This window comes from Balaenoptera ricei, chromosome 17, assembly GCF_028023285.1.
Source record: "Balaenoptera ricei isolate mBalRic1 chromosome 17, mBalRic1.hap2, whole genome shotgun sequence".
Classification (NCBI taxonomy): domain Eukaryota; kingdom Metazoa; phylum Chordata; class Mammalia; order Artiodactyla; family Balaenopteridae; genus Balaenoptera; species Balaenoptera ricei.
Window position 1 is genome coordinate 46,463,307 of NC_082655.1, and position 144,179 is coordinate 46,607,485.

A 144,179-nucleotide genomic window follows, 5' to 3' on the forward strand; every position below is an offset into this window, starting at 1 on the left:
GCAAAGTATAACACGTACCTTACCCCCACTCTACTCCATTCTCTCCTTCCAACCTACCCCCTCCCTATCACTATCAAGGGGCAGAACACAGAGGCTGCAGCCCAATGCAAGAAGCACAGAGGGTTAATGGGCTGCAAAAACAAAGAGAAGTTAATGGCTTGTAAGTATTTAGCAATGACAATTGAAGAAAGCAACCTCCTTAGAAACGCTATTGGCAGAGGTTATACTGATGGAAAAAATTTTTAATTGCAAAAAGATAAAAAATGGTTTATGCAAGGAGCTGACCATTTCAACAGCCCTGCAAGAGAAAAGAACAGCACGAACAGAAGAGTGTCAGCAGAACCTTAAGAACAACAACATTCAGAGAAAAAGAAAGCAGATCAGTGACAGTTCCTTAGTTACACTTGGCTAAGGGATCAGTTGCTAGAAGGAGAAACTAGAAGTTAAAATCAAAACTTTACTGCACGTTACAATGGGTTTAATAGAATTAGGATCAAGTTAGTCATATATACTTCTTTCCATTTTGTGGTTTCATCCTGTCTCAATTTATCCTTCATGTTGCATCTATAAATTCCTATGTACTGAGGGAACCTCCTACGGTTAACAGTATACTAAGGTCTTTCCAGACCACAACTGATACTTGCAGCCAAGATTCTGATACTCAGAGTAGGAACACTGGATAAACAGCACCCCTAGATGGATGCTTCCTTAGGAAGGCTTGATCTTACCTGAGTGGGCTTCATGTCATACATTTTTAAGGTGTGACTGCTGAATGACCATTGCCAAGCCATCTCACTTTCTTTAGATGTAAAGGTTTAACCTGTGACACTGGCAAGAAAATGATCTGAAACTCTGAATGAATTGTTGGACCCCATTTTTAAGATTTTGGTAGGATAAGATTCTTTGAATACCTAAGTATTATAATGTTTCATTTACATTATGGAACATAATTTTAACATTCTGAGATTCCTTCCCTTTCCTTCATTCCCCATATTCAATCATTCCAAGCAATCTTGATCACACCTCAAGCCATTCTATTTCATCTTTCCAAAAATATGTTGAGGCCCATTTACTCTGTCTCTTAGACATGTGAAATAATCTACTAATCCCTCCCTGATTCTCCTCATAACTTCCAATAAACTTTCTAAATTCAAATTTGACTCCTTTCTCAGCTATAAAAATTCTAGATATTCTCAACTGACTATAGAATAAAATCCAAACTCTAGAAAAGTGGTTCTTAAGGTGTGTCCCAAGACCAGCCTCATCAACATCACTAAGGAATTTGTAAAAAATGCAAATTCTTGACTTCCCTCACCCCAAACCTTCAGAATCAAAATCTCTGGGGGACCCAGTAAACTGTGCTTTTAAAAGTACTCCAGGGGAACTGATGCACGCACAAGTTTGAAAGCTACTACTAGAGAATGGTGATATCTGCCTCGCTTCCTCCAGACTCACAAGTGTGCTCTGTGCATCTGTCCTCAAATCTCACCACTTCCCAAGCATATCGTACTTTTTCACACTTCTGTGCTTTGGTACTTCCTGTATCCAAAATGCTATTCCACTCCTCCACTGTGTGGTCAACTCTTACAAGGCACATAAAATCCTTTTGGAATGAGCAGGATATAAATTAGTGTATACTCATCCTTTAACACAGAGCTCAAATAATCACCTTTGCTGCAAAACTTTCACTCCCAGACTTAGTCATTCCTTCCTCTGTGCTGTCATTGTGTGTAACATGCTGTGTGACAGTTGTTTATGGCTGTAGCACTGGAAGATGAATCCTTGAGACCCAGTCTCACCCTCAAGGTGCCCTTTAAAATACTGGGATTATAGATTTTCCCAAGTAAATTATCGAGTAAGATCTTACTGGGTGGTTTAGCAGGCAAGCCTGTCTACATCTCCTGTGTTTGTTTGTTTTGACTCCTTTCTTTCAACTGAAGATGAATCCTCTTCTTTCTGGGGAGATTCCCCTCTTCATCGTCTTCAACTGAGAGCACAGATTTGAGAAGGGATGACACGAAGAGATGAGGTAAAAAGTATCAGCCAGATGGGTTATTTTATGCCTGGAGATCAGCAGAGTATGCCTTTTCTCCCTAACTCATACCTAATAAATGAAACAAATACTCTCTATAAATAAAAATAATAAATAAAAATAGACTATAATTTTTTTTAATCCAAATTCAATTTTTTTAAATGTTCTCTAATCATATATTGTCTTTCAATTTTGACTTATGAGAAGAGTTGAAAGCCATAAGTACTTAATAAATGTTGGAGAAGATATACTTCTGTGCATGTGTGGCTAAAAAATAAAGAATTCATTTTGTGGAATTAATCAATATCAGTCTCAATATCAGTATCTAATCATATTTTCTATACTGAGAAACAAGGCTCATTAGCAGTAGGATATTCTAAATTTTCCTTTCTCTTACTTTCTAACAAAAATTTAAAGGTGATATTTTATACTCATTTTTCTCCCTGATATCCTATATGGTATTAATTAGTGTAGAGGCTAGACTGAGCAGTACTTTGTGTGTACATCAACTTACACAGTAACAGAATTATAACAACTGCAAGGTTTGGCATTTTCATCCAGTATCATGAATAAACAACAGTTTTCTAATTGAACCCTGAGTTACTATTTTCCACAGAATTGAAACTACTTGAAATGGGAAACACAAATCTTTCTGACTATTCTGAACTGGAAGTTTTATCTGTAGAGTCAGTCTATTGCTTTTCATTTTCTTACTGTGAGTAGTAATTACTAAACAATTACTTAGCTGATATGAGTGCATTCTTCTCTTCTTTCCACTAATCCCTACCTGCCATCTCTGATAAGATCCACTTCTTTTGGGTCAAATATATAGCGAAGAGCAATGAAAGAGGAGAGGGGAGCTGGAGATACTCCTCAGGAAGATGTGTACTTGGTAAAGGATGGACAGGCATGTAAGCGTAAGGATGGCAGATCGAGTCTGGATGAGATTGTTGCATTTCCCACCACAACTGTAATGCTAGACAGAAGGCATTGTAGAAGATTGATTATATTCACAATTTAGCTCAGGGAATTAAGGAAGCCTTTAATTGGAAGTATTCTAGTTAAATACAACCCAGGAACAGAAGTAATAGCACTCTTTGGAAATGACTACCCCATCAGTAATTATATTCCTTGTCTCTGCCATCCCAAACCTCTTGGCATCACTCTGATGCACCTATCACACATGCTTTGTAGTGGAGTTATTTTTTCTATTCTCCATAATTAGACTCCCCAAAGGTAGGAAATGCCTTTAATTCATCTTTACATTCTCAATGGAGTCTATCAAAGTATGTATCTTCAATATGCTCTTGTTGAACAAATAAGTTAAATACACGTCATTCAGAAAGAACTAGTTGCTAACATTGAAATAGCAACTTCATACAGGGTCCAGATATACTCATTTAAATTATATATCTTAAGCAGGTCTGAAAAGAAGAGGCATTTGTCTTTTATACAGTGCTCCAAAAGGGTGTTCAAAGTATCCATCTTGCTAGCTAGAGAGCCTACTGAAGAACAGCACTGTTCTCCTGTTACTACCATTTGATGCAGCACTTACACTTCCATTTCCTTTGGCTGCAGTTGTCATTGAAAGATGCCTGACGTGTGTTTATTTGACACAGAGTTTGTCATGAAGAATTCAAAGGCTTCTGGAACCCTATTATAAAATAAGTCAGATTCTAATTTTGATCCCAGAGCCCCGAAATCTCCCCCAAAACATACCAATCAAAGACATAAATAGAAGCAAGAGAATAGCAAAGACATCACAGGCCACCCAAGTCAGAAGAAAAAGAGATGCCTAATTGTGTATGAGAAACAATTTGCATGAATAACAACAAATCACAGCAAACCAATTTTAACTGTTAGCTTCAATATTCACATATCAAACTGTATTTATCACTACTTAAATTTAAGTGAGGGTAACATTGTACAGTACATGGAAACCCATAATTGTAAAATAGGTAATTTAGAGTTTGCAGAGTAATTTACCATTGAATTAGTTTTTAATAGCATCTTCCCATTTTGCATTTAAACATGATTATTTAAAAATGTTTGACTGAATTCCCTCTTCTACCCCATTCCCTGTTCTCACAGATACTAACAAAGTAAGGTATCTAAATGACAAGCACAGTGGAAAGTCTACAACAAGGAGGCTGGAAAAATGTACCCATTGTATGACTGACACCTGAAGAGCTGAGAAGACAAATCAGTCCTTACTTGTGATCAGGGAAATTCATGGAAATCATGCCCTAGGCTACCAAAGGAGAAAGAAAAACTATCAGCATCTCCCCAAATACATTCAAATAAACCCTCAAATGACAGACTCCATTACAATTAGAAATAAGCACTGGCAACTCTGCATTCATTTCTATATCACTTCTTTGAACTTCAAGCATTGTCTCCTCTGCATCTAATCCTTTCCCCAGATCTTAATCTCATTCCTTCTAATCTCCTTCAGAACCTGGCTTCATCACTTACTTTCTCCCTTCTGTTCCTTAACTGTTTTCTCACTCCAGCCTTCTTTATCTCAGTTTATAAACACACTGGAACATCTCACTTATAATATCCCCATCTTCCTCATCCTGCATTACCTTCTAGCTGTCATCCTTTCTTTCCTTCCTTTCTGTTCAGGATGATCAAAAGAGCTATTTAAACTCACTGTTTTTTTTTTTTTCTCTAATTTTCTATTGTAAAATACTTATAAAATTTACCATTTTAATCATTTTAAAAAATGTTATTAAAGTATAGTTGATTTACAATGTGTTAGTTTCAGGTGTACAGCAAAGTGATTCAGTTTATATATATATGTATATATATACACATATATATATTTTCAGATTCTTTTCCATTATAGGTTATTACAAGATATTGAATATAGTTCCCAGTGCTGTACAGTATGTCCTTGTTGTTTATCTATTTTATTTATATCAATAGTAGTGTGTATATGGTAATCCCAAACTTCTAATTTATTCCTCCCCCCCTTTCTAATTCGGTAACCATAAGTTTGTTTTCAATGTCTGTGAGTCTATTTCTGTTTTGTAAATAAGTTCATTTGTATCTTTTTTTTACATTTCACATATAAGTGATATCATATACTTGTCTTTCTCTGACTTACTTCACTAGATATTATAATCTCTAGGTCCATCCATGTTGCTGCAGATGGCATTATTTCATTCTTTTTTATGGCTAATATTCCATTATATATACACACACACACACACACACACACACACACACACACACACACACACATACACACACATACCACATCTTCTTTATCCATTCATCTGTTGATGGACATTTAGGTTGCTTCCATGGCTTGGCTATTGTAAATAGTGCTTCTATGAACATTGGGGTGCATGTATCTTTTTGAATTAGAGTTTTCATCTTTTCTGGATATATGTCCAGGAGTGAGTTTCCTTTTTATTGAAAGTACTTTACCTAAGGCCCTAGTGGCTACTTTTGAAATAGATACCTAAGGGACACTTATTGGTCCTTCTCTCACCTTGAATCCTTTGCTACATTGGGCACTGCTGACTCTTCCTTCTTTCTTAACATTCTCTTTTCCTTAGATTTCTAGTATAACAGTTTCTCCTGATCTCCTCAAATTCCCTGAACTCACTTTGAATTTGAAACCTGATTCCATCACTTTCCCTGTGTAGCCTTCAGTAAGTTATATGAACTCAGGTGTTGTGTTGAACTCATCAGTCTCTGACTTGTCCACCTATGTCAGTCAGGGTCCCAGCAGGCAACAGCAGCCATAGTAAAGAGTCTAATCAAGGGAGTTTTACAAGGGATGGTGAAGCATCAGAAAACCATTACCAGAGCCGGGAAAGAGCTGGAAACTTAAAGGCCACTCAACAGGAACTTTGGACATGGAAGAATTCAGTTACTACCAAAAACACAGTGAAGCTGGGTTGGGAAGAGATAAATACCCTGACCACCTCTCACTCTACTATCCTCCATTCTTCTTCTGGTGACTCTCATTGGTCAAACTTAATTGGAAATCCAGAGCACAATGAAGATTGGGTGATGCAAACTCTAGAAGTCAACCTCCTCAGATGCACAGCAAGGCAGGGAAGAATAGAGAATGAACCTGGATAGAGGACTAGCGAAAAATAGCCAGTAGATGAGCACACTACTTCCCATCTCCTTCATTCACTTAAAAAGTATTTTGTGTGTCAGGGACTATTCTCAGGAATACAGGGGATCACAAGACAGAAAAGATGCCCATTTTCATGGTGTTTTCATTCTCCTTGGGGAAGACAGATAGTAAAGCAATAATCATACAAGACAATTTCAAATGATAGGTGCAATGAAGGAAAGGAGTATATGACTCTAATATAGATGAGGCGATGGCAGAAGAGCTTAAAGTGGATAATAAAAAGAAAGGAATAATAAGAAAGCTTTCTAAGAGGTAGGGGAAGAGTATTCAAACAAGAGAGATCATCAAAGGCAGAGTGCAAACGTCCTGAGGCTGAAACCAGTTTGACTTATCCAAGGGAGAGACAGGAGGCCAGTGTGGTTGGGGGAAGGGTGGCAGGAGATGAGGTAGGAATGGTAGGTAAAGGTCAGATCATAAAGGGCTTGTAGGCTAGGCAAGGAGTTGGGTGTTTTTGCTAAAGCAACAGAAAGGTTTTAGGCAGAGGGTGGGAGGTTGGAGCGTTTGTAGGTTAAGACACATCTAATTAACATTTGTAAAATATAACTCTCACAATTCTTTGAAAATTAAATTGTAGTGGGACAAAAATGGAAATGTCCCATTATAGTCTGACCAGAGCTCCCATGTCCAGGAGTAGTATTTTGCAAAGTGGTGGCACTCTTTGGATCAGGATGGGCACCTGATATAAGAGTGGCCCAACCACAGGCTGGTTGGCAGCCCATGATGTGGCTTAGAGCTATGGGCTCTTGCAACTGAATTGTGCTCCTCTGAAATGTGTATTATAGGATAAGAAGAGGGTTAATTAGCTGTCAGTAGTGTGAGAACTGATCAAAGAGGTAGAGAAAAACAGAGATACAACGGGAAAGAAAAGAACAGCTTCTCTTTAGAGGTGACTTGATTCCTAATAGCTACTAATATATCCATATAAATACTCCTGCGTCCAACCCTTTTAATTAAGGTGGCTTCTTGGTCTCTCTTTCTTGCATGCAAATAGTCTAATGAGCACACTGGTGTATCCAAGTTTTCGTTCTTCTTCTCATTCACTCAGTAAGAAGTGATAAAAATTTGCTCTGAAAACAAACAAACAAACAAACAAAAACAAGCTCAAATCTCAGTTGCTTTAAACAACCAAAGTTGACTTCTCATTCACTTTAAATATCCATCATGAAGTGGATGGGACACTGTTCTGCATCATCCTTCCAAGACCAAGATTAATAGATCATATTCTCTAGAACATTGTTGATTGCCATGGCAAAGAGAAAAAGAGTTCTGGAAGGTCTTGCATCAGCAATTAAATGCTGTGCTCATAATTCATGGGCAGAATGTGTCACTTAGCTCATCCCAACCACAAGGAGGCCGGGAAATGCAATCTTACCATGTACCTGAAAGACAACAGGAAATATTTGACACACCCACCACCATTCACTCATCCATTACCATGGCTTTAACTGCTGTCTATATACCAATGTCAAAATTTCTAGGAGAGATGCCCCGTTTTCCCTCTTTATCCATATTTTCAACCACCTACTGACATGCCACAACTGGACTGTATCATAGACATTTCAAGTCTCATGTACCAAGACTGAACCTTCATCTTTCTCACAAACTTTCTATTTTTTCTCTTGGTCAGTGGCTCCAATATCTATCCACTACCTCAAATAGAAAACCCAGGTGTTATATTTGACTCTTTCTCTCTCTCTTCTAACAGCCAATCAGTCACCAAGCCCATAGCTTCTAATTTATCCCAATTCTACTAACTCCATGACCATTACCTTACTTTAGTCCCTCATGTATTCTTGCCCAAACAATTCTGTTAGCCTCCTGTCTGGTTTTCCTGCCTTCATATCCTCCCTTGTAAACTGTAATTTATTCATTCAACAAACATTTAAAAAGTGCTTACTGATTCTTAGATTAAATAAGTAATGGGCCCACCTTGAAGAAATTCAGTGTAAAGAGGGAAACACTGATGTAAACAAAAAATTTCAACACAGTGGACAAATGATAATAACTATGGAAAAAGAGGGGTGGGAACGGAAAGGAGACACCAAACTGGGTGTGATGGTGATGGGAAGGTAGTGTTGGAAGCTTCTAGGGAGAAAGTAAAACTTTAGCTAAATAAGTGAGTTGCTCCTCCATGTGAACCACAGGAGTTAAAAAAGGAGGTGAAAGAAGCAGCTTGTGCCTGACATCTTTGAGAGACTCAGCCAAACCAACATGGATTGAGAGAAATGGCATGAAAGAGAAAGCAGGCATCTAATCAGTAAAGACTCAAAGTGTCCTGGTGGCTACTTGGCTGGTAAGTAGGTGGAAGATCATCCACTGAGGTTAGAAAAGAAAGAGCAAGTCTATGGGGAACAATACTTTTTAATTATGGATACCTTCCCATATTGATTTCAGGCACAGTGCCAAGCATCTTTATTATTTTATTTAATCCTCACAACAGTTTTATGAGTTAAAATTGTACTATTATCTTCATTTTGCAATTTAAAAACAAACACTGAGATTCAGGGATTAATGACCAGTTACATAGTTACCAAATCTGTTCTGCACCAGAGCCCAAGTTGGTATCTTTCTACCATGCTATGCTGAGTTTGAGGTGCCTACAGGAATTCCATCTGGATGTGTCCACAGGCTGGAGTGCAAGGTAGGGATAGGAAAAGAGACACAGACTTGGGGCTTATCAGCATATGGGGACACAGTGGGATCAAAGCTATGGGCTCAGATGAGAGGGTTCAGCGAGCTCTAAATAGGGAGAAGGAAAAAAGAGGACCTGGGGAACACTAACCTTAGAGGGCAAAAAGAAGAAAGGAAACCAGCAAAAAAAGTTTGAGAAGGAGCCATCTGATACTGCGAATCCTAAAAATGTCCTTCCGTGAATCTTTTTGAGAAGTCCCTAGTCCAGGTGTCTGGCGCTCAGTAAAGGACTTCTGGGGTTAGAAGCGGCATTCTGTCAAGGCTGGGCCTTTGTACCTAATTCCTTCAGTTCCTTAAGGACCAAACGACGACCTGAAACCTACACGGAGACTTCACTACCTGGGTAGGTAAAAATGAGCAAATCCTCCTTAAAGTAGATCAAGAACTTTTTCCTCTAGTGTCACCAAAGGAGCTGTGGATGTGAACGATCAGAGGTTACTGCAGAAACAACCAACAGGTATTGGGCAAGGATCCAAGCAGCTGGCGGACTGCGACTGGGTCCGAGGAAAGGAGAGCTTGCCCTGACAGGCAGGCACGCGCACGCCTAATAGGAAGGCCGGGAGCGCCCGGCGCTCCCCGCGCTCACCGCGCGTCACCCGACTCTACACCTCATTGCAGTCCCCTCCTTCTCCGGTGCCCGCTTACTCTCTGCTCTTTCTGCCCTCCCAACCGCTCCCCTCAGCATCCCAGCCCTCCCTACGCTGTCACTACTCCTCTGTTCTTTACCCGCTCAGCCGGCGGGGCTGTGCGTCACGGGGGCGGGGCCAAAATGTAGCTCGCGCCAGGCCCCGCCCCGCGCGCCTAAGGCCCCGCCCCCTCTGGCCGAAAGGGGGAGGGCACTGCTTGTGTGGGGTCCGGGGTGTTCTCACTCTCAGCGGCATCATCCCACCGTCTCCGAGTCCTTGCCTTTTTCTGAGGCCCTCTACTGCCACCTGAGCGAACGCGGGGAGTCAAGGCCAGGCGTGCGGGACGCCATGAACGGCCGCTGCCTGATGGGCGCGGCGGCGGCGGTGGAGGCGGCGGCGGCGGCGGGACTGGTCGGCTGAGGGCCTGTTTGGGGCCGAGGCATGTGGAGCCCCAGCAGGAGCTTGCTTCAGACGCTGCCCCGACTTCTGCAGCACGACCCCCTTCCGGGCCGCGCAGAACTGCCGCCCCGCTGGGCCCTTTCGCGGGCGGCGGGCGGGCACGACTCAGCGGACCGCCTTCCCCGCGGGGGCGGGGCGAGCGCGGCGGAGGCGGCGGCGGCGGCGGCGGCCTCCGGAGCCTTGCTCGGAGCCTATCTGGGGCACCACGGTCAGCCTGCGGCCTCTGAGCTGCCGGCGCCGGGCGCGGCCTTGGCGGGCAGCCCCGGGAGCGGCAGCGGCGGCGGCGTGGTGGTCGGCGTGGCCGAGGTGAGAAACTGGCGCTGCTGCTGCCTCGGCAGCACCTGTTGGTGCCGGAGCCTGGTGCTGGTCTGCGTGCTGGCCGCGGTGTGCTTCGCTTCCCTGGCCCTGGTCCGCCGCTACCTGCAGCACCTCCTGCTCTGGGTAGAGAGCCTTGACTCGCTGCTGGGGGTCCTGCTCTTCGTGGTGGGCTTCATCGTGGTCTCGTTCCCCTGCGGCTGGGGGTACATCGTGCTCAACGTGGCCGCCGGCTACCTGTACGGCTTCGTGCTGGGCATGGGACTGATGGTGGTGGGCGTCCTCATCGGCACCTTCATCGCCCATGTGGTCTGCAAGCGGCTGCTCACCGCCTGGGTGACCGCCAGGATCCAAAGCAGCGAGAAGCTGAGCGCCGTTATTCGCGTCGTGGAGGGAGGAAGTGGCCTGAAAGTGGTGGCACTGGCCAGACTGACCCCCATACCTTTTGGGCTTCAGAATGCAGTGTTCTCGGTAAGTGGTGTCCCGCTGGTCCATCTCTCTCCAAGTCTGTTTTTGAGCGATCTTGTGACAGCCCTAGGAGGACGCTCCAACAGATAAATGCCAGCAGAGAAGTGACATTAACAACAGGAATTAAAATTACTTTCCGTCGTACCCTGAGAAATCTCAAACAAATAAAGCAAATCTAAGTCCGGCCCTCAATAGGAGATTTGGTAGAGAAAGAACTACTCCTTTTTTGGCATATGAGTTTGATTAAAAATGAAAAGAGCCCTAGAGAGGGTGAGAGGGAGGCTCAAGAGGGAGGGAATATGGGGATATACCTATACACATAGCTGATTCACTTTGTTGTACAGCAGAAACTAACACAACATTGTAAAGCAATTATACTCCAATAAAGATATAAAAAGAAATGAAGAGCCCTTTTAAGTATGAGGGGAGATGAGTGGAAATATCCATTTTAAACATTTGTCATCTGATTTCTGTAGCAGCTTTGGCAACAGTCAGGGAGTAAAGGCTTCACATGCCTAGCTTTCTCTCTAACCTGCGTAAATGCATCCAGTGTTTTGACTCAAGTTTTTAACAACGTGGGGCTAAAGGAATTGTTTGGGTAAACAGTGTAGAGGGTAGTTACAGACTCCATATTTTGGAGTTACCTAAAAATTTTAATAGGCTTTTTTTTTTCCATCAAGTAATTTGCTTTAATACAGTGTAATGGGGGGGAAGCCTCCTTTTTATCTTTTTTTGGAGGAACTTCATTTTGAAATCACTAAGTAGTAGGATAAAACAAAATAGGACAGATAACCTTTTTCCCAGTGAGAATATATTTGTCTTTTTACACACCTTCTATGCTCTATTTGCCGTGTATTCATATGTTCTGCTTATTCAGTTTAGGTTTTTCTAGTTAATGTACATCACATTGTAACTGACTGAGGAATAGAAACACTGCGAAGTGAGGAAACCATCCCATTGGAAGAAAGGAATCCAGTATTTACAAACTTAGTGTCTTTGGAACAAATTATTAACACTATCTGCCCTTGCTTTCCACTTTTCTAAGGTGAAGGGGTTGAACTAGTTACTGAGTTCCTCAAATTCAATGATTCTAAAGTTCAAAGAGTTCATATAGAGATTCCCAGGAACTCAACCCTTCAGCTAGACCTAAAGAAAACTCTGTGTGAAGAAAGAGATTTAGCACTCAAATCCATAGGAATCAATGTATTTTATGTTATTCTGACACATTGTTTTGTCTCAAAAATAAATTGTTAGTCTCTAGAAACTTTCTCATTTTGTTTTATGTTAAGAATAGTTCTAACCAACCTACCTCTCTGTGATGAAGTTAAGATTTTATCTTTCTTCTTTTCTTTTTAAATGCCTTTTGCAAATCCCATGTTGATTCTAACCAACAGCAGTAATAACTGTAGATTGAAGCTTGTGGAGGCATGGAAATTGATAAGGAGTTTTCTGTACAGATAAAGTTTGGTGTTTAAAGGCAGTTTGGTATGTTCTCTTCCTTAAAATTTTACCTTTTCACAACCGCCTATAAACATGAACTTTGACCCAACCTTGGATAATAATAGATCAAGTATCCTAAGACTTTGAAAGAGAGTGGGAACTAAGGAACCTGAATAGTTTCATTCCTTTAGTTTGCTTCCTCTCTAGTATAGTTTATTTCCTTGTGCATTTTCTTGTCCACCTACCATGTGCCTACTATCCTAGGCTCTTTCCCACATATTATTTCTAATCTAAACTAACCCTGCAGAAGGTGATTGTACATATTTTATAGACTATTGTCTAATAGTCTAGAACACAGGGGTGGTGCTCTGGAAATCTACTGTCCCCATAGAATCTGTTGACCTTGGTCAAGTTACTTATCCTCTCTGTGGTTCATTTTCTTATTTGCAAAATGGGGAAAGTAACGGTACCTACTTCATAGGATTATTGAGACAATTACATAAAATAAATACATGGTACTGACCCTGGATTAACAAACACTCACATGTTGGCTTTTGTCGTCATTACTGTTGTTATTACCCAGGGTCACCTAGGTAGAGTCAAACTTTGCACTATGGTTTGAAGATAGGGTCTCAACCCATGACTCTGTTTCTTCATTGTGTATTTAGTACCTAGTATAGTCCCGGGTATATAATGTGGACTCTATATATTTATTAATTAAAAATAAGATAGGTTTTTAAAAAAGTAATCTCTTAAACATATTAAACATGTGATTAAGAAGTTATACTTTGTACTTGGAAATAATTTAAGGTACTTATGTAATTGAAACCAAACTTGACAAGGGGCAATTCTCAGTTGGCCTTGTGGGGTCAAGAGAAAAGAAGGAAAAAAAGAAAACTGGCCTCTTGAAATAGGTATTATTGGTACAGTTTTTCTGAGGAAGAAATGGAGGCTCAAGCATCCAGGAACTTGTTCAGGATCACCCACTTACCAAGTGGTGAGCTGAGTTATAAACCCCAGATCAGCTGAAAAAGTGCATGGTACTGTGTGAAATTCTCACTCTTGGCCATAAGCAGGGGGGTTGTGGAGCCATTGGATATAGTCTATTATATCTATTATATTATATATTATATAATTATAATATATAATATATATATAATTATATTATATATATTATATCTATCTATTATATTAACTGTCTGCTTAGTAGCTCTTTCAACCAAAACTGTTTACTGAATTCACCCAGGGTATGTGAGTGAAAAGAAAGCTTAGTTTAGGCTGATTTTTGTTTTAGCCTAACTTTCCCTTCTGCCTTCTAGAACTTCATTCTGCCTCTACCCTCTCTGCCCTTCTACCCCTCAGGCTACCCACAGCTGCCCCCTTTCCAGGCATATTTCTTTTGTTTTCTTCTTCCCTACCTATCTTTTAAATTATCCCTTTTCCCTGCTATTTCAGTTAAAACTCATCTTCAGTGTCCACGATTGATTGATCTTTAATCAGTGCCCATGATTAAAGAAATTTATCTGGGCCTACTTCAAAGAGGAAGTGAAGTATAGTGGTCATGAAGGGCATAGGCTTTGGAAATAGACAGTCCTTGATTAGTCTGTGCTGAGTTATGAGGCTTAAATAAGCTAATGCAGTGAAGGCATTGAGTATTTGCCTGGCACATACTCAATTCTCAAAAATTATTAGCAATTATTATTCTTAGTGGTGGAGGTGTAGTGGTTTTTATATTTTAGAGGCAGGAACTGGTTGTAAAAGGTGAATGTATGGAAGAAGGAAAGGCGCTCTCCCTTGCTTCCTATCTATTCTTAACTTTATTTCTTTCCTTCTCCCATATGTGCTAAAAAGGGATAAGCAAACTGACACTCCACTTTTGAAAAGCTTGAAATGGAAAATAAGTACATAACACTTCATTGTATCAATTCTTAGATTATAAGAAATATAATTTCCCAAGGACATATTTAAATTTTTTCCACTTTTAAAAATGCACTCATTGTTTCTGTTGGGAAATAGTTAACCCCTCCCCCCCGACCAGTGTTTTTGATGTAATCTTGTATCTGTAGGTATTATTGTACATTAAGACAGATTTCTAGACGTGTAGTCGGTGTTTCTAGGTACTGTTCTTATCTGGGCACATATCTAGGATGACTATTTCTTACTGCTTCAGTCAGGATAGGCTAAATTATGCTACAGTAACAACCCCCAAACCTCAATGCATTAAAAAGCAAAGGTTTGTAAAAAATGTAGCTTGAATTATTGTTTATGATGAGAGGGAGATAAATTTAATTTATATTTTGAATTCAGCTTTTATGATTTGGGGGACTATAATATATGCTTCCAGCATTTATAATACAATTAAAACTTTTGTTTTTATTAAATAGACTCTATATTGCATATGATGCCATATTTTTCTCATGACTTCTCATAAATATATGTTCTTTAAGTATAAAAAGAAAAAGAAAAAAGCAAAGGTTTGTTTACTTACTTGACACAGATCCAGGTTCAACTTGGTTTGGGGAAGGGGTGGGGAGTCTCTGCTTTATGTCGTTTTTACTTTGGGATCCAGGATGACAGAGCCACCATCTTTCACTTGCTTTATGTGGCATGGTGAATTGCACACTGGTTTTTAAAGCTTTCACCTGGAAGTAATCTCACTTTTTACTGGCCTGAACAAGTTACATGGCCACAGCTAACTTCAAAGGGGTAGTGTGTGTGGCAGGAAGGAGAGAGAACTGGAGTGTTTGGTAGCAGTCTTCATGACTCTGGCACTTGACTTATGGATTCTGCCTCCCAGGCCCTTCAGTTCAGTCCACTGCCACTACCCTGGTTCAGGCATCTCAGCCTCCCATCTGGTCTCCTTGCTTCTTAAACAAGGATTTCTAATTTTTTCTCTCTCCAGAAAGATCTTTCTAGAATGCATATCCGATCTTGGTACTCCCTGCAGGGAAACTCTCAAGTGGGTTTTCTTGTCCCCTCAGGATAAATTCCCAACCCTCATCTTACCTCTATAGCCTCTCTCTTATTATTCCACAATTACTAAGTGCCCTTTGATGTGTTAACTTATTTCATCCTCATTCTAAGAGGTAGACATGATTATTTCTGATTCAGACATAGCAAATCTTGTCTGTAGCCTCAGAATTTCAGGATTTCCTTTTTGTTGATAAAGTTGAAAACTGTAAACATTCATAAGAATAACATCCCATTCTGTATTGAGTAAGCATTAAAGCATTCTTGTAAGGTCTCCTATAAGATGCCCCCTTGGAGACATCTGAACTTCTACAGTTTAAAGTTACCACCAGTGAAATGTCAACTTTAATCCAAATATATTACACGATAATTGGTTGTTATGGGTAACGGTATTCATATTGGTGCTTGCAACTTCCAAAAGAGTTTGATTTTGTTGTTGCTGTTGTTCCATAGGAGATCCTAAAAATCATTCTCTGTTTTCACTTCGGTCATAGAAAAACTTCTCAAACAATTCCACATGGGAAATTTTCTGTCCATCATGGTTAAATCTTTGAAACCTCAAATAAAAACATAAAAAATAGCATGGAAGATCCTCTTATTCATATGTTGTATACCACTTTACAGTATGCAGAGCAAATTTACATACATGATATTCCTTAATCATCACAACAGTCCTCTGAGGAGTTATTAGTGACTTATAGGCAGTTATATAGAGGACAAAATATCACACACTTGAAATTAGATTTAGTTCTAACATTTACTCTGACATCTTGAGCTACTCTTTTGAGCCATACTTTCTGTTGCAAAATGTGTTTACTAATACCTACTACAAAGCTGTGATAAAATATATAGCTTGCTCATTACTTACTATTTCTTTCTGTCTATCCTCTGCGTTCCAAAAAAAGGACATTGATACTCAAAGTTTTTTTTGTTGTTATTGTTGTAATTTAACCATTATTTATATTGTACTTACTAACTGACAGGCACTGTTCTTCTAATATGTACACATTGCTTATTTAAGACTCATATAAACCCTAATCCTCATCTTAAGCAAAGGTAGTTGAGGCAGAGTGATGAAATAACTATCCCAGGAACATACAGTTAGTAAATTGTAGAGTCATGAACTTACCTAAGATTCTATTGTTGATCTGAGAAGAGCTGGGTTGCTCAGAGATCTCCTTATTCCATTGATAGTTGCAGAGCACTTGCCCTAGGACCTCCCATGTGTCAGGCACTGGGCAAGGTTCTACACAGTTGAATTAGACATCATCCCAGGAAAATGATTTGAAAAAATATCAGAAGAAGAATGTTTTGTGCATGTGAGAATTACATGAAATTGGAATTTTAACATCTGTAAATAGTGTTATTGGAATACAGCCATGCTCATTCATGTATGTACGATTTGTGGCTCTTTTTAAGCTAAAACAGCAGGTTAAGTAGTTGCGACAAAGACCCTATGGCCTGCAAAACCTAAGATATTTCCTACCTGGCACTTTGCAGAAAAAGTTTGCCTGAGAGCTTACAGCAGTCACAGCCACCAGGCCTGAGCCCCTGCAACTGTAGGAAGAGGCCCTTAAGCTCTCATATATATCTTTTTACCTTTGTATTTAGCAAAACCCTTTTTATAAAAAAGACCATATGTGGATAAAATGCAAAAAAAAAAAAAGAAGAAAAGAAAAGAAATGAGTAAATTTAAAAGTGCAAGGCCTGACCCATCATCCTGGCTCACTTCTCAGTGGAACCACTTTAAAGAATTTTATGTTACCTAACTGTTAGTTACTTTGGCTATTTTTATTAGCCCACAATAGGTTAGAAGCAGCAACAGAAAGGTTCCTTGTTTGTTTTGGGAGGGGCAGGGAGCTGTGAAACTGGTGTACTGACTAAAATAATGATAGCAAAATAAGATTAAAGACAAAGTTAAAGCAAATGTAACTGTAATGTATTTTCCTAGAGTTTGCCTTGAGTAATCAAGAAAAAGATACATTACTTCTAGTAATTTGGTTCACAATCAAACTGAAATTTATTTTAATTAAATAAAAGTATTTTATTGGCTAGTGACTGAAAGACCGGAAAAATGGTAAAATCTTAGCCTCATGGACTATTTGGGGACCTTAGGTTCTGTCTCAGCTCCTGTGTGACTTTGGTGAAGTCATTTAATGATCTGGCCTCCAGTTTTTGTTATTTGTAAAATGAGAGAGGTTAGACAGGGTCTCAGAGTTTGCTCTTAAAAAGACAAATGTTCTGAGTAACTAGCATTACTTTTTATTTAACAGTTTGGTGATAGTATGTTTTATAAAAATGTTTTCTCATCTTCTTAAATTCTTATTCTGTGTTATAGACATAATCATTCATTCATACACAGTTGATGGGTCATGCTACTTGTCACTGTACCCGTATATCTAATGATTATTTCTTCTTACTATTAAAGTATACTGATTCATTGCCAGTGGTACAGTTCAGATGGAATAGAAGGACAGAGGCACAGTCTGTGTTTTGAAGGAGCTTGGAGTCATCAAGTCTTGAAGGTTGAGACATGATGACCAAGTTGAAAAATGTCATGCCACCTTAGCCCACATCCTTAGACCTCACAGTACCACTGAGTATAGCTGGCTATTACTTCCTCAAAACTGTGTTCTTCTGTTTGTGCCTCTTCAGTTATCTCACCAGCTTCTGTTGTTTTCATGTGTCATATATGGGGTTAGAATTCACAAATCTATATCTCTAGCCAATTGTATCATAGTAACAAATACAATATGTCTTATTACCCCTTCCTAGATAAAAAAAATTTCTTTAGAGGCAGAGAGCCTTATTAAAACTTATTTTAACAGTATTTGCTTTTTCTATGAAATAAGTATTCATTGTAAAAACTTTGAAAAGTATAGTAAGTACAAAGAAGAAAAATCAGTAACATTTCAGTGTTTATTTTTCTAGTCTTTGCATTTGTTAATGCATGTGTTTTCATTATATAACATTGTGGGTTAATGTTATAAATGATTTTTGTGACTTTTTACTGAATGTAATGAACATTTTGGTCATTAAGTATACTACAAAATGGCTTAAAATGACCACACAGTCAACTGGTTTTCTATCTTTGTATCTTTATCCCTGCTTAGACCTGGGCCTTATGTGTAGAAGGCATTTGATAAATTTTTGTTGAATGAGTAGAAGTAATAAACCTATAGTTTGTCATAACTCTATAAAGAAGATCTTTTTAACTTATATTCCAGAAATTATATGCAGTAAGATATATATATATATATATATATATATTTATATATTTATATATATGTATATATTTCCCCCCCCCGGAGAGGCGGTTCAATGTGTGTATTAATCAGATTCTCAAATGGATCAGTGACCCCTAAAATATTTAGGAACTGTTAAAATCAGTTCCTAATTTAGGGATAGTGAACTAATGAAAAAATCTGTATATATGAAGATGGTTTCTGCATTGTAGACAGATTTATTGTCCTATCTCTGTCAGTAGAAGCCTCTACACTGATGCCCTCTCCACCTGTTAGAGTGGGGTCTCTCAGAGCCCTTGCCTTGTTGGGTTTTTTTTTTGTTTTTTTTGTTTTTTTTGTTTTTCCGGTAGCAAGACTTTTCTCAGTACATTCAGGGTTGCTGCCTGCACAGAGGGTCTTAACCTTGATATCAGGTTGGCCTCAGAGGTTACTGGAAATGCTTTTAGTGTTCATTCAGTATTCACTCAACAAGTAACTGATAGGTACTACTCTGTGCCCACTGCTGTTCTAGATGCTAGAGATACAATAGCAATGAATAAAGCCATCCCAGATCCTTCAGGGTGCTTGCAGTCTAGGGGAGAAAGCATTCTGGATATATCAAGGCTAATATTTTGCTGACAATGAATTAATTTCCATTTAATACATTATTTCTCTGAGGGGAAGGGGGAAAGCATGTTTAGTTTCTGAACAGCCAATTACAAGTGGACTTTGCATCCTAGCCTGTTTATAAACTGGCAACTATTATAAGTCTCCATATTTATAAACAAAACAATTTTAATGTTGATACAGTCTACATCCAATCAACATATATTTAGTATCTGATATATAGTAGGCATCATACTAAAGACTAGAGACACAATGAGAACAAGACAGATGGGTCCCTTCCTTTACAAACGTATAGTCTGAGGAAGGGGTAAAGGGCAAACAGATGGTGAAACCTTCCGTTACTCTCTAGTGTGAAGGGACTTGGTGAGTAATAGTGTTCTGTCAGAGAACTTGAAAGCAGTTCTTAATGCAGACTTGGGAGCTTGGAATAGGTGTCCTAGAGAAATTGATGACTGAGTAGTGAAAGACAGTTTGGGACTTTGCCCAAATAAAAGGAGTGGGAGGAAGGGTATAAGTGTTCTTGCCAGAAGGAACAATGTACAAAGGCCCAAAAAGAAAAGAGCAAGGAATGTTCTAAGAACAAGAGAATTTTGATGTGTCTGGAACATAGTGTGATGTGAAGCATGAGACATTCAGAGGCCAGGTCATGAAGCAGTTTGCATGTTGAAGAACCTGACCTTCATTCTGATGGCAGTAGGAAGGAGTTTAAGCAGGATTGGATTTGCATTTTTAAAAGATTTCTGCAAAATTTAGCATAGGTTGTGAGTGGAGGGTAGGTCTAGAGTATCAAGACTAGAGAGGGGGAGACTGAATAGGAATAGGGACAGACAATGGGTAGATTTCTAACATATGTAAAAGGTAGAATCCATAAGAAAGGGTAGATGATTGGATGTGAGAATGAGGGAAGAATGAGTGGTGTGACTGACTTCTGAAGTGTCTATCTAGGGCAACTGAGATTGGGAACACTGAAAGAGGTATTTTGGGGAGGGAAGGGAATGGGCAGTTAATGTTTTTCCTTTAACCAGTTTTTAAAATTTCATATTTCTGGAATTGAAAACTAGTTGCCATTTGTTGACTATTTCTCCCTCTCTGTTTCTGAAATATTGATAGTAAGTATCAATATTTAGGATATATATTATAAAATATATAATTTATCAATAATATTTAGATGAAAAGATCAAATGTAGTCATTTTAACTTCTTTTGACCATTCCTTAAAAATTATTATAGGGATTCATGATTTTTTCTGTATAATATTGCTAAATATATATTTTAATTGGAATTTACTTTAATAGTAACTTTGTCAATAAGCAGCATTGCTTTTATATAAACTAAGAAACACACCTATACAGGAAGGTGTAATTTGCCAAAACTAATAGAGATTCACAAAGCTATGGATAAAATTTGAGGTCTTCCATACACAGATCACCTTTATATTCTTCATTCGATCTATGTCAAGATATTCTTTGTAAAAATGATGAAGTTTCTTAGTGTGTTAAATTAAAGCCCGTAAAGCCGTTGTGTAAACAGCCGTAAATAGAGAAAGCAGAGGAGCTGGAGGCAGGGTTGCCAGGGGAGCTGTGCTTTGTGCCATGCCTGAGAGGACAGCAGGCCTCAGGTTCAGTGAGCATCTGAGTGATCCATCTAAAGACAGAGGTTCTCTTATTGTCAGCTTCAAAAATATGTGTTCAGAGAAGAATCAGCTCTTGCTCTTCAGAATTAAGGGTTTCTTTCTCTTTTTTTTTTCTTCAGATGGGCACGTCTTTGTTTTCGGGATCTATCTGGTATATGGTAAAGTAATATTCTACAGTAACCCCTACTGACCCAGAAAAGTGAGTTACATCTCCAAGTAAATCACAGTACCTCTGAGAATAAGAATGTGTATACTTTCATGGTGCTTCTAGAGTTTTAAAAGCATGGGAAGATGGCAATCAGGTAGCATTCACCATCCCTGGAACTCTCACTGGAGTATTTCTGATCACAGAACTAACCAGCAGGATAACACTGACATCCTAGGCTGAGATTTCTAGGAGTCTTTGGAATAGGTAAACAGTCCTGAGCCAAGATCCCAGGGTATTGTAGTCAGGAATTCCAGTGGGAATATTCTAGGATCACATTTAATGTCTTTTTGGAAAGTAGGACAAGGAGACATGTTTTTTTAAAAGTCGGTGGGTAAAGGCTTACCGGGGAAAGAAGGCTGGATGGGTCTCTTTGTGGGAACAGGTATTCTAAATTAGCTTTGTTTGTCAAAGACTGGAACTAGATGCAGATTCTGAATAGGATCATGGCTTATAGGAAATGCCATATTAGAATAATTTAGAACCTGTTTATCTTTAATACACTTAGTAATAGTTGAAAACCTGTATGTGTGTGTATTATTGTTTTGTTCTATTGGTTAAATTATTTGACACGCCAGCAAAACAGTTTACAATGATTACCTGAAATTAGTTTCTTTGCTTTATTTAGCTATGCAGGTTTTCAGAAAAGAACTGTATGTAAATAATAACACTTGCTTTTTCTGTAGGATGAGGTTCGGTCATGAAAGGTTTGATAAACTTTGATTTATGCTTTAGACAAAGGTCTTGTTAAAGAGTTAAGTGGCAGGGTTGTTTCAGATTTAAGATATCTGTTCTTAAAATAGCCATTTGGATATTATTGATGTCATCCATGAATGTCAATTATGTGTTCTCTTTGGAGAAACTTCATTACATTTAAAGATTATGAACTGAAGCTTTGCATTCTGATATTTTGGAACTTAAATATTTATTTTAAAAATAACTTCCATAACATATAATGTTATTATTAACTGCAGTATAATAATTTTTATGATTCATTTTTGTCATATTTACTTATTTTATACATTTGACATGTTTAATTCTAAAGAAAGTTTTCCATTCCTGTAAGTGCTCCAGACTGATAGAGGAACCTTCCTAATACTTAGCACCATTCATGTCATTCTTTGATTAGACTCCCCAGAGCTTTTCTACTGAGTACAAACTCATTCCCCTTTCACCCAAGGCCTGTAACAAGTATCACCCCAAATACTTGCCCTGTCTTTATTTTACAGGATTCCCTTGCCCTATAAATAATCCAAACTGTACTGCTAACTTTACTAATACATCCTGTATGTCACCTACCACCTTGTCCTTATTCATTCTCTTCTTGGAACACCTTAACTTCCTCATCCCACCTATCTTTGCCCACCAAACCCATATTAGCTTCTGGAGTTCATTTCAAGTTCCTCTTATTCCACAATGTTGCCCTTTGGCCCCCTACTCCTACAGAGATTTTAATCCCTGTTTACTCCTTAATACTTTCTGTGTAGTTCTTCTCAAGGCTCCCTTTCTGCCTGTTTCTGAAGTAGTTGTGTGTGTACTTGTCAGTGTGCAAATTCTTCAAGGTAAAAGTTGTGTCGTACTGCCTCTCTTGCAGGCACCTACCAGAGCATCTTGCATGGAGCAGTCTTTGAGTCAGTAATTGTTTAGGTGAATCTTTAACAACCAGTCACTGCAGTATTCTTTCTAAACCAGCAGTGGTGTATCTCCAATTAATCATCTATGAGTAGAGATAAATGTATCTTTATTGAAAACATGATTTGCATAATTATTAGGTTAGATTGTAGTTATAGAGTAACCTGTAGCTGATTAAAATACCAGATCTTAAAATTAATAAAAATGAAATTTAGTAAAATGGCCTCTAGCTTTCTTATATAACAGTAATACCCAGATAAGGATGTGGAAAAGTTATTCTCAAAATTAATGGCAGTAGCAACAACAACTATAACATAAAATGCTTAGAAATAAACTAATAAGAAATAACTGATATATGTGAATAAAACCACCAAACTTTAGTAAGAAATGTGGAGGATTTTAAAGTAATTATGAAAACATTTCTTGATAAGAGTACTGAATATTCTGGAGATTGCATCTCTGTCCAGATTAATTTATAAATTTACCTTAATCCTAGTATAATATTTACTAATTTTTTTGAGTGACAGAGTGATCCTAAAATGTATCTGTAAAAATGAATAGGTAAGAAGGTTATGCAAATTTTAAAAAGAAGAGTAATAATAGGGGTTTGAAGGATGGGAAATTCCTTATGAGATATTAAACTGATAGTCTTTACAATAATTTGGTTTCAACACAAGGTTTAAGATATCAGTGGACAGTATTAGAGCCCCAAATAGACCCCTTTATATACAGTAACTTCATTTATAATAAAGTAAACATCATAAGTTGCTGGAGAAGTTATTGATTATTCAATAAATGATGCTAGGAAAATTGGCTACTGGGGAAAGGGAGGAAAAAGGAATAAGGAATCCTCACCTTTAATTCAAATAAATTACAGAAGGAATAAGTGGTAAATATTAAAAATGAAAATATAATAAGAAAAGAAATATAGGCAGAAATTAACAATGGGATCTGAAAAGACGTTCTAAAGCTAAAAGCAATGGAAAATCAGAGGAAACAATTAATAATATACGTACAAATTTAGAAACATTTGTATGTCAAAACATAAAATTAAAGGGACACTTTAAAGGAAAATATTTACCACATATAATGGACAAAAAGTTGCCCTTACTATAAAAAGAGTAAATATCAAGAATAAGTAAGAAAACACGGGCTTCCCAGGTGGCACAGTGGTTAGGAATCTGCCTGTCAATGCAGGGGGCACGGGTTCAAGCCCTGGTCTGGGACGATCCCACATGCCGCGGAGCAACTAAGCCCGTGAGCCACAACTACTGAGCCTGCGCGTCTGGAGCCTGCGCTCCGCAACGGGAGAGGCCGCGACAGTGAGAGGCCCGTGCACCTTGATGAAGAGTGGCCCCCACTCGCCGCAACTGGAGAAAGCCCTCGCACAGAAACGAAGACCCAACACAGCCGTAAATAAATAAATTTATAAAAAAAAAAAAAAAAAATAAGAAAACACTTAACATTTCAATAAAAATGAGCAAATGTGAACAAATAAAGCCATAAAGAAGTGCAAATAGTAAAATGTATATTTAAAACTAATGTAAATATAAATTAAAATAGTACAGATTAAACAATGATCAAACATTATTTTTACCCCTATCAAACTAAGAAAGATTGAAATTTAAAATTTAAAGTTGGTAAGAGTATGATGAAATGGACACACATATACATTACTTACTGATAAGTATGTAAAACAGTGTGAACCTTTTGGGAAAACAGTTTTTACTGTTTGATCCAGTAATTCCATTCCAAATGATCTTTCCTAAAATAATGGAGTTGCATATTAGTCATTTCTTGCTGTGTAACAATCACTCCAAAACTGAATGGCTTAATAAACATTTATTATCTCACAGTTTCTGTGGGTCGGGAATTCCTGTACAGCATAGCTAGGTGCCTCTAATTCAGGTTCTGTCTCAGTACTACAATCAAGATGTTGACCAGAGGTGCAGCCATCTTACGGCTCCACTGGGGGAGAATCTGCTTCCAGGCTTACTCTGGTGGCTGTTGGCAGGTCTCAGGTATTTGCTAGCTGTTGGCTGAAGACATCAATTCCTTGGTACAGCAAGGACTTCTCCATAGAGCTGCTTACAACATGGTAACTTACCTTCTTGAGGGAGAGATGGAAGTCCTGTTTTTTTTGTAACCTAATCTTGGAACTAACATCTCATCGCTTATGCTGTGCAGTCTGTTTGCTAGAAGAAAGCACTAGGTCCAGCCCACACTCTAGGGGAGAGGATCACACAAGGGCATGAATACTACGAGATGGATTTATTGGGAATATTTTAGATACTGTTCTCCCACAGAGGTTAATATACAAAGGTTTTCATATAGATTTAAAAAATTTATAATAGCAAAAAAAAAAATACATAATCACATATACACAAAGAAACAATTAAGGAAACAGTTTTAAATGTTCTACAGCAAAAGAATGGTTAAATTGTGCTACATCCACACAGTGTTATTGGGCTGGCCAAAAAGTTCCTTTGGTTTTTAAGTAACAATAAAATATACATTTTTCATTTTCACTGAGAACTTTGTGGAACAACGTATTCACTGTTTTGTTCCACTACCTTCTGCCATTTTCAGGCAACTTCATAATTCCATCTTTCCAAAACTTTTTTTGAGCAAAGAACTCTTCCAGGTGCCTTTTACATTCTTCCAGGAAATTGAACATTTTTCCATTAAGAGAATTTTTTAAAGACCTAAATAAATGGAAATCCGAAGGTACAGTGTCTGGTGAATATGGTGGATGAATCAGAACTTCCCAGCCAAGCTGTAACAGTTTTTGCCTGGTCATCAAAGAAACATGCAGTCTTGCGTTATCCTGACGGAAGATTATGCATTTTCTGTTGACCAATTCCGGACGCTTTTCATCGAGTGCTGCTTTCAGTTGGTCTACTTGGGAGCAGTACTCGTTGGAATTAATCGTTTGGTTTTCCAGAAGGAGCTCATAATAGAGGACTCCCTTCCAATCCCACCGTATGCACAACATGACCTTCTTTGGATGAAGACCAGCCTTTGGTGTGGTTGGTGTGGTTTCGCTTGCCTCACGATCACTTCCATTCCGTATTATTGTACAGTATCCACTTTTCATTGCCCATCACAATTTGTTTTAAAAGCAGAATGTTTTTGTTACGTTTAAGTAGAGAATCGCATGAGAAAATACCGTCAAGAAGGTTTTTTTTCCCACTTAACTTACAAGGAACACAAACATCAATGTGATTAACATAACCAAACTGGTGCAAATGATTTTCAACGCTTGTTTTGGATATTTTGAGTATGTCAGCTATCTCCCATGTGGTTTAACATTGATTGTTCTCAATTAATGTCTCGATTTGATCGCTATCAACTTACCTGGTCTACCTGACCGTGGAGCATCGTCCAGCAAGAAATCTCCAGCATGAAACTTTACAAACCACTGTTCAGTCACAGCACCTTCTCCATACACTGCATAAATCTTTTTTTGCGTTTCAGTTGCGTTTTTACCTTTCCTGAAATAATAAAGCATAATATGCCGAAAATGTTGCTTTTTTTCTTCCATCTTTAATATTAAAATGGCTACACAAAAATTCAATTTTGATAAGCTATATTTTAAATGCACACTGATATGACAGCTGTCACAATACAATCTAACAAAATTGTTTCGAATGAAGTTAAAGACACCTAAGTGCTACTAGAGCCATCTTAATGGAAAAAAAACAAATGAACCTTTTCGCCAACCCAATAGTGTAATTGTATAATAATAATAATTTCTACCTTTTTGAGTGTCAGTCATGTGCTAGGCATTTGTTAAGATATTTACAAATATTTCTGATCCTAACAACAACCATGTAAGGTAGTGGTTATTATCCTCATTTTACAAATGAAAAAAACTGATATTCAAAGACTCAGCCCTGAAATGTCATTCTAGAGTTACCTGGCTTCAAAGCCCAGTGACCACATTGCCATTGAAGTATGCTTATGAAGAATAGTTAATGACATGAGGAAGACTTAAAAACTGTTTTTACAGAGTGATCTGTGTGTGTGCACATTTTATTTACGTGTAAGGAAAAAACAATAGTCACAAATGTTAGCTTTCAATGGCAGAATAATAGAATATTAAAATTTTTCTTTAAACTTTTATTTCATTCTAAATCTTTTACATTCTGTATGTATTCCCTTTATAATCATTTTTAAAAACCAGAATGCTTTGAAAAGTAGTTCAGCTTCCTCTACTCCAAGGGAAAACTGCTGGCAAGACTTGTACACACAGTTTTATGTGAAGTTGAAATTTTATGTGGTAATGAATCATTCCATTTAATCTGCTCTTCTAGATTACTGATCTCTCCTTACCCAACTATCTGATGGCATCTTCGGTTGGACTGCTTCCTACCCAGCTCCTGAATTCTTATTTGGGTACCACCCTGAGGACCATGGAAGATGTCATTGCAGAACAAAGTGTTAGTGGATATTTTGTTTTTTGTTTACAGGTGAGTTTAAGACCAAGGCTTGTCTTTTTTTGTTTGTTTCCTTTTTGTATGACATTACTGATTTAAATCTAAGAAATTTCACTGAAAATAATTTAAGAAGATTTTTTCCTTTTTACACGTTTTCTTGTTTTTTCAATACTACTTCATATTTTGACAACATTTACATTTTTAATTGTGTGGATATATGGAAATATATAGAACTGAATTGACACTTATTGAAAATTCTCTTAAACACAAAAAAAAAGGAATGACAAAAATAGGGTTCTTTTTGCAGTGATTATTTTCAAAGTCATGACTAAATCAAATATTCTATTTTGAGTTTGTATGAAGTGTTAATACTACATTTCTAAAGATAATTTTAATGAGATTTGGTGGGGTTAGGTTTTTATCTTAGTTACTTTACCTTCAAATTTTGAAGGTATTGAACTCTTCTATTGGTATTTTTTAGATTATTATACTGGCAATGTAAATTTCTTTCTAGTACAATTTGATGTGAACAAAAATTTTTTTAGAAAGTATTGCTTTATAAAAAGTATAGAAGTATTCCATTACAAGTTCAAATAATATTTGTATAATAGATTATTACTACCATGCAGATTATAGCATAGTTTGGGGTACATACAATTCAATATAAGAGGTTAATAAAAGAGGAAAATCCTGCTATGTCGGCAGACTTATTCAGTGCCTTAAATTACATGCAGGAAGAGTTAAAAATTCATTTGCTTGTGATACATTTCATTCCTGAGATTTACCAAAATATAAAATCACCTTGATTTTTGATGATTTAGTAAGATGATGATGATGATGGTCGCTAACATGTATTGAATGCTTTATATGCCATATATTTAAGCTCATTTAATGCCTACCAAAACCTTAGTAGGCATATAATTTTATTATCTATTATCTCGAGCCAATTGTACATTCAGTGATGTCACACTGGTAGCTTGAAATTGGTCATGACGGGGGTATCTACAGTTATGGAAAATGACAAGTGCTCTAAGTCAAGCTCCCCACCTCTGATCCCTAAGAGCTAGTTTACTAGCACACCATTGGATAATAATTTGTCTAATGTCAGAGCTGCAAGGGGTAGTATCAGGATTTGAACAAAGGCAGTTGGTTCTAGATACCATGCTCATAACCAGTGGTCTACTGAGCAGATAATACTAGTGAGATAGCTGACTTAACTTACTGGTCCCTTGACTTGTAAGTTTTAATTTATACTGTTATTGAATATATGGTGTCACATTGCAAATTTACTGTTAGTGGTATTATTCTCAATTTATTGAGGTACTATACTGTATTAAAAATACTACGATAAATAAAGCCAGAGTTAATTTTCTTTGTGCTTATGCAGTACAAGTTTAGTAAACAAAGTAAGCCCAAGAATATTTACATTAAACTATAAATAAAGCTTGTCAGTGAAAGGGCTTGCTTTAACAAAAATTTTGTAATATTTTTGATATTCAGGAAGTCAGTTTTTATTTTCCTTTACTATTTTTTCTTCAGAGCTACATTTTTTTAAGATAACCTGCTATAGGTTTAGAGTTTTTGTTACAGTTGGTTTATTTTTATTAATGTAGCATGCCAATCACATACTAAACTTTCTGTGTTACGTAGTATCTATGTTAATAATTTATGTTTATAATCATCCCAAGGTACTCTAAGATTCTGATGTACACTACATTCTCAGATTGATTTTTTAGTATATTTAAGCATATTTTATGTTTTTCAAGTTTCCTGAAAACAATTTGAAACACCTTTTTTTTTCTTGTCATTGTAATTAGAATTCCTCATTATTAGTAGTTTTTAGAAGATATTCACTATTTGATACTTTATATTTCTATGCATCTTAGTAAATTACTCAACTATAATCAGTGGAATTATAATAGAACAAACTAGTTCATGCATTTGTCAGTGGTGCTTCTTAAAATATAGGATGTTCTTTTTTCTAAGCGATTTCTTACCCCTTTGCTTGAATTGGCAAATTATTTAAGCTTAGGATACAAAACAAGGGGAAAAAGGTAAATGTTTCTTAGCCCAGACATTTACAAAAAACAACCACCACAACAACAAAAAAGTGAAGGCATGTTTATGCCTTGATTGGATATATTGATGATGTTACTTGTAATTTGTTTCAGGGAGGATTTAATTTAGCTTACAAAAGATATACAGGAGAATAAAAAGAGAGGAGAAAGAAGTCATCTTGAAGGAGAAAATTAGCATAGGAAAAAAGGATGAAGCATAGGTTAAACTTAGCAGAGTAAATAACATGAGGTTCCTCATATTCGCTAGAAATGAGCCACAAATTTGCCTCTCACTGTAGCCACCTAAATAGAGTCCACAGTGTCTGTAAAATCAAAGAAATACCAAACAGATGTTCAGAGGAAGGCACAACTATTTACTGTACTGAAATCCAACTTAGATTCCGTGGTTTGTCAATTCAGTTAATCTTTTCCATATATTTTTGTGTGTGCTCATCAGCCAAAACCCCAATCCTGGATAAATGCAAGTTTTGATCTGCTTTGCACCTGCTCTTTTGGGGAAGTCATACAACCAAGCTAATTGGTGATATTTAATTCATGGTTGCAAACCTTCAGCTGGTTTCTCAACACTGCCCTATATTCTGTTTCCTTTGTCTTCCCTTTCCCCCATTTTCCTCAATGACTATTTCAAACTTATCCTCACCCTCCTCACAGTTTTTTCCTCCTCTCCTGGCTTCCTTCTTCATTCTCAACAGATTAACTCTCTTGCTTAACAGAAAAATCAAAAGCCTTCAAATGGGAAAGCCCTCAATTTCCAACTAAGAAATGTACTAACCCTCTTATGTTCTGCTCATACTCTCGGCCTGCTTTTCAGTTAATGGTGGAAGAAATCACTTTCTGTATGCCTTCCTCTTTAAAGCTTGTCTTTCTACTTGTGTTTGATTCTTTCATTTTAATAGGGAATCTTTTAAAAAAGTTTTTTGTTTTTTTGTTTTGTTTACTTCACTGGGCTGTTGGGAAGAGTCAGTACACATTGCCAGGCCCTGGGCTCCAGAAAGGCATCTGGGGGAAAATTCCATGTAAAGATGTAGCCCATTCACCCTTGTTGGGAACCTGAAAGACTTTTTCAGTGGTTCTAAACTTATTTTCTGTGGCCTCGCCAAATTCTTCCCTCAAGCTTTCATCACTAACCTTCTCTAAATCAGATACACTTTCCAGTTCTCATCTTAGCAACCTAAGATTCTGTTGACGATGCCTTTTAAAAACACCTTCTTCTCTTAGCTTCTTTGATACCACTCTCCTGATCTTTTTCGCTGTTTGCCTGGCTCATTTATCAGCACCTCCTTCTCTTTTCATCCCTAACTTGGTCTTCCACAAGATTCTAGCCAGAGCTTTTTAGTCTCACTCTGAAAACTTTTCTTCTTGGTAAATCCAGTTACTGTGGTGGCTGCTATTATGTTTATTGCAAGGACTCCCTAATACACATCTTCAGCTCAGCCTTCTTTCCATACCTTTAGACCCATTCACTGAATTGCTTTGGATATCTAATAGGCACCTCAAATTCAGCATGTCCTAAGCAGAACTTAGCATCTCATCCACACCCTCCCCCAATTAGTTAACACTTTTTTCATATCTTTACATTGTATCACCATCCACATAGTATCAAACTTAGGGTGTTCAATAAGTATATCTTGTGTTTTTAAGAGAGCTCACATGTTAGAGAACAAAGACAAGATTTAAAGGCCTACGTTTAAAATAACTAATTTGAAGGGAACCCTTTTACAGTGTTGGTGGGAATGTAAATTGGTAGAAACACTATGAAGAACAGTATGGAGGTTTCTTAAAAAACTTAAAATAGAACTACCATATGCTCTAGCAATCCCACTCCTGGGCATATATCCGGAGAAAACCGTAATCCAAAAGGATACATGCACCCCAATGTTCATTGCAGCACTATTTACAATAACCAAGACAGGGAAGCAAACCCAAATGTCCATCAACAGAGGAATGGATAAAAAAGATGTGGTATATATATACAATGAAATACTACTTAGCCATAAAAAAGAATGAAATAATGCCATTTGCAGCAACATGGATGGACCTAGAGATTATCATACTAAGTGAGGTAAGTCAGACAGAGAAAGACAAATATCATATGATATTACTCATATGTGGAATCTGATTTTTAAAAAAGATACAAATGAACTGATTTACAAAACAGAAACAGACTTACAGACATCAAAAACAAATTTATGGTTACAAAAGGGGAAATGGCAAGGGAGGGATAAATCAGGAGCTTGGGGTGAACATACATACACTACTATATATAAGATAGATAACCAACAAGGACCTACTGTATAGCACAGGAAACTCTACTCAATATTCTGTGGTAGCCTATATGAGAAAAGACTCTAAAAAAGAATGACTATATGTGTGGGTGTAACTGAATCACTTTGCTATACATCTAAAACTAACACAACATTGTAAATCAACTATACTCCAATAAAATTAAAATATTAAAAAAGAAAATGTTTTAAATAAGGATGAATAAAATAAATATCTTTGTTTCCTATAACATAAAAAATAAAATAAAATAAAATAACTAATTTGCTTAGAATTGTATTAAGTAATGGGTATTCGCTTAATGTACAGATTCCCTTGTGCAAGTTCCAGATTCCCCCATCTACTCAACCTACCTTACTCCCAGTATCCTACCCTTCCCCCTACCTCCCTCAACACTTGTATCTAGAATATTTCTCCCATAAAATTATAGGTAGGCTTAATTGAAACAGTGTTATATTTAAGGATCACTATGCTTAGAGCAGCCTTTGAAAGCTTGCTGGGACATTAAACAATATCTACTGAGAATATTTGCTCTGAACTCTAAAGAACTGCTTTAAAATGAACTTTGGAATAAATACCATTTAAAAGATGTAGACTGCTTAGACATTCATTGTGCTGAATTATATGTAGAATGTTTAAGCACAGAGGGACCACAACTTTTGGACAGTGGGAGAAGCCCATGTGGTTTAAAGGGACTTACCTGAAATCACAGCACTAGTGAGTGGCTAAACCAAGACTAGAACCTGATTTTCAGTTTAATGCTTTTTCTAGTTATCCCTTTGACTGGCATTTTTCCCCTCACCATGTCCCTTTGTTTTTGTTTTGAAAAGTATAGACAGTTTCGTGTTCACAATCTCTGGTTAATTTCTTTTGAAGCTTATTGGCATTTCATTCTTTTTTAATTGTTTAAATTTATTTAATTTTGGCTGCATTGGGTCTTCATTTCTGTGCACGGGCTTTCTCTAGTTGTGGCAAACAGGGGCTACTCTTCGTTGTGGTGTGTGGGCTTCTCATATGGTGGCTTCTCTTGTTGTGGAGCACAGGCTCTAGGCGCGCAGGCTTCAGTAGTTGTGGCACGTGGGCTCAGTAGCTGTGGCTCACAGGCTCTAGAGCACAGGCTCAGTAGTTGTGGCACACAGGCTTAGTTGCACCGTGGCAAGTGGGATCTTCCCGGACCAGGGCTTGAACCTGTGTCCCCTGCATTGGCAGATGGATTCTTAACCACTGTGCCACCAGGGAAGTCCAGCATTTCATTTTTTAAAAGTGTTTCTTAATATTTTTAATTTTGGCTGCACCAGGTAGGTCATTTGCAAATGGTAGTGCTTCTCTCTAAGTGGGCTTAAAAATACCTATGGACATTTATAGTTCTGCACAGAAATAATACTACATTATTACATTAATAAAGTTTAGCCAGCTTTACCTCTATTGTAGAAATTTTTTTTATTCCTTGAAGGAAACTTTTTGGTACAAAGAGAGAAGCTTGACTTGTATCAAACAAACATCATTTAATATGGACTAAAAGGGATGTATAGTTGCCTTGTGTTAACCGGATACCATATAATGGTTACCCTGTAGATTTTGGCCCTCCACACCCAGCAGCCAAAGGAAGAATAAATGACAACTGTGTGTAAACTATTTAAAAATTTTACCTAACTATATTTGACAAGCATCCTGTTTGTAACATTTCTAAGACAAATATTTATTGGATATATTTCTCCCCTTTTTCAATGTAAAATATTGTTAATTGTAATATTTTATTTTTATTCACAGATTATTATAAGTATAGGCCTCATGTTTTATGTAGTTCATCGAGCTCAAGTGGAATTGAATGCAGCTATTGTAGCTTGTGAAATGGAACTGAAAACCTCTCTGGTTAAAGGCAATCAACCAAATATCAGTGGCTCTTCATCCTACAACAAGAGGACCCTAAAATTTTCTGGAGGTGGAATCAATATTGTATGATTCTAATGAAATGTATGATTGTTAGAGCCTAACAATCCAAGGTCTAGCAATCCCCTCACTAGTGGGCAGATGCAAGTTCTAATTGTATTACAGCACAAAAAAACAAAACAAAACAAAACAGAAACTGACTAGTTTTTAAATTGCACATTTTTTAAAAAGCAAGAATCATTTTCTGGATAGGTAAGTGTAAATGTAGATGCAATTTTGGCTGCAACTCTTTATCATTTATTATACCCGTAATGGCCTATAGGTCTGCACTTTAGTTTTTCTTCATTGTTTTCTTTATGGGTACTTATGAACAGAGAAATAATCCAAATATTTTTTTGCTTAGTGTCTTTATTTATAAAGTCTATGAATAGTTGTAAGCATCTTTCCTACTTATAAAGATGAGTAAAAGTATGCAATTTTAAATGTATAATATTATTGGACATTCTTTGCTTTGGTAGTCTTTCCAGAAAGGATAAACGGTGTTTTGTTTTTTTTTTTCTAATTGTGTTAGGTGGGACCACTTTGCTTTCCTTTTCCTTGCTAGTTAGAAAATAGACATAAACTTTTGTTTGAATGTATTTTTGTAAGGATCATATTGTTGCAGGGCCATTTATACTGATACACACAAGCTTAAATCCTACATTGTGGGACTGAAGTGCTCTTAAGATACCTTTTTTAGTTTCACTGTGTAATATACAAAGCAAAAGGGAAATTTATTTAAATTGGTAGTGGCTCAAATTAGAACTTGAGTTCTAATTTCATTACATTGGTTTTACCCTCCTTAGGTCTTCCATCAAAGGGCTGTCCTATTGCAGTCTTACTAAAACATTTTATTAAAATAAACTTCTTTTTCTTTTTATATTCATAATTAGGCTTTGAAATAAAGATGTTATTCCTTTAAAGTGGTGGGCTTACCATCATTGAAGATGTCACTCAGGTGACCTTGTTTGATCAAAACGCCTTTCTAAAAAAACTAAGCTTTAAAATCATGTTTATAATTCCATTGAAGTACATATATATTTTTCCCATAGTTTTCATCTTTAAAACTATAAGTAATGTTAACTTAATGCCCAGATTTGTATTATTTGCCGTACTATAGAGTAGGCTTATTTTGTTTGGTTTTTGGTACTTATTTTTCTCTGATAAGACTCAGGAATTCTGAAATGTGAAATTGAGTCTCGCAATTCTTTCTCCTGTAGAATGAATTGAGTGTATTTATTAATAGCACTTATGTGTATAGAATATAATGATTTGGCAGTATGATTCATATGACATATTATTCATTTATCACCTTATATTTTTAAAATAGCTTAATTGTGAACTTAATGATTCTTTTTTTTTACATTAGCTTATAACTTATTATTTACAGTAGCTTATTATAGATATGAATGCAAATTTTCTGATAGGTATCTCTTTTTTAGCTATGAAGATGTCACCTTATCAGAGACCTCCCATTTGCCTTTTCATTAGGGTAAAATCTTTGCCCTGATTTACTAAAGTGCAAAAGAATTATTTGTAAGCAGATTATTTTAGTTTTATGCTAAAGATGCATTTGGCCACTTTAATTTGTAAATTTTTTGCCCTGTTGCAGGTATAATTGTTTTCCTGTCCTTCATAATGCCTAAATTTGCTCACCTTTGAGTAACAGTGAAGTTCATATGTCCATACCAAGAAGAACTCAGTGTAAATGATCTTATAGGCACCTGGGTCTATAGCATTCAATTGGCCTACAAATCCTTCCTTCTTTTATTGGTAGAAAAAAATATATAGTAATGGAATATTATTATTCTTTTTTGAATCCTAATTACTTGTTTGGTTATCTTTAAAAATTATTTAGTTTAATTATCCCAATAAACAATATGTTTGATTTATTCTTTTCTGTCTAACTTGACAGTATTTCTCTTGTGCTTCTTGTTTGTGTTTAGTTTTTGGTAAAGAAATCAATAATTTAAGATTACTACTTTCATACACTTGTATTACACTTCATGTATTTTGAAGTGCATTTATTTAATTAGCATTTTGTAACTTGAATAATTTTGCCAAATGAATACCTTTTGGTAGTTTGTCATGAGTTCTTCCAACTGTTGCATTTTGCTTAGTACTTAAATATGTAAAGGTAAAAGAGAAGTAATTTTTCTGTATTCTGCCAACATAATTTTATATAATAAAATCATCCATTTTTACTTAAAATAGTATGGATTTACTATTTCTAAAATACTAATCTAAAGCTGCAGTTTTCCTTTTGTTCATCATCTCTAGCCTCCACATAAACTACTATCCCTTATAGTCATGCTATTTGATAGCTGTTTTTTTATATGAGCTGTCTATAAATTGTACAAAGCATTACCATGCCTTATTCACTCCATCTTTAACCCTGTATCCCAGATTTCTGGCAGCAACAAATTTCTACAGGATCCTTTTATGTTGTCCAAATATTGCATCCAGTCATAGAGTATATATTTATAAGAGAAAATATTTTGGATTTCTCAAATCATTTAAGTGCAGTTTAAAGTTACTTTATGCATATTTTTAAAAGCACACAATATACCTTATCTCAAATCTGATGAAAGATATGTTCTATTTTTAATTCGTTGGGCCTTTTTCTTAGTTTTCCACATTTTCTGGTTTATTACTAATGATTTTGTTTACTCTTTGCCAAGTTCTGTCATGTAAATTATTTTTAAACAGCAGCACCTCTTTTTAAAAATACTTACATAATAATTTACTAAATGTTTTCATGTCCATTTTCATTTGATCATCTGATTTGTGAAATAACTTGAAATCTGTACTTTGGTTTGTGAAAATAATAGAACCAAATCTCTGTCATTAGAATGTGTATTTTGAGTTTATGTTCAGAAGTGACTTTGTGGGTTTGTTCAGAACCAACCATACTCTCCTTTTATGCACTTTGTAACCAACTGTAAACCTTTTAAGAAGACTTTCCCCTGATAGGATCAAGCCTATGACTATAAAACATTTCCCTCCCTGAGAAGCTATTAAGTTAAGTGGTGGAGCTACAAGCATATACCAGTATGTGTTTGTTAATGTGCAATGCTGATTGGAACTATTCTTAGGAAAGGTGCTATGGCTTACATACGTCAAAATTTGTGGGACTTTCTTTAGAATGCTGAAAGTTGCTAGGTATGTGCCAGGCTGATGCAGATAAATCCTGAGATGCATGGTAAATCCATGCTGTTCAAAACCAGGCAGCATTTGCAGAGAATAAGAGAGGTTTAATGAGGACCTCAGGAGCAATGATACTGACCTAGGTTGATGACTTCAATGATGGAATTTTGTTTCAGACACAGGCCACTCAGTGCACCAGAATGGTGGTCTGAATAACACTATCTGGTTTTTAAATTGGACATTGCTAATTTCTGTTATAAAAAACTGTTTAGGATATAATTTTTTTTAAAGGTCATGTCTTTAACCTGAAAAGCTTAAAAGAAGGGAGTGGAATCACTTGTTCCACAGGATATTTAAAGCTAAGGAGTTCCAATAACCTCACATATGTTGAATGAAAACTGTTAAGTAATTCAACAACTAAATAATAACTTGGTACTTCTGAATTGCAAAGTGATTGCTGCAGACTGTTTTCTAAAGTAGCTGAAGATTTAAAATAGATAATTCTAAAGGTAAATCAGTAAAATCTCTTGATAATTGGTATCCCAGGTCACTTATGTGCCTGAGAAAATAAAAGGTTATGCCAGGGGAGGGAACAATTCAGGAGCAAATGAGGACATGCTCCTAAAAATGGGAATGCTGGTAATTGACCTTAGATGGGGGTGGTTATGGTTATAGCAGAGGCCCTGTGGAGAAATGGTTCTGATGTCTTACATTGACACTCGATCTTCAGTATTTATTTTTCTAATATCGCCAAATCATGAAATGCTACCTACCAGTCAAACAATTGTTAGTCATTTATCTCAGGCTGCAGTAATGTTTATGATGCCTTTCATAATGTTACAGGACTTTGGTAAATCTAATTTCCTGTTGACCTCTACCCTGTTTCTATGACTGTTTCCTTGAGGGCCCATTCCAGCTGCCATAAAACTTTTGTCTTAATACTTAGAAAGACACTTGTCCTTATTTATTTGTAGCAGATCCCATCCTGTTGCATGTATACTTTTCCTAGACATTTTAGGTCAAAATTGCTTGCTAGAACATAAAATAGGCCAAAGACGGGACACCACATGTTGCAGACTGCCTTCAGCCGGGGTGGTGCAGTGGAGCACTCACTGGATAAATGTGTTAGCAGTGTGTTCATTACCCAAGATTGTACAGTACTTTCTGCCATGCTCATCCTCCTTGGCTGAGGGTGCCTGTCAGCACTCAAGAGTGTGGGGAAAACATATTTCAATAGTATACAGTATTATGAGTTAAATATTGAACATTTTTAGGGAAAGCATTATATGTGTGATAGTGTTAAAACAGGATATATGTATGTAGTAAATTTATATTTAATCATTCTGTCATGTTTCAACAAAGTTGTTTATGTGAATTAACTAATTACTAACTGATACTACTGTCTTAACAGTGACTAATATTCTGTGGGATGGTTGAAAGCCTTAAAAATCAAAAAATATGCACGAAGCTGAATAGAAAAGAGTGAGTAGAATATATATTGAACCAAAAAAAAGAGTAATTTGAAAATTATAAAATTCTTGAAGTAGGTATACAATTAGAGTGGTATGTTTTAATGTAAGTATATTTATCCGAGGATGCATAAAACTCATAACCATCATAAGAGTGAATTCTTTGATTCTGTCTTTGTTAGTTATAAAGCCATTTTCAGTAGAAATGTTTTGATGCATGACCTGTTTCATGCTCATTTCTTACAATCCTGCACTCAAGTTGACCACAGCTGGGAGGACAGGGAACTGAGTAGTTTTCCACTAAGGTTTTTTAGTTACTTATTCTGATTTTAAGTTAACTAACTGGTTTTATGTTATCATATTTCTACTTTAAATATATAATAGGACAGCTTTGCTTGGAATCAGCATTCTAAGTAGGTTTCATAGCAGTGCATTAAATTATTAAATGGACTTGGAACAGATTCTGGTAACATTGAACCTGAGAGTGTCTTTGCTTCCCTCCACTTGGCTGCTAGGATCAACTCTATTATGAGTTTGTGGGGGTCTTGGTATAGAAAACCAGAGCAGGGGTTTCTCCTGCATGGGCTGGCAAATGCTGGTAAGAAAGACTGGAAAGCTGCAGATCTTGGGGAGACTTCAGCTTTGAAATCTGTGGGTTTCCGAATGGAAGTTTGATATCGGTCTCACAAAAATATGTCAGTTCTCCCTGACCTCTAAAAGGCTGAGAAGGAGCTGAATGACCTTAATGTTCTTCGCTGCTCGAAGAGGAGAGAATTCAGGAAGACCATATACAGAGAAGCTTCCTGCAAACTTCCTCGAAGGAATTTGCAGCGAGCCTACTTCACATTCCACCTCTGGCATTTCTGATGCCCCATATTAATTGCAGCATTGTTCTTAGTGCCAAACAACTGGAGACAAAGTGAACACAGTTCATAGGGGAATGGCTAAATAAATAATTTTCCATCCATACCATGGGAGATTGACTAGCCACTTCCTTAGAAAGGAAGAACCAGATTTATGCCAGTAAATTAGAGGGATTTCCAGGAAGTATTGTTTTGTGAAATAAATGAGATGCAGAAAACTAAGTAAAAATACCACATTTTTGAGAAAAAGTCCTATCTCACTTTCCTGTGCATGAGTACGTATGTGTATGTGACTTTCTATACATGAATTTGTGTGCATGTGAATAGGTGCATCTCTTCATATCGGATTAAATGAGTAGAGAGAAAAATGTGAAAAGAAACCTACTAGCTTAAGATGGGTTATTTTGATGGTGGTGGAGAGCTGGTGTGGGGGACTAATAGAGAAGAAATGAAGAAGAGAGAGAATGAAGGTAATAAAGCCAAAAGGAAAGTGGGAAAAATTGCACTAATTTTTTTAAAATAGGTAAAATGAACCTATATTCCTTTCTTTGGCATGGTAGAAGTCATCCTCTTATTAAACCATCCCAATTGATAGCTATTCTGTTCAAGTACTCGAGGTCATATAGTACAATATTGAAGTTGGCTCTCTTAAGGCCAACTGCCAGTGGTCAAATCCCAATACCACTGCTTCTTGGCTACATGACCTTGAAACATTAAGAAGTTACTTAACTTCTCTCTGTGCTTCAGTTTCCTCACCTGGATGATAGCCTACCTCGTGGGGTAATTGTGAGAATTAAAGAGATTAAAATGGGTTAAGTGCTGAGAGTAATACCTGGTAGGTAGTAAGTATATAATAAGCGTTAGGTATTATTACCCAAAACCAACCTTTTAGGAGTTGAGAAGCACTTTGACTATTTGAGTGTATATTTGGCAGACTACATTGAGTTGATCATTTATGGACCAGAATAGGGGAGAGTATTAAAATTTTTACCTGGCTTCTGTGTTTACAGAGCACACAATGAAGTTGGAGAGACAACATATACACAAAATAACTACTGTATAATATGTACAGGGTAAAATATCAGTGAAAAATTATGGCACAAATTGTGTAATTAGTGAAAGGAGTACTTAGATCATTGAATTTAGGTAGAGGTTGGGGAAGTTTTCTAAAGAAGATTTATTTAGCTTATTGTATTTTTGCAGATAGGGGCTGTAAAGTACACGGTTCTCAAAGGGATCTGTGACTAAAAAAGACTAAGACACATTGTTATGTGTCTTAGTCTTTTTAGGTAAAAGGTGAAAGTTGTGCAGATAGGAATTTTATTCCTTTCCTTATTGTGTACATCGTTTGAATTGGTGCATCAGTGTATTTATGTCTCTCCTCTTCCTTTACACCTCATAGACTCTATTCATGTCTGAGAGGCTAGCCACTTTCTAAATGCTAATAAGAAAACAAATTTCACCAAAGAAACCTGTAATTTATCCTACTTTATGCTATTTGAGGGTTGGTTTTGTTTGTTTGTTTGGTTTTTGGAAAATGAAGGAGTTTGCAGTCTAGTAAGTTTTCCCCAGTGGACTGCTTTCTCTACCAGCAGCTCTTTTAATTTTTTAAGCCAACATATAACTTAGACTTATTTGAATTGATATCTTATGAACCTAAGTTATTTCCTTCATAAACAGTTGACTTTAAGTTTATTGCCTTATTGTGGTTTGTGATGCCAATATTACCCTTTTATCAAGATTTGAATTTTCTGAATTTTCATTGTCAGTCATTTTTTCAGAAAATACTGAAAAAAAATTAGCTAGATATCAGACATTCTGCTAGGCTTTGGAGTTAGAGAGATAGGAATAATACTAGAGGAACTCTCATTTAGTGGGAAAGGTAGAAGAGTAAAGGAACAATTGCAATAAAATGTGATCAGATCCATGATAAATGTTTATACCGTAGAGGCAGAAGGTTAAATTAGAATCAGGAGTTGCAGCAAGGACAGAGGGAACTAAAGGGTGGGGGGTGGGGTGGGGGGTGGGGGGAGGGGGAGGGAAATGAACCAGGGTAGGAAAGTATTCCACAGTTAGTGATAACTGAATTGAGTTTGAAAGGATAAGTGCAGATTGTCCAAGGGAAGAGAAAGAAGAGCATTATAAAGACAAAAGCACAAGAGCATGGCAAATAATTAAATACAGCTAGAATAGAATATAGAGAGCAAGTGGGGAATATTGAATTAAGGCTGGAGAATTACATATATGATGTGTGTGTATGTGTGTGTGTTATATACCCACATATATATCATATGAATAGATTTATGTAGAATATTAAAAAGTAAGAAGTTAGGATTTTATGTTCATGGATGAGGAGAAATCAAAGTGGCAATTGAGTCTGCATTTTATATGACACTAAGAATATTGGAGGAATTGAAGAGTCAAGACTACTACTCACTCTGAAGACTGACCAGGGGAGAAATGATGAAGGCCACAAATAAGACATAACAATAAAAAGTTAAAAAATTAAAAATGAGGAAGTGTTACATTTGAGAGGTATAGAAAATAAATTTGGTGAGTATAGGATGAGGGTGCCAAAAAGAGGGGAGAAGCTGTGATGGCTCCTCAGGTTCTGTGAATGGTGACATATTTATGAGCAGTTTGCAGGTGGGGGAGATGATGTTGAGTTTGAAATGTCTATGAGGCATGGAGATCAAGAGACACTGCTTAAATGGATATGTGGGTCCAGAGATATGGACTGGGAATAGATGTTTGGAAATTATCAACACACATAGATGGTATTTGAGGCTTTTGATGTGGATTTGGTACCAAGTGAATACGATGGTGACTAGGAGACTGATAAAGAGCAGCCAGAGAGAATAGCAACCAGGAGGGAGTGTCATAGGCAATGGAAAGAAAAAGTTTTGAGAAATAGGAGGCTGTTAAATACTACAGAGAGGCCAAATAAGTTAAAAATTTGAAAGTGTTCATTGGGTTTGACAATTAGGCAGTCATTGGTAGCTTGGTGGCAGTAATTACAAGCAAGTAGGTGGTGTGCAAGCCACGTGCAAGTGTGTTAAAGTGTAAATGAAGACTGTAAATATAGACCATTCTCAATAAACTTGGCAGTGGGAGCATGGAAAATTACAATTAACATTGAAATTAATTAGAAAAGGACTTGCTTTTCAAAAAGATTTGCATTTCTTTACCTACTCTAAAATTTGCATTGCTTGTATAGTTTCTACATTAATTATGTCATTTAAAGTTTTTAAAAGGCTATGAATTAAAGAGGAGAAAGCAGTAGCTGGGGAGTGGGGAAAAAGGAGGAGGTAGGACTGTGGTTCTCTCACATTGAGTCACCTGGACACCTTTCAAAAAATATCCATGCTTTGCCCTTACCTATTTTCATAATCTCTGCGGGTAGGGCCTAGGCATTGACTTTTTTTAAAGAGCTCCATATACCTTGATACCCACTGAAGGTTGAAAACCACTGAGAAAAGATTTTTCTCTTAAGATGGGAGTGACTGAAGACTGTTTAAATACTGAGGAAGATGAACAATCTATAATTTATATAGCTTATTGATTATATGTTATAATTTATTGATATGAGATACCATTAGCTTATATAAGAAGATACTGATATTAGAGAATTAAATAGATCATTGACCTGGGGGTTAAGAGACATATGCACTTTATTTCTGACTGTCACCAATTTGCTATATAATTTTGTGCAAGTCAAAAAATATCCACACATGTATACAGTGTGAAGGCTATGATTCTGTACCTAAGGACCATTTCCATCTCAATTTCATTTTATTTTTCATCTACTTCTTGAGCAGAATCATGGCTCTCTAGAGTAAGTATCTAATTTGTATCTGCAGTTAAATATAGTTCCAATTCTAATTAATCTTAGGATATTTCCTTAACTTTCCTTTTCTTCCATCTCTGAAATAAAAATTTCAAAATGTTTACAGGATGAAGCACATCCTAAGAGAACTGCACAGCTTAGAGGAAACTCATACTGCATTTACTGCGTTCTCTTCTACTCTCAACATTCATACTCCAGGGAAATTTATTTTTAAATTAGTTTGTTCAATTTTGGAAAAATGTGTTTTAAAGCTGAAAGGAATGAAGATTCATCTAGTTCTGCATTCTCATGTTGAAAGAGGAGGACACAGGATCAGAGAAAGTTAGCAATGGAGCATCTTATTCCCCCATTCTGTGCCTTCTATACTAGTCCACTCTTTGGCAGATGGGAAGCCTACATAAGCAGTGACACAAAAGCATCCAGCCTGTGTTGCCTTGGTGATATGGGAAGCTTCAGAAGCACCACAAAGCCCAGGGACCATCACCCTGATTAAGTGAAAGTTTTATTACATATTCACTTAAACTTGATATAATTTGATTAAGGCTGAATTTTAAACTCACTTTGAAAATATCAAGCCCTAGAAAATTGCATTTATAATAATAACAAATAGTTATCAAAATAGTTTGAGGCAAATGGAAAAATATGTATTCCAATCTCTTAGTTTTAAATATTTGTCATTGAGATCAAGAAAAATGAATTTTAGGGCACTTAGGTTAGACAGTGTCACTCAGAAAAAATTTGTTATGTGTAAAAATAGATATAATTCCCATGAAGCAAAAGAAGCAAAATCTTTTTTCAAAATACATAGAAATTTATAAAAAGTAATTGAAAGGAAAAGGAAAAGTATTCCTAGGTAGCAGTTGCAAGCGTTATCATATCTCCTGGATGTAGAAGTAGGGAATCAGTTCAGTTATAAGATCATTTCGGCTCCAGCATTAGTCTCAAGCTTAAGAAATGATAGTGAAAGTTCTAAGTATGCATATGGTTATAAAATGCTTTCAAGGTTAAATATGTGCACTAAACACTCAGGAGTAGATATTATCAACTGAGCTTATTATCAGACTTAGCTTATGAACTTTTTGTAATTATTGATTTGATAGACAAAATTAGAACTAAAATAGGATTTATTCAAACTGATTGAAAGAAACAATTTTAGTTGTAATACTACAGAAAAGTTGAAATTTTATAGAAACTACTTTGACAAATCATTTAACCTAAAGTTCTGAATTATTTAAATGAGTTAACTCTGCAGAGATGAAAGTGAACAGTAGTTGGCTTCTGATTCAATTTTTGTACTGTATCCCCCCAAAAAAAGTAAAAAGCAAAGCACTTATCCCATAACAGACATTTAAGAAATGTGAATTCCTTCCCTCACTGCTCCCCATTTTTTCAGTGACAGACTTAATTACCATTTCTGCAGGGGACACTGTATAGAGGCTCCATGGGCAAAAAGGAGGCCCTAATAGTCTCACTGAGATATAAGAGACCAAATAATTTAAAATTATGTCTGTGTTGGGTATCACAGCTACTCTTGGCTCATCAGTTAAGAATTAGCCTATTTAGATGCAGCTTTTACTACCATTTAGTATCACATAAGTACACTAAATTTCTTGCCTTGTTACTCCTGACAGATGAGCTGAAAACTCTTCGTGTTGATTTAACTTGAAGTCAAAGTCAAAATTGATAAAACATTTTAAAATTTTATAATCAAATTAGAAATACCTCTCTCATTTTGACTTACTCTTTCATATCATCATTCAAAGTAAAAAAATAAATAGAATGTACTATTTTTCTTACAGGGATTATAATATATTTAAACTTTTAGCTGTTCTGTTAGCTGGGAATGAGTGAGCGGTACTGTACTATTCTTGTAACATGAAAGAGGCAGTTCATCCCATTGTTAAATCACACATTGAATTCTCTCAAATTATCCTGTCAAGTTAGTCTTCTTACAATAATTATTCCAAAGCATTGTTCTTGATTTTTATTTTAATAAACTGATGCACGGATCATCTGCAATAATAAAAGTGTGAAAATGTCCAGGAAAGTTTTTTAAAAAAGGTAACAAAAGAGGACTTTCTGTGCAAAAATGTCATATGTAAAGTCATTGAAATCAGAAGAAATACTTAGATTAATGGAACAGAAGAGAAAGTGTAGAATCAGACCCATGTATACATAAGAATATATTATGTAAAGAAGGTGATATCAATAAATAGCATTGTGAAAGCAAGCTATCTTTTGAAAAAATTAAGGTGAATTTAAGATTCAAAGTGGAAAAAAAATGAATTACAAGGTGCTACCCTCAGAATTAATGAACAAGGATAAATTTTAAATTTCTAAAAATAATTCAAGCCTTAATTCCACCTCCCTAAAATGTTTAATTTTTTCAACTATTATCCTATACATATTGTTTAATGCAGACATGTATGTTCATTACGTTTTACATTCCATTTTATTTAATGTTGTATGATTTGTCTTAGGTCTATTTAGTATTTTTAGTTATTTTAATGAAATCTTATCTTTTTAACAGGTATATATAATTCACAACTAATAATTTAGTGTAAAGATTTTTGGATTTTTTCTCTATAAATATGTGTCTAAATATGTTTGTATGCATTTATCTCACTGACAAAAATGGATACATACTATCGCAATCCTTAATTTTTTTTCTCTACACAATATATTTTAGAAACGACATAACCTTTAGACTCAAACACTCTCATTTTGAAGTTCAAAACAAAAAGACCTCCTGTGGTTTTATTTGGAAACCAAATTGTAAAGAAATCATTCTTTTCTAAATTAATTTCTAGGCTGCATTTAAGATTTTTTCTACTTTGTTATCTATTTTAAAGAATATACTATTTCTAATTATTTTTATTTTTATCTGAGATTCTACTTATTTTGATTGATTAATTTTTACCACTTGCACGTTTTATTATTTTACTTTATAATTTAAAAATTATACTTCTCCCTTTTCCTTTTTCCATTATGGTGTTACTTGTATGATGTGCACTCTATTTACATTAATATTTTAATAACGTTTGAAAGTAAATATCCTACTTTTAACACTTTATAAATGAGTTAAAGCAATTCACAGTCATGATACTGCAATTATCAATTTATAACTATCTAATCAAGCATCCTATATTTTTGTTTCTTTTTAAGGAGAGAAAAATAATTTTATGCTCTTTAGTGATGTTTTCTGTTCCCTCATTCTTCATCATTAGTTAAATGGGAAAGTCTTTTTGTTGTTAGTTTTAACTAATGTTTCAGTATTCGTAATAAGTAGTAATATCACATCCCTTACCCTTCTAGAGTATTCATAATTACTCTTGTTCTGTCAGTAATTACATCAATTTCTAGTTATAGTAAAGTTTTTTTACTCATCTCTAAACTACATAATACTTATTCTAAATACTGAACTGCCTCTGTTGGGACTGCTTTATCCCTGTCCACAGGTTCTCTTGAGTTTTCTAGAGATCTTTACAGGAAACATATAGTTGGGTAATAAATATTGCGGGTCTAAAAATGTTTTTAGGTACTTTTATACACAGATGATAGCTAGAGTAAACAGACTAATCTTTGACTACATACTTTTAGTTTTTAATTCAACTTTTTATTTTGAGATAATTGTAAATTCAATTCACATGCAGTTGTAAGAAATAAGAGAGAGATCTTGTGTACTCTTTACCAATTTCCCCCAATGGTAACATCTTGCAAAACTAAAGCTCAATATCACAACCAGGATTTTGACACTGATATAGTCAAGAAACTAAATATTTCCATCACAAGAAAGGAAATTTCTTTCCTTTTATAGCCACAGCATGTTGTCCTTTTATAGCCACACTCATTTCCCTCCCCCCACCTCCTCCTTTATCCCTGGTAACCAATAATCTGTTCTTCATTTCTATAATTTTGTCATTTCAAGAATGTTATGAAAATGGAATCATACAGGATGTAAACTTTGGGGACTGGCTTTTTTCACCAGTATAATTCTCTGGAGATACATCCAGGATGTTGGGTGTATCAATCATTTCTTCTATGTTATTTTTTCTAAAAGTTTTATAGCTTTATAGTTAAAGTCAGTGATTCATCCTTGACATTGAAAATTTTCCCAGGACATGTTTGATCTTGGTTTCTGTTTGTTGGTTTTCTTCTTTACTTCCTCCCCAACTCAAATCATATTTCTTAATATATTGAAAGGCATCTTCAGTTTACAGTTGTACCCTTTATTAGTGATTCTGGGGGGTTTTTTGTGTGTGAATTCTTTACTTAGCACTTCTATTACTCAAATATTTGTGTCTGTATCTTTTCTTTTCACTGGTGCATATCCTGCTCTTAAAACAGCACCTGCCACGTGGTAGGTGCTATATAATTAACTGTTAAAGGATTAAATAAATGAATATCTTTAATGTTTCTCAGCTTATCTGTCATTTTCTTTCTCTGTTATTTTCCCCTCGTATTTTGTATTTCTTCCTTAAGTTTATATACTACTTCACAAAATTCAATTTTGGTTTTTGTTTGTTTGTTTGTTTGTTTTTTCTAAAAGGTACAGATTCTTTTTTTTTTAACATCTTTATTGGAGTATAATTGCTTTACAATGGTGTGTTCATCTCTGCTTTATAACAAAGTGAATCAGTTATACACATACATATATCCCCATATCTCCTCCCTCTTGCGTCTCCCTCCCACCCTCCCTAGCGCACCCCTCTAGGTGGTCACGAAGCACTGAGCTGATCTCCCTGTGCTATGCAGCTGCTTCCCACTAGCTATCTATTTTACATCGGTAGTATACATAAGTCCATGCCACTCTTTCACTTCTTGATTGGACTATTTATTCCAATGATGATAATAACTTGTTTCAAAGACCTGGTGTTTATAAAATATTTTGAGATGGAGTGCAACAGTGTCTCAGAGGAAAGCCTGGGGTTGCTCAAGGAAGGAGCACAAAGTCTAGTGGTGACCTAATGAGGTCATGAGATTGGTTTTATACATGAGGAATAAATAAACACCCTGTGTATAATGTAAGTCATGTTTCTCACTGTGATAGGAAGGAGCTACAAGTATGGAAAGCAGGAATGTCAGAATGAACTTTTTTACATTGGATTAGAATTTCAGTCTTGATTTTCTAAACAGAGATAGATATATATAAACATATATTTATATATAAGTATGTGTGTGTACACATATGTTCTATATGCATATAGATTTTTTTTTTTCTATCTCTGTTCACTGAGATGGTCTGGGAGCAATGGCACTCCAATAATAATGAGAACACCTAGTACCCAGATCTTGGTTTCAAAATGCCATTCTCTGCTAGAAGGAACCAGTGCTCCTTGGACAAATGGTTAATCCTAGCTGGGACAAATGGCTAATCCTAGCTTTTTTTTTTTTTTTCACCAGGCAAGGGCAGCTGTGTTCTTCCTTCTCAGACACTTTCTCACCCAGCCTGACGATGACCCGGCCTCATTCCCACCCCACTTTGTCCCTCCTTTGGTCTCGCTTTTGTTGTGAACAGAGCAGGACTATGTGGTCCTGGAGCTGGTTTTTTGTGGTGAAGAGAAGGAAGTGATCGAAGAATGATAGGACATCTCAAAACAAGCAAATAAACAAAACAAAAAAACCAGGAGCCAGCCTGAAAGGACTCCTGCTGGCCAAATCTGGAACAATTTGATCACCAGCGTAAATAAAGATTAAAAACAAGTCATAGCCCATTAGTGAAATAGGAGTATATGAGTCAATACTGAAAAAAATTAGTAAAGAAATGGGAAAAGAGAAAGCTCTACTTTATAGCAGAATGCCAACTAATAAATCTAGAAGATATTGTGGAAATAAAAAAATCACCATCCAGCAACTACCATACTTGTGGTGGAGAAATCTGGCTGGTACCACCTTTAACCAAGTGCATATCACCAGAAATGGTATCATCAAAATTATATACCACCTATACGGTGGCCATGGAAGTACCCTGCTGAGAGAACATACCTTGGAGAGAATAGCTGCTGACACTTCCAGCCACTATCCCTATGAATGCTGAGGTCCACTTCTCCTAGTCTACTCCCAGCCAATCACTGAGCATGGTGGGGATACTTAAGCCTGTCCATTCCTGCCTGATGTGGGATTCCTTTAACAGGAAACATTTTCTTGGGGACACCCCATCAGTCTGTCTTGAGGTTTTCTCAGAACTGCACTAGAGTGTGAGTTCTTACCTCCTTCTCACCTTTCTCAGGTGTTTGTCCCAAATATTGGTCTAAAGACCCTCTCTCTGCCAATTCCTGCTTCTTCCCCTTTATTCTTCACAGGCATTTCTCCCAATAAGTCTCGTGTTTAATTCAACTTAGCATCTTTTTCTTGGAAGACAATTTGATATGAGGCAATGAGGGGAAAAAAAGCATCACTTCTGTGATATTTATGCCAAAAATGCATAATCTGAATCTCTTTATGAGGAAACATGAGACAAACCCACACTGAGGCATCTTGTAATAATTGACCTGTAATCCTCAAAAGTATTAAGAGTATGAAAATAAAAGACTGAAAAACTGTTCCAGGTTAAAAAAGTCTAAAGAGACAATACAACTAAAATGTAACATGTGATCCTGGATTGAATCTCTTAGTCACAAAGTCATTATCAAGATAATCAGAAAACTTGAATTAGTTCTTTGTATTAGATGGTAAAAACGTTTTGATGGCAGGAGAAGAAATACTCAGTGAAGAATTTAGGGACTATGAATGCATCATCATATCTGAAACTGAGTTCAGGAAGACCTTTGTCTTTGCCCTATACCTGAAAATTTCCTGTAAATTTGGAATTCTCATTTTTCAAAAAGTAAATCTGGTGGTATGTGGAGTATGGATTAGAAGAGGCCAAGAAGTAAAGTCTCCAGACTTTCACAGGTGCCCAGATGAGAAAGAGTGGGCCAGCAGATTTGGCAACCAAAAATAGATTCAAGGTAGATTTAAGTGATAGAATTAATGACTCATTAATAAATTGGATATGGGGGGCGTTAAAAAAAGGGTTTTTTTTGTTGGTGGTGGTGGTGTTTTTTTTTTTTTTTTTTTGGCCGCACCAGCCAGCTTGTGAGATCTTAGTTCCCCAACCAGGGACTGAACCCAGTCCCACAGCAGTGAAAGCATCGAGTCCTAACCACTGGACCACCAGGGAATTCCAAAAGAGGTTATTAAAAATAAATTTTTGTTTCTGGCTTTAGCAACTGAGTGGAGGCTAGCCATTCAGTGTAGCAAGGAAGAAGAAGGGGTTAACAGGTTTGGGAAGAAATTCATGAGTTCTGTTTTAGACATGTTATAATTAAGAATCCTAGTATTAGTAGGCAATTGGTTATATGGGTCTAGAACTTAGAGTAGAAGTTTGGGGCAGAGATGTAAATTTAGGAGTTATTAGCATATAAAAGCCATTGAGATGAATGAGATCACCTGCAGAGAAAGAGTAGACATTGAAGAAAGAAAGTCCATAAATTAAACCTGGATGATCTCCAACATTTGCGTATCAGTTAAAGGAGGAAAGCAGTTAAGTAGACCAATTCTGATGGAACCTATTTAAATAATTGCTCATCTGTCCCATACTTCTAAAATGCAAAGTAGATAGGATCTGCATATTTATCCAAGAGGAAGGCGTGCCAGAGTGCTAGGTTTGTCAACTCCTCTCTCTCTATGGTAATTTTCCCTCAGGCTACGTGGACTGACCATGCCTTCCTTCCAGCGTTATCCTCCATTGCAATAGTAGCTGAAAACAGATGAGCTCTAAATCTGGTTTTAAATTTGCACAGGCAATAATAGGCTCATTCCTTATAAGAACTTGGGAATTACTGTTTCTCCTGGGGCTCATTTAGAAGCTTCCTAGCATTAACAAACATAACTATTTGCCTTATTACATATATAAGAGAGAGAAAACTACTCTCACTTTCAATTCACTATCAGTATAATCATCAAAGGGGATTGTAAATGAGAGTTTTCTTAAGAAATATAATTAGCTTGAGACTACTTAAGTATTCTTTCACAAAATTTTAACTCTGTCTCTGAAAGATACAAAACATATGTGGATTGATTTTATATATTTTACATGTTTGCTATTACACGAGTTCAATAAAAATAGCTGGCATTTTTATTTTTAAAGATAGGTCGTTGGCTTTTTGGGTACCCCAGTAACTGGTGAATGGGAAAGAAAAACAAAACTAAGTAGCCATTAAAACAGTTCTTCCTAGAAGCAGGATAAAATGGATGATCCTGATGACATTTTGGCAGGGGGATTTCTAGGAAGTCACAGATATTCATAGTGATTCCAAGGAAGATACATGGTCCAGTGTCCATAGGATATGTACTTTGTACACCCTTACAAAATTGTATTGAGAGATCTTTAGAAAGCTGATGTTGAAAGACTTGAAGAATCTTACTTGATCTGTCAATTTAATAGAAAGAGTTCTATCTCAGCTCTGCCATTCACCTGTGAAAGACTTCACTAAATGGAGTTCGGCCCTGACATTTCCCTCAGTTCATGTTTTCTGTCCTTCTCATGTTTATGAACAAGCATAGCTAGAGTTCCTGGCTCTAACCCTCCAAAATTTTAATAGTAAAATCAGTAGTAGTAGCATATTCAGTTACTTGAATGGTATTTGCCATTGCACAGAGTAAAAGAAGGGGCCAGCTGGAGAAAGTCTCTCTTCCTTATCACTAGCCTGTACACAACTGCTTTTCTTCTCTTTCTTAGAATAGACCAGGGACCCTGATTAGGGCTCAGCTGAAGCAGAAATACAGAAACCAGATGTTCCATGGAGTCTTAGTCATAGGTACTAATGCATATTTAATTATTTTACTTCAACACCCTCATTCTCTCAGAGGCACTTGTCTTATTCCCTGTTTTGTTCATCACTGTATTGCCAACACCTAGAATAGTGCTTGGTATCAAGTAGATACATTACAAACATTTGTTGACTTACTGAATACTAAAATTAATATGACCTTGTGTAGATGGAATATGATTTACTTACTTCACTGTATTTAATAAATATTCAAAAATGTTGACTCTAGGGAATTCCTTGGTGGTCCAGTGGTTAGGACTCCGCACTTTTACTGCCGAGGGCCCGGGTTCAATCCCTGATCAGGGAACTAAGATTCCACAAGCCACGTGATGTGGCCCAAAAAAAATGTTGACTGTAAATAATTTTTCACTTTTCATATGTGATATAAATGCTAGGGAATATAATTTAATACCCATAATTATACTATACCAGAGACTCTTTCCTTTTCTGCATTATTGAAAACAAGAACATTTAATTTTTTTGTGAATTTAATAGAAACTTTCTGAATACTTTCACAAATTCACTGAGGGATATTGTAGAGCTCAGTGTAATAAGTACAGTCATTAAGGTTTAGAAATTAGTTTCTTTCTTTACTTTCAGTAATTCAATGTTTATTTTCTTAAATCTTTTATCAATACCTTAGAAAATTTCATATTCCATAAAAATGGGGTAATTTATTGATTAATTGATTAACCCTTTGATATTTGTATAGGAAGTATTTTTCCCAATTTATTTTCATTTTATTTTTCTTGGAGTTTTATAGATATCTATAATAGACTTAGATATAAGTTGTTATATGTAAGCCTCATGGTAACCACAAAGTAAAAACCTACAGAAAGTACACAAAAGGTAAAGACACAGGAATATAAGCATACCACTACAGAAAGTCATCAAATCACAAAGGAAGAGAACAAGAGAGGAAGAAAGGAACAGAGAGGAACTACAAAAACAGCAAGAAAACAATTAACAAAATGGCAATAAGCACATACCTATCAATAATTACTTTAAATATAAATGGACTAAATTCTCCAATCAAAAGACATAGGGTGGCTGAGTAGATTAAAAAAACAAGACCTATCTACATGCTGCCTACAAGAGACACACTTTAGCTGTAAGGATATACACAAACTGAAAGTGAAGGGGTGGAAAAAGATATTCATTGCAAATGGAAACCAAAAGAAAGCTGGAGTATTTATACTTATATCAAACAAAATAGACTTTAGAACAAAGACTAAGAGACAAAAATAGTAATAGACAAAAAGGGGTATGATAAAGGGGTTAATCCAACCAAAGGATATAACATTTAAAATATTTATGCACCCAACATAGGAGCATCTCAATATATAAATATTAACACACCCAAAGGGAGAAATAGACAGCAATACAATAATAGTAGGAGACTTTGATACCCCACTATGCCAATTGATAGATCATTGAGACAAAAAAAAAATCAATAAGGAAACATCTGCCTTAAATGACATGTTAGACAAGTTGGGCTTAACAGATATTTACAAAAGGTACCATCCAAAAGCAATGGATACAACTTCTTCTCAAGTGTACACAGAACATTTTCTAGGATATATCATGTGTTAGACCACAAAACAAGTCTTAATAAATGTAAGGGGAGTGAAATTGTATCAAGCATTGTTTCTAACCAATGGTAGAAATGAGAAATTAATTACACAAAGAAAACTGGAGAATAAATATGCTGTGGAATAACAAATAGGTCAAAGAAGAAGTCAAAAGAGAAATCAAAAAATACTTTGAGACAAATGAAAGTGGAAGTGTAACATACAAAAATTTATGGGATACAATAAAAGCAGATTGAAGAGGGATGTTCATACAGATAAACACCTACCTCAAGAAACAAGAAAAATCTCAAATAAACAACCTAACTTTACAGCTTAAGGAAGTAGAAAAAGAAGAACAAACAAAGCCCAAAGTTAGAAGGAAGGAAATAACAGAGATTAGAGCAGAAATAAATGAAAGAGACTAAAAAGACAATAGTAAAGACCAGTAAAACTGGTTCTTGGAAAAAAGTTAACAAAATTGACAAACATTTAGCTAGAGTCAATGGAAAAAAAGATTCAAATAAATAAAAATCAAAAATGAAAAAGGAGATATTATAACTGATACCACAGAAGTACAGAGGATTGTGAGACCAATATGAACAATTATATGCCAAAAAACTGGGCAACCTAGAAAAAAATGGATAAAACTCTAGAGACATACAACCTAACAAAACCAAATTATGATGAAATAGAAAATCTAAACAGACCAATAACTAACAAGGAGATTGAATCAGTAATCAAAAACCTTCCAACAAACAAAAATCAAGAACCGTATGGCTTCCTGGTGAAATTTCACCAAATATTCAAAGAAGAATTAATACCAATTCTCCTCAAACTCTTCCAAAAAATAGAATAGTGGGGAACTCTTCCAAACACATTTTACAAGGCCAGTATAACCTGATACCAAAACCAGACAAGTTTGCCGTACACACACACACACAAAGAGAAAATTGCAAGCTATTCCTAATGAATATAGATGCAAAAATTCTCAACAAAATATCAGCAAATCAAATTTAACAATACATTAAATGGATCATACACCATGATCAAATGGGATTATTCCCCAGATGCAAGAAGGGTTCAACATCTGCAAATCAATCAGTGTGATACACCACATTTGTAAAGTGAAGGATAAAAATGATATGATCATCTCAATAGATGCAGAAAAAGAATTTGACAAAATTCAACACGCATGTATGATAAAAACTCTCAACAAAGCATGTATAGAGGAAACATACCTCAATATAATAAAAGCTGAAAGCTTTTCCTCTAAGATTAAGAACAAGACAAGATGTCCACTCTCACCACTTTTATTTAACATAGCATTGAAAGTCCTAGCCAGAGGAATTAGGCAAGAAAAAGAAATAAAAGGAATTCAAATTGGAAAGGAAGAAGAAACTTGCAGATGACCTGATATTATATACAGAAAACCCTAAAGACTCCATCAAAACACTATTAGAACTAATAAAGAAATTCAATTAACTTGCAGGATACAAAATCAATATACAAAAATATGCTGTGTATGCTTATTAGTGTATGAGCTATCATAAAGAGAAATTAATAATCCCATTTACAATTGCATCAAAAAGAACAAAATACCTAGGAGTAAAGTTAATCAAGCAGGTGAAAGATCTGTATATTAAAAACTAAAAGACGTTAATGAAAGAAATTGAAGAAGACACAAATAAATACAAAGATGTTCCATGTTCATAGGCTAGAGAAATTAATTTTGTTAAAATATCCATACTATCCAAAACAATATACAGATTCAGTGTAATTCTTATCAAAGTTCCAATGGTATTTTTCATAGAAAGAGAACAAACAATCCTAAAATTTATATGGAACCACAAAAACCCCAAAGAGCCAAGCAACCTTGAGAAAGAATAAAGCTGAAAGCATCACACTTCCAGATTTCAAACTATATTATGAAGCTATAGTAATTAAAACAATATAATTTTTGGAATAAAAACAGACACATAGATCAATGGAACAGACTATAGAGCCTTTACAACAAAGGAACCAAGAATACACATTGGGAAAGGAGCAGTCTCTTCAATAGATAGTGTTGGGAAAATTGGACAGCCACATGCAAAAGAATGAAACTGGACAACTATCTTACACCATACACAAAAATTAACTCAAGATGGATTAAAAGCTTGAACATAAGACCTGAAACAATAAAACTCCTAGAAGAAAACATAGTCAGTAAGCTCCTTGACATGGGTCTTGGCAATGTTTTTTTTGTATCTGACACAAAAAGTAAAGCAAAAAAGCAAAAATAAACAATTGGGAATACACCAAACTAAAAAGTTTCTGCACAGCGAAGGAAAATATCAACAAAATGAAAAGTAAACCTACTGAATGGGAGAAAATAATTGCAAATCATATATCTGATAAGGGGCTAATATCCAAAATATACAAAGAACTCACACAACTCAACAGCAAAAAACAATCCAATTTAAAAAATGGGAAGAACACCTGAATAGACATTTTTCCAAAAAAGACATTCAGATGGCCAAAAGGTACATGAAAATATACTCATCATCATTAATCATCAAGGAACTGCAAATCAAAACCACAATGAGATGCCACCTCGCACATTTCAGAATGGCTATTATCAAAAAAAATAAGAAATAACAAGTGTTGGCAAGGATGTGAAGAAAAGGGAACTCTTGTGTACTGTGGTGGGAATGTAAACTGGTGAAACCACTATGAGAAATGGTATGGAGGTCCCTCAAGTAATTAAAAACAGAACTAGCATATGATCTTGCAATTCCACTTCTGGGTATTTATCCAAAGGGGAAAAAAACACTACCTTAAAAAGATATATACATGTCCATGTTCACTGCAGCATTATTTACAATAGCCAAGATATGGAAACAGCCTAAGTGTCCATCGATGGTGACTAGGTAAAGAAATTGTGGTATATATCTACAATGGAATATTATTCAGCCATAAAAATAATACAACGTTGCCATTTGCAACAACATGGATGGATCTTGACAGCATTATGCTAAGTGAAATAAGTCAGGCAGGGAAAGACAAATACCATATGATCTCTCTTACATGCGGAATCTTAAAAAAAAAAATGCTCATAGATACAGAGAACAGACTGGTGGTTGCAAGAGGCCATGGGTGGGGTGAATTGTTTTTGTTTTGTTATTTTAGTTTAAATAAATCTAATTTAAATTTTTTGAAAGAATTACAAACAGTATTAATTAGCAATAATAATTTTAAAAAGAAAATGAAAATAGGCAAATCAGAACAGATTTGTTTACAACTAAAGACATGTCTCAGGGAAAAAAAAAATGGTGACGTTTGCCAGTGAAGCCATCTGGTCCTGGGGTTTTCTGTGTAGGGAGTTTTGGGGCTTTTTTTTAATATAAGAGAATAATAGATACCACAGAAATTTTACCCAGTATCTCCCACTGGTATCATCTTGCATAAGTATAGTACAGTATCAAAACTAGGGATATCACAACTATTGCTACAGTCAAGATATATTACAGTTCTATCACCACAAGAATTCCTCATTTTCCTTTTTCATAGCAACACCCACTTCTCTCCTGTCCCCACCCCCTAATTAATCCTGGCAACCATTAATCTGGTCTTCATTACTATAATTTTGTCATTTCTTTTTTTTTTTTTTTTTTTTTTGCCGTGCTGAGCACCATGTGAGATCTTTTTTCCCTAACCAGGGATCGAACACACGCCCCCTGCAGTGTTTCAAAAATGTTATATAACTCATGGCATTCTGCATGGCGCCCAACTTCAGGAAAGACTGAGACGCCATCCTTGCGGGGAAACACAAGTAAGGCCGGATCCAGGGCTCAAACCAAAGCCTCAGGCAGGAGGTCCGCAGCCCGCTTTCTGAAGCCCCCAAAACTCTTACGCCCTAGACTCTCAGGAGGCCTGCCATGCAGAATGCCATGAGTTAGAAGCTGGGGGAAGGAGGGCTTAGAGATTCTTGAGGGACGTCCTTAACCTACGTGAAATGTTGGAAGTTGAGGTGAAAAATATGGCTTTGATATCTTCATGGAAAACTGCATTATTTCGATCCTGAATCTGGTTCAGTTCCCTTACTGACTTATTATTATATTAAAAATGTTTATTTAGCAGTGATTGTAAAATGAAAGTAATTAACATGTAATGTTTTTTGTGGGGAGACTAAGGGGAAACAGGTGTTCAGCCTAGAAAAACATTTCTCATTGGATTTCCTGTGAAGTCAGTGTGTCTTGGGTTTAACTTTGAAACAAATTAAAACATTTAAAAATTTTTTAAAAAGTTATATAAATGAAGCCATACAATATGTAATCTTTTGGCAATGGCTCTATTTCACTCAGAATAATTCTCTGGAGAATTCACGCAGACTGTAAATAATTTGAAAAGAATTCAATCTAGTAATGAAGAAAATATAAATGAAGATGATGATGATACTATTTTGTTAAACTACCAAAGCTTAAAAAACAAACACACAAACATCCAACATATGTAACACTGCAGGGAAATATACACTTTCATGAAAAACAACTAAAATAGCTAACATTGATCGAATGCCTATTACTCAGGCAAGGTTCTAAGTATTTTTCTGTTTTAATTTACTAATTCTTACACAACGCTATGAAGTAAGTGCTACTGTTATCTCCATTGTATATATGAGCAAACCAAGCACTGAGAGGTTAATTTGCCCAAGGTCATAGAACTAGTAAAGGTCAGAGCCATGACTCAAACATTTATTTCCTAGTTATTTTCAAATAACAGATAAGCATTATTGTAACATCAAAAATTCATCTGCTCACAATTAAAAATCATCAGCTCTCCTAAGGTAGTGACCAAGTGTTCTGGCATCATAATTATTTCAATGCTTCACTTTATCTCCTATGTCCTACAGTGCTAAGCACCAGAGCAACAAATAAAAATTGGTATTATTATCTCTAATATAAATAATAACCAAGTTATTTCTATATTTATAATTTTTAAATTATTTTTTTCTTTTTGATTGTGTCCAAAGGCTCTGAAATCATGATTATCAATACCTAATTTAATAAAATGCTAAAATGGTAAAGTATATTAACATTTTACTTGGTGTCATTTCCCAAGTTCTAAAATATCTGAGGCATCTACAATAAAATGAAATTTATTTCTTAAAATGGGGAATTTATTTTAGACATACACACACAGATATTCAGAAATGAAGGGGAAAGAAATCAATTACCCTGAAAATATCATCACCTAAAATAGTGTTTTAAAACTCTAAGCATTCTTTATGGAACCAGAAATCCACATTAACTCAATGGGTTGCAAACAATCAAAAATATTATGTTTATCTAAATGATTTCTGAGTATATGTAAGTGAAACATAGTAATAATTTATATAGATTATGTTAATCATTTAAATATTGTCTGTCTACTTTTGTAATAAAAAGCTATTTACCATTTTTTCCTCTGATATTTGTTCCACTCTAAAAGTGCTGTTACTGTTTTTCAATTTTAAAACTATATTTTATAAATATATGTACATATATATTAATCAGAGAAAGAAAATTACATAATTATCTTAATGTTACTCAGTTAAAAATAAACTTTTTCTAAACTTAAAAATATCATTTTATGATTACTGTGGCTTGTTGCCTTTGAGTTGTGATTAAAACTACAGCAAAGCATTTATGTTTTCAGGAAAAAGTGTTGTATATATGATCAGCTTATTGTCATCATTATACATGTAACTGCGAAGGTATATAGACAATCTACCCAATATTAACACACCAAAACCAAAACAAAACAAATAAAAAGTAGTCACCGAAATGTCTGTGAGCCAGAGCACATTTGCATGTGAAATCCCTTTCTTCAGATACACAGACTTATTCTTGTCACTAGAAATAATAACAATAAATGTATCTTTCTTTTGACCCCTGCACCATTAGAAATTAAGGTTGAAAATATGTTCATCTTGGATTTTCTTCTTTTTTATGCTTCTTGAAAGTATAAAATACTATTCCATTCAAAATTATTGTGTAATTTTGTAAAGAGATTCCTTTATAGCAAATTCTCCATAGGTGAAAATATAAAGAACTCAAAATAACTCTCAACAGATTTCAGATATGAATTATATGTTCTAGCGGGAAAAAAGTACCCATTAAATTTACCCTTCTGCCATGGAACATATGAATTGGCTAAATGAGATGCTAATGACATGAATGAGATAGAATCTCTGAAAATTAATTCTATTTAATATTTAAGTATTAACTCTCCTTTCATATTAACAACTATTCGGTTTGATTCACATATTTTGGCTCTTTTCAAGGTAAGTAAAATTACTTCTTGACTTCATGAAATTCACATTCAATTTTATAAAGTTTCCAGGTAAGAATACTTATGCAAAACCCATATTGTCTTAGGTTCTTAATAGTCAAAATAAGTAATTTAAATGATATTTTCTTTAATGTAGAAAATAGTTTCATTTCTGAAATGGAACTATGTGTTTAAAATACTGTAAATTAGATCATGTTTGCCCATTGAATTCTATTGTATATCTAGAATTATTCTTTGGGAAAATGTAAGCCACAATCTAGTTTATATGTGACACAGCTCTTAAGGGCAAAGCATGAAGATTTCAATGGTTATAATGTAGCACTAACTCTAGTGACCCATTCATCTCCTGGGAAGTTTGTGTACCTCTTTACTCCGTATGATCTGGCTTACTCATATTTGGATAGTACCAAAGTTTGAGTACAAGGTAACAGCTAACTTTTTTTGAGCTCCTGCTGTGTATCAGACATAATTCCAAGCACTTTCAGGGGTGATTTAACTCTGTGGGGTAGAATTGATTAGCCCCCTTTACAGGCGAGGAAACTGAAAGTCAGAGAGCTCTCATGGCTAAGAAGGGCTTGAGAACACAGTTTGATTTCAGAGATGAGTTTAGGACCACTATGCTATGCTGCCTTCCCATTTTCAAGACTAGAGCTTCTCAATCATGAATGGGTGACAAATATGTTCAGATATGGGCCTTCTCAGCCCTTGGGATTGATGGACAGGACCTGGAGCCCAGAACCCTGGTCTGTTCCCATGTCTGTGAGCAGCTTCATTTACTTACACCAGTGCACTACACAAAGATGATTGTCTATGTGTGCCATAGTGTGAAAAATTTGACAAGCACGCTGCCCTAGAGCAAGGAAAACATTTAGAGATAAATATATTAACTGTGTTCCTAATTTGTAGCTGACATTAAATTTTCAGAGTCAGCAATCTTCTGACAAGGGATAATTTACATACCTTATATAATTCTACTTTATGTTGCTTTGCTAATAATTTCCTCCACTGATATTTTGTTATGCTTCATGTTAATTCTTAACTGGCAATATTTATCCTGACTAGAGTTACCACGAATTCATTTTTTTTTCAATTCCAGAAATTATCACTTTACTATACAAAAAAACCTAAACATTTACAAAAGAAAATCAAAAGAAGTTGCATTTTTAGACCTCATTGGGAAAGTTACACAAGAGTCTGATGAACAAACAATATCATAAAACGTCTCCATACCATGTCAGTACCATCCAGAGAAATCCAATCAACCATTTTACCATAGGTTGAAGTGTTCAGTACCTGAAAGTCAACCCAGTGCCCTCTTGGTTTATCATTTGCCTATAACAATGTAAAACTCTAGCATCTTTACAAAACATGGAATTGTCATCTATGAACTTTATAGGAATAAAATTTTGTTAAAGGAAATAAAATATTACAAAGATGACATGGTTCAGCTGCCAATCAATATTAACATGCATTAAGTTATAACAGTCGGTCCAAGCAACATTTTAATAATTTTAGAAATGTGACTAGAGTGTGCTGATATTCCAAGCAATCTTGCTATGGATTAGTTTTATTTTACATATATACAAGTCATGTTATTACATATACACATAAAGAAACTACTCCAGTTATCACATCTCAAAGGTAGTGCCTATTTTTTAGGCTGAAATTTTCCTTTGGCTTCTTGCTCACAACAAGGGGCATAGGCAGCCATTTCTTTCCAAGAGTTTACTACATTCAAGGAAGTCTGGACTCCTAGCTTGTTGTTTTCCTCATGGAATGATGAGCAGTATTGAGGATTTGAACTGATAAATAGTATCTCTGAACATTTCAAACATTAGCTACACTTTTGATTTCTGTGCTTCTACAAAACTGTATGACCCTTTCATGTTAGCTTTTCTAGCAAAGTAAATAATCATTCCAATGGCAGGTATTATTAAGGAGGATGCAAAATAGAGCACGAGAAGTTCAGGAGAAAAATCGTCCTTGTTACTTTCTCTTCCTTTAACATCAAGTGTTATGCTTGTTAATTGCAAGCCAACTTCATTTTTAGATTCACATTCATATACTCCCTCATCCTCTAACTGGGCCCTGTGGATGGTATATGCACCATCTGTAGACTTTAGCACTATGTAGCCTGACTCTGCTTTTTTCTTCAGGATTATCAAAGTTTGGGGAACATTTCCACATGTACAGGAGATAATGACAGTGTCTCCTTCCTTGACATTCTCAGAAGGAAAAGCTGTTAAGTTGTATATCTTTTGGAGCAACTTGGATAATTAATTTGACTTCTTTTCTGCTTATTCCAACCTGGTTAATGTCTTCACAGACATAAATACCAGAATCTTCCATTTTTGTAGATGTTAAGGTGAGAGTGATATTCTCAGAAAGAGGCTGTAAATCCCCATTACTTAGCAGCCTGCTCCACAGGATTTTCGAAGCTGGAAGGCCATCGCTAGAGCATGTCATATTCACAGATTTACCTTCCTCCAGGATGGAGGAGGGGCTGACCAAGAGGGTTGTATCCCCGGGAGCAACATTAACATATAGTACCTGTGTACTCTACCTTTGTTTGTGTTCAAAGTCCATTTCATCAATAGGTAACTTAGCCAGACAAACAAGAACTTTTCCAGTATCTTCAGTGGTGGGGATGAAGGTCATTTCCAAACTCTTGGTCTCTAGGGATTTCTTACTTACATCTTCCAAAAAGATTTTACTTTTCATAATACTCTCCCCTTTAAGTAATTCAATCTCTAGCCGGTCAAAAGGATACACATCAGGAACCTTGTAGCTTACAGTGACCGGGTTTCCACTCACTAACAGACCACTCATCTCAATTTCTGGATCTCTAGGGAAGGAGTAGAGCTCCACCTAGATTCCCTTTTCCAGTTTCTTATGCCCACATGTCACGGTGCACAGGTAAAAATGTTCGTTCTCAAATCTCACAGGGCTCAGGGTCGACGTGGACTTGGACCCCTCACTCCTCACCTTCCCATTCAGAGGGCTGTCTATCTGGGTTCTCCAAGAGAAAGATGGGGACTCGCAACCCGTGACATCACAGGTCAACACAACTGAGTCGCCAATCTGAGCAGCAATCTGGGATCCAGGAGAGATCTCTACAGTAAACATTTTCTCTTGAACAATTAATTTCACCTCTTTTCTGTCTTTCCCAACCAGGTTAACTCCTTCACACACATAAATTCCAGAATCTTCCATCCTCATAGCAATTAAAGTGAGAGTTGCCCATTGAATTCTCAGAAAGGAGCTGTAGATTCCCATTGTCTAATTTCTTGCTCCAGAAAAATCTGTGGAGCTGGTAGACCTTCACTGGTACATGTCATCGTCACTGAGTCACCTTCTTGCAGGCTTGTGGAGGGATTCACAGATATAACTGTGTCCTTGCATGAGACGTAGACTTGCAGTTTTTTTGTAGTCTCCCTTACTTGGGGTTGAGAATTAATTTCATTAATGTGTACTGTAGCTTGACAAACAAGATCTTTCCCAATATCCTCATCAATAGGAGGGAAGGTTACTTCCAATCTCTTCGTTTCCTGGGACTTCATTTCTGAAGGCTCCAGAAAGTTCTCTGTCTTCACGGAACGGTTGCCTTTTAGTAATTCTATCTCCAGCTTTTCAAATGGGTAAACAGCAGGGACCAAACACGTGACTGTGACTGGCTTCCCAACTTCCAGGGAGCCACTCAAATGAATCTCTGGGTCCTTAGGGAAAGTGTAGATCTCCACTAGGATTCCTTCTTCCAGTTTCTGAGACTCACAAATCACTGTGCACAGGTAATAGTGTTCATTCCCCAGACTAACAGGATCCATGGTCAGCGTGGATTCGGTCCCCTCATTTCTCACCTTCCCGTTCAGCGGACTGTCTATCTGAGTTCTCCAGGAGAACGATGGGGACTCGCAGCCTGTTGTGCTGCAAGTCAGTGAGATGGAGTCACCAATCTGAGCAATAATTTTGGATTCAGGGAAGATGTTGATTTTAAAAGCTTGAGCTGTTAGTGTTGGAGGGTCTCTTGCAGACGTGGGGGTGGCTGTGGCCTACCACGGGGACAAGGACACTGGCAGCAGAAGCTCTGGGAACTACTCCTTGATGTGAGTCCACCCAGAGTCTGCCATTAGCCTCACCAAAGAGCCGGGTAGGCTCCAGTGTTGGGTTGCATCAGGCCAAACAACCACCATGAATTCTTGAAATCATTAAAATGGAATTTTAATTATTCTTGATAAATTATTTTTTACTGTTCATATGGACTGCCTACTTCTCAATCAGAATTGGCAAATATTTTGGCTTGAATGCTGGAGTACCACAAAGCACATGAGGGTGAATAAAGTATTGATAAATAAGGGAATGCTTTCTTCCTTTCTTTTTTTTTAAAGATGAGGGGGCAGGCTCCCCAAATCCAAGGAGAAGAGTTGCTCAGGGACTTCGAGGTCCAGCCTTTCTTTCTTGCCCCTGAGCATTTCTACTGTGGTCCCCCCACGCTCGCGCAGTTCCAGGCTCGGCTCCATGCCACTTCCCACACCTCAGCCACCATTCACCTCGGCCCACCACTAACGTGGGCCCAGCTGCCGGGAATGCTTTCTAAAGAAGTGATGCTTGAAAGTTAAAAAAATATATGGAGAGACTGTTTCTGTTTTGTAAATAAATTCATTTGTATCATTTCTTTTTAGATTCTGCATATAAGTGGTATCATACGATATTTCTCTTTCTCTGTCTGATTTACTTCACTCTGTATGACAGACTCTAGGTCCATCCACCTCACTACAGATAACTCAGTTCCATTTCTTTTTATGGCTGAGTAATATTCCATTGTATTATGTACCACATCTCCTTTATCCATTCCTCTGTCGATGGACATTTAGGTTGCTTCCATGTCTTGGCTATTATAAACAGTGCTGCAATGAACACTGGGGTGCATGTATCCTTTCAGACCATGTTTTTCCCTGGATATATGTCCAGACTTAGAGAATGACTTATGGTTACCAGGGGGAAGGATGGGGGGAAGGGATAGTTAGGGAATGTGGGATTGACATGTACACATTGCTATATTTAAAATGGATAACCAACAAGGGTCTACTGTATAACACAGGGAACTCTGCTCAATATTATGTAACAACCTAGATGGGAAAAGAATTTGAAAAAGAACTGATATATGTATATGTATAACTGAATCACTTTGCTGTACACCTGAAACTATCACAACATTGTTAACGAACTACACTCCAATATAAAATAAAAAGTTAAAAAATAATGGAAAGAAAAGGAGTGCTGTCTTAATGAGGAAAGCTTGAGCTGTTTAAAAGCCCTTGCACAGCATTGAAGTGAATTTTGAGACTTCACATCACTTCAATGACAGGATAAAATTAAGACAGAATAGTTTAGAATCTCTGGGCACCTTAGAAACAGCACAGGGAAACCCAACTGGCAATCCCAACTGTCTTAAGTCAAAGTGTAGTGATGCATAAACACTTGCACTCAAGTGTTTTCACTGTGTTTAAAATGATTTGTTCACAACGCATTAACCATGGAAGCTCATCTGGAAGTGTGGTTTGTGGTTTTCCAGATTTTACCTCCATAAAAGTTTTCAGGTAAAGATAAATGTTGCAGGTGAGTCAAAAAGGAAAAAAAAATAATTTCCTCTTGGTTGCAATAGCCAGAGAATGATTGCCCAATTACACATGTTCGTTCTGGTTTAGAACTTTCGTGGGGGCCATCCTTGGAATTTGGACAGTTTGTCATCTGGTCTAAGTATGTGATTACACGTGAGACACCAGTGAGGGGGAAGGAAAGGTGACTCCAAAGTTGTAAGCCTCACTGATTCAGTAATAATGGGCCATTGTCAAGGAAAGTATTACAAAGAAGAGGAGCTGGTTGGGTGTGTTTGGGGTGGAGAGGATGATGAATTCTTTGGGGAACATGTAGATCTGAAGGAATGAGGAGGAAATCCAAGTGGAGGTTTCATGAAAGCAATTGAAAATGCTTGCCTGGATTTGTGTGGAGAGATTAAGACTGACGATTTGTGTTGGGAGTCATCTATTCATAGCCTTAGGAGTGAAAGAGATCTTCTCTCCAAGGAAGAAAGGAAAAAGATAAACTAAAGGGCACATTGCATGGATAACCACCTTCACAGGGGGAGAAAGGCGGAAACAAAGGAGACAGGCCACACTGGCCTCCATGGTGTCCTTGAACCCACCAAACATAGCCCCCTGAGAACTTGCACCTTCCATCCTCAGCCTGGAATGCTCTTCCCACAGAGGCAGAGGTGCTTCCTTTGTGCGCCTATAATACTCTAAATGTTTCTGATGCTACATTCACCACAGATTATGACTTCTGTTTGAGTTGTCTCACCTGCTACATAATAAATATTCAGTGAATGAATGAATGAATGGGAGAAGTGGAATGAGAAGAGATTGTGTTCAGGGCCACATTTCAGAAATCAAGATCTTGGAGTTCTCATAAGTTGATCAGACATTATGTTATTTCAAGGAAAATATAATCCAGTGCTCATTGTGTGCCAGGCATTCCTGGAACAAAAGCCAGATGTTTTGGGACTTCCCTGGTGGTGCAGTGGTTAAGAATCCACCTGCCAATGCAGGGGACACAGGTTTGATCCCTGGTCCAGGAAGATCCCACAAGCCGTGGAGCAACTAACTCCGTATGCCACAACTACTGAGCCCGTGTGCTACAACTACTGAAGCCCACGTGCTTACAGCCCATGCTCCACAAGAAAAGCCACTTCAATAAGAAGCCCACACACCACAACGAAGAGTAGCCCCCGCTTGCTGCAACTAGAGAAAGCCCGCAAGCAGCAATGAAGACCCAATGCAGCCATAAATAAATAAAAGCCAGATATTTTAAAGTAGCGTCAAGACAACTCTCCATTTCTTGGCTCTGGTTTTCTAAGTACTGGCCTCATCTTCAGGCAGGTTTTTCTTAAGTGACAGCAAAGTCAACACTCACTCCTTCAAAACGATTCTGTCTCTGCTGGAGTCATTTGCTTACCTTTGTGAAACTAGGGGAGGTTGGGCCCCTGATGGATTACCCAGGCCAGAGGGGGGACAGTTTTGAGAGCAGAGTACGATATGAGGGCAAAATCATAAAGTAACAAGTCCATTCCTGAAATCATAAAAGAGGCCATCTAGTGGCACTGTGATCTGAAACAACAGTAGGGAACAGAAGGGGAAAGAATAAATTCACTCTCCCCCTCCTCCATCTTACTGTCGAAATTACACTGTACTGTCAGAGACAAGGATGGATGCTGTTCCCTGAGATTGCCTCTGTTGTGTGTTTAAAGTTCTGTAGATGAAGGAGAGTTGAAAAAGCATCACCTGAGAATAAAGTCACTTGTTAGTGTTAGAACACTGAGCTTTGATGTTTTTATTTATTTAATCTTGCCTTTGGTATGATATGAAAATATAAATCTAATATAAAAGTTTTATATAAACTTTAAAAAGTTCTCTAAAGTCCCATATATATAATGTTGTAGGTATAGCATGGGCTTTGTAAATAGACCCAGGTTCAAAGCCTGCTATACCATTTACTATTTGTGTGAAGCCTAGACATATGAATTAAGCTTTTGTGTCTCATTTTCTTTGGTACTTACCTTAAGGGTTAACTAAGAGAGTGCATGACAAGCATTTAGCACATTGTCCAGTGCAATAGTCAATACTGGTAGGTATTATTGACATTATTGTTGTGGCTTAAGAATTTTTTATTATGGTAAATAAAATATGCATAAAACATACCATTTTAACCATATGCAGCTAAGTGGCATAAAGTACATTCACATCATTGTACAACCATTACCAATATCCATCTCCAGAATTTTTTCTTCTTCCCAAACTGGAACTCTGTATCCATTAAACAATAATTCCCCATCTCTCCTCTCCCCCCAGACTCTGATAACTACCAAACTTTCTGTCTCTCTGAGTTTGTCTATTCTAGGTTCCTCATGTAAGTGGAATCAGACATTTCTCCTATTGTGTCTGGCTTAATTAAGATTTTTTTTTTTAACAACAAAAGCTAAATCCAGACTTTTTAGTCACTGATTCCTAGAGTTCCTGTACTACATAGGTCCCAACAGATGAGCCTAAATTCCACCATCTTGGTGATAGTATCTACTAATTATAGGCACAGTCTTAGTAGGTGAGAAATAGTCTCTACAGTGCAGGCTTTAGATACCCAATCTATTTCCACAGCATCACAGAAGCAGTTTTTTTAGTGTCTATAGAATCTGAAAATATTTCTGAAAGGTAGCTCAAATGCTTGGGTGCTTTAACTGTGGATGAGGATAAAAGTTTTCAAAGCTTTTTAGTAATCAGCCTCAGGACCCCTGTCCCAAAGTGACTGTAAATTGTGCAATCAGTAAGCAAAATAGATGACAACGAGGCATAAAACTTTATTATTAAACAATGATATAGGCCTAAATAAGATTGTTCAGAAAAACTCTATTTAAAAATTTTCTCTCACAACTTGTTTCTTCTTATCATATTATGAGCTTAATGAGTTATTTCCCTGCCTGGCAAATCTGTATTCCTTCAGTTTTGCATTTCCTGGACAAAAAGCAAGAACTGTTCAGCCTGTAACCATCAAGTACCAAGCAAGTTGCTTCTGTAGCAACAAATCACCCACATGAAGTCTCTTAGGGTTTTTATCTCTTTACTTCAATGACTTTTCAATGCAAATTTGGCTATTATCAGTCAAGTGGAAGATCCTAAAACTGCTGCTTAAAAATCTGGGAGCAGACTCTTTCTCCATAGCTCAGCTCCTTTTAGCCTGGTCTCTCTAATGTCCCTGACCCATATCACGACAATCATCACTACAAACAACATATGCCACCACTGACTGTAATTTCTATTTTCTTTGTATAATCTTGAGCAAACAATTTATAATCTCTGAAATTTAGGGTTTCATCTATAAAATAGGCAGATAAGGACAGTTTGTGAAAATGCCTAGCATGGCACGTGGCATGTGATAAGGCACACAGGCAAATATTAGATTTAGGAAAGAAGCATGTGTGTATGTTGTACCTTTCCAGCCCTCTTTCTCCTTGAGACTATTTCTCATTTCTCTCCTAACAACCATCTCACAGCTTCTTGTTCTAGTATTTAGGAACTGAAATTATCACCTCATTTGCCCTTCCACTAGCAAGACCTGTCCTAGCACAAGCTAAGACTGCCCTAATCATTGCCCTTCCCACTTAATTATGTTTATTTCTTCCACATCCTGGGTCCGTAGGACTCTGCCTGCTGCTTTGCAGAAAGCAAGTTTGATAGCCTGCTATTTCTAGTTTTTAATCTAAATGAAATGGCATTGATTCAGACAGACATTTGAAAGTACACTGTGATAATAAGAAAAACAAAATTCTGTAAGAACAAAGGCTTAAAAAGTGTTTATATTTTATGTTAACCCTGGGCTTTTTGTCAGAAAAGGTGATGCTATGTTCATTGTATACTTCTATTTCTTTGAACAATTATGCTGGTATTTATTGAGTGTTTACTACAGCCCAGGCACTGTGTTAAACACCTCACATATATTATTTCATTATTTCATTTAATCCATCCAGCAATCCTAGTAGGTAGATGTCACTCATACCCATGTTATAGATAAAGAAACAAAGGCTTAGAAAGGTTAAGTATCTTGCCTAATTTCACACAGAGCTGGATCAAAACCAGGCTGACCCAAGAATCCATGGTCTGGCCACCACACCAGGGTTTTCAGTGGTGTGTTCAAATGCAGGTCCTCAGTCCAGAAAAGACAGTACTGAGTTATTTTAAACTAGGAAGCCTCTGGAGGGTTTTAAATGATGATCCTTTTTTTAAAATGATGGTCCTTTTTTAAATGATGCTCCTTTAAATGATGGTCCTTTTAAATGATGGTGCATATTTTTTTCCCTCTTACCTTCTTTATTTTTCTCTTATTGAGGTCCTTAGGTTTAATTTTTTAATACTAAAATCTATCTGTTCTCTGTTCCTTGCAGTAAGAAACATAAGGCTTCGAGAGCGTCATACAACTTTACAAGTTTGAAATTCCTGTGGCAACATAACACACTGAATGCATTCAAGAGTAAATGGTGACCTCAGTGATTCTTGTGGTTGGAATTTTTCTTTTGTAATCAAAATAGTAAGAACACTTGATTAATTTTCTGTGAAAGTGTGCCTGAAATTAAGAATGTTCACACAATATTTTATTCCTTCAAGTAAGAAATACACAGTCCCATGTGCAGAATTTGTTGTGTATATGAAAAAAAAATCAGAACTCAGAAGATTTTATGTGGGTTATAACAGTTGTCTCCAGAGTGGGTCTTCCAAGTCCCTTGGGAAGGTTCTATTTCTTCTATTAGAATTTTGATTTCTAATTTTTTTCTGCTCATTATTTTTTAATTTCTATTGTTATATATACTTTATAATGTATATATTTTATACAAAATATATAATTATATACAATTTATTTGAAATTATGTACTATTATTATGTACATAACATATGCAATATATATCCACATGTATTTTTATTCTATATATTCATGTATTTTTGTTCATATATATAAAGTATAGTTGAAAACATTTTATTGATGAAATGAGTCATCAAAATTTTGTTAAGCTTCTAGCAATTCTAAAATATAATAAGCATTTATTTTTTTGTAATCTAAACAATCAGAATTTTTTTAAAAGATACAGTATTTTCATGAGAAGGAGCTAAATGATAAATAAATACCCCATGATAAAGTTAAAAGGCCATTTGTAGGATATGCCATGTTCATCTAAAGTATAATGATGATTAAAAGCTATAACAATGTTCTTGGGGCTTTGCAAAATTCTTAATTATCCTCTAGCTTAAATTGTCTTGTGTCTAGTCTAAAAGTAAAATTATATAGAGCCAGTCATTGGTAAGTGATTTTTTTCAAGTTAATTTATGATACTTTCAGTGGCTCCATTGTCCCTGATGTGACATACAAGATTTTTTAGTATCCTGATGGTATCCAATCCTATCTCATTGCTCTACACTACTCTCCTCAAGTCTATGCTAAATTCACTTCTCTTTAACAATTATCTTGCCTTTGGGCACTTGCAGAATCCATTCCCTCTCTAAGAGAGAAACACCCTTCCCTTCTCTTTGCCTGGCTACCCTCTTCCCATCCTTTCAGCCTCAGTTAAACTATGTTTCTTTTAAATTCATACTAGTTGCCCCCTCTATGTATTCCAAGGCATCCTATACTCTCCTCTCCTTTAACATTTATCACATTGCATGTTTAGATGTCTGTCTTCCAACCTAAATTTGTAATACTCACCTCACATTTCTGGCAGATTGGACTATTTGGATCCAAGTCTAGGTGGAGAAATAATGGCACATGACTGAAGCTTTCCAACTTGAGTGATACAGAAGTTTCTCCGGCCCTTAATTGGCACTGCATACCCTCTCTGGTCAGTTGGTTTATACCTTGTGGACTGTTTATTATATGCTTTGATATCTTCACTTAAATCATTCCCTCACTCTTTTTTCTTCTCTCCTTGTCCTCTCTTCTTTTATTAGACTGACAGGTTAACCCTGCTAATATTTCTGTTTTTTCTCCATATACCAACTGTCTATAGGAAATTAACCTTGCTCATCTAGGCAGTGTCAAAACTTAGGCACTGATCCAGAATGGCCAGTCGAGAAATGCTGCTGAGCAGAGGCAAGAGAATGCACTAGCAGCATGGGGAAGGACCAAGCTGACTTTAGATGAGACCAGATTTAGTAGATATTTGACCCTTGATCAACAATCAGTCTTTTAATGCAAATTTTCCCTACTTTGGGGAAAAAGAGGTAGGTTTTTCTTTCTCAGCTCCTAATCTTTTTTTTTTTTTTAAATCACAAAATGCATTTTCTCTATCTTTACATTCACTTGACTCTAGGGCAAGGATAGTTTCTAATTATGCTATCAGCAAAATTATATTTGATTATGAAGGCAAAAACATTGCTAAATTATTTGAAATTCTATTTCATTTACATTCTAATTCAAATTTGACCTTCCTTGATTTTGTTTGATTGCAATAGATTGTGTATTATAGTCATTCATCAGCCATTTTTCTGGATCATGAACTCAGATTTATATTATTTGTATTAGTTAATTGGAAAAGTGCTTTAAGTTTTCATTGTATTATTTCTTTGTGGATCTGAATTGTAGATTTGCTCTTCCCACCTTTCATAGTGCTATCATAAGCAAAATATAAAGTCTTAAAACAGGCACCATTCTCAAGATTTATTTTTACAATAATTTTGCCTGTAGTGATACTGTTGGCTTTAAAGTCTTCTCAAGACTGTGCCTTACACGCCTTCTCATGAAGGGATGATGTAGTCAATTTGATTGGAGTAATTTTTTGGAAATTACTGGCAGGATGGGGAGGTGATGCACTGTTTTCTATCAAAACTGCCTTTCCCAGGGAAGCCTTTGCTGCCTGCCTTGCCCATGGGTAACTTACAGACTCGAATACAGATCACTCAGGGAAATAAATTGCAGTATCAATGGAGGGAAAAAAAAAAAGTGCCTTATATAGAAAATTAATTTGTCAGTTTCTTAGTGTCCAAAGTTTTCTTTTAGATTTTGATAAACAGGCAAAATTATTTTAACTAGCTGGAAGTGAAAGTGTGAAACTCTTGTTTAAGGATATTATTTGCCTTTTAATGGTTGAATACATGATGAAATAAACATCCTAAGGTTCACATTATTAAAGTTATCACAGTAATTGTCAATAATTAATTCTAATTAAAAGTAGAAATGATTCATCGGGAGACCATGTATATGTAGAATCACGTTCTGTTAATAATCATAGATTAAGAATAGGCTGAGTTGGACTTAAACATAATGACATCTGGCTTGAGGAAGGAGTCCACATAAGTGACTTTTTAAAAGTTGAACTAGCTACTTAAAAATTTTAAAATATATACATCCTTAAAAATCTTTTTTTCGTGTTGCAAGATGTAGAGAATACAGAAAATCAGATAAACAAAAAGAACATAATTACCCAAAGTCCAACTACCCAGAGACAACTATTGGTAATGTTGTGTGTATAAAACAAGTTTTAAAAAGTGTACAAATAGTGTATATAGCATACCTATTTGTGCAAAATGACAGAAAAAGGCAACTTCTCAGTTCCTGGTTGTTTTGGTTTTGGTTTTTGATAGTACACTTCCTAGTTTTTAATACAGAAATCTTTTTTTTAAGTAATTAATTAATTAACTAATTAATTTATTTTTGGCTGTGTTGGGTCTTCGTTTCTGTGCGAGGGCTTTCTCTAGTTGCAGCGAGCGGGGGCCACTCTTCATTGTGGTGCGCGGGCCTCTCACTATCGCGGCCTCTCTTGTTGCGGAGCGCAGGCTCAGTAGCTGTGGCTCACGGGCCTAGTTGCTCCGCGGCATGTGGGATCTTCCCAGACCAGGGTTCAAACCCGTGTCCCCTGCATTGGCAGGCAGATTCTCAACCACTGTGCCACCAGGGAAGCCCTAATACAGAAATCGTATAGAAAAAATAATATATACATATCTCAACACTTTTTAATAGAGAAAAATAACATATTTACATCACCTAAACTCAGTACAATTTTAACAAAACAATGCTTGGGAAAGCCTCAAGTTATATTGCAGACACAATTGGTAGGTTAAGAATCAAATGTACACGTTTTGGGACGCTCACAAGTGTCAACAAAAGTCATCTGCTTCTCTGAAGTCAGTGTCTGAAGATGCCCTAGTCAGGCATACAGAGTAAAGGTTTGTTAGTAAGTCTATTATTGGTGATTAGTAGGTGATGTTTTAAGCAATTTTTATCCTAATATGATAGTATGTTACATATATAAACATTTTACTGTGGTTTATACATGATTTAGGAAATTGGGGGTCTGGGGGTTGACATGACACAAGATGCATTAGAATGATAAAAATAGGCACCTGCTTAACATTCTCTTGCAGATTTTCAGGACTATATTATTAATGTTAATAACACATTACCATTAATGTGCAGGCATTAACATTAACTATACAGGTGTGTGAGATACCTGTATATGTAATTGTGCATACATAAACAATTTCTGGAAGCATGTACCAGAAACTGGTATCACTGACCATCTCTGGGAAGGGGACTATGTCACTGGGACAGGAATGCCAATTTTGAACCATATGCATATGTTAGCTATCAAAAATGAAATTATATAAGTACAATCAAATATAATGTGAAAAATATGCTCATGCCTTTGAATATGACTAGTTTTCTCTATTTTCAGTAAAAGCAAACATGATTTAAGACTATGATTCATAGTCTCTATCCGTATTAAATGTGCAATGATTTACTAGGGGCTACTGAGATATGAGAAGATGTTCATATCTATAGTAGATTTAGACTGGTGGTCTTGAAATTCTAGTCAGGTATCCAGTGGCCCCTTTAAGGAGCTATTAGGCAAGAGCTGGTATATCTCATTAAGGAGCACTCTGGGGAAAGAAAGAGAGAGAGAAAGTGAGGGAAGGAGAGAAAGAAAAAAAGAGGAAGAAGAGAAGAAAAAAATTGCCCTGAGCACTTCTCACTTTTCTGCTTCTTTTTGCTGGCTGTTATCTGATTCGGAATCCATTGCTCTCAACTACAGTTGGCCCTCCAAATCCCAGGTTCTGCCTCCCTGGATTCAACCAACTGCAGATTGAAAACATTCAGGAAAAAGAAACATTCAAGAAAGTTCCAAAAAAGCAAAACTTGAATTTACTGTGTGCCAGCAACTATTTACACAGCATTTATGTTGTATTTAGATTATTTACACAGCATTTACATATTAGTATTAGGTACTATAAGTAATCTAGAGATAATTTAAAGTACATGGGAGGCTGTGCATAAGTTATATGCAAATGCTACATACACTGTTATACAAAAGGGACTTGAGCATCCTTGGATTTTGGTATTGGGGGTCTTGGAACCCATCCCCCATGGATACAAAGGGACAACTGTACAACTTTTGTTATCTCCACTGATCAGCTCCAAGTGGGTTTTTTTTCCCTTCCAGTTTTATTGAGATATAATTAACATACAGCACTGTTTAAAGTGTACAGCATAATAATTTGACTTATATACATCATGATTACCACAATAAGTTTAGTGAACACCTATCATCTCATATAGACACAAAATAAAAAGAAAAAAACGTTTTTCCTAGAGATGAGAACTCTTAGGATTTATTCTCAACAACTTTCATGTATTACATACAGCAGTGTTAATTAATCATGTTGAACATTATATCCCCAGTACTCATCTATCTTATAACTGGAAGTTTGTACCTTTTGACCACCTCCATTCAGTTCTCCCTTCCCCCACCTCTGGTAACCACAAATATGATCTCTTATTCCATGAGTTTATTTATTATTATTATTATTATTATTAGCTGTACCGCACGGCTTGTGGGATCTTAGATCCCCGACCAGGGATTGAACCCTGGTCCTTGACAGTGAAAGCACCGAGTCCTAACCACTGGATCACCAGGGAATTCCCAAGTTTATTTTTTGGTGTAGAATTGACCTACAACACTATGTTAGTTCCTGGTGCACAACACGGCAATTCAATATTTCCAGACATTACAAAATGATCACCATGGTAAGTCTAGTCACCATCTGTTATCATACAAAGATATTACATTATTATTGACTATATTCTCCATGTTGTACATTTCACCCCGTGACTCATTTATTTTGTAACTGGAAGTTTATACCTCTCAATCTTCCTCAACTATTTCTTTCCTCTCCCCACTCCTCTCCTCTCTGGCAAACACCTGCTTGTTCTCTGTATCTATGAGTCTGTTTCTGTTTTGTTATGTTTGTTCATTTGGTTTTTCTAGATTCCACAGTAAGTGAAATCATATGGTATTTGTCTTTCTCTATCTGACTTATTTCACTTAGCATAATACCCCCTAGGTCCATCCATGTTGTTGCACATGACAAGATTTCATTCTGTTTTCATGACTGGGTAATATTTCACTACCCAGTCATGAAAATACACACACACACACTCCACATCCTCTTTATCCATTCATCTATGGATGGGCACTTAGGCTGCTTCCATATTTTGGCTATTGTAAATAATGCTGCAATGAACACAGGGGTGCATATATCTTTTCGAACTAGTTTTGTTTTCTTTGGATAAATACCGAGGAGTGGAATTACTGGATCATCTGGTAGTTCTATTTTTATTTTTTATTTTTTTTTTAATTTTTGGCTGTGTTGGGTCTTAGTTGTGGCACACAGGATCTTCGTTGAGGCATGCAGGATCTTTTGTTGTGGTGCACAGGCTCTTCATTGCAGCGTGCAGGTTTTCTCTCTCCAGTTGTGGCACGTGGGCTCCAGGGTGTGTGGGCTCTGTAGTTTGCAAGCACGCAGGATCTCTAGTTGAGGTGTGCAAGCTCAGTAGCTGTGGAACATAGGCTTAGTTGTCTTGTGGCATGTGGGATTAGTTCCCTGATCAGGGATCGAACCCACGTCCCCTGCACTGTAAGGTCGATTCTTTACCCTGGACCTCCAGGGAAGTCCCTATTTTTAATTTTTTGAGGAACCTCCATACTGGTTTCCATAGTGGCTGCACCAATTTACATTCCTACCAACAGTGCACAAGGGTTCCCTTTTGTCCATCCAGGTATTTCTTAATGATCTCCCAGATGCTACCTGGGCAAACAAATGAAATCCTGCCTGTAGGAGCAAAGATTAAACTTCCTTCCTGTTCAATTTTTGGAAGTGTCCTGTTTAATCCTAGTTCTGGATTTGTCTAGCTCCAGCTCAGTACAAGGACACTGTTAGGTCATGAGGGAAACTCTCAGAGTCCCTGCCCATCTGCAGATTTTTGGAGGTATGCGTTCTAATTGCTCTGACTTGTCAGAAGTCCAAAGCTAGGCTTCTATTCTCATGTGCATTAATCTCAAGCTACAGGATCTTCCCATTTAGGAAAAGAATAATGAATGAAATGATTCCTGGCCACCTTTCATCTTGCTCATCCTTATGCCAAACGCTTCATCCTCCAAATGTTTCCAAAAAAGCCTATTTGAACTCTTTTTTGCTTTTATAACACCCTCCTTAGCTTTGGTAATCAGGCATTCACTCTTTGCCACATACCATATGTACTGGCTTATTATGGAAGTTTAGTTCTGGCTGAAATAAACTGCATGGTTTGTGGCCATTGAGGGTGGGTTTGAACTGATAAATCTGGTAGCCTGATAAATCATGGCGTCTATCATAGTCATGACTATTAAGGTTTATCAAGGCTTCATGTCACTCCCCCTTGAGGATTCATGACAGTCAAAAGCTGATTACTTTAACATGATTTATTTCCAAACCACCAACAGCTCTTCAAATGACAGAAAGTTATCAGATGTCTTTCAACAGCCAGCCTGACACTCTGTCCTATAAGCTTTATCTGGCTTTCCTAAGAACATTGTCTCTTAAGCAATTCTTCACTCTATAATTTTTAAGCCACTCAACACAGGCTGTACCAAACCAGCTTGCTCCAAATCCTCAGTTGACTTCAGCTGAACACCCTGTTATTACTGAGAATAGGTTCCCTTATTGTCATCCTGTCAAGGAAGTACCAGGTGCATGTGTTACACTTAGGCAATGACGCAGTCCTCTTATCACCCACACAAGCACCCTAATGCAGCCTAAGTTCCTATAAGATACCTCTATCAGTCTGCTTTATCTTTCTCATTACAGTTCTGTCTGCTTCCTCATTTCTGCCTCACATCAGTTTGTATATCTCATGACTTTTCAAGTGAAAAATTTAAACTTTCAATGGTATGCAAAGTTCTGTGCTTGCAGACAACAATCTTTGCTCTTTAGGAACTTATATTTAGAAGGATACAGGAGACATATGCCTTAATTACTGTGACGCCAATCAGCTGATTGTGTGATGTATCAGGAGTCCAGGCAAACCACAATAGAAGTTCAGAGGAAGAGATCTCTGTCTGGGGTGGCAGAAGGCTTCATGGTGGAGACAGCATCTGAGCTAAGATGTGAAAGCTGGCTAGGGTTTTAAACCACAACTAAAATGGAAGAGTTGACATTCCAGGAAGAAGAAACAGTCAAGTAAATGGAAGATCTGAAATTATATGTTTAGAAAACAATCAGCAGCCCATTTCTGGCTGAAAAACAGAGTACATGAAAAATAGTAAATCTAGACATTTTGGGGTCAAATTGTGGTATGCTTTGATTTTCCAAATTATAGAACTGGATTAATATGTAATAAAAATAAAATGGCAGGATTGGAGCAATGTTTTAGAGATGAATTTGATACTGAAATGCAGAGTCAGAAGGATGGAAAAATAGTTAAAAGATTACTGAAACAGTAGTAAAGCTCTCTTAGAAACAGGATTGTAAAATAACTGAGTGCTGTAAGGAATTATAAAATAAGTTTTGTGATGAATACTATGAAAAAATAGTATCAATGTATGACAACCAGTTAGCTATTGTAGACCTAATGGATGACTTAGAAAGAAAAGGAATGATAACACACTCCTTTGTTGTATGCTATGCAGCATGTAGCATTTTTCTTTGCATATAGTAGGTGTTCTATAAATATGGATTCAGATGCTCTATTTTTAATATCTGATTTCAACATTCAGGATATTTCTGGGTAAGCTAGTCTCAATTTTGTTGCAGCTAATTTAAAATGCTGGATTTATAACTACTAGAAATTGAAGTGCACTACAATACTGTTGCTATATTATCATTGAAATTCTTTGATAATTTATTACAAGTTTCACAGGGTATACCATCATAAATTTTAATCCTTACATTTTATCTGCAAGAGTAATACATACTTGTAAAAAATTCACAGAATATAAGAGCATATGAAATAAAGGAAGCAAATTCCAACACCCCTGGAAACCTGGCAGGTAACAACACGAGTCAAGTCTGACACAGAGAGGGTACATACCTTTTAAAGGGGGCAGCGTTTATCCAGCTCAAGTCAATTGTTGCCAGGCAGGAATATGGGTCCTGGGTTTCCAAATCTTATTTTAAGAGAGCTGGAGGTCCAGGTTTTCTCATGAATTCTTTTGATTTTTAAAACATTCTCTCTCTGTAAAAACTACATCTGCTAGTTGAATCAAGCTGGCAGGTCACCAGTTTGCAGTCTCTGATATGAAGTAAAAAAGTGAAAGTCTTTATGCTCTAGCCTCATTTCATAAAGATGTGCATTGCTGACAATCTGATGTACTATGATATGATGATTATGTCTATTAGTCTATAAATTGGTTTTTGAAATTAACAATAGATTGAGGACATTTTATATGCCAGCTTATGGAGATGCTCTTCTACTTCATCTCTTCCATCTTCTTCTCTGGGCTCAGTTTTTCATTTTTGGAATTACATAATTAAATTACCTATTTGTACCACTTAAGGGAAATTTATATTATTTCCCTTTTTAAAAGTTATCATTGGTAACAGATGGAACAGCCTTACAGAGGTATCATTCTTCTCTTGTGCTAACATGGATTCTGTGATCTGGTGTTGCTGGGTGAGTGAAAAGGCACGTGCATTTGAGATTTTAATAGATATTTCCAAATAGTACTCCAAAAAGATACCTGGAGTGTTAGAGTGCTATATTTCTCATCTCTTGTAAATACCAGATAGAATCTTAGACATTTTTCTCAGCCTGATTAGAAATGTTGTATTTGATTATTTTTTACTGGTGAGGTCGAGTACCTTTCTCTACACTAATTGGTCATTTGTAGTCTTCAATAAATTGCTTGCTCATAGATTGTGCTCATTTGTCTACTCATGTTGTTTGCCTTGGTTACTGATTTGTAGCTTAGTATTTTCTCCCATCCTGTTTGCTCTTGGCTATAGTTCATGTAGTTTACCTTTGGACTTTCTGCCTTTCACTGTATGGAAATGTTAATTTTTTATATAATCAGATAAGATCAGCACATCACCAAATATTTCCTATGTGGCTTCTGAGTTCTAGGTCACACTTGGAAATGTCATTTTCCCTTCAAGATTATAAATGTATTCACCCACATTTTCTTGTACAGTAATATATATATATAATATACATAATATGTTTATATACATATTAAATACTACTATATTGAATTTAGATATTTAATCCATAAGAAATTTATTTTTCTAAATGGTTGGGGTAGGGATCTACCTGGTTTCCTTCAAATGGTCCAACTGTCCAAATATCATTTGTTTGGGTAATTGGACCAGCTGTTTTTAAGTGTCACCTTTGTTATATATGATTTCCCACACATATGAGTTTGTTTTTGTTCTCTCTATTCTGTGCTACTAATATATTTATCTATTCTAGTACCAGTACCAGATTTTTAAATGTCTATAGCATTATACTACCTTCTTATATCCAGTAGGAAGCTCCTTTTTAAAAAATTTCTTAACTATGCTGAAGTATTACTCTCCAGCTAAACATCATTTGACAGTGAGTTTTCTGATTTGGTAATATATCACGTATTACTATTAATCCAAGACTTCTACAATGTTACTTGAAAAAGTTTGAGTTTATTCCTAAATATTTTATAATCGGGGTTATTGGTGAATGAGTTTTTGCTTTTTTTTAATGTATAACTCATTACTTGGATACAGTTGTCATATAAGAAATCTATTGTTATTTATAGTATCTTTGGGGGGACCATCTTATCTAACTTAACTATTTCTAAGCAGATGATTTTAGTCCCCTGTCCTGTAGGATGTTGAGGAGAAAATGATCAGTGAGTTGAGCTGCCACAGAAGGACGCTGAGATTTTGGCAGCCTAGTATGTGTTTCTAAAAGTCTGGAAACTCTCAGGACTAGGTAGTGTTGATAATATACATTCTAAAGGAAATTAACTACTAGTTGAAAATAAATTAAGATGTTAGCATTGCATTCCCAAATAGACAGTGGCACTCAATTTAAAGTTCTAAAGAAAACTGTTATGAATGATTATGCTCAGAGGCATTGGTCTGAAATGTTTGCACAATGATTCAGCACTTTATTAAGGTGAAATTTTAAAAAACTGATCACCAACTTGAATCAATAAGCATATGTTTTATAAATGGACTTATACTGAAAGGTAAAAAACATCAAGTTATTTTATAAGTGAATCTGACAAGTATTTCCTATAGCAATAGCAACCATTTAAATTTTACAGAGCTTTGTAGTTTACCTGCAATCATTTAATCCTCAGAAAAATTCTATGAGATGGAAAACAAGGGTCTAGTGTTATCTTCACTTTCTCAATGAAGAAACTGAGGTTTAATGAGGTTAAATGAGTTGTCCAAATTTATATAACTCTTAAGTGGTAAAGTCAGGGTTTAGATGCAGATCCCCTGAAGCTTATATCAATATGCATTGCAATCCACACTGCTGCTTCCAAAAAGATCCAGCATATTGTAAAACGACATATGAAATATCCGATTATCTTGTCTTTGATCCTTGATTACATGGCTGTGCAATCACACATGCAATCTGTGTGACCCCTATCTGACATTAACATTGCATGGGTACACCAGATTCTCCACCATGCAAGTCTGAATACTGCCTTTCTGCCATGGCCAATGAAAGATTTCATTAAAGCCCTCCAATGTTTTTTTGATATCCATATTGACTTTATGCTAAGCAATTGTGTTCTATATAATAATCAATTACAACATAATTCCAAAAGAAGTTTTTTAGTATTTACAATCCTAAATTCAATGAGCTCTCTACTCTGCCATTGGCATGACAACTTGATGTTCACAAGGATTTGACATTTTTGAGTTTTAGAATCTAGAATATTTTAAAAAGCATTTCTGAACTTTCCATAACAATTTTTTTCTTCAAATTGTGAGGCTGTAGAACTCCTTGTATATTATTTTTCCTATGTCAAATGCCCTCTTCCCTGGTAGAGAAGGGCTGTGAGAAAAGAGGATGGAATATTAATGGATTAAATCACAATGAATGTCCTACTGATGGCTGGGGAACATACTTTTAAAAATTTAGTTAATTATACACTGAAACTTTCAAAAAAAATTGAGATTTGTTATGATTCTTATTTCTAAAACCCTCTCTTCCTCTCTTCCATCCCTTTCCTGCCCCACCCTTGTCATGTTACTTTTTCCTCAAATTCACCAGATCACCAGGGACTAACACATTTATTCTAAGCCATCTCTATACAGCAAAGTGCTGGATAACAGGTATGAAAAAAAAGAGCCTTTCAAATATTTCTAGTTGAGGAATAATACAGATAAAAGAATATCTTAAGGATTAACTTCTGAGTTCTATTTTGTGCTGGCTCCTGTCAAGCTTCCATAATTTGAACTTTGAATAAAAAGACATATAACCTAAAAATTAGTAATCCAAATAAAGTAAAAAAAGTACCTTTCTGTGAAACTCTCAGAAAGTTGTACTTAAACAAGGAGAAGTCAGTATATCATATACTGTGTTCAACACTTTTTTTCAGATTACATGCCAGGGTTTAACAGAACAAACTGTCAATCCAAATTATGGCTAGATGAAAAACCTCTCTCTAAACCAGTGACTGTAGTGAAGACAAGGAATATCACATAAAAATGTTTTCTCTTAAATAAAAAAGCCTATACATAGTGTTCTAACCAAAGCAATCCTTGTTTCATGCTTACAACTGAACTCCTTATAAAATGGAGATATGTTGTCATGGAACTATATATGTAGCACCTCAGGGAAAATACTGTCAATGTAATAAACTTATGTAGAAATACATAAAACATTCACAGGTCTTTCCATATAATATTCTAGCATATGTTTAATAATTTTCTCACTTATTTCTATGAGTTGTTTACTGTTTACTTGGCTAAAGAGTAAGATATTACCATAATGAGGCAGAATAGTATATTCCCTAAACAGAAAATTCTCTAAAGGTTTAGTTTCTTAGCATAACTTTTTGCCTGCTAATAAATGTTTAACGAGAACGCTCAGGTTGTTTGAGTGTAAGTGATATTAGTTATGTACCAAAAAAGTTTTAATTAAATATTAATTTTGATGTGAAGACATAGCCCCTATATTCTCCACCAATAAAATAGGGCAAGTAGCCTCTGCAACAATTATAATTTTTCTTTATTTTAGAGAAGGGGAAGTTGCTCAAAATAATAATTCCTGAAATATATTGGCATTTGCTATGTGCAGGAACTATGCTAAAAATCTAACAGGATAGAAAATGGGTATTTACACCCATTTTTCAGCTAAGAAACCTGAAGTTGTGAAAGTCACTTGTTATAAATGGTAGGGACAGGATTCAGTCCAGGTCTACTTAAATTTAAAACCTGAAGCTTCAACTAGACATACAGCTACAGAAGAGCACAGGGAATATCTGGCTTCCCCTGAACATATTCTTCAAAAGAATATGCTTTCTTCTTTTAAGAAGAAAATTAGAACATTATGTTGATACAATGGTTATGATTATGATAGTGGCAGTAGCGTGAAAATAACAATGTCAGAATCTGGCAACAACCCTGCTTTAAATCACTATACTATAGTACTTTCCAGGACACTGAGTACTTCATGAGGACTTTTTTTTTTTTTTCCTTCTGTTTTATCTATTCACCCATTGCCTGATTATTTGTTATTTCCAGGCTACCTTGTCTTCTAGCTTTAGAAATGACCTAGAAGTCAGACATCATTTTCTTCAAAAACTTCTCAGAGAGGAAATATGTGGTCCTCCTAGAATTCCTGGAAGAACTGGATTATCTTTCTTCTCCCACAATAATAATACTGTCTTCTTATGAAGAAAATGTCAGGAGGTCATAAAATAATTACATTTCCTGATAGTGGTGGTAACTGCACCTAGATGTAGTACTACTCTTTCATGTGCCCTAGTGACATATATTTTTAGGACATCTGGTAAGATTCAGTAGGTTAGAGAAGCTTACAAACAATATTGGGGTATTGAGTTACAGCTTCAAGGAAAAGAGCATGAATGTATCCACTGAATCATCACTACTAGAAAAATACTTCAGAATCTTTCATAGTTAAACTTTGATTCATTAGGTTTTCAATAGCAAAGACTTTCTGCACACAAGTAGACAATAGACAGCTTGATCAGGAATTAAATATGATCCTGGACTTCACAAAGTTTGCTTATGACATTGGACAATGCTATAGTCTATTCAATGAAATGTCCCAGGCCTGAATCTGTGTTGGGACAGCTCGTTTGCAACTAAAATATTTATCCCACATCATCTGGGTCTATTATGGGTTGAACTATGTCCCCTACAAATTTATATGTTGAAGATCTAACCTCCAGTAACCTCAGAATGTGACCTTATTTAGAAACAGTCACTGCAGATGTAATTAATTAAGATAAAATGAGGTCATATAAGGCGGTCTTCTAATCCAACACGAACTCGTGTCCTTGTAAAAAGGGGAAATTTGGACACAGAGACACGCACACAAGGGTAATACCACGTGAACATGAAGATAGATGGAGGTGATACATCTACAAGTCAAGAAATGCCAGATTTCCTGCAAACCACCAGAAGCTAGAAGAGACACATGAAGATTATCCCTCACAGCCTTCATAAGAAACCAATCCTGCCAATAACCTTGATATCAGACTTCTGACAATAAATTTCTGTTTGAGCAGCCTAGTTTGTGGTGCTTTGTTATGACAGCCCTAGCAAACTAATACATGGTCCTTCAAGAAAGATCTTCATTGATTTAGGATGAAATATATGTCTCTATGCCTTCAGAGGGTTAATATGAAAAATGTTCTGTTTAAATAATCCTTTATATTTTATAAAGCTATTGTTAAGATAGCCACACACTATGATAAAGACTATTATAATAAATTCCCATGTGGATTTAGTTGCAAGAAAAGTTTTGCCTTAGGGGCTTCCCTGGTGGCGCAGTGGTTGAGAATCTGCCTGCCAATGCAGGGGACACGGGTTCGAGCCCTGGTCTGGGAAGATCCCACATGCCGTGGAGCGACTAGGCCCGTAAGCCATAATTGCTGAGCCTGCGCATCTGGAGCCTGTGCTCCACAACAAGAGAGGCCGCGATAGTGAGAGGCCCACGCACTGCGATGAAGAGTGGCCCCCACTTGCCGCAACTAGAGAAAGCGCCCTCACACAGAAGCGAAGACCTAACACAGCCATAAATAAATAAATAAATAAAATTTAAAAAAAGTTTTGCCTTAGTATGCTTTTATGTTTTCCTTTTTAATAGTGCCTCAGTGTGCTTCTCTTCCTACTCTAGCACCCAGAAAGCTTGGAACCAAGTGTATTGCCCAAAACTGAACACGTGTACCTGAAAACATCTACTCCTGAAATGAAAACATTTGCAAAACATCCTTTAGTTGTTTTCTCTTGTTGTATCCTTACTTGTCTCATCTGAATGTAATTCGTAAGTGGTTTCAAAGCCTTTCCGAAAAGAAAAATCAATTTTTAAACAAAATGATAGTATATGCCCTTTGAAGTTAGTCATAATTTGCGATAGTGTCAGAAAAATTAGAATTACTAGCTGGAGAACAGCGTTTGGGTAGTCGAGTACTGAATAGCTATTAATTTGGAAAAAAGTGTTGGAGTAGGAGGGTATGGGCATGGAATCATCCCTTTGAGATCCAGGAAAACTCTTATACAAGAGGAAGCATCAAAGACACAAAGATTTTTCCCATATGGTGTTTCATCAGTTCATCAATAACATTACTTTCTGTGATTGGTTCATGACGTCTAGAAAAGGCTCACCTTTTTTGTGTGTAAAAACTGAAACAAGCAGAGATAGTATATTGATGTCCTAGGAAGAAACAAAAAACAGTTAAGAGGAGGACTGATAGTGGCAAAAACTTAAGCAGGGAAGTTGAATGATAATTGTGGCAGCAGAGCTGCAAGTAAGCAGGCGTCTTGATGTCAAAATGACGCGAGTCAATGAGTCAATACCAAACATCAATGAGGTCTGAGTCTGGTGATACAAACTGCAACTTGCATCCCTGCACTGAAGCCCATTAAGCCAAAGACGCAAGAAGTCCAGAAATACAGAGCATCGACAGTGATGCCACAGAACATGTGTGCAGAGAGCATAGCATGAAATTCAAGAATTCACCTGAACCTTAGTAATTCTCCAGATGATGCACAGCAGTGTGCCAAGGCACATCAACCAACATATCCAAGCAGCTGGCAAAGTAGGTGGATGTTTACAGTCACTGCATGCAGCTCAGTGTTCATAAGCTGTGTCACAGCTCCCCCTCTCCCTCAGCTACTACTGCATCTGTACCTAGGGCTCCATGAGCAGTCTTGAGTTCCAGGCACTCAGATAATTTATGATCTCATGTCATTTTCACAATAACAGTATGAAATAGATTTTTTAAAAAATCTTGCTTTAAGGTAAGGAAACAGAGGATCTGAAAAGTTAAGTAATTTGTTCAAGGTAACCCAGCTGATGAATGGTGGAGTGGTATTCAAACTTAGGTCTGTTGGAATTTCAAGTGTTCCTACCCAGCCTTTTCAAAGAATCATTGCTATTGCTAACTCAATCATTGTCACTGCCCAGTTTGGAAATCTCCAGATCAATATTGTTATTTTTCTTCTTTAGGAGAGTATTTCTGGCTTTTCACAAAATGTCTTGCCCCCTTTACAGCCATCCTTGTCATTTCATTAATGTCACTTATTCTTCCCTACATAGTGCTGTTGATGGCAGCTTATCTCTGGATACAAGGTCTTTTAGGAGAGGGTGGATAATTGTGTCTACTTGGAATCAGCTGTAAGTATGCCTTCTGATTTCTTCCCAGCATCTCAGAATGATTGATTTTGTCCCTGGTGTGACCCAGTTGTCTTGCCCCTTTACAAAGCTGGAGATCTGGAGTCAAAGCAATTTAAGGTCTGAATTTGCTCTATGGAGAAATTTCAACAACTCTAGGCTCAGACAATGGACAATGACAAGAGGGTCTTACCATCTGTGGGGCATATGGATCTGGCCACCACACTATGCCTTCTTTCTTTTAGCTTACATTATAGTATTTAAGTCAAGCAACTTAAATTGACACTCTTTGTAGTAGCCTGAATAATGACCAATTATGTCCATTTCCTAATCCTTGAGACTGTGAATGTTACCTTATACAGTAAAAGGGTCTTTGCAGTTATGATTAAGGATTTTGACATAGATTATCCTGGATTATCTGGGTGGGTCATAAATATTATTACAACTGTCTTTAAAAGGGACAGAGGGAGATTTGACTGCAAAGGATCAGGTGATGTGATGGATCTGATGATGCTATGAAGCTCTAGCAATAGAGAAGACAAGGAAAGGGATTCTTCCACCCAGAGCTTCCAAAAGGGAGTACAGCCCTGTTTACATGTTGACTTTAGCCCAGTGAAACCAAAGTTCAGACTTCTGACTTCCAGAATTCTAAGTAAATGTATGTTGTTTTAAGCACCAAGTGTGTGTTAATTCATTATAGCAACCATAGGAAACCAATGAACACATATTTTTAACCTTAAATGGAATGGGCCCCAAATACTTGAAATGTTACCATCTTCTTTATCAATGTCTTTCAGAAAATAACTCCCTTAGAGATTCCACTCAGTTTTACTAATAAGGGGCTGGAAGCCCAGTAATGCAACTTCAAAAAAATATGCAACCCTTCTTTTCAAGAAATGTGTTAATTAATGTGGGCCACAAACTTTGCCTTTTAATATTCTTTGTTCAGTTGGCATAATACAGCTGGGGGTCCTATGTTTAAAAGAAATAGTAGGAAGAGTTCTTGAGTGTCCTTGACTATGCCCCCTCCTCCTCCCACTTACCTTTTAGTGCTGAGGCTCAGGCTGCAGAATGCAAATTTATTTTGTAGATTAGATCTTATTTCTTGTACACCAGGTCTGTGTAGCTGCTCATTTCTAGTATCCGGGTGAAATAAGTCTAGAAAATGCCCAATAGCCCTATGCAAAGGTGAAAGAAATGAAAAATTATCAAAGAATGTCAAATAAATATGCACACTTATTATAGTTATTTTTGTGTTTACCATGTAAAACCATTAGAATATTACTACCCTTTCTGATGTACCTTTCTGTGGCTCATAGGAATTTATATTCATAACTTCTTTTTTTTTTTTTTTTTTTTAAACATCTTTATTGAAGTATAATTGCCTTACAATAGTGTGTTAGCTTCTGCTTTATAACAAAGTGAATCAGTTATACATATACAATATGTTCCCATTTCTCTTCCCTCTTGCATCTCCCTCCCTCCCACCCTCCCCATCCCACCCCTCTAGGTGGTCACAAAGCACAGAGCTGATCTCCCTGTGCTATGCGGCTGTTTCCCACTAGCTATCTATTTTACATTTGGTAGTGTATATATGTCCATGACAATCTCTTACCCTGTCACATCTCACCCCACCCCCTCCCCATATCCTCAAGTCCATTCTCTAGTAGGTCTGTGTCTTTATTCCCGTCTTGCCACTAGGTTCTTCATGGCCTTTTTTTTTTTTTTTTTTTTTCCTTAGATTCCGTATATATGTGTTAGCATACTGTATTTGTTTTTCTCTTTCTGACTTACTTCACTCTGTATGACAGACTCTAACTCCATCCACCTCATTACAAATACCTCCATTTCATTTCTTTTTATGGCTGAGTAATATTCCATTGTATATATGTGCCACATCTTCTTTATCCATTCATCTGTCGATGGACATTTAGGTTGCTTCCAGGTCCTGGCTATTGTAAATAGAGCTGCAATGAACATTGTGGTACATGACACTTTTTGACCTATGGTTTTCTCAGGGTATATGCCCAGTAGTGGGATTGCTGGGTCGTATGGTAGTTCTATTTGTAGTTTTTTAAGGAACCTCCATACTGTTCTCCATAGTGGCTGTATCAATTTACATTCCCACCAACAGTGCAAGAGTGTTCCCTTTCCTCCACATCCTCTCCAGCATTTATTGTTTGTAGATTTTTTGATGATGGCCATTCTGACCGGTGTGAGATGATATCTCATTGTAGTTTTGATTTGCATTTCTCTAATGATTAATGATGTTGAGCATTCTTTCATGTGTCTGTAGGCCATCTGTATATCTTCTTTGGAGAAATGTCTATTTAGGTCTTCTGCCCATTTTTGGATTGGGTTGTTCGTTTTTTTGTTATTGAGCTGCATGAGCTGCTTGTAAATCTTGGAGATTAATCCTTTGTCAGTTGCTTCATTTGCAAATATTTTCTCCCATTCTAAGGGTTGTCTTTTGGTCTTGTTTATGGTTTCCTTTGCTGTGCAAAAGCTTTTAAGTTTCATTAGGTCCCATTTGTTTATTTGTGTTCTTATTTCCATTTCTCTGGGAGCTGGGTCAAAAAGAATCTTGCTGTGATGTATGTCATAGAGTGTTCTGCCTATGTTTTCCTCTAAGAGTTTGATAGTGTCTGGCCTTACACTTAGGTCTTTAATCCATTTGGAGTTTATTTTTGTGCCTGGTGTCAGGGAGTGTTCTAATTTCATACTTTTACATGTACCTGTCCAATTTTCCCAGCACCACTTATTGAAGAGGCTGTCTTTTCTCCACTGTATATGCTTGCCTCCTTTATCAAAGATAAGGTGACCATATGTGAGTGGGTTTATCTCTGGGCTTTCTATCCTGTTCCATTGATCAATATTTCTGTTTTTGTGCCAGTACCAAACTGTCTTGATTACTGAAGCTTTGTAGTATAGTCTGAAGTCAGGGAGCCTGATTCCCCCAGCTCCATTTTTTGTTCTCAAGATTGCTTTGGCTATTCGGGGTCTTTTGTGTTTCCATACAAATTGTGAAATTTTTTGTTCTAGTTCTGTGAAAAATGCCAGTGGTAGTTTGATAGGGATTGCATTGAATCTGTAGATTGCTTTGGGTAGTAGAGTCATTTTCACAATGTTGATTCTTCCAATCCAGGAACATGGTATATCTCTCCATCTATTTGTATCATCTTTAATTTCTTTCATCAGTGTCTTATAATTTTCTGCATACAGGTCTTTTGTCTCCTTAGGTAGGTTTATTCCTAGATATCTTATTCTTTTTGTTGCAATGGTAAACGGGAGTGTTTTCTTAATTTCACTTTCAGATTTTTCGTCATTAGTGTATAGAAATGCAAGCGATTTCTGTGCATTAATTTTGTATCCTGCTACTTTACCAAATTCATTGATTAGCTCTAGGAGTTTTCTGGTAGCCTCTTTAGGATTCTCTATGTATAGTATCATGTCATCTGCAAATAGTGACAGCTTTACTTCTTCTTTTCCGATTTGGATTCCTTTTATTTCTTTGTCTTCTCTGATTGCTGTGGCTAACACTTCCAAAACTATGTTGAATAATAGTGGTGAGAGTGGGCAACCTTGTCTTGTTCCTGATCTTAGTGTAAATGGTTTCAGTTTTTCACCGTTGAGGACAATGTTGGCTGTGGGTTTGTCATATATGGCCTTTATTATGTTGAGGAAAGTTCCCTCTATGCCTACTTTCTGCAGGGCTTTTATCATAAATGGGTGTTGAATTTTGTCAAAAGCTTTCTCTGCATCTATTGAGATGATCATATGGTTTTTCTCCTTCAATTTCTTAATATGGTGTATCACATTGATTGATTTGCGTATATTGAAGAATCCTTGCATTCCTGGGATAAACCCCACTTGATCATGGTGTATGATCCTTTTAATGTGCTGTTGGATTCTGTTTGCGAGTATTTTGTTGAGGATTTTTGCATCTATGTTCATCAGTGATATTGGCCTGTAGTTTTCTTTCTTTGTGACATCTTTGTCTGGTTTTGGTATCAGGGTGATGGTGGCCTCGTAGAATGAGTTTGGGAGTGTTCCTCCCTCTGCAATATTTTGGAAGAGTTTGAGAAGGATAGGTGTTAGCTCTTCTCTAAATGTTTGATAGAATTCACCTGTGAAGCCATCTGGTCCTGGGCTTTTGTTTGTTGGAAGGTTTTTAATCACAGTTTCAATTTCAGTGCTTGTGATTGGTCTGTTCATATTTTCTATTTCTTCCTGGTTCAGTCTCGGCAGTTTGTGCATTTCTAAGAATCTGTCCATTTCTTCCAGGTTGTCCATTTTATTGGCATAGAGTTGCTTGTAGTAATCTCTCATGATCTTTTGTATTTCTGCTGTGTCAGTGGTTATTTCTCCTTTTTCATTTCTAATTCTATTGATCTGAGTCTTCTCCCTTTTTCTCTTGATGAGTCTGGCTAATGGTTTATCAATTTTGTTTATCTTCTCAAAGAACCAGCTTTTAGTTTCATTGATTTTTGCTATTGTTTCCTTCATTTCTTTTTCATTTATTTCTGACCTGATCTTTATAATTTCTTTCCTTCTGCTGGCTTTGGGGTTTTTTTGTTCTTCTTTCTCTAATTGCTTTAGGTGCAAGGTTAGGTTGTTTATTCGAGATGTTTCCTGTTTCTTGAGGTAGGCTTGTATTGCTATAAACTTCCCTCTTAGCACTGCTTTTGCTGCGTCCCATAGGTTTTGGGTCGTCGTATCTCCATTGTCATTTATTTCTAGGTATTTTTTGATTTCCCCTTTGATTTCTTCAGTAATCACTTCATTATTAAGTAATGTATTGTGTAGCCTACATGTGTTTGTATTTTTTACAGATCTTTTCCTGTAATTGATATCTAGTCTCATAGCATTGTGGTCGGAAAAGATACTTGATACGATTTCAATTTTCTTAAATTTACCAAGGTTTGATTTGTGACCCAAGATATGATCTATCCTGGAGAATGTTCCATGAGCACTTGAGAAAAATGTGTATTCTGTTGTTTTTGGGTGGAATGTCCTATAAATATCAATTAAGTCCATCTTGTTTAATGTATCATTTAAAGCTTGTGTTTCCTTATTTATTTTCATTTTGGATGATCTGTCCATTGGTGAAAGTGGGGTGTTAAAGTCCCCTACTATGATTGTGTTGCTGTCGATTTCCCCTTTTATGGCTGTTAGTACTTGCCTTATGTATTGAGGTGCTCCTATGTTGGGTGCATAAATATTTACAATTGTTATACCTTCCTCTTGGATCGATCCCTTGATCATTATATAGTGTCCTTCTTTGTCTCTTGTAATAGTCTTTATTTTAAAGTCTATTTTGTCTGATATGAGAATTGCTACTCCAGCTTTCTTTTGATTTCCATTTGCATGGAATATCTTTTTCCATCCCCTCACTTTCAGTCTGTATGTGTCTCTAGGTCTGAAGTGGGTCTCTTGTAGACAGCATATATATGGGTCTTGTTTTTGTATCCATTCAGCCAGCCTGTGTCTTTTGGTGGGAGCATTTAATCCATTTACATTCAAGGTAATTATCGATATGTATGTTCCTATTCCCATTTTCTTAAATGTTTTGGGTTTGTTATTGTAGGTGTTTTCCTTCTCTTGTGTTTCTTGCCTAGAGAAGTTCCTTTAGCATTTGTTGTAAAGCTGGTTTGGTAGTGCTGAACTCTCTCAGCTTTTGCTTGTCTGTAAAGGTTTTAATTTCTCCATCACATTTGAATGAGATCCTTGCTGGGTAGAGTAATCTTGGTTGTAGGTTCTTCTCCTTCATCACTTTAAGTATATCCTGCCACTCCCTTCTGGCTTGCAGAGTTTCTGCTGAAAGATCAGATGTTAACCTTATGGGGATTCCCTTGTGTGTTATTTGTTTTTTTTCCCTTGCTGCCTTTAATATGTTTTCCTTATATTTAATTTTTGACAGTTTGATTAATATGTGTCTTGGCGTGTTTCTCCTTGGGTTTATCCTGTATGGGACTCTCTGTGCTTCCAGGACTTGATTAACTATTTCCTTTCCCATATTAGGGAAGTTTTCAACTATAATCTCTTCAAATATTTTCTCAGTCCCTTTCTTTTTCTCTTCTTCTTCTGGGACCCCTATAATTCGAATGTTGGTGCGTTTAATGCTGTCCCAGAGGTCTCTGAGACTGTCCTCAGTTCTTTTCATTCTTTTTTCTTTATCCTGCTCTGCAGTAGTTATTTCCACCATTTTATCTTCCAGGTCACTTATCCTTTCTTCTGCCTCAGTTATTCTGCTATTGATCCCATCTAGAGTATTTTTAATTTCATTTATTGTGTTTTTCATCATTGCTTGATTCCTCTTTAGTTCTTCTACGTCCTTGTTAAATGCTTCTTGCATTTTGTCTATTCTATTTCCAAGATTTTGGATCATCCTTACTATCATTATTCTGAATTCTTTTTCAGGTAGACTACCTATTTCCTCTTCATTTGTTAAGTCTAGTGTGTTTTGACCATGCTCCTTCATCTGCTGTGAGTTTTTCTGTCGTCTCATTTTGCTTATCTTACTGTGTTTGGGGTCTCCTTATCACAGGTTGCAGGTTTGTAGTTCCCGTTGTTTTTGGTATCTGTCCCCAGTGGCTAAGGTTGGTTCAGTGGGTTGTGTAGGCTTCCTGGTGGAGGGAACTAGTGCCTGAGCTCTGGTGGATGAGGCTGGATCTTGTCTTTCTGGTGGGCACGTCCACGTATGGTGGTGTATTTTGGGGTGTCTGTGGCCTTATTATGATTTTAGGCAGCCTCTCTGCTAATGGATGAGGCTGTGTTCCTGTCTTGCTAGTTGTTTGGCATAGGGTGTTCAGCCCTGTAGCTTGCTGGTCATTGAGTGATGCTGGGTCTTGATGTTGAGATGGAGGTCTCTGAGAGATTTTTGCCGTTTGGTATTACGTGGAGCTGGGAGGTCTCTTGTGGATCAGTGTCCTGAAGTTGGCTCTCCCACCTCCGAGGTACGGCCCTGATGCCTGGCTGAAGCACCAAGAGCCTTTCGTCCACACGGCTCAGAGTAAAAGGGAGAAAAAATAGAAAGAAAGAAAGAAAGAAAGAAAGAAAGAAAGAAAGGAAGGAAGGAAGGAGGAAGGAAGGAAGGAAGGAAGGAAAGAAAAAGAAAGAAAGAAAGAAAGAAAAGAAAGAAAGAAGCTATAATATAGTGAAGTAAAATAAAGCTATTGTAAAGCAAAGCTATACAGACAAAATCTCCCCCAGAAGCATATACATATACACTCACAAAAAAAAAAAGGAAAAGGGGAAAAATTAATATATCCTGCTCCCAAAGTCCACCTCCTGAATTTGGGATGATTCGTTGTCTATTCAGGTATTCAACAGATGCAGGCACATCAAGTTGTTTGTGGAGTTTTAATCCGCTTCTTCTGAGGCTGCTGGGACAGATTTCCCCTCCTCTTCTCTGTTCGCACAGCTCCTGGGGATCAGCTTTGGATTTGGACCCGCCTCTGCGTGTAGGTCGCCTGAGGGCGTCTGTTCCCCGCCCAGACAGGACGGGGTTAAAGGAGCAGCTGCTTCGGGGGCTCTGGCTCACCCAGGCCACGGGGAGGGAGGGGTACAGAGGAGGCGGGGCGAGCCTGCGGCGTCAGAGGCCGGCGTGACGTTGCAGCAGCCTGAGGCGCGCAGTGCGTTCCCCCCGGGGGATGTTGTCCCTGGATCACGGGACCCTGGCAGTGGCGGGCTGCACGGGCTCCCGGGAGGGGCGGTGTGGAGAGTGACCTGTGCTCGCACACAGGCTTCTTGGAGGCGGCAGCAGCAGCCCCAGCGTCTCACGCCCGTCTCTGGGGTCCGCGCTGATAGCCGCGGCTCGCGCCAGTTTCTGGAGTTCGTTTAGGCGGCACTCTGAATCCCCTCTCCTTGCGCGCCGCGAAACAAAGAGGCAAGAAAAAGTCTCTTGCCTCTTCGGCAGCTGCAGACTTTTTCCCGGTCTCCCTCCCAGCCAGCTGTGGTGCGCTAACCCCTTCAGGCTGTGTTCACGCCGCCAACCCCAGTCCTCTCCCTGCGATCCGACCGAAGCCCGAGCCTCCGCTCCCAGCCCCGCCCGCCCCGGCGGGGGAGCAGACAAGCCTCTCGGGCTGGTGAGCGCTGCTTGGCGCCGAGCCTCTGTGCGGGAGTCTCTCAGTTTTTCCCTCTGCGCCCCTGTTGCTATGGGATCCGCGCTGTTAGCTGCGGCTCGCGCCCGTCTCTGAAGTTCGTTTAGACGGCGCTCTGTATCCCCTCTCCTCGCGCACCAGGAAACAGGGAAGAAAAAGTCTCTTGCCTCTTCGGCAGCTGCAGACTTTTTCCCGGACTCCCTCCCGGCTAGCTGTGGTGCGCTAACCCCTTCAGGCTGTGTTCACGCCGCCAACCCCAGTCCTCTCCCTGCGACCGAAGCCCGAGCCTCAGCTCCCAGCCCCGCCCGCCCCGGCGGCTGAGCAGACAAGCCTCTCGGGCTGGTGAGTGCTGGTCAGCACCGCTCCTCCGTGCGGGAGTCTCTCCGCTTTGCCCTCCGCACCCCTGTGGCTGCGCTCTCCTCCGTTGCTCCGAGGCTTCCCGCCTCTGCCACCCGCAGTGTCTGCCCGTGAAGGGGCTTCCTAGTGCGTGGAAATCTTTCCTCCTTCACAGCTCCCTCCCACTGGTGCAGGTGCCATCCCTATTCTTTTGTCTCTGTTATTTCTTTTTTCTTTTGCCCTACCCAAGTACGGGGGGAGTTTCTTGCCTTTTGGGAGGTCTGACGTTTTCTGCCAGCGTTCAGTGGGTGTTCTGTAGGAGCAGTTCCACGTGTAGATGTATTTCTACTGTATCTGTGGGAAGGAAGGTGATCTCCGCGTCTTACTCTTCCGCCATCTTCTCTCCTCCCCCCATAACTTCTTATTCTAAATAGATGACATGAAAGACCTTTGGATTCAGCTACTTTCCTTTTCAAATTTCACTCCCAAGAAAGTGAAGCTAATGATCATGAATTGGCACAGTGTATATTTTAGACAGATTCTTAGGCTCATGACCCAGTTATGCTACTGCTCAGATTTCTGACTCCTGCCTGTAGCTCATCCCAAGGCACCTGAAAGCCACTTTTTACTTAACCATGGTGATTTCAGGGTCCCATGGATCTGGTTCATCTCAGCAAGGCTAATAATTCATTGAACAACATACTCAGGAAAAGAAAACTTAAAGGTGTTTTCTGGCTTTATTTAAAATGACTTAGAGCAAGATGTTATTTTGTTCTTTGTGGCAAGTGTTCCTGGTTTAAACACACAGTACTCCAGTAAGTCTTCCAATTTTGACCAGGAGTTGCTTTGTGTAATTCAGGAATTACTGATTGAAAATCCTTTAAATCCTTTAAAGTTTTCCCCTCAATATTTCAGATAGGTGAAGATTTACTGTTATCTAAAGCTTTCTAATAGGAACATTTTGATTTAAATGGGATTTTGGTCATATTTGAAACTATCAGTTAAAAATCACTGGACTTCCCTGGCTGTCCAGTGGTTAAGACTCTGTGCTTCCAATGCAGGGGGGGATGGGTTTGATCCCTGGTTGAGGAACTAAGATCCCGCATGTCACACAGTGCGGCCAAAAAAAAAAAAAGAAAAAGAAAAAATCACTTCTTTATAGTTCTTAACCAATTCGGTGCTGTTTTTCTTGCACAAATTGAAAAACAATTATTGACCTTAGAGAGGAAACTGCATGCCCTGGGTTGGTGATGAGACCTTTTCATAATTCGTTGTACATACTCCAAATCTCGGTGGAAATCTAGAAATACTATGGAGCAAAAGACAAGAGGCTTGCCTAGTGGGCAGAGAAGTTGGGCAAACTTAGGTTACGGGACAAAGGCTTGGGCTAGAAGCATTTGGGAACAATTAGGGAAAGAAACTGAAAAAACAAAAGAAAGAAGGAGGATAGAAACACAAGGTCATAAGAGGCAAGAGGGCTCAAGGGAGGTTAAACTGTAACAGAGGAAAGGGACGTTCATGAATTTAGAAAAGGGAAATGTGGGACTAAGTGCTAATTTGTTAAATTTGGAAATGGAAATTGAGGGATGTCAGATGGCATCTATTGTTTCAGTGAGTAAGATAGAAGACTAGAGTTCAAAGAGGGGAAATGTTCAGGATAATATTTGTGAATATGATAGAAAGTCAATTAATGACTGAAAAAATTGTTGAGTGGAATGAAGGCTGGGGTGAGACTGCATATCTTACAAGTCTGTAATAGAACAATCAGCTAGGCTATGCTTTGCAAATTCAGGTACCCTTGGGTAAATCAGCTGTGTGCCTAGAATAAACAAAGCTGTAGGAATAACAGAACATCTTCCTCTAGTATCAGTTTTACTTGAAACATTTGAATGAAATTTTAAGTGCTTAATTGAATGTTTTAAAAATATTTTAATATAGATAGAATGAAAATCAGGGTAAATTTTTTAAGATAAATGAGAAACTTCAAACAAATTAAGTGCCTGTGGTAAGCTGCTCTTGATTATAACCCCCAACACTCAAAGGACTGCTACATGTATCTGTTCATTTTCTTCTACCCTTGGAGGAATGTCTACAGAAAAGTTTCAGATGCTAGGGGACTGTAGACAATGCGAGCAGGAGCAGAGAAAGCAAGAGGGCTGATTTCTCCCTGGGACTAGCAAGGGCTGGAGGCCAATGAGGTGAGGAATTATAAGGTGCTTGTGCAAGGCATTAAAGGTGGCCTTTTACTCCATAGGATAAAGTGATTCTCCCAATCTGTCTGACATAGATATTATATTTATCACTGTTTTACAGATTTGGAAACTAAACCTCAGAGTGGTAAACCATTTGCCTAAGACACATAGTTGATAAGTAACAAGGGAACTGAGTGTGGTCAGAAAGGCTCTGATGGCTTAGGAGACCAAGAGGTAACAGAGGGACTACAGGTCTTGATGATGGTAAAGACAGGGTCAGCAGGGGGCAGGGCCTAGGCAAGGTAGAAAGACATCAAAGGGAGGCACTGTATTTATTGGTTGTTTGAAACCAAAAAATCATGGTTTAGATTTAACAAAACTCCGTAAGCACCATTCCAAAATATCAAATCAGCCTTATACCTCCGACCAGCTATTTAGGGTGGTTGTTCCTCTGCCTCATTTTTCTTTCCTGGAGGACAGAAACTGCAATAAGACTGAAATTTACTTCTGCTTTGCAACAATCACAAATTAAGAAAATGGAGTAAACTACATTGGATTAGTAAGCAGTGAAGTTTTTCTCCACACCATGTATTTGGGGAAAAGCACAATCTCTAGCAGATTGTATCTTCTTGCTTCTCCTTAATAACATACATATAGTATGCCAAAGATTTGGGACCTATGAGAGCTTCTGTTCCTCCCAGTTACACATCATTGTGTTGCCTGTGGTCAGGCTCCCTCATTACTTTAAAAGACTTTTTCCACATTAACATTTAGAGCAACCTTTTCAATCTCTTGGGGATTTCAAATTATTATTTTTGTTACTGTTCATTTAATATGTATTTCTTGAGCACAAGCTGCATTTTCAACATTGTGCTATTTTGGGGGCAGGGGGCAGTGGAGGGAGGCAACAAGAGACTTGTTTACAACCCAGAACTCATCTTTAACTGCTACCTAGTTTACCTACAAATCAGACTTAAACCTGTTTTCTAATAGATGGAAATCCTAAATAATCAGTAGTAAGGTTTAATAAAGAAGGAGCTTGCAGTAGGCCTGGTTGGTCCATTTTGGAACCTGGTGTTTCCAGAGAAGCAGGATTCGGAGAGTTAAGAGTCAGGCAGAGGACTTGGGGGACTAGGTATGAGGTAAAATCATTGTGTGCAGCAGAGCTGGAAGGTCACAATAAAATTCCCACAAATTAGGGAGGTTAAAGATGCACTTGGTGTCCTGTAAAATGCATTCATGAGCTGTGTGCCAGACAGGTGAGAATCAGCCAGGGCAGCTCCATCCTTACCCATGATTCCCTTCCTCAGTTCAACCCATCAGCAGTAGCAGCTACAGATTAAAAACAGCAACAGTAGCTCTATGTTGGCTAATCCTACTCCAGAGAGGCCACTATGTCTATATACATTAAATGACTTTACCAAAAAATGTCCCTCTGAAATGATGGACAGGAAATGAAATTTCCTGGCAAAGGAAGTGGTGAATGCTAATTAGAAGACACTGTCTTTCATGAACTCAGTAGAGATGACTTCTTTATTGAAAGCAAGAAGCAATCTTATTGCTTTGTCTGGGAACCAATATTTCCAGATTCTTTTGATATATTTGTCTAAACAGTGGAGGCTGAGTGGAGAAATGTTACTGATTTTCAGATTAGACAAGTTAATTGTTATTACAGAATCGACTAACTTAACAAGTGAGTATCTGAGTTGACCAGAAGTACCTCACCTCATGCAAATCAGTTTCCCAAATAAAAGAATTTCTGAGATCACATCATTTTGTTTAAGGTAAATGGACTAGCTTTTAATGTAAAATACCAAAATCATAATTAAGACTAAGAAATGTGAATGATCCATAATGTATTTTGAAAGCCAAGTAGGTAAAAATCCAAAAATTTAATCATTCAAGAGCAGTAATGCAGAAATGTCATGAAGAACATAAATGTCGAATTCACAAAATACCATCTGACAGACATTTCAGGTGAATGGTAGCAGTGTGAGTCTAATAACAAGAACAAGAAACAATTATAAAATCTAGGGGGCCCTCCAGTCCTTTCCATTAGACATTTACATGACAAGTCTGAAGATGTCTTAATAGGAAGTTTGGAGATTTTATCAGAATGACTTTTTCCTTCACAGATTCTAAGGAATGAGACGTGTATGCCATTGGTGCAGATATTGAGATTAAATATCCTCCATAGGATTGTGCAACATTCATTAAACATTCTGGTGTACAAACTATGTTCTAAGTATTGGGATAACTCTCAAAAATCTACTTAAGCTATTTTTTAATCTTTAAGTGGAAAAAAGAGGTGTGGGGAGAGAGGCAGTGTGAAAACGGCACTAAGAGGGATACGCTGGGAACATACTAGAAAATCAAAAGGGTTTCTGAAAACTTGGGCAAATTTAATAACCATGCTTAGGAGAGGCACTTTAGAAATGACGACTATAGGAGCCCCTGTATTGTGTGAGGTGCCATTGCATGAGCAAGGATGGTGTGAAAAGGGACATCCCAGGCTGCCACCATGGCTGACCTGGGTGGATAACGGAGGATCAGCAAATATTTCTTACAAATCTTCCTATTAGATTGCCAGTTGTGGTAACATATTTGTAATTTTTGAAAAGCAATTAAGTCAGGAAAAGATTTTCTAGAGTTTCTGAAGGTTTTGGGGTTGAGGATGAGTGCTACCATGACCAGGACGGGGGCTCTGAAGCCCAGCCCTCTCCCCTCCCAGCCTTGTGTCAGCACTGGTGGTTTTGGTGAAGATTAAAGGAGAAGCACATACAGAGCATCTGCATTCTACCTGGTACAAATAAGAGCTATCCTGATCACCAACATCTTTTTCATCATCACTCATAAAGTGCTGGGATATATATGAGAGGAATGGTGAAAACTTAACATTTAAACAAAGAATTTAAAATGAAGAGGAGAGTTACAAAAACAACAAGACCAGAATGAGCAGCCAACTCTCAAGAGCCAGGTTCCAGTGAAGAGTACACATTCCAAGGGAAAGGACTCCCAGCCTTTCCTGTCAGCAGGCAAGTTCCGGGGAGAGTAGACTAGAGCACATTTCTCAAAGGGTGCCCACCACATTCACATGAGATGTTCTGTTGGAAAGGTGGACGTCTCCAAATCACTTCCCAGGCACCCCGACTCAGGAGTGCAACAAAGCACAAATGGGAAAGGAGCCACTGTCAGGGGCGACTCATGGGGATGTCAGGACTCACTTGTTGCTCTCAAACTACTCAGCTTCGCAGACCTCTGAGTTTTCCTGAACTTCTCTGTTGCTCTGGTAGTATGAGAACACATTTCCCAAGGGAAAGGCCTTGTGGAGGGATTGCTTCTTCTCCATGGCATGGAGATCTCCTGTCCATCTTCGCCCTGTGGGAGAAGGCTGTGGCAGAGGCCCCTGGCCTGGGGGTGTCAGTGCCTGGGAATCCCACTCAAGCCCATGCCAGGGGGGGTCTGGCAGGCAGTCCCTACCTCATTGACGTGCAGGGCCACAAGCTCAGTGGAACCATTGTTGGCAGTTGGCACCACCTTCATGAAGCTCACTTTGCTGGGGTCCTATTCCTTTGAGAGGCAAAGTGCTGCTGCTGAACCCTTCTGAAGCCCAGCTCCATGGTCCCCAATGGGGAGGCTGCTGGGGCTGCAGCTCTCGGGACATGTTCTGGAACATGTTCTGGGCTCTAGGTGTTGGCTTGGTCACTCCCCAGTCTGTCACTGGACCAAGGGACAGCACCTCACCATGCCTCTGGTCCAGCTTATATCATAAAAGCTGGGGTCACAAATAACACCCAATGCCCAGAGCTCTGCTGATGACATGAACTCAAACAGGAAGAACAATACCTGGCATGAGGTTCACTCTCAATCCACATGAGCCCTGTCACAGGCCACCTGGCCTGCTGCCTCCTCCCCCCAACCCATCACTATTCTTCCTTATGTCCTTAAGTAATGACAGACAATGAGACTTGAGGATTGTTCTTAACTCAGCTAAGGGACTTGGCATGTTCTGTTTTCTCCACCTGGAACAGTCACACAGCTGGCTTCAGGCCTTTGCTCAAAGGTCGCCTTCTCAGGAAGCTGCCCCTGGATGCTCCGTCTAGAGTTCCCTCACAACATTCCTATCCTTGTCCTGATTTTCTCTCTTTAGCATTGACTGCTGACTATGAGTTCTATCTTCCCCACTAACACCATAAAAGCCATGGGTTTGTCGGTTTTGTTCACTGCTATTTCCCAAGCACCTAAGACAAGGAGGCACTGAATGGAGTTCAATTAGTGCTCCCTCAATCCTGTGAGTTGCATCCATCCCACCCTCTGCTGCCATGGGTGTTTGGGGGATGGGGGTGGGAGGGGAGGCACAGCCCTGACCCTGAGAAACAAGGCCCTGCCCCTCTGAGAGTTCATGGGCCACCAAAGCAAGCAGAAAATAATGAAACTAGACAAATTTACAAACTCTGGTAACCTATGAAAGAAAAGTGCAAAGCACTACATGGGGCTAGCCCCATGGCAGGCCCTTTGCAGAATAATCACAATGGTACTCTGAGGTAGGTGTTACAGTTCTCACTAAGGACCCCAGCTAAGATCCCTGATGCAAACCCAGATCTTCCTGTCCTAACCTCACAGCTGATTAGCTCTTCTTTGTTCTTCATCCTTGGAGAGAAGTTTAACAGTCATACTTTTTAGTTGCAGGCCAACAGGCAGACCCCCCCAACAACTCCCCTCCATTCTTTTGTCCCTCGCTGGGGTCTTCCATTGTACTGACTTGAAGCCACCAAGCCCAGAAGTTTGAGCCCCTCCCCAGGGATAAGTCTTGTTGGGATAAGGGAGATTTCACTCTCTCGGAAGACAAAGAGGATTCAGTCCACTTTTGAGGGGGTGAGGTATTCCTGTCTCTTTCTCCAGCCCTTGGTGCTGTTTCCTTTCCCTCTTCTTTCAGCAAACACATGCCTGGGATCTGAGGGGAGGCTGACTAAAGGCTGAACTCAGTGCCCATGGCTCCAAACCTGCTGGTGTCATCTGAGGCAGACCCAGAGGGCCTGATATCAACTGCTGACCCAAGGCAGCTCTCACTCATCCATATTTCAGGGCTAAGGGTCACATGCACTATCTTGCTGTTGTATCCTGATGGCAGTCTTAACTAAATCACTCTCGTCTTGCAGAAAGGCATGAAGACTCCAAGCAGTTAAGTCACTTGCTCACAAATAGCTCCCGCTCATCCTAAACGCTGCCTTAACTGCATTTCAAACTAGCTTTGGTCCACACAGCGTGGGGGAATGAAAGGGTGAGCCTCTGAGCATTGTACAGTAGGACTAATGCTCAGTTCTCAAACCAAGTTTCATAGATAGGGAAACCTACCCTGCAGGTCTAGCCTCACAATTTGAAAAGCAAGATAGGCGATAAGACTACAAAGAAGACAGGACCGCTTCCAGGAAAAACCGAGTATCCGCTACTATGGGACCCAGCATTAACAAATCCTATCAAACAGCAACATATACCGGGCCCTGCGCTAAACTATCGAGTCTAAATGACCACACCAGGAAGGAATTCCAGAGAAGGGAAGTAACCGGCGCCAGGGTGGCAGAGCAAGTCAGCAGTGGGGTCGGGATTTAGCCAGCGCAAAAGGGTGGAGAGCGCCGCTGGAGACCTAGGTCCAGCAAATGCGAGGCCCAGGCAGGGTTGGGGATCGACACAGCTCAGTAGCAAAGCCCGACCTTGCTGGGGATTGGGCTCGTGCGCAAGCACTTACCGGGATGCAGGTGAGTGCGCACTGCGCGTCCTCGTACCAATGCGCCGAGAGAAGGGTGAGTGAGAGCGCGAGGCATATGGTGGCGAGCACGAGCAACGTGGCCTCGGGGACCTACGTCCAGCTGCCAGCCCCGGCAACCAGTGGCCGCGGCGCCCAGCCTGGCCAGGTAGAGCAGCCCCTCGAATGGCAGCACCGTGAGGCGCCGCAGCAGCGCCAGCCACCGGTTCAGCCACAGGGCGGCGACCAACTCACTCACTGTGAGTGCAGGTCCAGCGACAAGGAGCACGCGCGCTGCAAAGAGGGTACGCGGCTGCAACCTGGGCTTGGGCTGCTCGACGGGGTGGGCCAGGCCTAGCAAGGCCGAGCCCCTCAAGACAGTCCGCTGCCCCCAGACCCAGCCAACACCGCCCCCATCTTTCCCAGCGCCGCGCTGGTTTCCGCAGAGGCACCGCCTCACGTCTGACGTTTTACTTCCGCTGAGCCTTGGGCGCCACCAGAGCATCGCGGAATCAGAACAGCCAGGGACACGTAGTGGGCTGGATCCGGAAGTGGCTACTCACGGAAGTGGCTACTCACGGGGACGCCATGACAGGTTGCTGCCGGAAAAAGGTTGGGCGTAGCCATGACAGAAAGGGCTTGAAAGGGCTAAAGGCGGCCTGTCTACCCTGCCACGCCGGACTGAGACCGGAAAAAACGAGGCAAGCCCGGGCGCCGTGACAACCTGAACCGGAAAAGGCGAGTCCTCCTCCGAGACTACACGGCACCGGCCTGGCTGGTTCACGAAGGACGGAACTTGTACACTTCGGAGGCAGGGCCTGTCAGGGAAAAGCCGGTGTTCAGGGGGCGGGGATTACTATGGGGGCGGGGCTTGTGTCTCCTGCCGAAAGCCTCCTCCTTCAGGGTCCTGGGGAGGGCTCAGGACTGGCAGGCTTAAAAAGCTAACACAGGACACAGCCACACATGACAAGAGCCATCATGCAATAGATAATAATTACTCACAAAATTACTACTTTAACATAAAATATGAAAAATCGGTGTTTATTTGAAATGATGTATTTTTTCTGTATTATTTACTTTCCTGTTACATAAATGCTATTGTTTGACCAAACCAAAATAGTATTGTACTAATAGTGGCAATGGTACAGTATTTAATATTGTACTACTAATAGAAAAAGGTATATCAATATGTTTATAGTGTTTCTGTCCTCTGATACAGAATTTATATGAGCTATATTTTCAACTGTTTATTGGATATTGAATTTTCTCTTACATTGCATGTTCTTAAGATTCTTAAAATACATACGTGTAAGACTTTGCAAAAGGAGAATGTAAATGCAATAGGACTTGGATAATATTATGTATTTAATATAATATATAATATATAATATACATATATATATATATGTATACATATACATATATACATATATATAAATATTATGTATTTAATAAAATAACGATGATGTTTCTTTCTTTCCCATTACACAGTAGGATATTTTTACTCTTTCACTCTTCTTTTCCAATTATGCTTATATGAGCAGACTGCGACCTTTAGAACATCCTTTTCTTTTATGTAGTTATAAAACTAAGGCAAAGATGACATCATTTTGACTTGCTCTTCTCAAGTTCACAATTCTTGATTCTTGGTGTCATTCCAATGTGATGACATCAAGCTAAATATCCTCTCAACTAAAGCCTTTCTTTACTTACTAACAACAACAAGCTTTTTGACTTGTAGGACTTTGTTTCTAGTTCTCCAAAGCAGGTCTGTTTTGTAGACCAGCTTATTTATCAATCAAGCCTTTGCATCTATAAATTCATCATATACTGCTATCGGTGTCCAAAATGTCTGTAGATTTTTGAACACTCAGAAGCACATGGGATATCAACATACATTAAACCTCCCTTTCTCCGGGAGAATGGTTTAAAGCATAGATGTAATTTGAAGTTGTGAAATCAGAGTTGGATTCCAAATAGTTACATTTTTAGGAAAGAAACTGAGAATGTTTTGTTTAGTTTGACTGCCCTTTCCTGGTGACATTTTGAATTCTAAAGCAGGCTTATTTCAAAAAATGAGTTATTTTTTGCCATATGAATTTTTGTCACAACCTACACATAGTGTTCAACAACTTAGGGGCAGTTAGTTCATCCTTGTCTTGTTCTTTTGGTGTCATATGCAAGAAATTGCTACCAAGACCAATATCAAGGAGCTTATTCTCTCTGTTTTCTTCTAGGGTTTTTACAGTTTCAGGTCTTATGTTCAAGTCCTTAATCCATTTCAAGTTAATTTTTGTGAGTGGTATAAGATAGAAGTTCAATTTCATTCTTTTGCTTTTGGTATTCAGTTTTCCCAACACCATTTGTTGAAGAGACTACCTTTCTCCATTCTGTATTCTTAGCTCCCATGTCAAATATTAGTTGACCATATATGCATGGGTTTATTTCTGGGTGCTGGTGTCCTTATGGAATGAGTTAGGAAGAATTCCCTCTGCTTCTGTCTTCTGAAAGAGACATAGATGTAATAATTGGTATACTTTCTTCCTTATAGGTTTGGTAGATTTTACCAGTGAACTTGTCTGGGTCTGGTGCTTTCTGTTTTGGAAGGTTGTTCATTATTGATTCAATTTCTGTAATAGATAAATGCCCATTCAGATTGTCTGTTTCTTCTTGTGTGAGTCTTGGCAGATTATGTCTTTCAAGGAATTGTTTCATTTAATTCAGCTTATCAAACTTGTGGGCATAGAGTTGTTCATAGCATTCCTCTATTATCCTTGTAATGTCTATGAGATCTGTAGTGATGTTCCTCCTTGTAATGTCTATGAGATCTGTAGTGATGTTCCCTCTCTCACTTCTGATGTTAGTAATTTGTGTCCTCTTTCTTTTTTATCAGTTAGCTGGCTAGAAGCTTATCAATTTTATTGATCTTTTTCAAAGAACTGGCTTTTGGTTTTGTTAATCTTCTTTATTGATTTCCTGTTTTCAACTTCATTGATTTCTGCTCTAATTGTTATTTCTGCTTACTTTGGATTTATTTTGCTGTTCTTTTTCTAGTTTCCTAAGGTGGAAACTTAGGTTACTGATTTTAGATCTTTCTTCTTTTCTAATATATACATTTATATATAAAATTTTTCTCTAAGCACTACTTTTGCTGCATTGTAACAATTTTGATACCTTGTTTTTTTCATTTTCTTCTAGTTCAAAATATTGGGTTGGCCAAAAAGTTCATTTGATTCATGAATATGTTGTTCAATAAAATTCTTGGTGAAAATGAAAAATGTGTCTTTTACTTTTACTTAAAACTGAATGAACTTTTTGGCTAACTCAATATTTTAAAATTTCTCTTGAGATTTCTTCTCTGACCCATATGTCCTTTAGAAGTGTGTTGTTTAATCTCTGTGTTTTGGGATTTTTCAGTTATCTTTCTGTTATTGATTTCTAATTTAATTCTAATTTAATTCCATTTTGGTCTGAGAGAAGAAAATATGTGATTCCTATTTTTATAAATTTTTATGGTGTGTTTTTTGGCCCCAAATGTAGTCTATTTTGTTGAAATGGTCCCTGTGAGCTTTAGAAGAATTGTAATCAGCTGTTGTTGGATGAAGTAATCTATACATATCTATTGTAACCAGTTGACTGGATATGCATCTCTTCCAACTGGCTGTTCCTGAGTTATATCTTTTTTTAACAAACTGGTAACCTAGTAAGTAAACTGTTTTTCTGAATTCTGTGAGCTGCTCTAGAAAATTAATTGAACCTGAGGAGGAAGTTGGAGAAACCTCTGATTTATAGCCTGTAGGTCAGAAGCACAGGTAACAACCTGGAATTGTAATTGACCTCTGAAGTGAGTGGGAGAAATCATGTGAGACTGAGCTCTTAACCTGTGAGATCTGATGTTATCTCCAGGTAGATAGCATCAGAATTGAGTTAATTGCTTGGTTTTGTTGGAAAAACAAAAAACAAAACAAAACAAAAAAAACACATACCAGAGTGTCTGACATTAGTTGGGGGGAAATTCTCAGTCATTAACGTTTCAAATGTTTCTTCTGGTCCTTTTACTCTTCTCCTTCTGATATTCTTATTATATGTAAACTATACTTTTTGCATTTGTCCCACTGTACTTGGATATCTGTGGTTTTTTGTTTGTTTTTGTTTTTCTTCTCTTTGTTTTTTATTTTTGGGGATTTCTATTGAGATATCTTCAAGCTCTGAGATTCTTTCCTCAGCCATGTCCCATCTACTAATAAGCTCATCAAAGGCATTCTTCAATTCTGTTACAGTGTTTCTGATCTTGTGAAAGAATTTTAATCTAAAATAGAACCAGAGGATATAAAATGGAGAATCTCACACATGTGCCCTCAGGAGGACAAAACTTAAGGTCTAAGAGACAGGTTTCCCATAAATGTCTGCTTTACAGAAAACTGATAGTGTCAGAATTTTCTCAGATGATGGGGATTGATCAAAGTTGTCTTATACCAATTTTGGAAAGTTTTGCTGGAGACATGAATAAGTGATAACCCAGGTTGTGTTGATCTCACAAAGTGGGCTGAATTGAGCTTGGTTTGTGTGACTGGACTGATTTTGTCAGCTCAGGAAGTTTTCATGGCTAGTATCTATTCTTTACTTTAATGGACTCTAACTGAACTTTCTCTTCTTTACATTCCCTTTGCCTAAATACAGCCTACTCCAAACCCTCAATGGGCTCACCTGTAGCTTGCTACAGTTTGCTTGCCCTGACTTGCAATTCCTCTAACTATTCCTGCACAAACTCATCTTTTTGAGCTTACCTCAGTTTATATCTTCATTGTCAACAAACTCTAACATTTCTATTTTGTTATTTCTTAGGATTTTCATCTCACTGTTTACACTGCCCATCTGTTCTTGCATGCCATCTACTTTATCCATTGAAGCCCTTAGTATGTTAATTATAGTTGTTTTAAATTCCTGGTCTGATAATTTCAACATCCCTGTCATGTTTGGTTTTGATGCTTGCTCTGTCTCTTGAAATTATGTTTTATGCCTTTTGGTATGCCTTGTAATTTTTTCTTGATAGCCAAACATGATGTACTGTGTTAAAAAAAAAAAAGAAAGAAAGAAAACTACTGTAAATAGGCCTTTAGTCATGTGTGGTGAGGTTTCAGGAGCAGGGAAGCAATTTATGGTCCTATAAATAGGTCTCAGTCTTTTAGTGGGCCTGTGCCTCTAGGCTCTCCCTTAAGTGGGAGAGAATGGCTAGAGTTGACTGGAATTAGTATTTCCCTTCCCTCAGGTCAGGTAGGCTCTGATAATACCCCAGCAGGTTAGGCTTTGGTTAACTAGTTTCCCCTGAGGACAGGCCTTGTTAAGAATAGTGCTATGACATTTATCAAAATGGTTCCTTTTTGGAGGGGGATGGGGAAGATGACAGAGTAAGAGGATGTGGAATTTACTTCCTCCCACAAAAACATCAAAAATACATCTACATGTGGGACAATTCTCAAAGAAAACTAACTGGAAACTGGCAGAAGATCTATACAACCAAAGCCGCAAGAAGGATCTCCACATAACTGGGTAGGTTGGGGGGAAAAAACCATCACATCAGGACCACCACCCCTGGGAGGGATCTGTAAGGAAGAGAAGGTCCACAGATGAACACTCAACCTGCGGAGCCCCTGTACCTGCTGAGAAATCTGCTGATACTGATTAGCCTAGACTCTACTCATGAGGAGTGTGCGTGTGCTGGCTTGCTAACAATCAGGGCAGAGAAAGACTTGCACTGGCAGCTACTGCCTCACTGCGCTTCCCAATCCGAAGGGGTTAATGTCCCAGCCCTGCTTACTCCACACCACAACCTGACACGAGAACAGCACAAAGATTTGGTCTAGCTGTGCAGAGACACAGGTGGGGGAGCCTGGGGTGTTATTTTTGCAGAACTACAGAGACCACTGTCAGTGAGTGCACAGGGGTGGCGGGTAAAACCAGGCAGACATATTCAGCACACACACCAGGCTGTGCCACAAGAACGCCAGCAGCTAAGTGTTAAATCTCAGGGTAGACAGTCCCTGGGAAAGGATTCGATCTAGCTATGCAGAGACAGACTGGAGGTTCTGGGGTGTGATCCAGGTGAAGCCGCAGAGCCCATTATTAGTGTGTGCACAGAGGCGGCAGCTGTAGCCACAGAGTCCATTGTCAGCAAGTGCACAGTGGTGACAGGTTCAGCTGTGGCAGACATTGTCAGTGTGTACACCAGGTGGTACCACATGAATGCTCAGGGCCTAGGTGCTGAATATCATGTGGTCAGGCCCTGGGCAGGAGTATGTGGTGATACATTTCCTGGAGGAAGCACCCCAGCTCTACCCACTCCACACCACAGCTTAGCACCAGATCTGGGGTGGACAGGTACTGGGAGAGTTCTGCCATAGAGGCAGCCCAGGTCCCAGGCAGAAGAACAGCCACCTAGATTCCTGCAGCCACAATGCCCTGATCCCCAGGCCCAGCCTGCTACACACCACAACCTTGCACTAGATCTGGGATGGACACAATGGAGAAAGGGACACAACCTTGGAATGCTTCTGTGAAGAACCACAGACACCTACACAGGCAGTGCATAGGTTCACTGTGCCTGGAAATGCCTCACTTGCTTCAGCAATCACATTCTTTGGGGCAGGGCATGCACTTAAGGGAGATGGAGCCTGATAGAACCTGGTCCTAAGGGCCACTATTCCATCAACTGGGGATCAGACCCACATCAACAGTGTGATGACAGCCACAGAGTGAAGAGAAGGCCCCACCTCACATCCAGCACAGACTCTGGACCCCAAAAAATAGTCACACTCCCTTTCAAGGGGATAATGACCAGCACACTCTGAGGAAAGATGTGGCTGGCATCTATACCAAAACCAGCCCTCCTACCAAAAATATTTGATGCACAGTTTACACAGGAACACTCCTATATAAAATCACCTCTTCAAGACCACAATAGATAACTGTTTCTCCTAAGTTCATAGAGACAGAGAAAGTTAAGTAAAATGATAAGGCAGAGGCACTACTCCCAAATAAAAGTACAAGAGAAATCTTCTGAAAGAACAAACCTCAGTCTATTAGACCTCAAGTTCAAAAAGAGGTAATAAAAATGCTGAAAGAATGGACATAGAAATGCAGATAACTGTAACAAGGACCAGAAACTATAAAGATGACCCAATCAAAATTTGACAATTCAAGTTCCAAGGTAAAAGTAAATTTAGAAGCAATGAATAGCAGACTAGTGACCCAGAAGAACAAATAAGTGATATGGAATATAGACTAATAGAAATCACTCAATCAGAACAGCAGACAGAAAGACAAATGAAAAAACTTTGCAGGCCAGAAGGGAGTGGCATGATATATTCAAAGTCCTGAGATGGAAAAACCTGCAACCTAGGATACTCAATCCAGAAAGATTATCATTTAGAATAGGATAGATAAAGGATTTCTCAGAAAAACAAAAACTAAAAGAATTCACTAATACTAAACCTACCCTAGAAGAAATGTTGAGGGATCTTCTGTAAAAGAAGCAAGAATCTATAGGAAAGGGAAAATCTCAATAGGAAAGGCAAATATATAGTAAGTGTTGAAGATCATTTAAACAAGCAAGTACGTGGATTAAAAAAGCAAACAAAAAATGTAAAAGCAACCATAACTACAATAAGCAGTAAAGGAATAAGCATGAAGATGTAAAATATGACATCAAAATTACAAAATGTGGTGGAGGGGAGTATAAAAATGTAGATTTTTAAGAACGTTTTTGAACTTGTAGCACTATCAGTTTAAAGCATGTAGCTATAGTTATGGACCAAAATGCTTGAACTCCATGGTAACCACAAATCAAAAACCTATAGTAGGTACACAAAAACCAAAAGCAAAGTAACTCAAGCATACTACAAAAGAAAATCATCAAACCACAAAAGGAAAAACAAAAAGAAGAAGAAATGAACAAAGAAGAACTAGAAAGACAACTGGAAAACAAGGTTTAAAATGGCAATGAGTACATACATATCAATAATTACTTTAAATGTCAATGGACTAACTGCTCCAATCAAAAGACACAGACTGGCAAATTGGATAAAAAACAAGAACCTACAATATGCTGCCAATAAGAGACTCACTTCAGGATGAAAGACACACAGACTGAAAGTGACAGGAAGGAAAAAGATGTTTCATGAAAATCGAAACAATAACAGTGGAGGTAGTGATACTCAGACAAAATTGACTTCTGAACAAGTGCTATAAAGAAAGACAAAGAAGAACATTATATAATGATAAAGGGATCAATACAAAAAGAGGATAGTAAAAAAAAGGGGGCAGGGGACTTCCCTGGAGGTCCAGTGGTTAATACTTCACCTTCCAATGCAGGGGGTGCTGGTTCAATCCCTGGTCAGGGAGCTAAGATCCCACATGCCTCACGGCCAAAAAACCAAAACATAAAACAGAAGCAATATTGAAACAAATTCAATAAAGATTTCTAAAATGGTCCACATCAAAAAAAAAAAAAAAAATGAGGATATTACAATTGTTAACATATATGTACCTTATATAGGAGCATCTAAATGTATAAAACAAATGCTAACAGACATAAAAGGAGAAATTGACAAGAATACAGTGATAGCAGGAGACTAACTCTCCATTGACATCAATGGACAGATCATCCAGGCAGAAAATCAATAAGGCAACAAAGGTCCTAACTGACACCATAGACCAGTTGGACTTAACTGATATCTACAGGACACTACACCAAAAGATCCAGAATACACATTTTTTTTTCAAGTGCACATGGAAGATTCTCTAGGATAGACCTCATACTAGGTCACAAAACAAGCCCCAACAAATTTAAGAGCATAGAAATTATTTCAAGCATCTTTTCCGACCACAAGGGTATGAAACTAGAAATCAACACAGAAAGAAAAATGGGAAAATAAATAAAACATGGAGACTAAAAAACAGGCTACAAATAAATAAATAAATATATAAAACAGGTCAATAACGAAATCAAAGAAGAAATCAGAAAATACCCCAAGACAAATGGAAATAAAAATAAAACCATGCAGTTTTAAGAGGGAAGTTCATAGAAATACAGACCTTCCTCAAGAAATAAGAAAAATCTCAAATAAATAACCTAATCCACCACCTAAAATAACTAGAAAAAGAAAAACAAAACCCAAAGTCAGCAGAAGGAAGGAAATAATAAATATCAGAGAGAAATTTTTAAAAATAGAAATAAAAATAATAGAAAATATCAATAAAACCAAGAGCTGGCTTTTGAAAAAATAAACAAAATCTATAAACCTCTAGCCAAGCTCACCAAGAAGAAAAGCAAAAGGACCCAAATAATCAAAATAATAAATGAAAGAGGAGAGATAACAAAACTGATACTGCAGAAATACAAAAAATCATAAGAGATTACTATGAACAGTTACAGGCAACAATTTGGACAACATAGAAGAAATGGACAAGTTTCTAGAAACATACAACCTTCCAAGACTGATTCAAGAAGAAACAGATAATTTGAACAGTGAAATAGAATCTGTAATAAACTCTCAGCAAACAAAAGTCCAGGGCTGGGCAACTTCAATGGGGAATTCTACCAAACATACAAAGAAGAACTTATACCCATACTTCTCAAACTATTCAAAGAAACTGAAGATGAGGGAACACTCCCAAATTCAATCTATGGGGCCAGCATCACCCTGATACCAAAACCAGACAAAGACTCTACAAAAAAAAGAAAATTACAGACCAGTATCTTCGATGAATATAGATGTAAGAATTCTTAACAAAATATTAGCAAACTGAATCCAACAATACATAAAAAGGATGTATGATCAAGTTGGATTCATTCCAGAGTTGCAAGGATGGTTCAACATATGCAAATCAATCAATGTGATACACCACATTAACAAAAAGAAAGACAAAAACCACATGATCCACTCAATAGGTGCAGAAAAAGCATTTGACAAAATTCAACATTCATTCGTGATAAAACTCTTACCAAAATGGGTATAGAAGGAACATATCTCAACATAATAAAAGCCATTTACAACAAACCCACAGCCAACATAATAATCAGTAAAAACTGAAAGCCTTCCCACTAAACTTGACAAAGTTGTCCACTCTCACCACTTCTATTCAACATAATATTGGAAGTCGTACCCACAGCAATCAAACAAGAAAAAAATAATCAAAAGATATCCAAATTGCATGGGAAGAGGTAAAACTGCCACTATTTTCAGATGATCTGATACTCTATACAGAGAACCCTAAAGTCTCCACATAAAACTATTAGAACTAATAAATGAATTCAGCAAGACTGTACGATACAAGATTAGTATACAGAAATCTGTTGTGTTTCTATACACTAATAATGAAATATCAGAAAGATAAAGTAAAAGAAAAAGGCTTTTAAAACTGCATGGAAGGGGCTTCCCTGGTGGCGCAGTGGTTAAGAATCCACCTGCCAATGCAGGGGACACGGGTTCAAGCCCTGGTCTGGGAGGATCCCACATGCTGTGGAGCAACTAAGCCCATGTGCCATAACTACTGAGCCTGTGCTCTAGAGCCCACGAGCCACAACTACTGAGCCCACATGCCACAACTACTGAAGCCTGCGCACCTAGAGCCCATGCTCTGCAACAACACAAGCCCCAACAATGAGAAGCCCATGCACCACAACAAAGAGTAGCCCCTGCTTACCACAACTAGAGAAAGCCCACACGCAGCAATGAAGACCCAATGCAGCCAAAAATAAATAAATTAAAAACAAACAAACAAACAGTGTGGAAAATAATACAATACCTATGTAACTTAACCAAGGAGGTGAAAGGCCTATACACTGAAAACTATAAAACACTGATGAAGGAAATTGAAGATGATTCAAAAAGAAATAGAAAGATATCCTGTGCTCTTGGACTGAAAAGTTAATATTACTAAAATCACCATACTACACAAAGCAATCTACAGATTTGATACAATCCCTATCAAAATACCCATGATATTTTTCACAGAACGAGAATAATCCTAAAATTTGTGTGGAACCACAAAATACCCCAAATTGCCAAAGCAATCCTGAGAAAAGAAAATAACAAAGCTGGAGGTATAACCCTCCCAAACTTCAGACTATACTACAAATCCATGTTAATCAAAACAGCATGGTATTTAGCACAAAAACAGACACACAATGGAACAGAATAGAGAGCCCATAAATAAGCCCACACACCTATGGTCAATTAATCTATGACAAAGGAGTCAAGAATTTACAATGGAGAAAAGACAGTCTCTTCAATAAATGGTGCTGAGAAAACAGATACATGTAAAACAATGAGATTATCATGTACAAAATAAATAAAAAATAAACTCAAAATGGTTTAAAGACCTAAATACAAGACATGAAAACAAAATCTCCTAGAACAGAACATAGGCAAAACACTCTCTGGTGTAAATCATAACAATAATTTCTTGGATCAGTCCCCAAGCAAAAGAAATAAAAGCAAAAAGAAACATAACAGATTTCTGTATATTAATCTTGTATCCTGCAACCTTGCTGAATTCATTTATTAGTTCTAATTAAACTTGAAAGCTTTTTTACAGCAAAGGAAAGCATAAAGAAAACAAAAAGACAACACATGAAATGGGAGAAAATATTTGCAAGTGATGTGACCAACAATGGATTAATATCCAAATTATACAAACAGCTCATACAACTCAGGATCACTGAAAACAAATAATGCAATCAAAACATGGGCAGAAGACTTGAATAGACATTTTTCTAAAGAAGACATACAGATGGCTAACCAGAACATGAAAAGATGCTCAACATTGCTAATTATTGGAGAAATGCAAATCAAAACCACAATGTGGTATCACTTCACACTGGTCAGAATGGCTGTCATCAAAAAGAACACAAATGGCAAATGTTGGAGAGAATAAGAAAAGCGTACCCTCTTACACTTCTGGTGGGAATGTAAATTTGTACAACCACTATGGAAAACAGTATGGAGGTTCCTTAAAAGCCTAAGAATAGAAACACTATATGGTCCAGCAATCTGCTTCTGGGTATACATCCAGAAAAAAATGAAAACAGTAATTTGAAAAGATACATGCTTCTCCAAGACATGGAAGCAACCCAAGTGCCCATCAACAGATAACTGGATTAAGAAGATGTGGTATATTTATACAATAGAATATTACTGAGCCATAAAAAAGAATGAAATGCTGCCATTTGCAGCAGTGTGTATGGACATGGAGAATATTATGCTTATGAAATATGCCAGAGAAAAACAAATACTCTATGACATCACTTATATGTAAAATCTAAATGAATACAAATGAATATATGTACAAACCAGCAACAGACTCACAGACATAGGAAAGAAACTTGTGGTTACCAAAGGGGAGAGGTAGCCTTAAAAATTCTAAATTCTAAAAATCTGGGATAACCTCAGTAGTAGTGTTTGTTGCCTTGAAATGAAAAGCCCTGGGTGTTGGTGTACACCTCACAAACAGGTAGCATTTCTCGGCCATCTAGTACCTCTTTAATGGTGGCTGCTGAACCAGTCAAAGGGAGCCATGCAGCCCTGTAATTAGAGCTCATGTAGTGCTGTCTGGGTCAAAATGATCCAACTCAGGGCTGAGTGTGATATAATTGTCATGATGCTTACTCTTGGATAAACCCGAATGAAATATAGCTAACTAGTGATTGATATAGATCTGTGCTAGGGTCTGCAAAATATGAGGGGGCAACCTTAGCAGTTTATCAGCATTAGTTTTAGAAAATGTGTGAGATTGAAGGTTTGCACCTGGTTTCAGTTATGTTCTTTGGCTTCTACTGTTGAGATTGGCCAGGCAACCTGCTTTTGGCTGTATGATCAGAAGGATATTAAAAAATCTTCCTCAGATGAGACTGTGACTCCATTGAGACCAAGATGTTCCACACAATCTTGGTGATTGATGATCTGAAGATGACGTGTACTCTGTGAGACTGAGAGAGGACCCTAGGACTTATAACTGGAAGTCTCAGGTTTCTCTGATGTTGGCCTGTGCCTTATTTTTCCTGCTGTACCACATAATGTCTTCAAGGGTCATCCATGCTTTAGCATGTGTCAGAATTTCATTACTTTTTAAGGCTGAATAATATTCCATTGTATGGATATACCATATTTTGTTAATCAATTCATCTATCAGAGGGTTATTTCAAGTTTTTGGTTATTGTAAACAATTTTGCTATGAATATTGGAGTACAGATATCTCTTTGAAACCCTGCATTTAATTCTTTTGGCTATATACAGAAGGGGAATTGCTGGATTATATGATAATTCTGTTTTTGATTTTTTGAGAAACTGCCAGACTCTTTTCTATAGTGACTGCATCTTTTTACCTTTCTATCAGCAGTGCATGGAGATTTCAATTTCTTTACATCCTCGTCAACACCTGTTATTTTCTGAGGTTGTTTTTTTTTTTTTGACTCTTGGCTGTCAGGGGTTTACTGGCTGCCTTTACGTGGCTCCTCCAGAGATCTGGGCCTCCCTGGAATGGAATTGAATCTACACATGGTGACTGAGGCAGAGTTCCAGGAGGCTGGCAGCAATGGCAGGGTCATTCTGCTGTGCCCAATGTGGCTAGGGAAATCATTTACCATATATTTATTTATAGATAGGGGATGGAGGCTACTGCCTTTGCTCAGGTAGCACCTAGGTATAGTTTAGGAGTGTTAACTGGCATATGGAAGACCCTCCACTGGTTAGATTGTCCCAGGCAAACAAGAGTATGATGTGTGGGGCTGAGTCATCTGGTGAGCTTCCTCAAAATGTTTCCAATCCTTCTCTGAAGGCCTGGACTGGTCCCTCCCTGCCTGGGCCTGGAGTGGGACACATGGGGATCCAGGTTCTCCTGCCACTCCATATGAAGAGTGGGCCAGATGGCCCATAGGGTTTTGGGTCTCTCATGGTGATGGGGCTATTACAGGTCCCAGTGGCCAGGCTAAAGTTCCAGAAAGTCAGCCTATAGGGTAGATATTCCATGCTGACTGAAGTGTGTGTGTGTGTGTGTGTGTGTGTGTGTGTATGTGTGTGTGTATGTGAAATTTCTGATCTGGCAGACCAGATTGGGCCACCAGAATGGTGTTGACACGTTGATCTTTGGTTATGCTGAATGATGGGCTTGAGATAGTCCACCACCCAAGACTGCTCCTGCTTGAATTGTACATGTATTGGGTCTCATCTGTCCAAGTGTCCAGAACTTAGTGCTACTTCTGATCTATGACACATAAGAGTGGCAGAGATGGTGGTATGGGTTCTTTACCCAACAAGGGATAAGAGTTTGAAAATCATCAAGGTCAAGGTTAATCCAAGGTCAAGTTCAAGGTGATGTTCAAGGCCAAACTCAAGATTGAAGACAAAATTTCAGGCAGTGATAGAAATTGTGAGGATATTAATCAAGGACAGTATATGATGTGCAAAAGATCAAGGTCAGGGTCAACTTATTAGTCAGTGATAGAAATAAACATTTGATTATGGTCAATGCCAGGACTTGATCTGGTACAGAGTCAGTATAAAAGTCCAGGTCAAGGTCCCATAATCACTCCGTAGTAAAAATTGTCAGGATACAGGGTATGGGTCTGAGAAGAGTCAAGGTCAAGGTCAGGTCCAGATCAAGTTCAAGGGAAAGGACAAGGTCAACATTTAAGTCAAGGACAAATTATCAGTCAGTAAAAGAGAAGATCAAGAAAATTGTAAGAGACGGGACATAGGTAAAAAGAGTCAAGGTTGAGTTCACAATCGTGTCACAATGTCAGGCCAAGGTCAAATTATCAGTCAGAAAGAAGATCGTTAGAGACAGGTTATGTTAGACAAGGATTTTTTTTTTAACATCTTTATTGGAGTATAATTGCTTTACAATGGTGTGTTAGTTTCTGCTTTATTACAAAGTGAATCAGCTATACATATACATATATCCCCATATCTCTTCCCTCTTGCATCTCCCTATCTCCCACCCTCCCTATCCCACACCTCTAGGTGGTCACAAAGCACCGAGCTGATCTCCCTGTGCTATGCGGTTGCTTCCCACTAGCTATCGGTTTTACATTTGGTAGTGTATATATGTCCAAGATTATGTCAAGTTCAAAGTCAACAACAAGATTAAGGTCAAATTCTCTGTCACTATTAGATATGGTGAGGATAACGTTTCTGCAGAGACCATGGTTCTGAAAAAAGTGAAGGTCAAATTTAGGCTATGGTCAAGTTCAGTGTCATAAAAGCCAAAATTAAGGTCATAGTGATCTCCGGTGGCCTTGGCCTGCAGAGGCTTGAACAGGATTTCAGTTCCCGGCCAGAAACTGAGGTTAGGGCCGTGCAGTGAGAGCATTGAATCTTAACCACTAGACGACTAGGAACCAGTGGCCAGTCACCAGGCCCTGGCCTTCAGCTTTGCAGAAAAGAATTCCCACAAAGACAGAAAATAGTCAAACAAGTAAAGTGTTTATTAGGAGGAAAAATAATATGTGTGGATAGACAGATGGGCAGACTCAGAGAGAGTCACGCCCTTGTGATAGCTTGAATCACTTATATGGGGCATTTCTTCCAGGTTTCCTTTGGCTAATCATTTTGCTTTGCCTGGTTCCGAGTCCATAGTTGCTATATCTCAGGATGCTCTCCTGTGTGTGTACGCATCTCTTAGTCAAGATGTATTCCAGTGAAGAGGTCTATGGGTAGGCTGACATCACCTACTATGGGGTGGCGGTCCCTCCCTTTTGACCTTCAAGGAGCCTTTCTGTGCATGTGTAGTTGGGAAGGTCTCCTTGACCACAAGAATGAGAAATATGTGGTCTCTATCTTTTATCTGGGCAGGGCTCAGCCTCTCCTATTATCCTGCTATTATTATCTTCATCTTGGACTATCTGTCCAGGGGGAACAAACTCCTACTCTTCAGCCTGGGGTCCATCTGTCTCCTGCTTCAATAGTAACAGGCAGTAGTAGAAAGGATCAGGACAATAGATAAGGACAGGATTTGTATAAAATAAGGGTCAAGGTAAAGTTAAAGGTCAAGGTCATTATTAAGATTGAGGCCAAAGTAAAATTATTATTCATAGACAATGCCAGGATGATAGTCAGGGATAGACTAGAAAACTGAAATGATAAAGGGCAAGAACAATGCCAGGTCAAATTCACATTCAAGTTCAAATTGAAGTTCAAGTTTTCAGTCGGGGTAGAAAAGAACGTTGAGAATAAGGAAGGACAGGATTGAATCAGACTCAATATAAAAATCAAAGTTAAGGTCAAATTAAAATGATCATTCAGTGATAGAGAAGGCCATGATAATAGGGACAGGATATAGGTCTGCAAGTGGTCAAGATCAAGGTGAGCTCAAGGTCAAAATCAAAGCCTGGGTCAAGTAGTCAGTGTTAGAGATATCAGGAGATAGTCTGGTATAGGATATTTGTCTGAAAGGGTCAAGGTCAAGGAAAGGTGAAGGTAAAGATGAAGAGAAATCAAATTATCAAGCAGTGAGAAGAATGTCAGGAAGATAGGCAGGAACATGTTATGGGTTATGCCTTTGTCCATTCAGGCTGATATAATAGAATATCACAAACAACATAAATTTATTTCTCACAATTCTAGAGACTGGAAGTCCAAGATCAGGGCACCATGATTGGGTTCTGGTGAGAACCCTCTTCCAGATTGCAGACTTCTTGTTGTATCCTCACATGCTGGAAGGGGTAAGGGAGCTCTCTTGGGCCTCTTTTATAAGGTTATTAATCTCACTCATAAGGGCTCTGCCCTCATGAACTAATCACCTTCCGAAGGTCCCACATTCTAATACCATAACTTTGGGTATTAAGATTTCAACATATGAGATTGGGAGGGAGGATACCAACATTTGGACCATAGCAGGAAACAAGGGTCTTTTTCAAGTTCAAGATTATATTATACAAGGTCAAATACCCAATCAATGAAATAAATGTTCAGGATGATATTATTATAGTTCTAAAAAGGGTCAAGATCTGGGGCTGGTCACACAAAATGTAAGATCAACTTCAAGGTCAAGTTCAAATTCAAGGTCAAGTTATATTATCGGTCGATGGAGAAGGTGATCAGGATTACAGAATAAAAGTTTAAGAATAGAAAATATATTAATGAAGGGCCAAAAGGAAAATGAAGTTCAAGGCAAAGGTAAAAATCATGGTTAAGTTCAAATTTTTGGTTAGAGATAAACAATGACAGGCTTTGTTCAGGATCAAGTTCAAGATATAGATCATGTACAAAATCCAGCCATAGTCAACATCAAGGCCAAATTATCCATCAATGATAGAAAATGTTATGAAGATAGATAAGGACAGGATATAGGATAACAGATTCAAGTTCAAGTTCAAGGTGAGGTGATGGTCAACTTTAGGTAAATTAAAGTCATAGTAAAGCTCAGGTCAAGTTCAAAGTGGATTTCAGTGATAGAAATTGATAGGATGATAGTCAAGGTTGGAATATATTGTGAATCAGTGTCAAGGTCAAGTTCAAGGACAAAGAATATAGAGAAAGTAAGGAGATGTCAAGAACACGGCAAGGTTCAAATAACCAGTTTGTAATAGAAAAGCAAAAGGACAGAACAGAGATTAAAAAATGGTCAGTGTCAAGCTTAAAAGTAAAAATCAAGATCAAATTATCAGTCGGTAAGGAACAAGGTAAGAGAGAAAGTACCACACGTGATATGCATCTGAAAAGGTCAAGGTCACCTTTAAGGTTAAGGTCAAGGTCAAAGTATCAAGTTCAGGCAGGACACTTTCCCATTAAGAAAGGGTCAATGACAGTATTTAGATTCACAGGGTCAAGTTAAAAGTCAAATTCAAGTTCAAGATCAAGGTAAAGTTCATGGTCCAAAACAATCCCACAGATATATGAGGTTAAGGTCATGGTCAAATTGTACGTCAGTGATAGAAAAGGTCAGATAATTGAAACAGAGTATGTGTCTGAAAAGTACCATGATGAGTCAGTTAAAGCTCAATTTCGAGGACAATATCACAGTTAAAATCAAGGTCAAAATTTGAGGGTTAGGGTTAAGATGAAAATTTAAAGTTAGAGTGAGGTTCAGGGTTGGGGTCAGGTAAGGCTAAAGTTAGATTTAGGGTTATGGTTTGGGGAAAATATTAAGTTTAGGGTAAGGATTGGGGGCAGGGGCAGGATATAGTGTTGGGGTTGGGTCTGGTTTTTGTACATGTTCATGTTTGTATTCATGTTGGTATCTGCTGTTGGATTGTAATTCAGGCTCAGGCTTGGGCTGGAACATGGAAGAGTGTATAACATGCAGTACAGAATGGGAAACACACTGTTTCACACGATAACACAATGCTGATTCATTCATGCAACTAACATTCTTAATACTTTTTTTACACATTTCCTTAGAAAGTGTATAACATGCAGCATAGAGTGGTGGACACAGTGTATTACTGAAATAACAGTGTCCTCATTTATTCCTGCAATGTGACTTTAGAGAGTACATAACATAAACCATATAGAGGTAAATGCAGTGTTTCACTTAAATAACACTTCACTTTCCTGATACATCTTTTACACATGTCTCCTTACAAATTGTATAACTTGCAGCACAGTAGAGTCTTTCAGTAACAAAACACTACCCTGATTCATTCACACAATGAGATCTTTGGAAACAACTTTTAATCAGGTGTCTTTAGAGAGTGTAAAATGTACAGCACAGTATAATATGAACCCAGTATTTCACTGAAAGAACACTATCCTCATTCTTTCAGATGACTACAACTCATAGAAACATCTTTCATAGATCTGCCTCTACAGAGCATGTAATATGCAGCACAGTGTTTCACAGGAATAAGACTGTGCTGATTCATGAAGTCAACCATCACTTTTTATTTTTATTTTTATTTATTTATTTATTTATTTATTTATTTATTTATTTATTTATGGCTGCATTGGGTCTTTGTTGCTGTGCATGGGCTTTCTCTAGCTGCAGCACGTGGGGGCTACTCTTCATTGCAGTGCACAGGCTTCTCATTGTGGTGGCTTCTCTTGTTGTGGAGCATGGGCTCTAGGCACGTGGGCTTCAGTAGTTGTGGCACACGGGCTCAGTAGTTGTGACTCATGGGTTCTAGAGCACAGGCTCAGTAGTTGTGGCACACAGACTTAGTTGTTCTGTGGCATGTGGGATCTTCCCAGACCAGGGCTCAAACCTGTGTCCCTTGCATTGGCAGGCGGGTTCTTAACCACTGTGCCACCAGGGAAGTCCCAACCATTACTTTTAGAGTGTATAACATGCAGCAGAAACTGAGGAACACAGTGTTTCACAGAAATAACAGTATTCCCATTCATTTGTACAACTAGTACTCTTAGAAGCATCTTTACGACTGTCTTTAGAGTGTGTACTACAAGCAGCACAGATTTGTGAAAACCGACATTCACAGGAAAAAAAAGTATTTTGATTCTTTTATGCAACTAACATCTTTACAAAGATCATTGGGGGTCCAAACTATGGGATGAAAGTCCCTTGACACCCAGACTTCATCATACAGTTTCCTCCCGCACTCTAGTCCCAAGAAAATAAGACCCATGGGACCTCAGGACCCTTGGCCCCAGTCTTGGACATTGCTTTTGAGAAACAGGGAGGCCAGGTGGAAAGGAGAAAAACAAAGACATCACACGTATGCATACACACACACAAACACACACACACACACAAATACTCCCTAGGGGACAACAGGTCCTCCAGCCAGGGCCTGGTAGTGAGGGAAGCAGAAAATGTCCCTGGAGGTCTTTGCTGCCAGTATTGGAGCCTCCAACTAAAGGCCAACCTCAGGGCAGAGCTCTTTTTTCCTGGCCTAGCTCATGTGCAAGCACACTGGGGGAGACCTCGACTCACCACCATGAAAAGTTCTCTTCTTTTTTCTGCTGGGGAGGTGTGAGGGAGGGAACGCCTGTGAGCAGAGTCCTGGTCAGGGTGGGTAGATTTGGGTTATGGAAGACATCGGGAAGGCTGAGCTGGAGACCCGTGGTTGCATTGGTGGCTCTGGGTGGGTAGGTTAAATTAGGCCTGGGAAGAAGAGGCATTGGGTATGTAGAGGTCCAGGAGGTCCCAAGCCTGGGAAATCTTGGGGTGCCTGGCCAAGGCCCCCAATGACAACAGTGATACAAACCAAATAGTCCCAGAACCTCTGCTCTCAGAAGTTAAGTGGGGTCAAGCACCTCCAGGATACTAGGTACTGTAGACCTTTGCCCTGTTGATAGTCTAAAATTATCTGGATCACCTGTCTTACTAGTCTATTATGATCCAGGAAATATTTTCCATTGTTGCTTCTTTCTGTATCTAGAGTTTCATCACTGCAATTATTCTAGGTAGAGTTATATAGATTATCAACTCTCTTGTCTCCTTTTCACCTACTGAGTGAAACCCAAAGTTCTCCCCAGTCACACTGTCAGCCAGCCAAGCTTTGCACTTCATCATCTAGTAATACCAAACTCTTTGAAGTTCCCCCCCCCCAAAATCATATAGTTTGTGTCTTTGTGCCTGTTCTCATGCTGTCCCCTCTACCTGAAACTCCTTCCCCACCTAACTCTAGTTCATCCTTCAAAGTTCAGTTAAATTATCATTTCCTTAGAAATCCTTCCCTGTATCCCAGAGTTGGGGTCAGTGCCTCTCCACTAAACTCCCACATCACTCTGTTTATATTTTTATTACAGCACTCACCATTTGATGTTGGAATGATCTATTTTTATATCTCCTTAAATGATTATGTTTTTACTGCATGTTACAGAAAATCCAACTCAGACTGGATTATATTGGTTCACATAAATGAAAAGACATACACAGTCTTCAGGTATAGTTTGATCCAGAGGTTAATAGGATCATTGGACTTCACTTTTCTGTTTCTCTTGACCGCATCTTCCTGGTTTTTCCTTCAGACTAATCCCTCATGGTATCAGAATGATTGCCACAACTCCTAGTACAAGTTTCACCACTGATATACAGATTGGAAGAAAGAACTTCTCTTCCCCTCATGAAGACAAAAGCTCTGAGCTTTCTTGGATTGAATCAGTGAAAGACTGGTGTCATCCCTAAACCAATCATGAGTACGAAGGAGATGGGAATGTGATAACTGGCTGAGACTCCAAGACTGGAAAGTTCAGGTCCTTGTAGGAAGGGAGAAGGATAAAGGATACTTTGGAGGTCACCAACAATATCCACTCTACTTTCCAATTAGACCAAGTTCCTTATGGTCATGCACCCCTTCCCATACTCATCTTTGGGTTCCTAGCATGTAGCAGAGTGCTTGATACAAGCAGACTAGATGATGAATACCCACATGCTTAGCTGAAGGGAAATGAGCCTGCCTGGAACTTAAAACACATGTATAACCATGCCCACCTTTGTGCATGCTCCCTATTTTAGCTCTGCAGATTCCACCTCCATGCTGGCTGCCTCATCGAGCTACTTCTCACCCTTCCCTCGTATGAATTCTTCTGCCTAAAGTGGATTCCCACTTCCCTTATCCTGGATTATTATTTTCTCAATCAAAGTTCAGCTTAAACCCCACTCACACCCATCCCATTCCCAAAAGGATCTCCCTGTTTAGAGGCTCTCTGGGGCTTCCCTTACAAGTTGAATATTCTGTGATAAGTTCACGAACATATCACTAGAAATGATGGAAACATCAAAAGAGAATGGTTTGTCAGTCAGTCCTTTTTTATTAAGTATTCTCAGAAGGCAGCTGCTATATATCTTTTGATTATTCCTTCAGAAGAAAGAGGATAACAGAGTAGAAAGAGACTAGACTTTGAGAACAGGTCAGGGTCAAATCTGGCACCATCTCTTCTTAGCTCTGTGAAATGCAGGGCAAGTGATTTAACCTCTCTGAGCTCAGCTCCCTCCTGTGTAAAGTGAGGGATAATACTACTCACCTCCCAGGATCATAATAAGCGTTAAATAAGATGAGCTATATAACACGGTTGGGACAGCAGATATGATTTTCTCCTTCTCCCTTAGCATCCAGAGTGCATTATTGCTATGCCTAGTATTTTAGGTTCTGTAATAACAATCTACAGGGGATCCAGGCAATTAAAGCAGCTCACTGTTACTGGAGAAGCTCTTCTGAAAGCTACACTGGCCTCACAGTGTCTAAGAGCAGAAACTTGAGAGACCTTGGAAGTCTTTGGTAACCTGTGCAGTTCCCCGTAAAGGAAATTGCCTTCCTTCTTTGGGATGCCCTGGGTTTGTTTTCCTGGTGAAGCAGAAGATAAACAGCCTGCCATCTGTGGTCACTCTGAAGATCCAGATAGGGTGGGTGTGAAATTCAGAAATGCTGTGGAGTCTAAGGGGTTTCATGTGTCCTTGGGGTGCTTTGAACTTTGGCCTCTTGCTTCCTCACATGCGGTCTCCCTGATATAAAACTCAGCTTCATCTCCTATTTCTAGAAATAAACCTTACCAAAAATGTGAAGCAGGGAAGAGCAGGTGTTCGTAGACCTCAAACAACTTCTGACCTATCATTGGACATCCCCGTTTATAAAACCTTGTGACAGGCTATTATCTGGTTATTTCTTCAGAACTTTATACTTCCTCTTGGCTCCTTTCTATATATTTTCTTTTCTCCTGAGTTTTTGCTACACTTTTCTTTGGGGAACAAAGCAGAATTTCTCTCACTATGTCCGTCAGGGCATCTTATCACCAACTTTTGTGGTTTTAACTACTAGTCTCCTACCCGGTAGAGCTCATCAAAAATTTTTATGAAACAAGGATTGTTCCCTCCCTCAGAGGAAGTCTAATGCCAACTATCAATAATCATTATTAATAATACATTCACCTTATATATAAGTGTGAATGGATTTTTCTCCTGCAAAATGTACAGACAGAGCCACCCCATGGAAAGGACTGAAAATGTTCTCAAATCCCAAATCCCAGTGATTAAAAACAAAATTCAATAGCTTCATTTGATACCTGAATGGGAGGAAGGCAGATATTTTATGTGTTCCCTGCCAATGGATTTCAAACGGGGAAAAAATGGTAGCTCTTAGAGACAATGTTTTTAACTGTATACTATTGAGTTTCTCAGGGAGAGCCAATGAAAGAAAATCACTGCCCAATATGCTGTTCTCTCTCTCTCTCCATGCGGAATTCTTTCTCTTGGTAAATACGACTGCCAAATGCTCAGCTCTTTAAAGTTTTACCCCTCTCCATTTTCATGTGAAGCACAACCAGAAACAAGAACTTCAGGTCATCTTTCAGGGACACAGCCTTCAAAGCTTCACACAGTGGGCATGTGTACAGGTTACTAAGCTAGAAAAACATGGCACATATCTTTAGGACTTTTAAGTAAAGTTGCATTCCTTCATACAAAAGAATGTATGTCCATTGTCTAGAAAGTCTACAATATATAGATAAGAAAAAGAAGAAAATAAAAGTCATGTCTCATTCCAGCACCCAGAAATAACCACTGTTAATATTTCACTGCAAATGCTATTGAACTTTCAGGCATATATGTACATCTGGATATAGAGTTTTTACAAAATTGAATCAGACTTAGGGCTTGCAGGTTTTCTTTCTGGACCTCAGATGCACAGGGTTAACTGTACTACTTGGTTCGTGGCACATCATTTTTTCAGCTCTTTCAAGGGACTCTTGTGAGGTTTCCTTCTTTTTTTTTTTTTTTTAAATTAAATTTTCTATCCCCAACCACTTAGGCAAAAACTGCAGTGGGTTTGACATATAATTAATATATACTATTATTTTGAGTGTGAATGTTTGTAATTCATACAAATGATATAGTGTTATAAACTCCATAGATTCTTTTTTTCATTTAACAGAGTTTTGTAATCTATCCGTGTATTCCAAGAAAATTTTGTTCTCTTAATAAAGACAGGAATCAAATCCAGTCCTGCACCACCCTACTTTTTTTTTTTTTTTAATGTCTTTATTGGAGTAAAATTGCTTTACAATGTTTGGTTTCTGCTGTATAACAAAGTGGATCAGCTATATGTATACATATAACACCATATCCGCTCCCACTTGCACCTCCCTCCCACCCTCCCTATCCCACTCCTCTAGGGGTTCACAAAGCACGGAGCTGATCTCCCTGTGCTATACAGCTGCTTCCTACTAGCTATCTATTTTACATTTGGTAGTGTATATATGTCAATGCTACTCTCTCACTTTGTCCCAGCTTACCCTCTCCCCCTCCGTGTCCTCAAGTCCACCCTCAATCTCTACGTCTTTATTCCTGTCCTGCCCCTAGATTCATCAGAACCATTTTTCTTTTTAGATTCCATATATATGTGTTATCATACAGTATCTGTTTTTCTCTTTCTGACTCACTTCACTCTGTATGACAGACTCTATGTCCACCCACCTCAATACAGATAACTCAGTTTTGTTTCCTTTTATGGCAGAGTAATATTCCATTGCCTATATGTACCACATCTTCTTTATCCATTCATCTGTCAATGGACACTTAGGTTGTTTCCATGTCCTGGATATTGTAAATAGAACTCGAATGAACATTGTGGTACATGTCTCTTTCTGAATTAAGGTTTTCGCAGGGTATATGCCTAGTAGTGGGATTGCTGAGACATATGGTAGTTCTATTTTTAGTTTTTTAAGGAACCTTCATACTGTTCTCCATAGTGACGGAATCAATTTACGTTCCCACCAATAGTGCAAGAAGTTTCCCTTTTCTCAACACCCTCTCCAGCATTTATTGTTTGTAGATTTTTTTTAACATCTTTATTGGAGTATAATTGCTTTACAATGGTGTGTTAGTTTCTGTAGTATAACAAAGTAAATCAGCTATACGTCCACATATATCCCCATATCTCCTCCCTCTTACGTCTCCCTCCCACCCTCATGATGGCCATTCTGACTGGTATGAGGTGATACCTCATTGTGGTTTTGATTTGCATTTCTCTAATGATTAGTGATGTTGAGCATCCTTTCATGTGTTTGTTGGCAATCTGTATATTTCTTTGGAGAAATGTCTATTTAGGTCTTGTGACCATTTTTGGATTGGGTTGTTTGCTTTTTGATACTGAGCTGCATGAGCTGCTTGTATATTCGGGAGATTAATCCTTTGTCAGTTGCTTCATTAGCAAATATTTTCTCCCATTCTGAGGGTTGTCTTTTCATCTTTTTTATGGTTTCCTTTGCTGTGCAAAGGCTTTTAGGTTTCATTAGGTCCCATTTGTTTATCTTTGTTTTTATTTCCATTACTCAAGAAGGTGGATCAAAAAGGATCTTGCTGTGATTTATGTCATAGAGTGTTCTGACCATGTTTTCCTCTAAGAGTTTTATGGTGTCTGGCCTTACATTTAGGTCTTTAGTCCATTTTGAGTTTATTTTTTTGTATGGTGTTAGGAAGAGTTCTAATTTCATTCTTTTATATGTAGCTGTCCAGTTTTCCCAGCACCACTTATTGAAGAGGCTGTCTTTTTTCCATTGTATATTCTTGCCTCCTTTATCAAAGAAAAGGTGACCATATGTGTGTGGGTTTATCTCTGGGCTTTCTATCCTGTTCCATTTACCTATATGTCTGTTTTTGTGCCAGTACCATACTATCTTGACTACTGTAGCTTTGTAGTATTGTCTGAAGTATGGGAACCTGATTCCTCCAGCTCCGTTTCTCTTTCTCAAGATTTCTTTGGCCATTCAGGGTCTTTTGTGTTTCCATACAAATTGTAAAAAATTTGTTCTAGTTCTGTGAAAAATGTCATTGGTATTTGATAGGGATTTCATTGAATCTGTGGATTGTTTTGGATAGTGCAGTCATTTTCACAATGTTGGTTCTTCCAATCCCAGAACATGGTATATCTCTCCATCTGTTTGTATCGTCTTTGATTTCTTTCATCAGCATCTTATAGTTTTTGGAGCACAGGTATTTTGTCTCCTTAGGTAGGTTTATTCCTAGGTATTTTATTCTTTTTGTTGCATTGGTAAACGGGAGTGTTTCCTTAATTTCTCTTTCAGACTTTTCGTCATTAGTGTATGGGAATGCAAGAGGTTGCTGTGCATTAATTTTGTATCCTGCTACTTTACCAAATTCATTGAATAGTTCTAGTAGTTTTCTGGTAGCATCGTTAGGATTCTGTATGTATAGTATCATGTCATCTGCAAGGAGTGACAGCTTTACTTCTTCTTTTCCGATTTGGATTCCTTTTTATTTCTTTTTCTTCTCTGATGGCTGTGGTTGAAACTTCCAAAACTGTGTTGAATAATATTGGTGAGAGTGGGCAACCTTGTCTTTTTCCTGATTTTAGAGGGGATGGTTTCAGTTTTTCACCATTGAGAATGAGGTAGGTTGTGGGTTTGTCACATATGGCCTTTATTATGTTGATGTAGGTTCCCTCTATGACTAGTTTCTGGAGAGTTTTTATCATAAACAGGTGTTGAATTTTGTCAAAAGCTTTTTCAGCATCTATTGAGAATATCATATGGTTTTTATCCTTCAATTTGTTAATATGGTATATCACATTGATTGATTTGCATATATTGAAGAAACCTTGCATTCCTGGGATAAACCTCACCTGATCAAGGTGTATGATCCTTTTAATGGGCTGTTGGATTCTGTTTGCTAGTATTTTGTTGGGGATTTTTGCATCTATGCTCATCAGTGATATTGGCCTGTAGTTTTCTTTTTTGTGTGACATCTTTGTGTGCTTTTGGTATCAGGGTGATGGTGGCCTTGTAGAATGAGTTTGGGAGTATTCCTCCCTCTGCTCTAGTTTGGAAGAGTTTGAGAAGGATAGGTGTTAGATCTTCTCTAAATGTTTGATATGATTCACCTGTGAAGCCATCTGGTCCTGGGCTTTTGTTCGTTGGAAGATTTTTAATCACAGTTTCAATTTCAGTGCTTGTGATTGGTCTGTTCATATTTTCTATTTCTTCCTGGTTCAGTCTTGGAAGGCTGTACTTTTCTAAGAATCTATCCATTTCTTCCAGGTTGTCCATTTTATTGGCATATATTTGCTTGTAGTAGTCTCTCATGATCCTTTGTATTCTGCAATGTCAATTGTTAATTCTCTTTTTTCATTTCTAATACTGTTGATTTGAGTTTTTTCCCTTTTTTTTCCTGATGAGTCTGGCTAATGGTTTATCAATTTTGTTTATCTTTTCAAAGAATCAGCTTTTAGTTTTATTGATCTTCGCTATTGTTTCCTTCATTTTTTTTTCATTTATTTCTGTTCTGTTCTTTATGATTTCTATCCTTCTGCTAACTTTGGGGTTGTTTTGTTCTTCTTTATCTAATTGCTTTAGGTGTAAGGTTAGGTTGTTTATTTGAGATTTTTCTTGTTTATTGAGGTAGGATTGTATTGCTATAAACCTCTGTCTTAGAACTGCTTTTGCTGCATCCCATAGATTTTGGTTTGTCGTGTTTTCATTGTCATTTGCTTCTAGTGTTGTTTTTTTTTTTAATTATTAGCACCTTTAATTATTATTTATTTATTTATTTATTTGGCTGTGTTGGGTCTTCGTTTCTGTGCGAGGGCTTCCTCTAGTTGCAGCAAGCGGGGGCCACTCTTCATCGTGGTGCGCAGGCCTCTCACTATCATGGCCTCTCTTGTTGTGGAGCACAGGCTCCAGATGCGCAGGCTCAGTAGTTGTGGTTCACAGGCCTAGTTGCCTGGCAGCATGTGGGATCTTCCCAGACCAGGGCTTGAACCCAAGTCCCCTGCATTAGCAGGCAGATTCTCAACCACTGCACCACCAGGGAAGCCCCTCTACGTGTGTTTTTGATTTCAACTTTGATTTCTTCAGTGATCTCTTGGTTATTTAACAGTGTATTTTTTAGCCTCCATGTGTTTGTATTTTTACAGTTTTTTTTCCTGTAATTGATATCGAGTCTCATAGCATTGTGGTCAGAAAAGATTCAAGATATGATTTCTATTTTCTAAAATTTACTGAGGCTTGATTTGTGACCCAAGATATGATCTATCCTGGAGAATGTTCCATGAGCACTTGAGAAGAAAGTGTATTCTGTTGTTTTTGGATGGAATGTCCTATAAATATCAGTTAAGTCCATCTGGTCGAATACGTCATTTAAAGCTTGTGTTTTCTTATTTATTTTCATTTTGGATGATCTGTCCATTGGTGAGAGTGGGGTGTTAAAATCTCCTACTATGTTTGTGTTACTGTCGATTTCCCCTTTTATGGCTGTTAGGATTTGCCTTATGTTTGAGGTGCTCCTATGTTGGTGCATAAATATTTACAACTCTTATATCTTCTTCTTGGATTGATCCCTTGATCATTATGTAGTTTCCTTCTTTGTCTCTTGTAAAATTCTTTATTTTAAAGTCTATTTTGCCTCATATGCATATTGCTACTCCAGCTTTCTTTTGATTTCCATTTTCATGGAATATCTTTGTCCATCCCCTCACTTTCAGTCTGTATGTGCCCCTAGGTCTGAAGTGGGTCACTTGTAGACAGCATATATATGGGTCTTGTTTTTGTATCCATTCAGCCAGTATGTGTCTTTTGGTTGGAGCATTTAATCCATTTTCATTTAAGGTAATTATGGATATGTATGTTCCTATTACCATTTTATTAATTGTTTTGAGTTTGTTTTTGTAGGTCTTTTCCTTCTCTTATGTTTCCTGCCTAGAGAAGTTCCTTTAGCACTTGTTGTAAAGCTGGTTTGGTGGTGCTGAATCTTCTTAACTTTTGCTTGTCTGTAAACGTCTTAATTTCTCCATCAAAACTGAATGAGATCCTGCTGGTTAGAGTGATCTTGGTTGTAAGTTTTTCCCTTTCATCTCTTTAAATATGTCCTGCCACTCCTTTCTGGCTTGCAGCTGTTAACCTTTTGGGCATTCCCTTTATGTTATTTGTTGCTTCTTCCTTGCTGCTTTTAATATTTTTTCTTTGTATTTAATTTTTCATAGTTCGATTAATATGTGTCAGTGTGTTTCTCCTTGGATTTATCCTGTATGGGACTCTCTGTGCTTCCTGGAATTACTGACTATTTCCTTTCCCTTGTTAGGGAAGTTTTCAAATATAATCTCTTTAAATATTTTCTCAGACACTTTCTTTTTCTTTTCTTCTTCTGGGATCCCTGTAATTTGAATGTTCATGCATTTACTATTGTCCCAGAAGTCTCTAAAACTGTTCTCAATTATTTTCATTCTTTATTCTGCTCTGCGGCAGTTATTTCCACTATTCTATCTTAAAGGTCTCTTATCCCTTCTTCTGCCTCAGTTATTCTGCTATTGATTTCTTCTAGAGTATTTTTAATCTCATTTAATGTGCTGTTCATCATTGTTTGTTTGCTCTTTAGTTCTTCTAGGTCCTTATTAAACGTGTCTTGTATTTTCTCCATACTTTTCCAAAGATTTTGGATAATCTTTACTATCATTACTCTGAATTGTTTTTCTGGTAGACTGTCTATCTCCTCTTCATTGTTTGGTCTGGTGGGTTTTTATCTTGCTCCTTCATCTGCTGCATATATCTCTGTCTTCTCCTTTTGTTTAACTTACTGTGTTTGGTGTCCCCTTTTCACAGGCTGCGTTTTTGTAGTTCCTCTTATTTTTGGTGTCTACCCGCAGTGAGTAAGTTTGGTTCGATAGCTTGTGTAGTCTTCCTGGTGGGGGGGACTGGTGCCTGTGTTCTCTAGGTGGGGCTGGATCTTGTCCTTCTAGTGAGCAGGGCTGTTTCTGGTGGAGGATTTTGGTGTCTCTGAACTTAGTATGACTTTAGGCAGCCTCTCTGCTAATGGGTGGAGTTGTGTTTCTCTCTTGCTAGTTGTTTGGCATGGGACATCCAGCACTGGAGCTTTCTGGCCGTTAGGTGGAGCTGGGTCTTAGTGTTGGGACAGAGATCTCTGGGAGAGCTCTCATTGATTAATATTATTTGGGACTGGGAGGTCTCTGGTGTTCTAATGTCCTGAACTCAGCTCTCCCACCTCAGAGGCTCAGGTCCGACTCCCAACAGGAGCGCCAAGACACTGACAGCCACATGGCATGGAAAAAAAGGAAAAAAAAAAAACCAAAACAACGAAGAGATAGAACTGTAAAACAAATGGTAAAAGCAAAACTAAACAGACAATATCACACAAAGAAATATACACACACACACTCAGAAAAAGAGAGAAAAAAAAAAACAATGGAGCAACCAAACCAATAAACAAACCCACCAATGAAAACAAGTACTAATAACTAAACTAAGATAAACATAAACCAAAAACAAATCAAATGCAGAGCAAACCTCAAGTCTACAGTTGCTCCCAAAGTCCATTGCCTCAGTTTTGGGAACATTTGTTGACTATTCAGGTATTCCACAGATGCAGGGTTTATCAAGTCAATTGCAGGGATTTAATCCACTGCTCCTAAGGCTGCATGGAGAAATTCCCCTTTCTCCTCTTTTTTCACACAGCTCCTTGGGTTCAGCTTTGGTTTTGGCCCCACCTCTGCATGTAGGCTGCCCTTGGGTGTCTGTTTCCCACCCAGACAAGAGGGGGTTAAAGCAGCTGCTGATTATGGCTCTCCTGCTCGCTCAGGCTGGAGAGAGGGAGGGGTACAGTAGTCATAATTGGAATGTGGGATGAGCCTGTGGTGACAGAGGCCGGCATGACATTGCAACATCCTGAGGTGCACTGTGTGTTCTCCTGGGGAAGTTGGCCCTGGATCACGAGACCCTGGCAGTGGTGTGCCGCACAGGCTCCCAGGGAGATGTGGGTAGTGACCTGCACTTGTGCACAGGATTCCTGATGGCAGCAGAGGCAGTGTTAGTGGTTTGTGCCCACCTCTGTGCTCTGAGATGATAGCCAAGGCTCCTGCCTGTCTCTGGAGCTTTCTTAGGTGGTGCTCTGCTGTCTGTGGGCACAAAGAGAAGGAAGCCCCTATCCTCCCACATCCTAAAACAATGGTCTCTTGCCTCTCCAGCAGGTCCAGACTTTTTCCCAGACTCCCTCCTAGCTAGCTGTGGCATACTAGCCCTCTTGAGGCTGTCTTCCCACAGCCAACCCCAGTCCTCTTCTTGGGGTCTGACCTCCAAAGCCTGAGCCTCAGCTCCCAGCCCCCATCAGCCTCAGCAGGTGAAAAAACAAGCATCTCAGGCTGGTGAGTGCTGGTTAGCACTGAGTCTCTGTGTGGGAATCTCTCCACTTTTTCCTCTGCATCCCTGTTGCTGCTCTCTCCTCTGTGACTCTGAAGCTCCCCACCCCATAGCCACCAGTGAGGGGGCTTCCTAGTGTGTGGAAAATTTTCCTCCTTCACAGCTCCCTCCCAGAGGTTCAGGTCCCATCCCTGTTTTTTATTTTGCCCTACCCATGTACATGGGGATTTTCTTGCCTTTTGGGAAGTCTGAGGTCTTCTGCCAGCGTTCAGTAGGTGTTCTGTAGGAGTTATTCCACATGTAGGTGTATTTTTGATGTATCTATGGGGAGGAAGGTGATCTCCACATCTTACTCCTCCGCCCTCTTGAAGGTCTCCCCCACCAGCCTACTTTTAATAACAAAGTCCATTTACCTAATTAAATTTAATCTAATCCCAGCCTGACCAGGCACAAAACTACTTTTTCAGGGCCCCCTCTCTCCAAACCTTCCACAAATTCTGTATCTATATTAGTTTGTCCTTTATTTTTCCATCCAAAATCAACGAGCTCTAGGACAAAATCATTCTTTTCCATTAACAAAATGTATTTCTATTCCTCATCCCTTCTTTTGATGAAAACACACATCCTACTTTCCTTGTATACTGAAATGTTTCCCTTATTATTTTAGTGGCTTTAATTAAGTATTACAATTTCAACTCTTAAAAACCTTAATCTCTAGTGAAAAACAAGAAGTAGCAAGTAATTTTGAACAGTTTGCTTTACCACATTTCCTGGTTTGCAAACTTAGGGATATTCCATAACCTCTAGAAACATACATTTTCTCATAGCATAATTTTTTCCCTCTATGTGGTGCAAACATGTGTCTAATAAACCAAAACATCTTTAGTTTCTCTCATATAAGGAGACAAAAGTAGGTATATTTAGGCCTGTTTAGCAATTAATGTCCCAGTATTTTGTCTTATTTGTAATGACCTGGATATTCAGTGAATTCTCATCATTTAACTTAATTTAGCAAAACTCAAGTTACAAAAAATCTGAAGAAACTGTCTTAGAGAGACATACCCAAAACATAATTATTCCTAAAGAGTTCACCTGAAAACTCTTATCTTGTTTACCTTTATTTTGTAACATGAAGATATTAATTAACCAGGTTAGTTTTTTTTACTGACAAACTGTGTAACAGAAATAACATGAACTTACTGACCTTCAGTAAACCTAAGTACAATAACAGTAAGACATGTCTGTATTGCTTAACCCAACAAGCTTAAGCTAGCTTAAATATCAGATATTAATTTAATATTGAATATTTCCTAGATCACATGAACCTGAAATTTATTCTGGCCGGTTTCTTTTATATTTAGAAGTATTTAATTTGTAAGTGCTTACTTTAAATTCAATTAAATAGAGCTCTTTTATAAGTTTAATTTTGATAATATTTCCTGGAGGTAGACACATCTCATGTGTATAATGTATACACAGACATGTAGCAGACAAAACTAGAGATCTCATAGGTTCACTTTAAAAACTTAGTTGTGAATCAGGTACTACAATATAAAATTACTAGTTTATAAACAGCAGTTGGAGTAAATTAAATTTGCTTTCTCACATGACTTAGGCTTTACTATTTGTGGAAAAGATTTTTAAGATTTGCATTTGTCCTTAGTAAACCCTTAAGGACGCTATGAATTAGCTTTGGGGTGAGGGAGCCTTTCCAGCATTTTGAGTTTAAAAAGACCTTTTTCTCTTTTTTTTTTTTCTTGGCTTCAAATTTCACCTGATTGAGCTAATTAGGCTCAGTCTCAGGTCATTGTGAGCTGTATTTACATTTCTGATTTGTAGAGATTTGTAAGACAAATACAGTTACTTTTAATTCTGCAAAGAACTGGTCTACCGCCTAAATGATATTGAAACATTGAGTTGCCCACCTATACTTTCTTTAATTTGCTTTTTATGTCAGTGAGAAGATTTCCAAATAAAGTGAAAAGAGTTCCAGAATTTTAAGGTTCAATTTATCATACCTTCAAAGGCTTGTGTAAGGCATTCAACAAAGGCCCTCTTTCTTAGTGCACAGGTTAGACCCAGAGCAAAATTTCTATTATTATTTTTATTAGCCCCTGAATATTAGCTCTCAGTTTTACCTTATATTGTGTGGGCTCAGGTAACTCTTTTGGTTTCCTTTAGTATGTCTAATTAATATTTCCTTAGGGACAGATTCCTATACCCTGTCTTATAATACCAAGCAAGGGAATTATTCCCCAGTGAAACATGTATATCCCACAATATAATTAGGCAAAAGAAATGTAACCATCTTATATAAAGCCCATTTAAATATACCAATTTTAATAAACTTTTATCTCAATTCTATCAACTTTTATACCTTTAACTTTAGTTTCCATTAAGACCCAATCAACAAGTTTTGGTCTTACAAAACATCCTAGAAGCTTTCCTTACTTTTTATCCCTGACCATTTTATCTATTCTGTATAAAACTTTCTGGGGTCCCCAGTGAGGGGTTGAGTCAAGGGACAGGCCCTTTTGTCAATCTTTTAACTTGATTAATTGGCCTAACATTTGCCCCAAGTAATTGTTGATCAGGTAGTCAGTTCAATTTCTTTGTCTTAAAAAAAAACAACAACAACTAGGTAAACAGAGTGGACTTGTTTGGGGCCCTTTAATGTTGGGGACAAATAGGGGGTTCCTATGGCCCATCCAGCTTTAGGTAGTGTTGTATCACACATTTAGCTTAACTCCATTAATATCCTTTTTATTTATCCCTTTTAAAAATAACCATTTAAAGATTTCTTTATCCATTTAGGATGAGTCCCTTTAAAATTTCTACCTGTTGTGAAGAAGTCTCTAGCTTTTCTCTTCAGTTTTTTTCACTTCCCTGTTAATCAACCTAATTAACATTAATTATCATAATGTTTTTATTAGCATCTGCAATCCCATTGAAGGGAAGAAGAGACCACTAATAAGGCTTCCCAAACTTTTGGGATTGTTATTTTTCCTAGGCTTCCTGACATCTCAGCTCCTGATTTCCTTTAAACCTTCTCACAACTCCCTGGTGTCCTTCACAAGGTACTTCTCACACAATGCTATTGGAACAACTTAAGACTCACTTCTAGTCCTTGTGCTCTGTGTTTGCTCTGTACTGTCTTGGAACTCTTGTGCATTTCTCCATGGCTTCAATGTCTTCTATTGTTACCTCTATGATGACAATATCTAATAATCACATCCAGATTTCATTTCTAAGATATAATCCTTGCATGTATATGTCATAGACATCTAGATTATTATTATTAGAACTGCATAACTTTTATTTTACATTATTTACATCAATTGTAGGAAGCTGCTTTACTGAGTCAGATAATTATATTCTCTATGGCAGCACTATGCTCAATTTCATGCTAATGAAAACATTTTCTGTTATAAAATGGGTCATGTTTCTTTTTCATTTCCACAATTCATCCAAATGATAGTTTTAATCACATAAAAAACAAGATGTATTGGGGTCCATTTTGGATTTTTTCTTCTGATGAAGACCTAGCAGAATATTTATGTGCCTGTAACTCAACATATCTCTCACTGAAGCCATTAACCCACCACTCACCAACTAAACATTTCTTCTCCTTAGTCTCCAACCTCATGTCATGACTCCAGTATATATTCAGGGAGTAATGTTTAACACAAACTCTCAGAACCACATTAATAAAACCAAGCATTCCTAATATCATCCTTCATTTCCACCCCACTATCCACACATGTATTCTCATTCTATACTTATTATGCTTTAGTTTCAGTTTAAAATATCAAATCCTAAGAGATCTCTTTTAAAAACTACCACTGAAGTAAGCATTCCCTCCCTTCCTTGTTGTCTTGAATGGAACTTGGTTTTTCCTTCAAGCCATTGATTTAATTTCTCACTATATATTTATTTATTTGCTTTTTAAATTGCCTGTAGCCCCCCTCCCTCCTGGACTAATTGCAGGAAAGTTAATTGCAGAATTATAAGGCAAGTGTCCTTTTGACTATTATTCATGGATTATAAATCCAAGAGGTTTTATGTACACAATAACTTAACTTGCCCTCAGCTGACCTAGTACCAAATGCCTGCAGTCAGATTAGAACTTATTAACAAAACAAAGGAAAGTGCTTACAGGTGAAAAAAAAATGATAATATCTCCAATTCTTACCAGAATTGATATAGATGTAAAGCTGTGAGCCTGAATCATTATTGGTTATGGCGTCACAGCTCCTGAGCTCAGAGCTTCATTTTTACCCTACAAATAGGCATGGATTTGTTCCTGGATTTCCTATTTATATAGTTGATTAAACTCATCGGTTTTATAATTCAGGGAAAAACATTCTTTAAACTGGATGCCAATCAAGAACAGTCCAATTAAGGAAGTGCCTTCCTTAACAAGAGTGTTTTTGTGACATCAGCACAAATGGCAGAGTAAATAGCTCCAAAGAACTGTCCCTCCACAGAAACACCAAAAAGATCTAAAACAGAATACACATTGTCAGAATGTTGGATAATAGATAAAGGTTTACGACAACCAAGCATCAATTATTGATCAATAAAGCTTGGGGGGAAAGTCAATAAACTGCAGTTATAGCAAAAACAAACTCTGAAGAAAATTGGTTGTAGTCACTATGAAGAACAGTATGGAGGTTCCTCAAAAAATTAAAAATAGGACTACAATATGATCCAGAAATCCCACTTCTGGGTATTTATATTAGGTTGGCCAAAAAGTTTGTTTGGTTAGTGAATACATTGTTCAATAAAATTCTTGGTGAAAATGAAAAATGTGTGTTTTATTTTTACTTAAAACCAAACGAACTTTTTGGCCAACCTAATACAATGAAAGTGCAAACACAAACTTAGAAAGATGTCTGTGCCCCCATGTTCACCACAGCATTATTTACAATAGCCAAGATATGGAAACAACCTAATAAGATTATATATATGTGTGTAAATATAGATGCACATATATTTAGGAAGTGGAGTCTCAAGGTGGCAGAGTAGAAGGAAGTGCCCTCACCCCCTCTTATGAAAAAACCCAAATCACAACTAACTGCTGAACAACCATCAACAAAATAATACTAGAACCTACCAAAAAAGATACCTTACATCCAAAGACAAAGAAGAAGCCACAGGATGGTAAGAGGGGCACAACCATGATAAAATCAAATCCCATACCCACCAGGTGGGTGACCCACCAACTGGAAAACAATTATACCACAGAGGTTCTCCCACTGGAGTGAAAGTTCTGAGCCCCACGTCAGGCTTCCTAGTCTGGGGGTCTGGGAACTGGAGGAGTTCCCAGAGAGTCTGGTTTTGAGGGCCAACAGGATTTGATCACAGGACTGGGGGAAACAGAAACTCCTCTCTTGGAGGGCACACACAGAGGCTTGTGTACACCATGACAGAAGGGAAAAAAGCAGTGACATCATAAGAGAGTAGACCAGACTTATGTGCTAGTATTGGAGGGTCTCCCATAGAGGTGGGGGGGCAGCTGAAAAGGGGGGGGGGCAGCAGTAGTTTTGGAAAGTAATCATTGGTGTGAGCCTTCCCAGAGGCTGCCATTAGCCTCACCCAACTCCAGGGTGAGGACACCTCAAGCCAAGCAACCAACAGGACCAGAACACAGCCTCACCCATCAGCAGACAGGCTGCTAAAAGTCTTCCTGAGCATTGTCCTACCCACCAGAGGGACAAGATCCTGCTCCACCTAGTATTAGGCAGTGAACCAGCCCCTCCCACCAGGAAGCCTGCATAAGCCTCTTAACCTTATCCACCAGGGGGAAGACAACAGAAGCAAGAAGAACTATAATTCTGTAGCCTGTGGAATGGAAACTGCAATCACAGAAAGTTAGACAAAATAAGATGGCAGAGGAGTATATCTCAGATGAAGGAATAAGATAAACCCCAGAAGAACAACTAAGTGAAGTGAAGGTAGGCAACCTACTGGAAAAAGAATTTAAAATAATGATAGTGAACATGATCCAAGATCTCAGAAAATGAATGGAGGCAAGGATTGAGAAGATGCAAGAAATGCTCAACAAACACCTAGAAGAACTAAAGAACAAACAGATAAACAACAGAATAACTGAAATGAAAAATACACTAGAAGGAATCAATAGCAGAATAACTGAGGCAAAAGAATGGATAAGTGACCTGGAAGACAGAATGGTGGAAACCACTGCCATGGAACAGAATAAAGAAAAAAATAAAAAGAAAAAGAAATGAAGACAGTCTAAAAGACCTCTGGGACAATGTTAAATGCACCAGCATTTGCATTATAGGTGTCCCAGAAGGAAAAGAGAGAGCGAGAGGATCTGAGAAAATATTTGAAGAGATAATAGTAAAAATTTCCCTAACATGGAAAAGGAAACAGTCACCCCAGTCCAGGAAGCACAGAGAGTCCAGAGCAGGATAAACCCAAGGATGGACATGCCAAGACACATAGGAATCAAACTGACAAATATTAAAGACAAAGAAAAAATATTAAAAGCAACAAAGGAAAAGCAACAAATAACATACAAGGGGACTCTTATAAAGTTATCAGCCAATTTCTCAATAGAAACTCTGCAGGCCAAAAGGGAGTGGCATGATATATCTCAAGTGATGAAACTGAAAAAACAAGAAGACTCTACCCAGCAAGGTTCTCATTCAGATTCGACAGAGAAATGGTGGAGAAAACAAAAGCTTTACAGACAAGCAAAAGCTATGAGAATTCAGCATCACCAGACTAGCTTTTAAACAAATGCTAAAGGAACTTCTCTAAGCAGAAAAGTAAAGGCCACAACTAGAAACAGAAAAATTAAGGATGGAAAAGCTCACTGGTAAAGGTAAACAAACAGTAAAGGTAGAAAATCATCCACACACAAATATGATATCAAAACTAGCAACTGTGAGAAGAAGAGAGCACAAATGCAAGATATTGGAAATACATATGAAATTTAAAAATCAGCAATGTAAAACAATCTTGTTTTTATATAGATTGCTATATTAAAACTTCATGGTAATGGCAAACCAAAAATCTACAACAGATACACACACAAAAAAGAAAGTGGAATCCAAACACAATACTAAAGTTAGTCATCAATTCACAAGAGACAAGAATGAAAGAGGAAGGGAAGAAGAAAAGACCTACAAAAATAAATTCATAACAATTACCAAAATGGCAACAAGAACATACATATTGATAATTACCTTAAATGTAAACGGATTAAATGCTTCAACAAAAAGACATAGACTGGCTGAATGGATACAAAAACAAGACCTGTATATATGCTTTCTACAAGAGACCCACTTCAGATCTAGGGACACATACAGAGTGAATGTGAGGGGATGGAAAAAGATATTCCATGTAAATGGAAATCAAAAGAAAGCTGAAGTAGCAATACTCATATCAGATGAAGTAGATTTTAAAATAAAGACTGTTACAAGAGACAAAGAAGGACACTCTAAGGGATCAATCCAAGAAGATATAGCAATTATAAATATATATGCACCCATCATAGGTGCGCCTCAATATATGAGGCAAATACTAACAGCCATAAAGGCAGAAATCAATAGTAACACTATAATACTGGGGGACTTTAACACCCCACTTAACACCAATGGACAAATCATCCAGACAGAAGGAAACAGTAAGGAAACACAGGCCTTAAATGACACATTAGACCAGATGGATTTAATTGATATTTATAGAGCATTCCATCCAAAAGCAGCAGAATACACATTCTTCTCAAGTGCACATGGAACATTCTGCAAGATTGATCACATGATGGGCCACAAAGGAAGCCTTGGTAAATTTAAGAAAATAGAAATAATATCAAGCACCTTTTCCGACCACAACACTATGAGATAAGAAACCAACTTCAAGAAAAAAAAAAAAAAAACGTAAAAAACACAACAGGTGGAGGTTAAACAATATGCTATTAAACAACCAATGGATCACTGAGGAAATCAAAAAATACATAGGGACAAATGAAAAGGAAAGCACAATGATCCAAAACCTATGGGATGCAGCAAAAGTAGCTATAAGAGGGACGTTTATAGCAATACAATCTTACCTCAAGAAACAAGAAAAATCTCAAATAAACAATCTAACCTTACACCTAAAGCAACTAGAGAGGGAAGAACAAACAAAACCCAAAGTTAGAAGAAGGAAAGACATCATAAAGATCAGAATGGAAATAAATGAAATAGAAACGAAGGAAACAAGAGAAAAGATCAATGAAAATAAAAGCTGGCTTGAAAAGATAAACAAAATTGACAAACCTTTAGCCAGACTCATCAGAAAAAAAGGGAGCAGGATCAAATCAATAAAATTATTAATGAAAAAGAAGTTATAACGGACACCACAGAAATACAAAGTAACGTAAGAGACTACTACAAAGCAACTATACGGTAATAAAATGGACAACCTAGAAGAAATAGACAAATTCTTAGAAAGGTACAATCTCCCAAGACTGAACCAGGAAGAAACATAACATATGAACAGAGTGATCACAAGTACTGAAAATGAAACTGTGATTAAGAAACTCCCAAACAAACGAAAGTCCAGGAACTGATAGTTTCACAGGTGAATTCTACCAAACATTTAGAGAAGACTTAACACTTATGCTTCTGAAACTATTCCAAAAAATTGCAGAGGAAGAAATACTCCCAAACTCATTTTATGAGGCCACCCTCACTCTGATATGAAAACCAGACAAAGATATCACAAAAGAGGTAAATTACAGGCCAATATCATTGATGAACATAGATGCAAGAATTCTCAACAAAATATTAGCAATCAAAATCCAACAATACATTAAAAGAATCATTCACCATGATCAACCGGGATTTATTCCAGGGATGCAAGGATTTTTCAATATCTGCAAATCAATCAGTATGATACACCACATTAACAAATTGAAGAATAAAAACCATATGATCATCTCAATAGATGCAGAAAAATGTTTGAAAAGATTCAACACCCATTTATGATAAAAGCCCTCTAAAAGTGGACATGGAGGGAACCTACCACAACATAATAAAAGCCATATATGACAAACCTATAGCTAGCATCATACTCAATGGTGAAAAGCTGAAAACATTTCCCCTAAGATCAGGAAAAAGACAAGGACGCCCACTTTCACCACTTTTACTCAACATGGTTTTGGAAGTCTTAGCCACAGCAATCAGAGAAGAAAAAGAAATAAAAGGAATCCAAATTAGAAAAGAAGAAGTTAAATTGTCACTGTTTGAAGATGACATGATACTATGCATAGAAAATCCTAAAGATGCTACCAGAAAACTACTAGAGCTCATCAATGAATTCAGTAAAGTTGCAGGATACAAAAGTGATACAGAGAAATCTGTTGCATTTCTATACACTAACGACAAAAGATCAGAAAGAGAGTTTCAAGAAACAATCCCATTTACCATTGCATCAAAGAGAATAAAATACCTAGGAATAAACCTACTTAAGGAGACAAAATACCTGTACTCCAAAAACTATAAGACGCTGATGAAAGAAATCGAAGACAACACAGATGGAAAGATATGCCATGTTCTTGGATTAGAAGAGTCAATATTTTCAAAATGACTATACTACTCAAAGGCAATCTAAGGTTTCAGTGCAATTCCTATCAAATTGCCAATGGCATTTTTCACAGAACTAGAACAAAAAAATCTTAAAGTTTGTATAGAAACACAAAAGGCCCAGAATAGCCAAAGCAATCCTGAGAAAGAAACATGGAGCTGGAGGAATCAGGGTCCCTGACTTCAGACAATACTACAGAGCTACACTCATCAAAACAGTATGGTACTGGCAAAAAACCAGAAATATAGATCAATGGAACAGGAGAGAAAGCCCAGAGATAGACCAAGAACCTATGGCCACCTAATCTATTACAAAGGAGGCAAAAATATACAATGGAGAAAAGACAGTCTCTTCAATAAATGGTGTTGGGAAAACTGGACAGCTACATATTAAAGAATGAAATTAGAACACAACCTAACACTATACAAAAAAATAAACTCAAAATGGATGAAAGACCTAAATATAAGGTCAGATACTATAAAACTCTTAGAGGAAAATATAGGCAGAACACTCTTTGACATAAATCACAGCAAGATCTTTTTTGATCCACTGCCTAGAGTAATGAAAATAAAAACAAAAATAAACAAATGAGACCTAATTAAACTTAAAAGTTTTTGCACAGCAAAGGAAACCATAAACAAAATGAAAAAGCACAGAATGGCAGAGTCCTTCCTTATCAGCATTTACTTTAAAAGTAATGGATTAAACTCTCCAATCAACATGCAGACATTAGAAGAATATATTTTTTTAAAAAACAAGTACAGGCACATGCTGTCTACAAGACTCTATTTTCTTTCTTTCTTTCTTTCTTCCTTCCTTTCTTTTTCTCTTTCTGTCTCCTTCCTTTATTTTAATTGAAGTGTAGTTGATTTACAATATTATACAAGTTTCAGGTGTATAATACAGTGATTCAATATTTTTATAGATTATACTTCTTTTAAAGTTATTACAAAATAATGGCTATATTCCATGTACTGTGCAGTATATCCTTGTAGCCTATTAATTTTATACATAGTAGTTTGTACCTTTTAACCTTCTATCCTTATCTTGCCCCTTCTCTTTCCCTCTGACCATGGTTATCATTGGTTTCTTCCCTATATCTGTGTGTCTGTTTCTGTTTTGTTATATTCATTCATTTGTTTATTTTTTAGATTCTTCATATAAGTGATATACACTATTTGTCTTTCTCTGACTTATTTTACTAAGCATAATACCCTCTA

At 37.6% G+C, this 144,179-nt stretch overlaps 2 protein-coding genes, 1 non-coding gene and 1 pseudogene across 21 annotated transcripts; 2 read left to right on the forward strand and 2 right to left on the reverse strand.

The window, feature by feature from the left end:
* Positions 1–9,726: 9,726 nt before the first annotated feature.
* Positions 9,727–69,604, forward strand: TMEM64 (transmembrane protein 64). 4 transcript variants are annotated; one of them, XM_059902422.1, is made up of 4 exons: positions 9,727–10,756; positions 26,800–26,955; positions 33,051–33,222; positions 47,939–48,066. In XM_059902422.1, exons 1-4 carry the CDS (start codon positions 9,953–9,955, stop codon positions 47,986–47,988), a joined length of 1,182 nt encoding a protein of 393 aa, XP_059758405.1. In that variant the 5' UTR covers positions 9,727–9,952; the 3' UTR covers positions 47,989–48,066. The 4 variants fall into 4 exon arrangements, with proteins under 4 accessions (XP_059758405.1, XP_059758408.1, XP_059758407.1 ...); XM_059902425.1 differs by lacking the exons at positions 33,051–33,222; positions 47,939–48,066 and adding an exon at positions 69,220–69,604; XM_059902424.1 differs by lacking the exon at positions 33,051–33,222 and having other exon boundaries at positions 47,939–48,241.
* Positions 24,202–103,118, reverse strand: LOC132352113 (endoplasmic reticulum transmembrane helix translocase-like). 16 transcript variants are annotated; one of them, XR_009498579.1, is made up of 6 exons: positions 102,308–103,117; positions 86,975–87,109; positions 84,923–84,971; positions 78,165–78,365; positions 73,793–73,895; positions 71,466–72,721 (listed from the first exon to the last, which is right to left on the reverse strand). XR_009498579.1 is itself a non-coding variant. In XM_059902428.1 (3 exons), the coding sequence occupies exons 1-2, from the start codon at positions 102,807–102,809 to the stop codon at positions 99,800–99,802; spliced, it is 642 nt and encodes a 213-aa protein (XP_059758411.1). In that variant the 5' UTR covers positions 102,810–103,116; the 3' UTR covers positions 94,644–94,723; positions 99,786–99,799. The 16 variants fall into 16 exon arrangements, 4 of the variants coding, with proteins under 4 accessions (XP_059758411.1, XP_059758410.1, XP_059758413.1 ...); XR_009498582.1 differs by lacking the exons at positions 71,466–72,721; positions 73,793–73,895 and adding exons at positions 75,662–76,794; positions 77,091–77,327 and having other exon boundaries at positions 102,308–103,118; XR_009498584.1 differs by lacking the exons at positions 71,466–72,721; positions 73,793–73,895; positions 78,165–78,365 and adding exons at positions 24,202–24,709; positions 25,841–25,977.
* On the forward strand, positions 51,583–51,655 carry TRNAK-UUU (transfer RNA lysine (anticodon UUU)). Its single transcript has one exon. It is a non-coding gene; the product is annotated as a tRNA-Lys (tRNA).
* On the reverse strand, positions 61,070–64,979 carry LOC132352081 (vascular cell adhesion protein 1-like; annotated as a pseudogene).
* Positions 103,119–144,179: the final 41,061 nt, after the last annotated feature.

What these genes read in the sequence shown, in the direction of transcription:
- TMEM64 (XM_059902422.1), top strand. Translation starts at nt 9,953, where the DNA reads ATGTGGAGCCCCAGCAGGAGCTTGCTTCAGACGCTGCCCCGACTTCTG. An exon ending in TTCAGAATGCAGTGTTCTCG is followed by an intron (nt 10,757 to 26,799) that starts GTAAGTGGTGTC and finishes CTGCTCTTCTAG; the next exon opens with ATTACTGATCTCTCCTTACC. An exon ending in ATTTTGTTTTTTGTTTACAG is followed by an intron (nt 26,956 to 33,050) that starts GTGAGTTTAAGA and finishes TTTTATTCACAG; the next exon opens with ATTATTATAAGTATAGGCCT.
- LOC132352113 (XM_059902428.1), bottom strand. Translation starts at nt 102,809, where the DNA reads ATGCTCTGGTGGCGCCCAAGGCTCAGCGGAAGTAAAACGTCAGACGTG. An exon ending in GCGCACTCACCTGCATCCCG is followed by an intron (nt 99,940 to 102,307) that starts GTAAGTGCTTGC and finishes CTTCTCCCACAG; the next exon opens with GGCGAAGATGGACAGGAGAT.